General features: G+C 43.1%; 2 protein-coding genes across 2 annotated transcripts; one reads left to right on the top strand and one right to left on the bottom strand.

Moving 5' to 3' along the window:
* Nucleotides 1-30424: 30424 nt before the first annotated feature.
* vegfc (vascular endothelial growth factor c) lies at nucleotides 30425-132495 on the top strand. Its single transcript, XM_086294608.1, has 7 exons — nucleotides 30425-31382; nucleotides 60449-60689; nucleotides 61053-61243; nucleotides 88153-88292; nucleotides 109010-109152; nucleotides 116487-116793; nucleotides 131981-132495. The coding sequence occupies exons 1-7, from the start codon at nucleotides 31266-31268 to the stop codon at nucleotides 132087-132089; spliced, it is 1248 nt and encodes a 415-aa protein (XP_086150734.1). The 5' UTR covers nucleotides 30425-31265; the 3' UTR covers nucleotides 132090-132495.
* On the bottom strand, nucleotides 62096-84166 carry LOC147327011 (uncharacterized). The gene is made up of 5 exons (XM_086297336.1): nucleotides 83284-84166; nucleotides 83094-83220; nucleotides 81795-83009; nucleotides 62675-62775; nucleotides 62096-62137 (listed from the first exon to the last, which is right to left on the bottom strand). Exons 1-5 carry the CDS (start codon nucleotides 84058-84060, stop codon nucleotides 62096-62098), a joined length of 2262 nt encoding a protein of 753 aa, XP_086153462.1. The 5' UTR covers nucleotides 84061-84166.
* Nucleotides 132496-144179: the final 11684 nt, after the last annotated feature.

Raw genomic sequence — 144179 nt, 5'->3', positions numbered from 1 at the left:
GCAAACCTGGTAAAGACCTATAGTAAACGTTTGACCTCTGTTATTGCCAACAAAGGTTATGTTACAAAGTATTGAGTTGTATTTTTGTTATTGACCAAATACTTATTTTCCACCCTAATTTACAAATAAATTCTTTACAAATCCTACCATGTGGATTCATGGATTTTTTTTTTCACATTCTGTCTCTCACAGTTGAAGTGTACCTCTGGTGCAAATTACTGACCTCTGTCATCATTTTAGGTGGGGGAACTTGCACAATCGGTGGCTGACTAAATACTTTTTTGCCCCACTGTATATGCATTTCTGGATGTGTATACTAAATATTTTTCTACGTGTGTGTGTGTGTGTGTGTGTGCACATATTTTACAAATTAAATAGAGTAAACAATAAATAAAATATATAAAATAAAATATACAGAGTGAGACATGTGCAAAACAGTGGCGTTACTGTACAGTATGGAGTGCATAATGTTAAAGTTCCAGTAGTGAAGCTGAGGTGTCTATGAAGTGTTCAGCAGTCTGATGGCCTGATGGAAAAAGCTGTCTCTCAGTCTGCTGGTACGGGACCGGATGCTGCAGAACCTCCTTCCTGATGGAAGTAGTCTGAACAGTTTATGGCTGGGGTGACTGGAGTCCTTGATGATCTTCCCCGCTTTCCTCAGGCACCGCTTCCTGTAGATGTCTTGGAGGGAGGGAAGCTCACCTCCAATTATCCGTTCAGAGCACCGCACTATTCGCTGGAGAGCTTTGCAGTTGTAGGCGGTGCTGTTGCCATACCAGGTGGTGATGCATCCAGTGAGGATGCTCTCAATGGCACAGTGATAGAAGGTCCTGAGGATGCGGGGGCTCATGCCGAATCTTTTCAGTCTCCTGAGAAAGAAGAGGCGCTGTTGCGCCTTCTTCACTGTTTTGTTTGTGTGTACTGGCCACGTAAGATCCTCAGCCAGATGTACACCAAGGAACCGGAAGCTGCTCACTCTCTCCACAGCAGCGCCGTTGATGATGATGGGGGTGTGTACTTCTCTGCACCTCCGGAAGTCCACTATCAACTCCTTTGTCTTTGCGACGTTGAGGGTGAGATGGTTGTCTTGACACCAGTGGGTCAGGGCGCTGACCTCCTCCCTGTAAGCTGTCTCATCACTGTTGGTGATAAGACCCACCACTGTAGTGTCGTCCGCAAACTTCACAATGATGTTGGAGTTGTTAGTGGCCGTGCAGTCATAGGTGTAGAGTGAGTACAGGAGAGGGCTCAGTACACACCCCTGTGGAGCACCAGTGTTCAGTGTGACGGGGGATGAGGTGATGCTGCCCAGTCTGACCACTTGGCGTCTGTCAGACAGGAAGCTAAGGATCCAGCTGCAGAGGGAGCTGCTCAGTCCTAGATCCTGCAGTTTCCTGTCCAGCTTCGAGGGAACGATGGTATTGAATGCTGAATGCTTGACCCGTTTGTGGCTTCACCCTATACACCGGTAGGTTGGGCAGTTTTCCCACAATCACATGTGGTACAGCGTTCCATTTGCTTTCCAACTTATGTTTCCCCTTCAACCCCAGATTCTTAAGGAGTACCCTGTCTCCCACTTCCAAGGCTTGGAAACTGACTCGTCGATCAAAAGCTCTTTTGTTTCTCTTGTGTACCTTATCAGCAGCTTCATTGGCTAACTGATAAGCTCTCTGCAAATCCTGTTTCAAGTTCGTCACATACTGTGAATGAGTCTTCTCCTCAGCTCCATCAGGAGATGTTCCAAAACAAACATCCACGGGAAGCCTAGCCTCCCTCCCAAACATCAAAAAATAGGGAGAATACCCTGTGGCATCGCTCTTTGTGCTATTATAGGCATGAACTAGCGACCCTACATGCTGACTCCAAGTTCGCTTCTTCTCATCCCCTAGTGTCGCTAACATTGACAACAAGGTTCGATTGAATCTCTCGGGTTGTGGATCCCCCTGGGGGTGATAGGGAGTTGTCCGAGACTTCCGTATACCCAATGACCGCAAGAGCTCACGGATTAACCGGCTCTCGAAGTCTCGTCCTTGGTCAGAATGTATTCTGGCAGGCAATCCATAGTGCACAAAATATTTGTCCACCAACACTTTGGCAACCGTGGTGGCTTTTTGGTTTTTGGTGGGGAAAGCCTGTGCGTACCGGGTAAAATGGTCAGTTACCACCAAGACATTACCTATCCCCTTGGAGTCTGGCTCCATAGACAGAAAATCCATGCAAACCAAGTCCATGGGACCCTTGCTGCTCATCTGGTGCAAAAAGGCTGCTCTCTTGTAGGGTGTTTTATGGGTGACACATACCCCACAGTTTTTGACATACTGCTCCACGTCATTTGCCATTTTTGGCCAATAAAACCGATCTCTCAGAAGGTCAGTGGCTCTTTCTATTCCTAAATGTCCCATGTCATCATGAGTAGACCGCAATACCTGTTCTCTGTATTGAGAAGGCAACACAAGCTGGTACAGCTCATCCCCGGACTGCTTTCGGGTTGTCCTGTAAAGTAACCCATCTCTCATGACAAGTTTGCTGGCCTCCCGCCTCATTGACACAAACTCTGGGTCAGAATGGATACCTTTTGGCCAAGTACCAGTGTTCAGCACATCGATCACTCTGCGTAGGGCATGGTCTGTTCTTTGAGCTTGTCGCAACTCTGGCCTTGACACCTGCCCTACTGCTGACAGACTTAACTGAGTAGCATACACAGCTGGAACACACTCGGGAGGTGCCCCCAGCTGATCAATGTATCTCACATTGGTCTCAGTTGCATCATCCAGGCATATTCTCTTACAAATAGACTTTACGCCACTTTGAGAGACCTGATCCCATTCTGTCTCCTTCAAGTCATCAACCATGTTTCTTGATAACAAATCAGCATCTATATTAGTCTTGCCAGACCAATACTGAAGATTAAAGTCATAACTAGCTAGAGCCGCGAGCCATCGGTGCCCTGTTGCATTTAGCTTTGCAGTGGTAAGGACATACGTCAGCGGATTGTTATCAGTGCGCACAGTAAACTTTGCACCATACAAATAGTCATGGAATTTGTCCACGACGGCCCATTTCAAAGCCAGGGACTCTAACTGGTGCACGGGGTACTGCTGTTCGGGACAGCTCAATTTCCGGCTGGCAAAAGCCACGGGCCGCAGCCCCTGGGGGTGCTCTTGGTACAACACAGCCCCAAGACCTTTCAGACTGGCATCCACATGAAGGGTGTATGGCTTGTTTACATCGGCAAAGGCTAGCACAGGGGCAGTGGTCAGACACTGAATGATGTGGTGAAAAGCATCAACACACGACTGATCCCATCTACTCCCAAAGGGCTCTGATTCCTTCAAGTAGGTCTTTCCTTGTCCTGCCTGGCCTTTCTTACTGCGCTGCGTAGGGGCATAGCCTTTAGTGAGTTCTGTGAGTGGCCTTACAATGGAAGCATAGTGAGCTATGAAGCGGCGATAGTAGCCGCAGAACCCCAGGAAAGATCGCAGGGATTTCAAATCTGTGGGCACCAGCCATTTAGTAACCGCTTCTACTTTACTCGGATCGGGGGCAACACCCTCTGCAGACACAGTGTGTCCCACATACTTCACTTTCGGCTGACAGAACTGGCACTTATCCAATGAGAGTTTTAATCCCACTTCTTCCAGTCTGTCTAGCACCTTCAAAAGTCGCTCCTCATGTTCCTCCAATGACCTGCCAAAGACTATTAGGTCATCGAGGTACACTATTACCTGCAGGAGGTTCATGTCCCCTACTGCCTTCTCCATCAACCTCTGGAAAGTGGCGGGTGCCCCTGTGATACCTTGGGGCATTCTCTCAAACTGATAGAAACCCAATGGACAAATGAACGCGGTCTTTTCTTTGTCCTCCTCCGCCATGGGTATCTGGTAATAGCCACTGCGAAAGTCCAGGACAGAGAACCACTTACTCCCTGAAAAACAATCAAGTGCATCATCGATGCGGGGAGTGGTGTACTGATCAGGAATGGTTCGGCGGTTTAGTGTTTGATAGTCAATGCACATCCTGATACTGCCATTTTTCTTTCTGGCAATGACAATGGGAGAGGCATAAGGACTGCGAGATTCCTTGATAATGCCAGCTTGTAATAGGTCTTGTATGTGTCTACGCACATCGTCAATGTCAGCTGGTGCAAGACGCCGTGACCGTTCACGGAATGGTCTGGAGTCTGACATCCGAATGTGATGCTCTACCCCCTTTGCCAGACCGACATCCCACTCACTGAGGGAAAACACATTAGCCCTCTTGGACAACTTCTGTCGGAGCCGCTCTTTCCATTCATTTGGCAAAGGTGAGTTGCCAAAATTTATGAGAAGGGGATCTAGCTCTCTCTGATCTTTCCCCTTTTTTGAACAGACTTCAACTGCTGCAGTTACAGTATCAACCGTACACAACTGACCCATAACGGTCCCTTCTGGGAGAACGATATCCCGGGAGGACTGGTTCTGCACTGCCACAACAAAATGGTCTACCTCCAACGCAGAGCTAGGCAACACCATGGGCTGCAGCAGCACGCCAGCTGGCAACGGAATGGTTGGGGATGCTTCCACCATTAATATGCCTTTGCTGAGTGGTTCTTCTAGCTCCACCCGGCATATAGCATGACAGCTTTGACCAGCTGGGAGTGACAGGGAGCTGGGCCCAACCCACTTCACCCAGCCTACTCCACCCTCATCCTCTACAGGGGTCTCCACAGGAGCTGGTGGGGTTAAAACTCCAGCTGTTTGGCTTACAGTCTGCACGCTACTCACGCCTACGGTGTCCTGGCACAAGGTGGCCAATCTCTGGAAAAGGGAGGCATTGCTGCCTATGATCATGGGGGTCTGGTCCGGACCTCTGGAGTTGGGACAGATCAAAGCTAAGACCGAAATGGTCTCGTGACCTCCTTTGACTTGCTCGGGAAATTCCACATCCACAACGACATAGCCGAGATAAGGGTAACTAGAATCACTCAAACCTCAGATGGCCAGACCTGAAACTGGGTAAATTGGGACACCTGACAAGTGCTCCTTATACCAGTTCTCAAAAATGATGGTTACTCTTGACCCACTGTCTAACAAAGCATTGCACGGTTCACCATTCACTCTGACTTGCTTTACATTAGATGGACCTATCAAACCTTTAGGGATCGCTCTGTCCTCTAGCGTGACTACTTCACTCCTCTTAACTGAACACACGGTATCACCTGCATCAGGGGGTTTGGGATATGATTCCCGTCGTTTGGGCTTTTTCCGTGACTGAATGAACCTCTGGATAACCTTGGCCTTGTTTGCGGCATTTCCACACTTACTAGCAAAATGCCCATTTTCTCCGCAGCGGTAACAAAAGTTGCTTTCTTTATCACTGGTGCTACCTGTCCGTGCAGAGTTCAGACCAGACCTGGACGGCTCCACTCTCAAAACTGGAGAGGACACAACAGACCTTTGCTCTCTGGCGTCCAGCTTCTGCTGCAACCTTTTAACCCGTTTTCTCAGCGCAACCACTTCGCCATCTGCTGAACTCTCTACACCGTCAGTCTTGCTTGTTGGAACAGGCTCTGCAACTTCTCTTGGTGCGGGGCATGACTGGTATACCACGGATGAAACCATAGACTTCAGTTCTCGAATCTCAGTTTTCAGATTCTGAATTTCAATCTGTCTGTTATCCTGTTCTGATTGTGCTTGGACTTTGTGTGCTACCAGATGCAATTTAGCCCGGGAGGCTTCATACTCCTCCTCACTTCTGATCTCATTTAAGAGCTCTACAAAACTGGGTGGGGTTGCACTAACATCATGTCGGAGTACATGGCACCCCTAAGGAGCTGTTCTACTCTGGTCCTATCAACACGGTGGGCTTCAATTCCACCACAACTCACTACCCTGCTCAGCGACTGCTCTAATCGCCTCAGAAAGTCGGATAGTTTTTCCTGCGGTTGCTGTTGTAGTAACCGAAAAGCAAAGTACAAATCCTCACCCGTCTCAGCACTGCCAAAAGCTTTTGTAACAGCTTCTAGACATTGTTCTGGGCTAATATCAGGATCAGCTGTCCTCACAGCTTTCACCACCGCTAGTACTGGACCTTTAAGACTCTCAATGATTCTGCGCCTCTTTTCTTTAGCAGAACTGTCACTCTCCTCCACCATTAGGTGTGCTTGTTCAACCCACTGTTCGAATGTCTCTTCTCCAACCGGTGTTGGTACTGTGCCTGAGAACATTCTGAGTCTACGATAACTACTGCCTTCACTGGAGGGTCTCTCCATCTTTGCCAAAAAATCGCCCACAGCATGGATTATCGACTCTGCAGAGTTACCATTCTCCTGTGCCTCTGCCCCGCGTTTCGATTTACTCTGGGAAAAATCCTCACGAGGCGAAGCTTCAGCTGTCACTATGATGGACCACGGCTCACCAGCCCCCGTAGGATATACTTCAGGTGGGATTCTTGTGGCATCTACTTTCTCTTTGGTCTCACACAGGACAATTAGCCTATCAAGCGCTTTGTTGTATCTCCGGCCTCTCACCCGCACTCGACCCAAAGCTTTAACACTCTCCAGAGTGTGCTCTATTTGGTCTATCTCCACTCCTTCGGGAGTAAGCACCATCAGTGTGTGAGCCTCATCTAAGGTCTCTCCACAACTCCATTCCTGAAGCTCCTCGAACAACTCAGAGTGCATAGATTGAACATCCATGACCAAACAATATCAAAGTTACTGCTTTTATCTCAAAATACACGTGCTTGGGAACTTCAGACTGAAACAACAAAATATCCCAGCGGTGCCTCCATTTTATGTAGCGCCCCTGACTGTCTACTCCACTATAGCCGGGTACGCCCTGAGTTCTAGTTATCTTAAACTTACTTAGTTGCCCTCAGTGCAAGTTCCCCTGATTTACACACGTATAACACACAGATACACTTTTACCTTACTTTGAACTATAGATAAGAAACAGTACTAGACACAAGCTCTTATGTTTAAACCAAGCAGGTTTACTGAAGGAACTGGTAAACACCCAATAAATCAATAAAGTAAGAAGTCTCTTGCAATGACAAAATATAACAATAATAACAGTTACACAGTTCTTTACTGTAATGGGCCCCACACACACACACACACTCTCACACCACCCAGTTTTCCAAGTCCCCTCGGTGCAGGCCTGGATCGATGCTAGGGTGCGTAGGAACCAACGGTCCTAAAAGAAAACAAAATGGTGCTCCTACCTGGAAACCTTAGTCTTTTGTCCACAATACACTCACGGCACGCCCTTAGGTCGCCGAGCTGCACGCTTACTCCTTTTAGGCAGCAAACCTGATCGGCCCGCCTTGGCAGTCAGTAGCCTCCCACTCTGTGCAGGTCAGGTGACATCCAGCGAAGTCCGCCTTCATGGCTAACTCCGATTAGCCAAGTTAGCACGCCGCTAACTAGGGATATTTCGAGGCAACAGTGCAAACCAGTCCGGGCTGCACCACCTCACAGTCACGCTCTGTTACTCAGCCGTGGGCGTGGGATGATTTATCCTCACTGTCCATTGGAAAAAAGTCTCTGTAGACCCTAGCCGCATCTCGCGCACGCTTTTCTCTCTCCTCTCTTCTCTCGTGGTTGGCTCCGCTCTCTCCTCTCTCCTTCCGCCCGCTCCCTTTCAAAGTAAAAGCACCTAAGCACACTTCCTTATTACTACTACAACACAGTAGAACGAACAACAGAACTATTCAGATATATCCAGCTCACACTCTCATTACACATACATATAGGATCTTGGGGGTGGGCACGATACACGGAATCCAAAGTACCATCAGGGTGTACACCCCACCCCTGGCGTCGTTGCCCACCTCTCAATTTTAAAAACACGTAGACATTGAGGGCTAGCAGGAGGGACCATGCGCTTACCTGCTGCTCTCTGGCAGGTAGCTCCATGCCCTCCTGGGTTTTAAATGCACCTTAGAACACACATGCATCAACACTACAATGAGCGGGTGGAGGGAGGTTTGGAGTCTTCTCTCACCCCCATTCTCTGCGACCTGCTGGAGCGGGGGGGCTAGGAGGAGGAGTTGGCCGTCCGACTGCGGTCTGGAGTGTGGGGCCTTCCTGCTGCTGCGGAGTCGGGGCGGTCTGCCTCCCCCCACCGCAGGGAAAAGGGTAACACCACCTGGGTCTGCAGTTCCCCCCTCCAGGGGCAAGGGTACCTAGACCCGGTTTGTAGAGTACACTTGGGGAGTGTGATCGTGTGTACAGCGTCTCTTTATGTCTGTCTCCACGTTGGTTGAGTGTGGAGTAAGTGCATATGAGAGCATGAGGGTGGGAATGGATGTTTGTATATGTGTGTGCCTGTATGTCTGTGTCTATATGTCAGGTTGGGTGTCAGGTGCCACCTCTCTGGGGACATCTCAGGCCCTCCACGGTTTGGAGGCCTATCTCCCCCTACCACCACTTCCCCTGCCAGTGGCGGACTCCCTCAGACATCGGTGCATTGGTGGTTCTTTGTATCCGGGGACGGGCGTCCAGGTACACACCGGCTCACTCCTTGGCGGCCGCTTATCGGGGCCTGGAGCCTGGGGCTCGCTCGGGCCACTTCGGAGGTGGGGTGCCCCCCGGCCTCACGGGCGCGTCACTGCAACTCCCCCTGGCTTCTGCTCCGCGGCTGCTGAGTGAGCCCTCATCTGGGACTCTCCTCAGCTCTTTCTGGGACAGTGGCGCGGCTGCCCCTCTGTTGGTCTTCCTTGGTCTCTTGTGTTCTGGGGGCCTCTGGATGTCTGGAGTTTTGATCTCCTCCATACCTGCTTCATGCTCTGGAGGACGGGGCTGTGGCCCCCCCCACACCCTCTAGCAGATCATTACATGAAGGAACCTTTTAAAAAAAAAACAAGCGCGTCCATGCTCACAGGTGTACACACGGGTGATCACACCCACAAACTACACCCTTTTTGGCTCCTAACTCAAAGCACACTGTGTTCTGTTGATCTTATGTGCCGCACAATAATGTTTAATATTTAGTATTTACTGTCATATTCCCATATATCATTGTGATGTTGTTTATTCTATTACTCTTGTTCTCTTCTGCTTGTTTTCTTTTTTCTTTCTCAGCAGGTGATCCAGGTGATTGATATATGCATTTTTTTCCCCTCTGCCCGTTCTGTTGGTTTTTGTTTTTTGCCCTTCTCCCCCGTCCCTCTTCTCAGCTGTTTCTCTTTCCCTCTTTCTTTCTCCCCTTCTTTCCCCCAGTCAAGTCTGTCCCGTATTCAGTAAGTGAAAATAAAATAAACAATAAAAGGTGAATCAAATGGACCATTACGGCAAGGCTGGGATGGTCAATTTGGTAAAGTAAATCCGTTGGGCATCTTTGTTTGCCTTTAGACAACAATTCTGATGGTAAAAGAGCCAAACGGGACAGGCAAAAAAAAAAAAAAAAAAAAAAAAAAAAAAGATATATCCAACTGGAAATAAAACTTAGCCCCATAAAATATACCCGGGCTACAATTACCTTAGCTTTAGTAATAGTGTGAGTCACTTGGAGCATTTTTTGAACAAGATATGTCTTCCACTGTGCTTCGCTAGCATAGCTATAACCTTAGCTATTAGCTGAGGCTTCTAAAGTAGTGGTTTCTAAGCCACCTGTTTGGTGGTTGGTGGTTGTTTAAATATTTTTGAGACGTTTAAATTGAGATTCTGGTGTTTCTGGGAAAATACATGTATATTTAAAAATCAATTCAGGATTTTAATGAATCGATATCACCTTATTAAAGCTAAAATCTATTTTAATCAATAAATCAATATTGAAACCCACTCCTAACTCATAGTGAAATGTATCGCTGCATGTTCTCCTTACATTGCTGGCTATACCAGTAGTATCCAAGGAAATATGTGTTTTACAGATAATTCAGAAAATTTCTACCAAAATTGTGGTCATGTTAGGAGAGATGGCATCCATCGCACTTTAAAACAGGCACTGAAGATGGCGCCAGCAGTATGCACGGCGACACGTCTGTCAACTCTACTAGCTTTGCTTTGGCTTTTGCTAGCCTTATCCTTTTCTATTTTATATTAAATGCCCTCGCTCTGCGTGTGTACTATCGCCAGTTACTGTACTCTTAGAAATCAAAGCATCGTATGACCTGGCTCTTAAACAAACGGAGACAGGAGATGATTATGGGCCTCCTCCACCACTTTTTGAGCCCTGTATCCCGGTTTATCTGTGCCAACACTCCTACACCACTTCCTGGAAGAAGCGCCCGAGGAAACGAGGAAAGCGGGCTGGTACACTCATTAAAGTCCGAGCTCTTCTCCGTGCTTCTCGTGGAACTACTGGACCAGCAGAGTGCATCTTTAGATGGATCCTGCCTGTTGTCCCTGGAGCTCCCACGACACTTGATCTCCCGCTCTCAGCATTCTATTTCCCTAAGCGGCCCCGGACCCGTGGATGCAGTGTGGACCACAGAAATCTTCGCACACTTAACCGAGCTGGAACATCTGATGTTAGGATCTACACACATCAAATGGCTCTACTAAATGTAAGATCATTAGCAAACAAGATGTTTGTATTAAATGACTTCCTAAAGTCACAACAGTTGGATTTTCTGTTTCTGACAGAAACATGGCTTCAACCCGGTGAGTCTGTAGCTTTGTTAGAACTGGTCAAGGACTTTTTAAATATTATTGACTCTTTTAACTTGACCCAGTGGGTTACCGGTCCCATGCATGAAAAAGGTCACACACTGGACTTGGTGCTCTCCCCCAGGCTGGATGTGTGCATCACGGAAATATCTGAGTTGCGCATCTCCGATCATCTTCCTGTGTTGTTCACTCTAACGCTGCGCTGCTCGGTAGATAAGCCGTACGTCCCAGCGCGCAAAAAGCGAGCGCTTAATACTCTAACAGTGCCCGCTTTTTCTGCTGCCTTTATGGATTCTGGAATAATGATCTCCAACTGTAAAAGTGTTGAGGACCTTTCGGACATTCTTCATTCTACCTGCACTGATATCTTGGACTCTATTGCTCTGCTCAGGACTGTGCGCGCTAAGCATTTATCAGAGCCGTGGTTGAATGAACATACGTGCTCCCTCAGACGTGACTACAGACGTGCTGAAAGGAGATGGAAAAAGGACAGATTGCACGTTTCCCTACAGATTTTAAGGACTCGTCTTTCTGCTTACCAAGAAGCTTTAAAAACTGCAAAGACACAGTTTGTCTCAAACTTAGTGTCAGTAAACAGTCACAGGCCTCAGGTACTTTTTAACGTTCTCAATCGCTTTCTTAGTTCACGTGATAATGCTGGAGTCATTTCTTCACCAAGTATGTGCGATGATTTTTTAGCATTTTTTAATGACAAGATCCTATCGATTAGAGCCCTTGTCTCGTTGTCTGCTGCCTCAGATCCGAGTCTTTCTCCTGTGTGCTCAGCTGTCTTAGAGCAGTTTGATCCAGTCTCACTTAATGACTTGACCGGGGTAGTTAGTAACCTAAGATCATCACACTGCCCCTCTGATTGTCTCCCCCCCGAGCTTGCTTAAAAGCACTTTTTTTTTTTTTTTTTTTTTGAAGTGAAGCTTAAAAGCACTTTTAATACTGTTGGGCCTTTCATCCTGAGATTAATTAATGCTACAGGCTGCGTCCCATCATGCTTTAAACAAGCAATAGTTTAGCTCTTCTTAAAAAACAAAACCTGGACCCAACTAATCTGTCCAACTACAGGCCTATCTCAAAGCTTCCTTTTCTATCTAAAGTCTTGGAGAAAGTGGTCTACCTACAGTTGCAGGCCCACCTTGATTTTAATATGATCTCTGAAAAATTTCAATCTGGTTTTAAATCACTACATACTACTGAGATGGCACTTTTAAGGATTTTTAACGATATTCTTTTAACTCTGGACTCTGCTGCCCTTTTATTGCTGGACTTGTGAGCAGCTTTTGACACGGTTGACCATGACATCCTGTTATCACGGCTAGAATTTCATGCTGGCCTAAAAGGATCTGCCCTACAGTGGTTTCGGTCCTATTTGTCAGAAAGGTTTTTTCATGTCAATATGGGCCCCCACAACTCCAAAATAGCCCCTCTTAAATACGGTGTACCTCAAGGCTCTATTTTGGGTCCTGCCCTGTTCGCACTTTATTTGTTGCCATTGGGCTCCATCTTCTCGCGGTACAGCATTTCATTTCACTGTTTTGCTGATAATTTGCAGATTTATCTACCTTTAAAAGCAGGGTCAGACCATCCGCAGCTCCTATTACGCTGCCTTGATGATGTCAAACAGTTGTTGTCATTAAATTTTTTAAAGCTAAATGAAAATAAAACTGAGGTTGTCATTTTTGGCAACTTTAATCATATTGACACAACTCTGGGCGCCCTTTCCTCGTATTGTAAAACACATGTAAAAAACCTCGGTGTCTACATTGATGGTTCTTTTAAATTGAATAAGCAGGTGAGTGCAGTAGTTCAGTCCTGTTTTTTCAGTTAAGACAGCTAGCCAAGGTAAAGCCATACCTCTTTTTCTTACTTGCAGATTAGACTACTGCAAATCATTGTATTATGGTCTAGATCAGGCCACCATCCATCGTCTTCAGATGGTTCAAAATGCAGCTGCTCGCCTGCTAACTGGTACCAAATGGAGAGAGCATATAACCCCAGTTTTAGCTTCTTTACACTGGCTTCCTGTTTCCTACAGGATCCAATTTAAACTTTTACTTTTTGTTTTTAAGTCACTTAATGCCCTTCGAGCCCCTCCTTACCTGTCTGAGCTCCTCTCTGCCTATGCTCTTGGAAAAACCACGAGGTCTAGCTCAAGACTAATGCTGTCCATCCCACGGACTAATCTCAAATCTTGTGGTGATAGATCCTTCTCTGTGGCAGGTCCCAGACTTTGGAATAGTCTCCCCTTAAATATTAGATTTGCACAAACACTTGAGCAATTTAAATCATTACTAAAGACACATTTCTATGCCCTGACTTTTAACACACTATGACCCAAGCATTTTGGTCTTATTTGAATTAGTTTAGTTATTGTTTTAATTCTTTTATTGTCCTTTTATTGTTTTTTATTGTTATTATTGTATTACATTATTGCTTTTTAATACCATTTTTATATTGTTAAGCACTTTGTGCAGCATCGGCTGTTTGAAATGTGCTATATAAATAAATTTGACCTTGACCTTGACCTTGACTTTTAGCTAGAGCAGCATTCATTTCTAGAAATCTGGCCAAATTTATTAAATCCCCCAGTATGTGACAATGATAAGTGGAAGAGATTGGATGGATGGATGAACCAGGAAGGAGGCTTCCATTCTTTGCACACCAGGAGCCTAAAATCTGTGCAAATATTTCATGTGTTAAAAAAAAAATTTCAGAGTCAACTGTTTTTAATGCAGCTTTGATTTCACTGGATGAATATGTGGCATTTATTTATTTATTTTTTAACCTAGCCTGATTTTTCAGATCTGTGTAAACAGATCTGACTACACAGACGGCTGTATTTGGCAACATTTGCACTTGTAGCTCAAAACACACTCCAGTACTCAATACACATACCTCAGATGCACAGCTAGACACAGCTCTGGGTCAGTGGGGCTCTGAAATTATTTCTCTGTGTCCTCAGATGTGGTCCCAACACTTCCAAGAAGAGTTCAAAGTGCCCTCTGACATCGTAAAATATGTATGAAAGTGGTGGTGATACAGCTTGTCTCAAACCACCAGCTGCTGCCTTCTCCTGAGATTCAGATGAACTCAGACTCACAGTTTCTTCCTTTCTTGTTTAAACAGAACAGCAGGACCATCTCATCATTGCTTGATATCAACTTTATTTTTATTTTCCAGCTTATTTTTTATTTTTATTTCCCCCCCTAAAACCTCATGCCCTCCGGGTGCAAGAATATTTACAAGTGGGGTTCCAGGGCTCCGGGGAGGAAAGGGGAAGGAAATCCACACACACAAATCTTCAGTAGTTGCTGATCTAATCTCTTCTCCGCTCAGACATGCTCCGTAACTCTCTCCTCAGACAGCACTCCTCTTCTGCCACTCACACCTTTCAGCTCTCACACTCCAGTCCACATTACTGCACAAGGGGTCCAGGGAAGGAAACACGAACAGGTCCAGGGAATCTACGCACAGAAGCGAGTGTTAACACTACACCAAGCAATCGCAAAAGGAAACTTACACTTAGCCGGGCTTTACGAACTCAGGGGGTTCAACATTCCATTGATGAGCTGCTCCAAGCTGTAACCTTAGATAGCCATCCATCCATCCATTTTCTTCTGATTTATCCGGGGCCGGGTCGCGGGGGCAGCAGCCTAAGCAGAGAAGCCCAGACCTCCCTCTCCCCAGCCACCTCCTCTAGCCTATCCGGGGGAACACCAAGGCATTCCCAGGCCAGCTGAGAGATATAATCTCTCCAGCATGTCCTGGGTCTGCCCCGAGGCCTTCTCGCGGTGGGACATGCCCGGGACACCTCACCCAGGAGGCGCACAGGAGGCATCCTTATCTGATGCCCGAACCACCTCAACTGGCTCCTTTCGATGTGGAGCAGCAGCGGCTCTACTCTGAGCCCCTCCCGGATGGCCGAACTTCTCACCCTATCTCTAAGGGAGAGGCCAGCCACCCTTCGGAGGAAGCTCATTTCTGCCGCTTGTATCCGTGATCTCGTTCTTTCGGTCACTACCCACAGCTCGTGGCCATAGGTGAGGGTAGGGACGTAGATCGACCGGTAAATTGAGAGCTTCGCTTTTACACTTAGCTCTCTCTTCACCACGACGGACTGGACCTTGCGGAGCACATCACCCACCGGGAATGAGTCCGACTTATTGCCGGCAATGCAACGGTTGTACATGTATAGGGATCGAATGGCCCATAGCAATGGGCCAGACACCCCATACTCTCGTAGCACCTCCCACAGGACACCCCGAGTGTCACAGTTGAATGCCTTCTCCAAGTCCACAAAACACATGTAGACTGGTTGGGCAAACTCCCATGCACCCTCAAGTATCCTTGAGAGGATAAAGAGCTGGTCCAGTGTTCTGCAACCAGGACGAAAACCGCATTGTTCCTCCTGTATCTGAGGTTTGACTAGCGGATGAACTCTCCTTTCCAGCACGCTGGCATAGACTTTCCCAGGGAGGCTGAGGAGTGTAATCCCCCTGTAGTTGGAACACACCCTCCGCTCCCCCTTCTTAAAGATAGGGACCACCACCCCGGTCTGCCAGACCAGGGGTACCGCCGGCGTGTCAACCAGGACAGCCCTACAACGTCCAGAACCTTCAGGAACTCAGGGTGGACCTCATTCATACCAAGGGCTCTGCCACCAAGGAGTTGTTTAACTGCCTCAGTGACCTCGCCCCCGGAAATTGGCTGGTCATTCCCCTCATCCCCAGACTCTGCTTCCTCCTCAGAAAACGTGTCAGTGGGATTAAGGAGGTCCTCGAAGTATTCCTTCCACCACCCGACAATTTTCTCAGTCAAAGTCAGCAGTGCTCCGCCAGCACTATACACAGTGCAGGCGGAGCACCGCTTTCCCCTCCTGAGACGCCTGACGGTTTACCAGAATCTCTTCGAGGCAGTCCAAAAGTCTTTTTCCATGGCCTCTCCAAACTCCTCCCACACCCGAGTTTTCGCTTCAGCCACTGCCCGAGCTGCATTCCGCTTGGCCTGTTGGTACCTGTCAGCTGCCTCCGAAGTCCCACAGGCTAACCAAACTCAATAGGATTCCTTCTTCAGCCTGGTGGCTCCCTTCACCTCTGGTGTCCACCATTTGGTTCGGGGATTACCACCACGACAGACACCAACCACCTTGCGGCCACAGCTCAATGCAGCAGCTTCGGCAATGGAGATGCTGAACATGGTCCATTCCCTCGGAATGCTGTTGAAGCTCTGCCGGAGGTGTGCATTGAAGATCTCATGGACTGGGGCCTCTGCTAGGCATTCCCAGCACACCCTCACTACGCGTTTAGGTGCACCGGGTCTGTCCAGCGTCCTCCCCCGCCACCTGATCCAACTCACCACCAGGTGGTGATCAGTTGACAGCTCAGCCCCTCTCTTTACCCGAGTGTCGAGAACATATGGTCGCAGGTCCGGTGATATGATTACAAAATCGATCATCGGCCTGCGGCCTAGAGCATCCTGGTGCCACCTGCACTTATGGACACTCTGTGGCACGTTATGGCCAAACTGTGATTTTGCACAGAAGTCCAATAACAAAACACCTCTCATCCACCAGGAAGAACCCCAAAGTACAGGCAGCAAGCCGAGGGGATATTTGAATACCCACCCCAGCCCGCCGCCTGTCACCAGGGGCAACTCCAGACTGAGAAAAAGTCCAGCCCCTCTCCAGGAGACTGGTTCCAGAGCCCAAGCCATACGTAGAGGTGAACCTGACTATATCTAACCGGTACCTCTCAACCTCACTCTCAACCTCACGCACTAACTCAGGTCTCCTTCCCGACGAGAGAGGTGACATTCCATGTTGCAGTTGCCAGTCTTGGTAGCCGGGGATCAGTCCGCCAGGGCCTCCGCTCCTGGCCGCTGCCCAGCACACAATGCACTCGACCCCTACAGCGCCTCCTGCGCGTGGTGGGCATGTGGGAGGATGGGCCGATGTCCCCTTTTCGGGCTGTGCCCGGCCGGGCCCCATGGACTAAGGCCCGGCCAACAGACGCTCACCCTCGGGCACCCTCGACGGGCCTGTCTCCAGGGCAGGGCCCCGGTAACCCTATTCCAGGCAGGGTAAACTATTACCTTGATGTTTTCCTCATAAGGGTCTTCTGAATCGCTCTTTGTCTGGTCCCTTACCCAGGACCAATTTGCCATTGGAGACCCTACCAGGGGGCAAAAGCCCCCTGACAACATAGCCCCTGGGATCCCTGGGACACACAAACCCCTCCACCACGATAAGGTAGGAGAGGACCTTAAATAGCGGCCAGGGAAAACAGGAACTAATTAACGGCAGGTGCAGATCACCTGAGTTCTGCCCAGGCAGACAGAGAAGAGTGAAGGAAAGAGAGGAGGAGAGAGAGGTATGGAGAAACAACAAAAACAACACTGTGGCCCAACGTGAGCCAGCTGGAGAGACATGGGGACCATGACAGTACCCCCCCTTCAACATGAGACCCAGGATGGAGATGTGTTGCACCTTGTGAGGCAAATGGTGTGCAATGGGCCTTGTAATCGGAAGGTTGCCGGTTCAAGCCCCGGCTCGGACAGTCTAGGTTGTTGTGTCCTTGGACAAGACACTTCACCTACCGCCTACTGGTGATGGCCAGAAGGGCCGATGGCACAATATTGCAGCCTCGCTTCTGTCAGTCTGCCCCAGGGCAGCTGTGGCTACAACTGTAGCTTGCCTCCACCAGTGTGTGAATGTGTGTGTGAATGGGTGGATGACTGGGTGTGTAAAGCGCTTTGGGGTCCCTAGGAGGGACTAGTACAGGCCATTCCATTTACCATGCAAATTGATTGTTGCTGCAGTTGTCCAGGTGGCTGGTCTCCACCTGGTCGACCATCCTGGAGGTGAACATGCTGGATGTGGCGGTCTTGGGCTGGTGTGGTTACATGTGGTCTGCAATTGTGAGGCCAGTTGGATGTACTGCCAAATTCTCTGAAACGCCTTTGAAGATGGCTTATGGCAGAGAAATGAACATTCATTTCACAGGCAACAGCTCTGGTAGACAGCAAATTGCACGCTCCCTCAAAAACTGCGACATCTATAGCATTGTGCTGTGTGATCAAACTACATATTTCAGAGTGGCCTTTTATTGTGGTAGTCTAAGGCACACCTGTGCAATATTCATGCTGTCTAATCAGCACCTTGACATGCCACACCTGTGAGGTGGGATGGATTATCTCGGCAAACGAGAAGTTCTCACTAACACAGATTTAGACAGATTTGTGAACAATATTTGATAGTAATGGGTCCTTTGTATATGTAGATAATGTTTCAGATCTTTAAGTTCAGCTCATGAAAAATGGGAGCAAAAACAAAAGTGTTGTGTTTATAATTTTGTTCAGTGTATAGGGAGTGCAGAATTATTAGGCAAGTTGTATTTTTGAGGAATAATTTTATTATTGAACAACAACCATGTTCTCAATGAACCCAAAAAACTCATTAATATCAAAGCTGAATGTTTTTGGAAGTAGTTTTTAGTTTGTTTTTAGTTTTAGCTATTTTAGGGGGATATCTGTGTGTGCAGGTGACTATTACTGTGCATAATTATTAGGCAACTTAACAAAAAACAAATATATACCCATTACAATTATTTATTTTTACCAGTGACACCAATATAACATCTCCACATTCACAAATATACATTTCTGACATTCAAAAACAAAACAAAAACAAATCAGCGACCAATATAGCCACCTTTCTTTGCAAGGACACTCAAAAGCCTGCCATCCATGGATTCTGTCAGTGTTTTGATCTGTTCACCATCAACATTGCGTGCAGCAGCAACCACAGCCTCCCAGACACTGTTCAGAGAGGTGTACTGTTTTCCCTCCTTGTAAATCTCACATTTGATGATGGACCACAGGTTCTCAATGGGGTTCAGATCAGGTGAACAAGGAGGCCATGTCATTAGTTTTTCTTCTTTTATACCCTTTCTTGCAGCCACGCTGTGGAGTACTTGGACGCGTGTGATGGAGCATTGTCCTGCATGAAAATCATGTTTTTCTTGAAGGATGCAGACTTCTTCCTGTACCACTGCTTGAAGAAGGTGTCTTCCAGAAACTGGCAGTAGGACTGGGAGTTGAGCTTGACTCCATCCTCAACCCGAAAAAGCTCATCTTTGATGATACCAGCCCAAACCAGTACTCCACCTCCACCTTGCTGGCGTCTGAGTGGGACTGGAGCTCTCTGCCCTTTACCAATCCAGCCACGGGCCCATCCATCTGGCCCATCAAGACTCACTCTCATTTCATCAGTCCATGAAACCTTAGAAAAACCAGTCTTGAGATATTTCTTGGCCCAGTCTTGACGTTTCAGCTTGTGTGTCTTGTTCAGTGGTGGTCGTCTTTCAGCCTTTCTTACCTTGGCCATGTCTCTGAGTATTGCACACCTTGTGCTTTTGGGCACTCCAGTGATGTTGCAGCTCTGAAATATGGCCAAACTGGTGGCAAGTGGCATCTTGGCAGCTGCACGCTTGACTTTTCTCAGTTCATGGGCAGTTATTTTGCGTCTTGGTTTTTCCACATGCTTCTTGCGACCCTGTTGACTATTTTGAATGAAACGCTTGATTGTTCGATGATCACGCTTCAGAAGCTTTGCAATTTTGAGACTGCTGCATCCCTCTGCAAGATATCTCACTATTTTTGACTTTTCTGAGCCTGTCAAGTCCTTCTTTTGACCCATTTTGCCAAAGGAAAAGACGTTGCCTAATAATTATGCACACCTGATATAGGGTGTTGATGTCATTAGACCACACCCCTTCTCATTACAGAGATGCACATCACCTAATATGCTTAATTGGTAGTAGGCTTTCGAGCCTATACAGCTTGGAGTAAGACAACATGCATGAAGAGGATGATGTGGACAAAATACTCATTTGCCTAATAATTCTGCACTCCCTGTATATAGTGCTTTCTACGCTACCTAAGCACACATGCTTCATTCACCCATTCACACTCGGTCATACAAGCTTTTTTTTTTCTTGGCAAGTGCTCTCTATCTAACATTCACACACATTCATACTCTAATGAATGCAGCAGAGAGCAATTTGGGGTTACCATCTTGCTCAAGAATATTTGGCATGTAGAATGGAATAGCCAGAGAAGCACAGTGTTGCAAGCCGTGTTTTTTTATTCACAGTGTTGCTTGGACTTCGAGTTTGCCCAGCTTTTCAGCTGCCCTCATCAACCCCTCACAACACACGGCTCTCCCATCAGGCTCCAGCATCCAACTTAAATGGGGAGATACAAACCACACACTGTCACAATGTCAAAGGCTGCAGGTTTGGGAGATTTGCTCCTTGCTGGCGCACATGTAGTGGGCCTTTATCCAAGCCAATGACAGGTACCAACCAGGAGTCCACAGAGACAGATGTGAGAAACCAATTCCTTTTGGGACAGGGAATCTTTGGGAGAGTGGGACAACCAGGCCTTTAGTTTCACTACCCACCCACCTCGCTTACCCCGGTATCTGTGAGACGTCCACCTGGTGAGAAGGAACATGACCCTGGACCTCGGTGGAGAAAGTTTTGCATGCATTGATCTAAAACAAAGCGTACTTATAAATATGCATATGCAGGAGTCTGTATTTCTGTCTCAGTCTTGACCCCAGCTAACTGTTGCTTCGTATGACTCTAGTCTGCGGTGTGTCTCGCAATACTTTGGAATGCTGGCCATGCTGAAGTATTTCATATCCCCTAAATGTCTGTAGAGTGGCCTCTCTCTCTCTCTCTCACACACACACACACACACACACGCACACACACACACACACACACACACACACACACACACACACACACACACACACACACACACACACTATAAAAGAATCTTGGCTAGACTTCAACATGGAGACAGACCTCCTGCACAGTACTGCCTTTACCCTTCACCAGAGTTTTAAGTATGTGTGTATATGTGCTTCTGTGTCTCTGTGTATATGTCATTTTTGGGCCTAGAGCCTGAGGCCTGTATAATAAGTGTCACTCTATCTGTCAATGCTATTCGCCAAATTTGAAGCAGCTCATTTTGTTCACTGTGGACTCTACACTTCTGCAGATATAATCAATTATTTTTTAAATCAAGTAATTCATTGCATTACTTTTAACATAACTAACAACTAGGGTTATAAATTTTTTTTTCCATAATGACCCAGCCACCTTAAGAGTTTGAGTTGGTTGATAAGTGCTTTTTGAAAAACAGTACATCAAAACTACAATGCCTGGCTCTATTTGCCTCATAAACTTTAAATACCTACTCACCTAAGAGGCACCCTATTCAGACACCTGACCCACCACAGCTAGGTCTTTTTGATGCTGAGGAGCAGTGGTTCTGTTATGAGCTTTTTTTAAGCCTTAATCCAGAAACCGTTCAGGAGAATCTTATTATCAACGCTTTGAAAATAGCTACTCGCCGCTTGTGGCCATAAATGAGGAAAAAATATCAACCACTAAATTGATAATGCACCAATCTATTAAAAGGTAGATCTGCATCTATTATAATGAAGCTAATTACACACCCAGTGACCAGACTCAGAAAGCAGTGGATAGATTTTAAATGTTTATTTACTGTGCGCTGGCTGAAAGTTAGTGGGCTGATACAGGGGATATTCCACAGCTCCAAAGAATGATGCACAGGAGCTCTGCCAAAAGACACAGAGAGTTAGCAAATATCCAGCGGTGATAAGGTGCAAACAGAGGCGGGGGGAATTTACTGAGTTGGTCTTTCTTAAATAGCTGGCTTACAAAGGCATGGAGAGAGTGCTTGTGCAGCTTTTGACTGAACACAAATCTATGAATGATCCAGAGTAAGAGTGGGCAGGTCAGGGAACAGGTGAGTGCTTACTTTGAGAGCGTGCAAAGTTTGGATTCAGTCAAACATTTACAGTCTTGACTGAATGACTGGAAGCAGGAAAATATGAAGCAGGTGTAGGAAGGATGACACCCACAGAAGATCCCACTCAGGGGTGGGGCCAGTGCATTGTTAAAGAGACACAGTTAAAGATACACAGAAAACCAGTCTTCAAGGGCCACCAGCCACACCACAACAGCAGCAAAGGAGACCACAGACCAGCATAAACACCAGCAACTAGTTTAATATAATGGGACTGTTGACCACTCAAGGCACATTTTTGAAGTCATTATACAATATTAAATGATATACGATATATCGACTTGCTTCCTAAATCATTTGGTGTCCATCATTGACAATAAGCAGAGAAGTCTTTGTCCTGCTAGGTTTTTGTGGCAGTAGTCTTACCATGGACCTACAGACTATTAAAAAGTTTGCAGATGAATGATTTTGTAGGTTTTGCATGCAGCTGTGATAGCACTGAGGCTCTGCCAAGCTCAACACACACAAGGAATAATAATTGCATCTTCATAAGTACCAACAGAATGCTGAGGTGTACAATTGTAAATGGCTTCATTAAATGCAACGCATGCATGAATTCACTCTAGAATGCCCGGAACAATGATACTCTGTTTTGTTCAGATGTGGGTGATGTAGGATTGAAGACATATATTGCAACAACATAATTGATGGCATAAATGACATATTAATGTAATATGTCATTTAGAAAAAAATAAGAAAAAAGTGTGATGATGAATGAGCCAGTTTAAAAGGTAGCTGGTTAGTTTGACAGGCCACCAGGGTCAATGACCTGCAGTCCAACAGTATATAATGTTTATGTGACCTTCAGTTTCAGTTCCTCATCAAAATGTGTTGTAGCATTAATAAGTTATGGCAGATATTTTTCCTTTGTTTTCTTTCAATCTAAGGGCAAAATGGTTAATAAGAGATAAGATAAACCTTTATTAACTCCTGGAAAGTGGGAAATTTTTTGGTCAAGGCAGAAAGTACAAGTTAAGAGCATTAAAAATGAATAGCCCTGAAAATGAAACATTAAAAAATTAGATCCCTGCCTCTGCTAAATTATTTATATCCCCACTGGGGATAGAAACATACCATAGAAACATTCCCACTTTGTGTTGACCACATACCTGATTGCTGAAGTTAGGTTATTCAAAACCCAACTTGTAAAATACATTCAAACCTGTGCTATCTCACTGTTATTGAATGCAGTGAAATTACCATAAATGCATCTTACTTTTTTGGTGTCATTTTGATTTTCCCACGAACAACTGCAAAATACTGCATTACTGCAGAAACCCATGCTTAAATTATAGTAAATATTGTCAAATCTTGAGACTAAATTAGTTATCAAAAGCTTGCAAAACAACTTTTTCCCATCAAATCATAATTGAGTTTAACCGTGATAGCACCACAACAACCATGAAAGAATGAATATGCTAATGTTTTATTTTTGGAGTAAGAGTTTCAGCTGTGACTCTGTCCATAATTTCGTCGTACACGTACAATAACAATAAAGGGCTGTTCTTCCGTTCTTCAGTACTATTCTACACATATAACTTATTTGTATTATATAGCATTCTACAAAAGAACTAAAAACCAAACAAAAACAAAAACAAACTGTTGATGCAGTTTCTGTCACCTGGGGCCTGTTCTTCGTACCTCGCTAAGTGAGTTAGCTGGATTAGATTGTTGACGATTTCGCGTGATCTTGGATCGTTCGGTTCCCCGAAACTCATCCGGGACTTGCTGTCATAGCAACAGAGCCGTAAGCGTAAACCTGCTCGGGAGCAGGTTTACTTTATGTAAACAGGATTAGATCGCGGCCACGCAGGTATGTCCGCTTCATTTATACGAAAGCAACAGCGATATTCCACCACTGTTTCACCATAAATAAATAACATCAATGTAACTAAAGATAATGCAGCACTTGATCCTTTTATTGATGTCACACAGATACATACAGGTCATTTCCTAAAAAAGGGAAATGTACTATTAACATTCTATTACATGTATGTGATTATTACAGATGTAATTCATATTTCAGAGTAGTAATTGCAAATCACTTCGTGTAATCAAGATGAGAGACCACGGCTATAAAAGCGAAGGTGGATTTGGGAAGTCTGTCGCAGTCATATCCTGTCCGTTTACGCGAGCAGCCCATTGCGGAAGGTGCAAGATTGATAAGGAGAGTCCTCAGAATTCAGCGTATATTGCGGGACAGACAGGATCCTTTAGCTCAGCGCGACAGTGTGCTCATTGAGAGATATCGATATTCCCGTGAGGATATTATTTACTTAACCAACTTGTTGACGAGGGGGTGCAGGACCACCACCTGTCTTTTTTTTTGCTCTGCCCTTTTCTTGGTTGCTGTTATGAACAAACAAACAGATTATTTCAGGGTCTCATTCCAAGAGACGAAAAGCAATAAAAGTGATAAATATTACCATTCTGTAGAATATTCTTATATTCCACTTTTACTTGTTCCCATGTTCTAGTGGGTCCTGTTGTGGCTCTAATGTGAAAGGGGATATAATATAACAATATAATATAATGTAATATAATATTGGATAATATAGTGTAATATAATAAATCTATGAATAAATAATAAAGTGACTGAATAGTGGTATTGTCATGCGCTTTGGGTGCCTTGAAAAGCGCTATATAAATCCACTCCATTATTATTGTTATTATTGAATTACTTACGAGTTTAATTTGTCAGCAACTTCCTGCCAGCCCTCTCTCCTTGCTTTTGCAGCCTTCGCAGTGTTCCCTTGCGTTTTAATTAAACTCTGAAACTCCTGAAATCCCTCAATCAAGAGTTCTTGCTCTGCTGCTGGAAAATACCGAGCGCGCCCCTTCGACATTTTCGCCGACCAATCAGCGGGTTGCCGATCAATGTTTCTACTATCGATGCGTAGCCCCTTTTACGACACCCAGTGATGTCACATTACTGCGTCCAGCTGTACTAATCGTCAACAACAGGTGTGTTCGGGGAACCGGATTAGCGAGCTCACGGTTAGCGCGATGGTTTGGTCTTGGATGTGTCATTTGATCTTGGATGTAGTGAGCGACGTACGAAGAACGGGCCCCTGGGCCCTATTTCAGGAAGCCGGTTTAGAAAACTCAGAGTGAAAAACGATACTCAGGGTTGAGTAACCCCGAACTGTCCAACTCGGAATATTCGGTTTCAGAAAGGCTGATAACAATTAGTTCAGTCAACGCGGAGTTGCTTTAACCCCAAGTTAAGCGCACGCACGAGGACACATAAAGCCCTGATTAGTGGAGCACAGATTAAGCGAGTCACCATGGAGACGGAGGGAAAGAAGGCGCGGTCAATGTATTTTACAGCGCTTGACGCCGAAATACTGATGGCAGTATATGCCGATAACATGCAAATTCCGCGGAAAAAAAGTAACACAGCCTCAGCTGCAAAAGAAAGGGAGCATGCATGGCAAAACAAAGCCGACAGAGTCAGTGCGTGAGTGTTAGTTTAAACATTGATCTAGGGATTTCCACCCATTTAACACGTTATTTTATTATATTTTATTTTATTTTTTATTTTATACATTTTATTTTGTGACGTGATGTGAGCACAGGTGCAACCCAACAGGCCCCAAACGTTCCTGGCAGCAAGTACAAATGAAATATAAAAATATAGTCCAAACAGGTGAGGTGTAATTGTATTATGAGCCATAGTGCTTGGTCTGTTTGTCCGATGTAAATCAATTGCAGTTAGAGGCTACATTAATTTCCCCTCTGTAAGCACTTATTGAAATTATCTGAGCACATTACAAGTACATATTTGCTTACTCTGTATGCTCAAATGTGACCCGTTATAGCCAACAGAAAAAAAGCGGAGGCCCGCAAATCAGGTGGGGGTCCTCCACCACCACCACTCACAGAGGCTGAGCAGTTGGCCCTCAGCCAAAACAGTGGGCGCCCTGTGGCTGAAGGCATCTCTGCGGGGACATCCTCTGAGTCAATAACCCCGCAAGACACAAGTGCCTACATAGGGGGTAAATTCAAAATAATACATGATGTGCATACATCCTTTCTTCACAGTCACCTTTGCAGTGCTGCTCATTCATTTGATAAACTCTTTACCATAATGGATTATTTTGTAGTGAAGTTATTTTCCGACTGATCTTGCTTTCCCTCAGCCTTGGTTGTCTTTGAGAGCATAATGACAATGAAGTGTAAGGTGATAGGTATGTTTGTTAATTGCCATTTGGTCCCTTGTAAGTTATAAGTGACCTGTATGAACCTCATATTCTATCAGTTGATGGTGGTGGTGTACTGCATCTGGTGCAGCCTCCTGTTGAGCCAGACCAACATGCAGTTGTGAGTAATACTCCACAGATTATATGAGTTTACAGTAGAACAGCAATGTTGTTAATTTCTTTACTGCAGGAAAATAATGAAGAAACATTGACAGCTGTTACAGAGGAGGAAGCAACAGAGACACTTTATGAGGTTTACATCTTTTAATACTTTGTGTACAGGAAACACAGGCGACCAATAAAGCCAGTTGAACAAAAAATCTGTTTATTCTTTTTCAACATGTTGAGGTGATGGGTCAAAAGAAATGATTGTGACATATGGTGTCTCTGACTGTACTTCCATCTTGTATGTCCGTGGGAGGGTCAGGATGTTCATGGTTTGGATCACTGCTGATGTTTGGTTCAGAAGGACAGTGTTCTCCTCTGATTGTGGCAATGTTGTGAAGAATCACACATGCCACAATAATGTCACATGCCCTTTCTGGGGTGACCCTGAGTCTTTGCAGGCACTGGAACCGGGCCTTAAGCATTCCGATAGTCATTTCAATTCTGGCTCTTGTCCTGCAATGAGCCAGATTATATCGCTGCTGTGGGCCCGGTTCAGGGTCAGGGTAAGGGGTAAGCAAATAGGGTAAACATGGATACCCCCTATCACCAAGCAAGTAGCCAGTGAACTCTCCTAAGACAGAAGGATACACTTCAGTTCAAATGTCCCTGAAGCAATTGGTCTTTATATATTTTAAAGTATTCTCAACTCACCATGTCCAAATTTTGTGCTCAGTGTACATTCACGGAATATTTGTGAGTCATGGACAGAGCCTGGCCACTTGGCTTCCACATTTGTGATAATGTTGGCAGCATCACATATGATCTTCACAGTGCAGAAAACACAAATTAGCATCCATTACTATAATGAAATAATTTGTTAGTTTGAAATGCTACAGGGAACTATTTACCTGTACATTAATGCTGTGGAAAGACTTCCTGTTCACATAGTCTCCTTCATTTACTGAAGGAGCAATGATTGGAATGTGAGTGCCATCTATACAGCCAATCACGCCTGGGAACCCTGAAAATAAATGTAAAATTTAAGTAGTAGTCCAAGTATCACCACATCATGAATTAAGTTTCGTTCATCCTGCTACCTGCAATTTTGTGGCATCCCTCTTTGATAAATCTTGTGGGTCTATGACCGGGGAACACCACAGACGAGTGCAGGAGACGTTTCAGTGCAACTGTAACATTCCTGACTGCCTGACAGACGGTAGCCTTGGAAACGTGCTCAGCAGTGCCGTAGCTCCGCAAACGCACATAACGCACACTGCGTAGGGCACCAAATGGCCGGTAGGGCACCAAAAAAATCAGGGTCGTAAAAAAAAAAAGTAAACCATATTAATACTATAAATATCATATGCATTAATATGGTTAAACAATACAAAAGCAACATAAAACAATTTTCCCGAGAAAAGGGGTGAATCTGCTTTGTGCCCTGTCTCCAGTCTCCTCCTGGTGCCCCCCCACTCCCAGTGGTCTGTTCTATAATTGGTAAACACCTGTTTGAACATGGCCTCGAAACGGCAACAGGAGTCGGGAGCGGAGAAAAGAAAGAAGAAGAGGAAGCGTGATGAAACTCAGGCGTCGCTTGCCGGTAAGGCAATGTTTAAATAATAATAATAAAAAAAGTTCATTATTGTAGCCCTTGCTTGCACGCTCATGTCCGTCAACTCTGTGATAGCTCCTGTTAGCAGTGTTCATACTGTGTTAACAAATGTTGCAAATGATTGATGTTGGGTAGTTTGTTTACGTTGTGGATATGAATATAGAATGGACTACTAAAAGCAACTCATCATGGTCACTCAATTGACGGTTTTCAGATAACGTTAGCAATCGTGAGTCACGATTGCTAACGTTATCGTGATTCGTGAGACTAGCATTTCCCTCCTCAGGTTGCTAGCTGGCTAACGTCATGCATGCTACTGATTAACCTTAACTTTGGGATAGGTCAGTGATGCAGTCAAGTATTATTATCAGATTAGACAAGATTACTTTGTATGTTGCTGCATTTCAGGATATCTATAAAGACGCATATCTTATTTATGCCATTGACGTCTGAACACATAAATAGTTCTCGTCTTTCTTTAGGTTCATAGATCAAGGGCGACATCTGTTGGTGAAACTGTAATATGAAACCTATATCTTCCAGTAATATAGATTTCCTACTTGCGCATTTATATCAAATTATGTACAGCATGTTTATATTGCCATTTGCCATTATGAAAATCTATACATGTAAAATATAGTTAGTAATTTTTAAATGTACCAGTGACTTACTTAATTTATTAGTCTTATAATGCAATCTTTCGTAGGCCTACTGTAGATTCAAAATTGTATTTCTGTAAAATCCCTGAATATTTTCTCTTGTATGCAGGGTCAATGCTTAAATATGTTCAAGGAGGATCTCAAGGACAGGATGAACCATCCAGTAGTAGTGCCATCCCTGGACATCAACCACCAGCCATTGTAGACCCTGCAACAATCCCTAGCCAAGAAGAACAAGAACCATCAACCACCAGTTCAGGTACAGTTCCATACACAAGTACCACTGAGAGTCCTGTCACTGAGAGACTATCAGAAAGTGACACTGTGGAGACATGTGTGCCCCCTTCAAAACAACTGGCCTTAACCTGTCCAATGTTGTCCTTGACAAGTTGAAGGAGCTTGGCATTCCATTTGAAAACTGTCGAGGACAGGCCTATGACAATGGGGCCAACATGAAGGGGAAGAAGCAAGGTGTTCAGGCCAGACTGCTACAATTAAACCCGAGAGCATTGTTTGTGCCTTGTGGAGCTCACACGATGAATCTGGTCATAGCTGATGCTGCCAAGTCCTCTCCAGATGCAACTGGCTACTTTGGGTATTTGCAGAAGTTGTTCAATTTCTTTTCCAGTGCCACCCAGCGATGGGCCATTTTAACAAAACATGTGAAATTGACACTTAAATCTTGGAGTGACGTTAGATGGGAAAGCAGGCTTCAAAGTGTAACTGCTGTCCGGAGTCAGACAAAAGAAGTGAGGGATGCTCTCCTGGAGGCCAGAGAAGCTGTAAGTGATGCAGTCGCAAAGGTGGAGGCTCAAGTGCTTGCTGAGGAAGTAGCCTCATTTCGATTTTTGATTTGCTCCATCGTGTGGTGTGAACTTCTTACAATCACAAACCAGGTGAACAAGTTACTACAGTCCAGCTCCATGCAGCTCAATGTTGCTGTCAGGCTCATTGACACTGCCAAAAGTAACCTCTCTAAATACAGACAGTCTGGGTTTGATGAGGCTGTGTCAGCTGCCAAAGAACTCTGTGAGGCCCTGAACATAGAACCACAGTTGAAGGAGAAAAGGCTCAGGAGCACAAAAAGGCAGTTTGCATATGAAGCTGTTGATGAGCCCCTCCATGATGCCCTTAAAAAGCTTGAGGTCACATTTTTCAATTGTGTTGTGGACTCTGCTTTAATCTCCCTACAGGAGAGGTTTGAGACCATGAATCAAGTGAAGGAGAAATATGGAGTGCTGCTTGATTTCAGCAAAGTGAATGGGATGTCCAAGGAGGATTTAAAAAAACACTGCACTGAAGTACAGAAGACACTGACAGATAAGGGAGTAGCTGACATTGATGGACCTGAGATGATGCAGGAAATCATCAACCTTCCTCAGCTGCCACCACAGACGTCTGCTTTGGAAATGCTGTCATTTTTACATGACAATCAGCTTCAAGAGGTATATCCCAATCTGTGGATTGCTCTGCGTATTGCACTGACCCTGCCTGTCACAGTTGCCTCTGCTGAGCGAAGCTTTTCAAAGCTCAAACTCATTAAAACGTACCTGCGTTCATCAATGGGGCAGGAACGTTTAAGTGGTCTGGCTGTTATCAGCATCAATGGTGACGTGGCTCAGAAGCTATCATATGATGACCTTATAGCTGATTTTGCAACCAGAAAATGCAGGCGTGTGCCTCTCTAGGCCCTAGAGAGGCACACCACGCCTGCATTTTCTGGTTGTCAGAGTATGCCCTAGAGTCTAGGGCATACTCTGACAACGAATTGTAAAAATGTTTAACATAGTTACTTAAGGAATGTGGCTTTTGTGTTCAAATTCTTATTTTTCTTATTTAAGTTTCTTATTTAAATTCTATTGTGAAACTATTTGTAAATATATTAATAATAATACTATTATATTATATATATTATTTTTTTATAAAAAAAATTACACATTATTGCCAGGCTCTTTGTTCTTGTTCCAATGTTCAATTTTTGTTTCAGTATTTATTTGTAACAGTATTTTTAACCTCCTTTAACCTTATTTATTTGTTTAACTGTCATGTTTGTTGTTATTTAATTAAACAAATTCCACTGAGAAATTCAAAAGTATTAATGTTTTTTTTTTTTTTTTTCAGTGGTGGGGGGGGGGGGGGCACCATAAAGCATTTGTGCTTAGGGCACCCAAATGGCTAGCAACGGCCCTGGTGCTCAGCGTCACCAATATTATACAGAAAGCTCCCGTTTGCAAAAAACCGAAGTGCAATACAAATAATATGTACTGAGAGGATGTGCGCGATGTGTCACATGCGTAATATATGGCCTGAGGATGTTATCCAAATAACTTATAGATTGTGCTGAGAAACGGTAACGTTCGCACAGAAAATCATCAGGAAATGATAAAATGTCCAAACGCGCTCTGATCACTCTCTCCCGGCGGAGAGCTCTGCGGAGAATTTGGGCTTCACGATCTACTGGCTCTTCAAGGAAGGGACACGCCATGTCCGACACTTCCTACTGTCAGGTTTCCGACAAAGGGGCGGAGACAGTCAGGGTTAGTTGTAGTAAACCTGCTAGGGGGCAGGTTAGCTTCACGGCGTGTGTCGTCATAGTGACTCACTCAGGCTTCAGCTGAACTCGCTTTGTGAAACCGAAAACCCAGAGTTTTCGTTAACTCAGGGTATACTTACTCAGAGTTTGCTCTAAACCGGCTTCCTGAAATAGGGCCCAGGTGACAGAAGTCAGTAGAAATGATCGATTACTGTTGCCATCCTCTGAGCTGTATTTTCAGAGACGTGGTTACTAGTATGCTCTTATTTTGAAGGCAGCCTATTTTCCTGTAATTGTGCGCCTTTGGCGTTCTTAATTGCCGGGACAGCCTCTGTTGACCCTCCGGATTTATCAGTTTCCATGTGACCGGGCTTTCATCCACACACACACACACACACACACACACACACACACACACACACACACACACACACACACACACACACACACACACACACACACAGGCCCTCCAAGGAGAAAGTACTGGACCTTGCCAAGAAGACAAAGGAGAGCGAGAGAGAGCGAGCGTGTGTTTTCAGCGACAGAAAGAGGGGAGCGCAGATACTGGGGAGCTGTCTTTTTTTTTAAATTCCACATTTTTTACGATTCTCGGATCATAAACACTTCAGGAGTTGCTCATATAAACATGCACTTACGAGGATTTTCTCTTTTACTGGCATACCTTCTCAACACCACGCTCGGCAGCGCATTGAGTCTCAACGACTATTATGAATACTACGAGCAGGAGCAGCTGGATGAGCCGGTGAGTGTGAAGCTGTTTGAAAGGAGCGCACGTCTCTGCTTACAGTAAAGTTTCAGCTGATGCAGTCACTGAGGACGTCCAGTGACTCAGAGATGGCGTTCCCACTGAATCACAGTATATTATCAACTTTGTTCATGCTGTGGATATTTAGGGATTAACGTGATCAGCTGAATATCTCATTCATTTTGCGTTCATGAAGGGATCAGGAATGAGGTGCAGGGTTTCCTATGTGACTCTGGTTCCTGTTGCTTAAGAATGCAGACAGTTGTCTTCACTGACATTTTGTTAGTTTAGAATAGACAGAACTCTACACAAGTGTCACTCATGCATGAAGATGTGTATCCGAACAATACAGCAATATCTAAAAAGTAAAATCGAGAGTGAATATAGAAAGAAAACCTTGTTGTTGCATTCTTTAACTGTGTTTTAAGCTAGGGTGGGAGTGGACTTCTAAAGACTATGAAATAATCCCGCTGTTGTCCAACTGAAAGTTAGTATGGATGAAAGATGGACTGGTGATCTCTCTCTGTCTTCTCTTGCCCCTGTTTTCTTAAAGATTCTGGGACCAAAAATCAGGAGAAAAGCAAGTTTATGATTTGCAGCCATTCAGACTTTGACTAGTTTAGTATTAGTATTTAAGAGACCTAGAATAAAGTGAAAGCTTAGAGGAGTCAATAATGTAAGTCTCACATGTAACTTTATTTACTGGTCTCTTAAAGGAAATAACTGCTCATCATAAGAGTTAACACCAATACTAACTATCCCAGCTGTTCACGCTGGTACAGCTGTTTTTCTGTTGACAACTATCTATATCCAACATAAACTTCTGCCAAATCCCAAACTCAGGGAGCAACCCACTGTGGTGACCTCTTGTGAGCAGCCAGAAGTAGCTTCTTCTCTTCTACGGTATGTGGGATATTGTTTGTTAGCCTAAAAGTTCACTTTTATTTTTAAATCAAGTTGAAGTCTTTGCATATTGCAGAGAATTTATTTGCACAAGTAACTGAATGGACAAGAATATTCAAGTTTTTTTGAAACACAAATGATCTCTTCATCTATTTGTGGGTGGGCTATGTTAATAATAATAATAATGGATACTTTATTGATCCCCATGGGGAAATTACTTGTTTTTCTCTGCATTTGACCCATTCACTCAGTGAAGCAGTGGGCAGCCCACTAAGCAGGCGCCCGGGGAGCAGTGTGTAGGGACGGTACCTTGCTCAGGGGTACCTCAGGGTAGCCGTTAAGTGGATTCGAACCGCCGACCTTCCGATCATGGGGCGACCACTTTACCTACTGAGCTATCCCTGCCCCGGGACAGTGGCAAACAGTAGTGAACCAGCGACAGGGACAAGGCTCATTGATTTCATGTGGGGGTGAAGGCTGGCTTGCGTGGGCCAGTCCAATTGATTTGACAAACTTCATGCTGGTTCTGATAGAAAGGTGTCAGAATACCCAGTGCATTGTAGTTTGTTGCGCATGGGACCGCACAGTGGCAGACCGGTCCCATGCTGACCTCTGTCCACAACCGAAAGCAACAGTGGAGGCAGTGTGATGTTTTGGGCTACGTTCAGCTGAGAAATCTTGGGTTTTGTGGCTGTTACTTTGAAATGTACCACCTACCTAAACATTGTTCCACACCATGGACACCCTTTCATGTAAACAGTATTTTCCGATGGCTATGGCCTCTTTCATCAGGATAGCGTGTCCTGCCACAAACCAAAAATACCCCAGATTCCACAGATATCGATTGGATCCCATAGACATTTAATTGAGCATCCGTGGGATGTGCTGGAGAAACAAGTCCGATCAATGGGGGCCCCACCTGGCAGGAGTTCAATGATCTGTTGCTAACATCTTGGTCCCAGGTACCGCAGCACACCTTCAGACGTCTTGTGGAGTCCATACCTTAATGGGTCAGAGAGATTTTGCCAGCAAAACGGGGACCAACACAGTATTAGGCAGGTGGTCATAATGTGCGTGATCAGTGTATATAGTTCATTTCATCTTGATTCAACACTTTTTCCCCGCATCTCAGGTCAAGGAACACAGAAACACTTGATTTCAAGCATTGGTTCATGAACCAGCATCTTTTTTTTTTTTACATAGAGGATCTTAACTGGCTTGTGTTAAATTGCTATTATAATAATAATGGATTGCATTTACAATTCCACTATTCATTCACTCTCACATTCACACACTGGTGGAGGCAGCTACAGGTGTAGCCACAGCTGCCCTGGGGCAGACTGACAGAAGCGAGGCTGCCATATCGCGCCATCGGCCCCTCTGACCATCACCACTAGGCGGCAGGTGAAGTGTCTTGTCCAAGGACACAACGATCGAAACTGTCCAAGCCGGGGCTCGAACCGGCAACTTTCCGATTATAAGACGAACTGCCAACTCTTGAGCCACAATCGCCCTTGATCATGCATACATACCTGTTGAGTGTTACAGCAATAGTTGGACTAATACACCACCAAAAAGCTGCCAGCAACACAGATTGAACTGAATGAACAGAGGAACTGGAGGAGAGGAAGGGAACATTTTTCAGGGCAGCAGGGGTGGGTAGCAGTAGGGATTAGGAAGAGGTATTTTCAAATTAGCCACAGAAAAGAGCCAATGGAGGCAGGTGTCACAGGGGTCAAGGGTGTTTGTGTGTGTGGGTCTGGGTGGGGGGCCTTTCACTGTGTCTGATGAGGGTGAGGTGGCAGAGATAAATGCTGAGCAGTGGCATGAAGTCATGTGATCTCAGGGTATTGTAAGCTGCAATGATGAGTTTCTCTTGTAGCTCTGGCTGTTACTCTGAGAAGTTTCACCAAGTCATCCCTGCTGTCAACCTTTTCAAGACAGACTGGCTTCTTGCGTTTTCTTTCCCTTGCTAGTTGCTGCTAAGCACCAAATTTAACATAATCAGATTTTTGATTGCTCAGACTTTAACTGAGCAATGTTGTCCAAGTAAATTACCCCAAGCTCTTCCTTTCTTCTGTTTCCTTGAGGCTGACAATGCTGCTCGGGTGGCAGTCCTTAAAGTCATTCAGCTGTTGTCAGTGAGGCAAACTCCAACTCCACAGTGCTGGACTGCAGCTGGCACTGCTATTTCTTATTATTTTCTGGAAACTTGCCATGGGTTACTTTAAGTTGAACCTTCACCAGATGGAGAACTAGTTCATGTTCACGTGCAACTTTGCAGTGCCCACTGAGCCTATAGAAGAAGGACTGCTGTTGTTTCCTACAGTTTTACACATTGCTTTGGAGCTCATCCATGGGATTTATATATTAAGCTATGAAGCGTAATGAATATTGGAGCCTCTATTGGAGCGCTCCCTACTAGGTATCTTTTCTTCTAAGACAGGGGTGTCAAACTCATTGTACACTGTGGGCCACATACAGCCCGATTTGATCTTAAGCAGACCAGACAAGTGAAACTCCTCTTATGTGAGTGTAAACAAATGGCCTATTTAACTGTTTTTCTACATGTTAAAGAAAAAGCTCTTAAAATTCTGGTAGGTCATTGCTCAAACTTTCAATTTTTTTGTTGATATTGTTCTTTTTTAGCTGTAGTCATAAAACAAACAGATTTCTGTTGTAGAAAGTGAAAAACATAAACTTTCCTGAGAGGTAGAGCCGTGAAGGAAGTGCAATTTTATCGTGGTGGCAGCAAGACAGCCAAAGTAAGATCTTTTTGCAGAATCTGTTTACCTGCTCTTTAATTGTTTGCTGTTTTTGCTGTTTGGTGGTCGTTGAAATGGCTTTATGAGCTTTTAGCTGAGATTCTGATGTTTCTGTGGATACCATACACATCTGTATTTTAAAAATCAGATCTGGTGGTACATCACGTCAAACTAGAAGTTCTCCCTCTTGCCCCTGCTACCGGGGGCATTAGGGTTCAAACAATCCAAATGCATTTTGGGAGATGTAGTTTATAGTCAGTGTGCGCTTTTAAACACCATATAGTAAACTTATTTTAAGACAATCATGCACATGCTCTCATGGGCCACATAAAATAACATGACGGGCCACATTTTGCTGGTGGGCCTTAAGTTTGACACGTGTTCTAATATGTGATCTAGAAGAAAAAACATGTTTAACTCCTTGCAAGGAATGTGCGTGTGTGCGTGCGTGTGCATGTGTGTGTGTGTGTGTGTGAGACATTATAATGCACACTTGTGTATCATCCTTCCCTGATTCATTTGACTTACTACATTTGGCTTGGTCTTGAAGGAAGGATTCCCAGTCAGCCTCTCCAGTGAATCTTGTTGTCATTTATCTTTACCAGTTTCCTGTTAGCTCCTCTTTGTTTTTACCTCTCCTCCACGTTTTCATTGGCCCACAAGATTTTAACTTTATTTTTTTTTGCTTGATAGCTTTATATGTATATTTTTAGTTAAACCCTATCAACCTACTGATCACAAAAACAATTTCAGAATATAAATAGTGTTGCAGGGTAATAATAACACATTACACAAACCCACTCCTGGAATAACAGATGAACGTTTGTTTTTCGTTTGTTTTTTTTTAACCACAAATTGAAATACTGCATGTGCTAGGGACTTTTAACAAACACATTAAAGGCCAAATTTGTTGTTACTGGCAGCATACTGGGCATTAATTTACAGCGTGCTAAATGTTAGCACATTGAAATGAGTTTTTACTGAGACTTTCAGTGGAACTACTCTCACTGTGTGGTTCTGGCTAGAAGGCATTCAGTTGCTTTTATATTAAGTAAGGGTGCAATTAAAGTTTAACTTGGTAGTCAACTAATCTGTCAATTATTTTTCTGACTGGTCAGTGAGGCGGTGATTAGGTCCGGAACGTGTTGACTTTCATTTTTTGGAGGTCATCTCCTTCCGCCGAGGCATACTCGTGGGCCCGGTGTGAACTGCAGTGACGCCAGCGACCAGCCTAAGCAACCAGACTGTCCAACACCTTTGTTCAGGGCTCATACTCCTGCAGCTGTTCAAACTGGTGGCAAACCACTGCAGCCTGCTCCTGCTGCATGTCAGCTCGGCCACCATCTGGGCCTGCGCCTCAGCTGGCTGATTGCAGGTCCACCACACTGCAGCTTGGGTTTTGGCACCAATGTGTCAATAAATTACCCATGCACACATGGGTCCTTTATTACATGTGGAGGTTTTTTTTATTTTTTTTATTTTTGAACAGTTTCTGCAGCAGCTGAGAAGACAGCTGGAAACCTGTTGCAGATGCTCAAATGGGGAGATGTGATCAGATGATAAAGGTCAACTATGTGTATTAGCCTCCCCTGACACCACACCCTGAACCCACTGCTCCACCCCTGCCACAGTGGACTTCAAAGGCCCTCTGATAAGAGGAGGCAGGCCAGAGACTGTTACAACTTTAACCACTCAAGTAGACAGTGGCACATTCAAAGACTCAGTGGATCCTACCAGAGGAACTGGCAAAAGCTCTTCGATTGTCTTGAGGTTTAGGTATTGTTACCATAAATCAGACAGAGTTTCAGTCAGTTGCCACCTCTGTTCCAACATCTTAGAATAGTTGCTGCTCTGCCTGGTAGAGGCTAGAGCTGTACTATAGCATATTGTCCACGATAATACTGATAAACTATTTTAAGTGTCATTGTGATATCATTGTTATAGCAACAATACGGGACAACCCCAGACATGTGTGACAGTCAGAGCCACAGGTTAACTTCCAGTGAAGATTTAATAATACAGGTAAGCAAAAAATCAGAGCCAAACTAAGATGCGGAGATTTTTAAGATACAGTAAAATGCTTTGTATTCATATGTACAATTAATCACGTCGTTAGAAGTTGAGCTACATTTGTGAAGAGATTTGTAATTCAAATCATTCTAACTGAAAAGGCTTTGACATGTGGGCACACTCATGCTTGTTTGCCTTTTTTGAATTCACATTAAATCTAAATCTGGTGGGTGTCTGAAGATCCTCTCCTTTATTTCTGTGTTTTGAAAGAAGGTGAAAGACCGCTGGTTTGGCAGCATTGCTAAGGTATAAGTCAGTCATCATCGAAGAGCTGACTATTATGAGCAGGGCCACAGATTGTGCGTAACTCTTGAAGTTGGAAAGATCAGTGTTTTCATAGATGTTGTAGTAATGTAGTTGTAAGTTTACATGAATGGCTATTCATACTGCCACTATGAATGCTGACAAGTTTGGCTAATATATCAATAAATAAAAAGATTTTTTTGTTAAATATTGAAAAAGTAAACACAGGATGAGCCCAGACAATGGCATTGTGGGTGTCAAAGTCATATGTTTGTGTTAGAGATGGGCCGATCCGATATTACGTATTGGTATCTGTCCGATACTGACCTAAATTACTGGATCTGATATAGGAGAGAAATAAAAAAATTAATCCGATCCATTAAATATCACTAAAGCACCTTAGAAAACTTGCGACATGGTGTAACTCAGCTCATAACCTTAGCACGTCGGAGCAGTATGCGTTAGTGATAGAGCGGCTGTGGCGTGTGAGACGTGTCTAATTGAGCATTTTGGAGCCTCGCTACCAAACTGGCATTTCATCTCAGAGAAAGTTATCCCATTATCCCAGAGAGAAGTAAAGCAAGTGTGTAAGTTCATCTCTGAATGTTTGTAAAGCATTCCAGCGTTAAGCTTAACAACTGATATATGGAGCGACTGCCTCTCTCTCTCTCCTTCTCCTGTTGCTACTTCAATCATGAAACTGATCACTGATCAGCTGATCGGCTTTTCATGACTCCGTCTCTTTTGTTTGTTTATTGCCCACTTTGTGCCTGAAAGAGGAAGCCAGCGGCTAAACAACAGCAGCACGTTTAAGCTTGATACGCTGTTGTTAGAAAGTAATATTAAATAAATTCTACACCAGGATCCTTTTCTACGTAGCTGATAGCTGGTAACTGTGCAGGGGCGGATCTAGCAAAGTTTTGCCAGGGGGGCAAAAGGGGGGCACAAAGAAATACTTTTCTTTCTTATTCTCATTTAAAATGTCTAGCTTTTAATAAATAATTATCTGAATCTTACACCCAAAGTTTTAATCTGATGTAAAATGTGTGTCCGTTACTGTATATAGTAACTATTAAGTCTAATATACCCTAGTCAGCTATAGTACTTTTTCCTTTGGGAACCATCTGTGCAGTCTGCAATTCTGTTGAAGAAAGATGTTGAATCTATGTAATTATTGTAGAAAAATAATTGATTTCTGTGCATTTTTATTTATTTATTTATTTATTAAATTTTTTTTACACGTGCATTAAATTAAAGTTGACTACGTCGATTAAGCATCACGAGGCGGGGGGTGGTTCCCTATTTTTTTTTTTTGCTGGGAGTTGGCAACCCTATTAGTTAGGTTGTTTAATATTTCTTTACTCTTTAAAATACCAGAATAGGGTGGAAGGTGTAGGGTTTAAGTTTATTAGCTCCGTATTAGGGCTGGGCGATATGGCCCAAAATTCATATCTCAATATTCTTTAGCTGGATGGTGATATACGATATATATCTCGATTTTTTTTTTTAGCCATAAAGTAAGAACAAAAAGAGAGTTCTTATCAAAGCTGTGTCCCAGATCTCACACATCTCTGTAGTAACATACAGTGTAGATGTACATGAAAGATTACTCAGAAATAAATTATCAGCATTTATTAAAATAATAATCCATAAATAAAAAAAAATGTTGTTTTTGTGCATAACAAAAAGCTCACAATTGTGCAGTCGAAATGTAAACTAAAGACGCTGAGCATAATAACAAAGACTACTGTGAAACTGACAGCCTCGAGTGACGCCATCCAGCCCCAGGCACGGGGCGATCCGTGGTAACTCGTTAACGGTGATTCGCCGCATTATGGCATTAACGTCATTTTAACAAGATTAATGCTAACAGCACTAAAATGGTAACCTCCAAATGTTTTCTTTTTACCGACCAGCTAATCTTTGATAGCTGCCGTGTCCATCTTGTCGTTGCCTGCAGGTGAAGCGATGGGGGAGGGGGAGTTGTGTTCAGTGCAAGAGAGAGGCGAGGTGGAGAGTAACGTTGCGTACAGACAAAAGTGGACGAAAGAGATGCAAACTAGCTTGCTTGCTGAACTATGAAATATTTTGGGTGCAGTGTATTTTTTGCATACAGGTTTAACAGAATAGCTTTAGTGTTTGTTTGCTTTTTTGGTTTTTTTTAAACTTGAGTATGAACTTATACAAAATGCAGCAAGATATAAAAAAAAAAACACTTTTATTGATTAAAAAATACACTATATCGGATTCATGTCAGTATCGGCAGATATCCAAATTTATGATATCGGTATTGGTATCGGACATAAAAAAAGTGGCATCGTCCCATCTCTAGTTTGTGTTAAAAGTGAAAAGGAGTGAGCTGAAAGATGCTGAAACACTGTAGAGCTGAGCTGAAAAGGAGATTGAGAATGGGAATTCTGTGTGGGTTTTATTCAAAAAAACATATTTTAGCTACCACCCCGCATTTGGCCTTATATTTGCTACTGGCACATGTTTGCACATGTTTGCCAGAGCATTTTTGGCATATGCTGTCAAATTTTTCCATGCTGTTCTTATCTTTCCTCTTTGAACAACTTTATTTTTCCGTTTCTTGGCCTGTTTTTGCCTCTTTAGACCTCAGATGTTGGCATGGTGGAGCTTTGAAAAGTCCACATCACAATAACGCCTGTTTTTAAATCTGATGTCTTCAATTAATAATGTTTATCTTCTGTCTCCTCATGTGCTCAAGAAACATTTTCTTTAATTATGTATTTTTGACCTTCTGTGTGGACAGTTGACCAATTGTTTGATGTCTATACTAGAGGTAATAAGTGGTAACTTATCGGTTGCAGTAAGTGAAAAAGAATTATTAAAGTTGACACATGGTTTAAAAATTGGTTTGTATAATGAAACGTGAACATTTCTGTTAATTAGGTAGAAGTATAAAACTTGAAATGAACACTAATGCACATCCTGCTATTTTCATTAGTATTTTCTTCACCAATAGACTGATGAGTGGAGGTTTTGAAATTTAAATTTTCCAACCAAAGTCTAAAGCTGTGTTAACATGCCAGTTTTTTACATAACAAGGTGGTCTTACTCAGGAGTGTCTTTAGAGTATGTTTCCTGCAGAGGTCATTACACAACATCTCATGCTTATATTACTACACTTGTTCATGCTGAGCACTAGATTTTCCATCTGACTGAACAGAAACAGTGCAAGTTGTGTTTCTGGTATTAATTTTCACTCCAGGAAATCTTGACAAATTGAGAATAGAAGTAGGGATGAAAAAGCAAGTCAAATATTGCTGTTTCTGTTATCTTTTAAATGAGTTTATGGTTTACACTGATCTGTAACATAGAAACTGTAAATGACCCTAAATTCTGAAATAGATGTGGTGAATTAACAGTGTATTTCCCTCACTCTCTCACTGAATCTGTCTCAGTATCATCCTGTATGTGGGTTTATGTTGGTCCATCACTTACTTCATCTTATAGGACTAAGGATAGATTTTAAGCTTTTATCTTGAACCAGTTACCACAAAGTTTCTCTTTCATCTCTTAGTTTCTGTCTAGCCTCTACCAATCTCCCCCCTACTGCTGTCTGTCTGTATCTCTCACTCATATTTCACAAACCCCTGGAGTCTGCAGAAGAATGTAGTGTGTAATTAACAACCATTTTGAAGGAATGTTTTGTGATTTATCCAGCTTAGGCTTACTACTCTGCCTCAGTACAGAGATATGTACCCTTTGGTTCCACGTACTGCCTGCTGAAAATATACATAACCTTACCACTGTGAAAAAATAAAATGACTGTGGTCGATTTAAAAAAACACCCAGAAGACATTGTAGTCAGATGTAGTCATAAACAATACTTTGAGATACTTAAACTTCTCCAATTAGGGTAAACCTCCTTTCCAATTCTACACCTAGAAAAGATCTTGGGGACTGGGGCCTCTGCCAGGCATTCCTAGAGTAGTGTCACTATATACTTAGGTGTGCCAGGTCTGTCCAGCATCCTCCCACACCACCTGATCCAACTCACCATGTCCCAATCACTAGTTTTGGTAGTCAGGGATGTTCGCCAGGGCCTCTGCTCAACAAACATTGCACCTGACCCCCTGTGGGTGGTGGGCCTTCAGGATGGGACCCATGTCCCTTTAGGGCTGTGCCCACCAGCACCACACGCTTACCCTTTGGCACCCTCTCCTGTCCTGGCTCCAGGGCGAGGCCCTGATAACTCTATCCTGGCAGCGTGAACAGTTCCGTCAATGCATACTCATAGGGGTATTTTGAATTAGTCTTTGTCTGGTCCCTCACCCAGGATCAGTTTGCCATGGGTGACCCTACCAGGGTGCAAAAGCCCCCCGACAACATAGCTCCTGGGAACCCTGGGGCACACAAACCCCTCCACCAAGGTTTTGATTCATGGAGGGAATACATTTTTTTAAAATTTATATAGCACCAAATCACAACAGCTGAAATGTCAGTCCTATGTCACATAGAACAATGGTGTAAAAGAAGTAGGCATTATGCTAAACCAAATACTCTTAAGACACCCATTCTGTCCCGCCATATCACATAGTGACTCTAGGCAGCATTCAGGGACGTCACACTATCACATGCTATGACACACTGGGTCCATCTTTCATTATACTACATAGTACACTGAGCTAGTTACCCCAAGCACAGTTCGCCTCTGTCAGTGCGCCCCAGGGCAGCTGTGGCTACAATGTAGCTTGCTATCGCCAGTGTGTGAATGTGTGTGTGAATGGGTGGATGACTGAATGTAGTGTAAAGCGCTTTGGGGTCCTATGGACTAGAAAAGCGCTATACAAATGCAGGCCATTTACCATTTACCATTTCTTAACCCATGCCAGCTAAGATAGGCAGTGAAAAAAGAAAAAAAAGGGGTCCTAGATAGCATGCAAATTCATATCAAGGTTGTGAGACTGCCTCATAATGTGGATCTCTGTAAGCCTATGTTGTTCATCATGTTAGAAATCAATGCTAAAAGGGGGAGGGTATGCCAGTGTGGCCAAGGAGTATCCTTGAGTTAAAACATGACAAGAGATTTCTGTCAACTCTTAACAAAGTTGCATCTGCTCTTATATAACTATCATTAGCTTACAATTTTAAGTGTTTAAGGTATGTGCTAACTAAAAATAAAGACAAGATGATAGTTTATTACATTTTAATAAAATTTGCAGATTGTTTTGGTGAAGTTTAATAAACTCCTTGCTATCTAAAATATAACAGGACACCGGAGTATATTCTCGAGCATCTCACACTTCTGATAATCAGCTGTCTGCTTGATGTTTATTCAGCTGTGTAAAAACTATAACTTTAATCTCAGCCAAGCAGATTTACTCAGGAACAAATAAAATACTACAAAAAGCCAAACAGTAACATTTTTAAGTTATCTACGTGACTCATATATCATGTTTAACCTGAGTAGCGAAAGACGGCGGTGGGTTTAAAAACGATTTGCCGGGAGTCCGGTGTTCTCACGGCTCTAGTGAGCCTTGCCCCCGGCTAGCTATCGAGCTAGTGGGTAACAGACGTCTCCGAAAACATCGGAGCGCTTTTGAAAATATGTGGTGTCCTGATAAACTGAGCAGATATTTGAGGTTTACACAGCTACATTCTCGCTTGAAAATATGTTAAACGTTTATTTTGTGACCCAGAAAGAATAATAAGAGTAATATTAAAACTAACTAGCTGCCGCCATTGTTGGAAACTAAGCAGGGCTGCGCTATGAATTCTGGGACAGAGCTACTTCTTCTTCGGGGTTTAACGGCAGCTGGCATCCTTGTATATGCAGTGCTGCCATCTTCTGTTTCAGTCCATTATTACACTCTTAAATCCTGCTACTTATTCCTGCGTCTTTTGGGATCTTACAAAGCTTCAAATGACGCGTCGACTATTAAATCAGTCATCGACGATTTTGATAGTCGACGTAATCGTGGCTAATATTTACAGTGTTGGGGAGTAACGGAATACATGTACCGCCGTTACGTATTTAAAATACAAAATATGAGTAACTGTATTCCGTTACAGTTACAGTTTAAAAAGGTGGTATTCAGAATACAGTTACTTTGTTGAAATAAATGGATTACACTGCGGTACTTTCCCGTTTCATTTTGTCGCGGGTCAGGACTGTTTGGGTTTTGTTTGACAGCTACGTTCTGTTGTTCCAGGCGGCAGCGTTATGGTTGCCATGGTTACAGGGCGACGCTCGCTCTCTCTTTCTGCGACTGTGTGTTTCCTGGGTGAGAGAGCGCTTTTTTGTTGTTGTTGTTGTTGTGCTAAGCTAACAGGCAGAATGCTACAAGCATAGCTCTAAAGAATGTAGCATCATGGGCAGTGTAGTCCGTGCTGCAGGGAGAATGGACTGCCATACACGTTATGGGTCTGTGAGCGCGAGGAGGGAGAAAAAGGGGAGTGGAAAGGTACGAGTTGTCATCGAGGAAAAACGGGAGCTGGAAGCATGTAAATATAATAATAACCACTGCAGCCAAGAAGAGTGCCTGACGAGCCCAGTTGTAAGTAAGCTATTAAGACTCGACTGTACACTGTGTTCGTGTTTTCCTCCGAAAACAATAAGCTCTGTTGGAGCAGCCTTTCAACGCCTGCCTCTGTCTTTCGCAAGAAAAGTTGACCCACACAACAAAGTAAAGCTATTTTTCGGCTACGAGCTGACAGGCACCCCGCCATATTAGTCAGAGGTCCCTTTACTACAGTTCGGAGTCACGGACCTTCAGTAATAGTAATAAATCACACAGCAATAGTACATTCACGTTGTTGTAAAAACCACGATAATATATTAAGTAATCCAAAGTATTCAGAATACGTTACTGTCATTGAGTAACGTAACGGAATACGTCACAGAATAAATTTTGGGGCATGTATTCTGTATTCTGTAATGGAATACATTTTAAAAGTAACCTTCCCAACACTGAATATTTAGGTATACACACTTCTATCAAGCAAGCAAGTTTTGATTGTAACCCTTTTCTTTAGTATTTACTTTTAGCACATATTAATTAAACATCTGAAAAATCCCATTAACACAACATAAAAAACATAATGTCACTAGACAATCATTGTAGACATGAAGATAATTATTATCGAATTAAATTGCTCATATTCTTCATACCATCAAACTATCCAGAGTAAATGTGTGCTCAATAACAATGTTGATCCTTCAGATGAAAATTAACAGGTGTTAGTTATACAAAATATTTGTTAGATACTGCTTTTGGTGTTTCAATGGGATTTGGTGACATTAAGAAAAAAAAAAAACAACCCAAAAAACAGCCTTATCTTAAAGAATGCAGTCAGGGCATTTTCTAGTACTTTAAAACATGCTGCGTGGAACTCTCTGTGGCTATTTGAGTTTCATAGTACAGAAAGTGTACGAGTGTATGACATCTGACACAACTTGAACAATATCAGAATTGTGTGCTGGACATGGTTTAGTGAATAACTGTGAATAACTGTCTGGAACAACAGAAGTCTTTACTAACCGAATACCAGAGTAACTTCTCTGTGATCTCTGCATTATAAATATTATTATTCTTAGGTGATTTTCCCTGAAAAGTATCTGGAACTTGTTCTGTCAGTAAAAGTTCCAGCTTCAAGGTTTCTTGAGACTGCAAATTAGTAATTAATAAAGCAATGGCAGATAGACATAAAGCAATGGCAGCAGACACAATGCTACTGGACTTCGAAGATTAGGCATCACAAGAGATCTTAACAAACTGGAGTCGGAGACATCCACCTCCCCTATGAACAGCGTCGTCAGTTCAAGTTGAATGAGGCAAAACACAGTTTGCAGCTGTCAAACGCTTTTGGAGGCAGAGTTGTTCCAATGAAAAACAAGTTGGTCAATGGTAAGGCAATTTTATAGAAAACACACCGGCAGCAGCTTTTTCCTCCAAGTACAGGTTGATAGGCTGGTGCTGCATAAGCCGCTTGTTGCATTCCTCTGACTCACTTCCTCTAAGGCCATGTTCTCTGGGGGCAACCCATTCAGTTCTTAAAATGGTTTGACCTGATGATCCATGGTAGTTACAGTCTCTTCGTCTTCTATGCTTCCGCACGTTGTCATCCATTCTGATACACATAAAAACTAAGACAGGCCTTTGTCTGCCTGTGAGTACAGCTTTCAGCAGCTCAGCATTACATGTGTCACACATTGTTGCTGCTGTTTCACAGCTACTACCCGCTAAGAAAGCACCACATAAACTGCCACTCACCTGCTTTATTTCTACAGTCACTGGAAGGTTCACATAAAGCCCACGCTCCCTACTTTAATGACATTCAAATGCAAATGTAGTTAAAAGTAACACTGATGAGCTCTTTTTGACTGCCTGTGATATATTCAGATTTAACCTATACTTTACTAAAACTGTGGCTGCTGTGTTGTATTCTCTCTTTTCTTTTTTCAGCTAGAAAATCTTGAGCAGAAAAGCAGCATACTCAATCTGTAGCCACTGTGTGGGTTGATGAGTTTTGGAAAGCAGATGTTATCTGATTTATCTTTTTTATTTTTTATTTTTTTTAAATAGTGTGACAGACTTTTAAATGTGACATATTTTTTACGTTTGGGAAGAGAAATTACATGATTGTTAAAGTGAGATGTACTTTATCCCAGATTAGGGAAACTGTTCTGTTACAGCTGTTCAAGATAAATTAAACAATTAAATAATTAAATTAAACACAAAGAATAAATTTGAGAATTAAGCACACTTAAGAATAAATAGACAAATAGTGTAAATAAAAGCTTAAATGTATAAAAACACAATTTAAAATGGCTTACTAAATTAAAGTGAACAAACTTAAGTGTGTAAATTTAAGTCTAACTTGAAGTGATCCCCTGCTGAATATCAAAAAAGTGCAATAACATGTCTTAGTGTGCAGGGTGGGGAAAAAACTATTAAGATTTCAGTGTTGTGTGTGGTCAGGATTGTCCATGTTGGACAGAAATTTGTTCTGTGGCCTCCTTCTGTGAGCCAGCTTTCCTACCCAATTTATTTAGTCTGTTGATGTTACCAGCTCCCAAGCTGCTCCCTGGCACACCACAGCAAAGTACTTTGTGCTCAGGATTAGTGACTGAGAAAAGATCTTCATCTTTTTGCTGCACAAATTGAAGGATACTGGCTTCCTAGAGAAATAAAGCCTGCTTATCCCCTGTGTTTGTCCTCCTGTTGTCATTGAGGATGCCAAGTTACTCGTATTCCCATACCACATGAGAATCCTTTCTCAGAATAGACGCAGGCTGAAGTCAATCACCATCTCTCTGGTCTTATTTATATTGAGAATTTTCCCTTCCCAATCCACTCAACAAAAATCATACACTCAATGCTCTGTACCCCTCCTCCTGTCTGTGACTGATGCATCCAAGCCCTACAGAATCAGAGCATTTTTGTAAGTGGCATGACCCAGAGTTATACTAAAAGTCTGTGGCTTATAAGGTGAACAGGAATGGAGACAGCACAGTCCACACACTGCACAAGAGCAAATCAGAGCACTGCCAAGTCTCACGTACTACCTGACTTACGTAGTCAGTAATCCATAAGACAGTAGGGGAAAGTGGGGTGCCACCCACTATTTCTAGGGAACCAAAGAAGAAATTGGTCATGTGACCGCTCATTTTTGAAGAGTCAGCCACTTTACTCATCCTGCAAAGAAGAGAGCCTCTTTGAGAATTAAGCACACTTAAGTTCAAAAACTGATTTTTGCCTTTCAGAGTAAGGCAAGTGTGGCAGTGGCACAACTCACCCCAACTTATGAATATTTTAAACACATTTTAATGTAATAATATGAAAAGAAAAATAATGAAACTAAAAATAGATCAGAGTTTTAATTGGGAGGACAGGCAGGGCTTCCACTCCTTTAGAGCACATGGAGAGCAGTGAATGAGGTGGAGAAGGGGAAGTCCATTCATCAGGTGGCAAGGAAAATGAACATATTCAGGATGACATTAAAACGATACATGGAGAAGAAAAAGCTAGTTGGAAAAGAAATAAGACTAAAAAGAATATAGCCTCATTTCTTTTCCAACTAGCAGAACTAAAAGAACTGGACTTGCCAATCAAGTCTTTGACAAAAATATGAAGAAAGCGCTGGCAGATCATTTAAAAGCACTAGCAGCTTTTATGTGTTCTTTACTTTGTGCATTCTCAAAAGCCAGTTCACAGTATTTGAGTATGCACAAAGAAATGATATTTTGATCCAGCTGGCAGAGATATCAGAGGCAAAATCAGGTTGGGTTAAGCGTGCATTTAAGAAAAAGTAGTAGAGAACATTAATAATTATTTACCCAGGAAATGCTCATTATCAGTTATCAAAATGCAGATAGTTCACAGAGAAGCAAAATTGGGTACTTGGAGCGTAGAGCTTCAACTTTTCTAAATCTGAAAGTAATTGTGATTATCATTGTGAACTTTGCAGGCAAAACCAAATCCTACAACCGCGTTGGATTAGTTGAGAAGGTTGATGGTGCCGACACTGGTGCAAAGTTTTTAAGGTGAAGTAGTAATAGGTTTGTGAATGGAAAGCCCATTTTCACTTTCAAAGAAAGTGATGGAGTCATCCCAAGAGAAGATGTGCATAAAAAAAACAAAACAAAAAATAAACAAACATAGGTGGCTGTGGCTCAGGTGGTAGAGCAGATCAGCTACTGATTGGAAGGTTGGTGGTTCAATCGTTGGCTTCCCCGTTCTGCATGTCAAATATCCTTGAGCAAGATACTAACCCCAAGTTGCCCTCCGATACGTTCATCGTAGTGTGAATGCAGATTAGTTTGCACTTGTGTTTAGAAGTGGGTGTGAATGGGTGAGTGTGGCATGTTGTATACAGCGCTTTGAGTACTCTGGGAGAGTGGAAAAGCGCTATATAAGAATCGGTCCATTTACCATTTACAAACAAAAAATAACCACACCACAAAAACTTTGCAGTACACCCAGAAGGGAGCAGTGGGTAGCATCAACAAGTGGGATGCTATGGAGCTGGCCAGATGTGTGAAGAGAATTCCAGTTAATTTTGTCTTCATTTGAATTTCATTTTGTTCTGAACATGTGTTCATGTGGTGCTAGGCCTTGTTTAAGAAAATTGACTTTTGATGTGCTCACGTGACACAGTTGGCCTTTGATGTTGTAAAATAACTTTAAATAAACCTTAAGTAATTTTGTGTTGATTTTGTCTAACTTTTATATAGCTAGACAGTTTCTGAGATCAAAATCTACAGTTTTACTTTCATAATCAATGGCACAATTTACCCAAAGGTATTCTCTTTGGGTAAATTGTGCATATGCAAATCACCGTGTGAAAGAAAGAAAGCAGTCCTACATATTTGTTAAATAATCACATTTTAGGACATGTTCTCATCAAAAATGACTCAAAGTGTTACAGGAGGCCAAGAAAGGCCATAAAATGATGATATTTACCAGAGGATGAGAAAATATAAACTGACTTTCTTTATTTTAAGTGAACTTTGCACTTTTTTGTTTAAGTAAATCATCAATTAGTTTCCATAGCTTGCTGTCCTTTGTTTTACTACATGCACATGTACTCAAGTCTATTTGGGATTGTTGAGTTGGAATATTTGACACAACTAAATGCATATACAAAAAGAAATTTTGTTATTTCATTTGGGATTTCTAATTGTACAGTTTTCAATTCTCTGAATTCTCTAAGTCTCATAATTACAAATATTACCTCAGGTCTCTGACACGCATGCAGGCCTCTGGCTTCTCAACTGATTCTTCTGTGTTTCTATTCGTATCAAAACTCCTGCTGTCTTCTGTTTCTGTTCCACAGGGTTCGGTGCTAGGACCAATTCTGTTTACATTGTACATGCTTCCCTTAGGCAGTATCATCAGAAGACATAGTATTCATTTTCACTGCTATGCAGATGACACCCAGCTCTATCTATCCATGAAGCCAGATAACACACACCAATTAGTTAAACTGCAGGAATATCTTGAAGACATAAAGACCTGGATAGCCGCTAACTTCTTAATTCAGATCAAACTGAGGTTATTGAACAAGGCCCTGAAAATCTTAGAAATATGGTATCTAAGCAGATTCTTACTCTGGATGGCATTACCTTAGAATACTCACAGAGACTAGCAAGGGCGTATTTCTCCTGTATTGGCTCCATTGACTCCTTGTTGAGAACCAAAATTGAATTTAAAATCATTCTCATCACAAACAAGTCTCGAATAGTTTGGATTCAGAAGACAGAGACACTCTCTACTAGTTATTATCAGTTATTATCGTTAGGTATTATTAGTCTTTGGCTCTCTTCTACATTGTCTCCTTGTTCTGCCTTGGGATGACTTTTGCCATAAATTGGATCTTGTGAATGAACTCTTGTTGTGAATAAACTACACTGAAATGCATTTCGAGGTCATTAATTTGAAAAACTACAGCTTATTCATAAGACATGTGCGTACTAAACACAGTCAATCACACAAGTTCTTTTACTTATTTTTCCCAGGGTAGTTGGTTTGCTTAAAATCTTGGAAACTGCATTGAACTCTTGGTTCAGCTTTAGGTCAACAAAGTGGAGTGTGATACTTCAAGGACATCTGGTGTAACAGAAATTTGGAACTTTTAGAAAATTTGAAAAAGCTTGCTGGTAAAAGCTAAAGAGCCCCTATCTGTAACAAAAATCCGTGCTGTGAGCTGTTCACTTTGCTGGATAATTAACCTCAAGGATCCAGTCAGATATGAATGATTGTGTTTTGATATCTGTCTAAGAATGTATTCCACACTCGGGAAAATTACAGCAGTTTACTACATGCACATTTAGAAGTTAATAGGCTAACACAAGTAAAATGATCAATAGGGTGCTTTAATATAATGCCAACCATATTAAAATGTTTGGCTGAATATGGCAGTGTCTGTGTTAATTTTCCAAAGTAGTTTCTAACCATCAAATGTTTAAATCTTCTAGAAAAAGTAAATAGCAGGAAAGGCCAAAATGGTGGCTGATTTGATGTCAGTTCTATTGAGTTCCCAGTCAGCTTTGTGATTCCTGCTCTGAAGTCAGAGCAGGAAACTGTGCCCTTTATCAGGTGACAAACAAGTCTTATTTAGGAGTATTTTGTTCTCAATTGTTTTGGCTTCCAGTCCTGCAACCCTGAACTGGGTAAAAGTAGGAAAATAGATGGATGGATGGAATTCATGCGACAGCTGGGAAAAGTTTTTCCCACGTAAAGGGTCAGAGTGTGTGTGTGTGTCTGTTTGTGTGTGTGTGGAGAGGGTGGGTGGTTTGGGGATTTAGACAAAAACAAAACAATAGTCAGACATATGGAGACATAAACATTAGGAGAAAGGAAAAAAAATCTGTACGGAGAAACTCCAGTAAGTATATAGAGACATGTAAGATAACATTACTACATTTTTCTAGTAGGAAAGTGTGTGCTCCACTTTCTGCTGTGTGTTCCTTCTAATTATTAAATGACAACATGTATAAATGCATGCATGTCTGTGTGTACAGTGTTGCTTGCACAAAACAGTTGTATTGTTACTGTCAGTCTGATTCTTTACATTGTGATCATTCATAAATATTATTCTAAACACACACACACACACACATCAGAAAAATACCCCTCTTGCTCCTGTGGGCAGTCTATCCTTTAAGCTCAGGTCCTCTACCTGAGACTCTATTATATCTGTATATTATAGGTGGGAATCACCAGACACCTACCGTGTCCCACCTGGAGCAACAGGGGAGCTACACGTTGTGGAAGAGAGCTGGAGATTCATAATAATTAATAATTAAATGTAGAGTGGTGTAGGGCTGTTCGATATAATGATATATATCGGCTGACAATATAAAAAAGTCTATCGTTTCATTTTATGCTATCGTTTGTTTTGTGGTGCCGCAAAATAAACTGTTTATGGCAATATTTTTTCATCGTTTTGATGGTCACTGTAGTGGCTATATTAATTTCTTAAAGTTCTCTCTTTCTCTTATATTTAATATAACCACACTACAGACGGACAAGCGCCTGCTTTTATGCGTTGTCGTTAGCAACAACGACGGTAACACCATCGCGTGTCCGCTTGTTTATGTTCCACATAAACCTTTCACAATAAAGCTCAAGATCCTGTTGAGACTTTTCAAAATAAACTGAATCACGTGAAAGAGCAGATTAAATAATAAATACTCACAAGTAGTGGTAGATACAAAGCCCTGTACTGCCCTATAGATTACATTAGATTAGATAAAACTTTATTTATCCCTCGGGTGGGTTCCTCCGGGAAATTCAGTTTCCAGTAGCACAGCACCGACAGAAGTTGCAGAATGTGAGCAGAAATATACCATATATACACAAATATAAATACAGAGAATACAAAAGGGATAAATAGAATAAATAGGAATAAGAATACAAGGGAATGGCACATTTCAAGTATTGAAACTGTTGGATATGAACAAAAACTATTGCACAGTGAAAAGGCACTACAGCTTACTTGTTCCCCCCTCCTTTGTCCCTGTTTCCCCTCCAGCGAGGAGTTAAACAGTTTGATGGCTGGCATGTGGGACAAAGGACTTTTTAAGTCTACTGGTCCTTGACTTTGGGAGAAGCAACCTTTCACTGAACAGACTCCTCTGGTTGTTTATGGCTGTGTGCAGAGGATGCAGAGGATGCCCAGCATGGTCCATAATGTCCATATTGCACCTTAATTTGTTTTTATATAAGTGCCTGGAATGAGTCTTCAGTTGAATGTTTTTTAATAGGCAAAAAATATTTAAATAAGGAAATGGCGAGTCGAATTTTTGTCTTTTTTTTCTATTTTTGCTGATCCGAAAATTGATCCAATCAGTGACTTAAAACCGTGATCTGATCTGAACCGTGAGATTTTTGATCTGTTGCACAACTAATACATATGTATGCATATGTATACATATGTACTGCATATATATGCATACATATGTATACATATGTACTGCATATATATGCATACATATGTACTGTGATTGCATGATCTCTACCTTATAATATAAAGAGCTTGCTGTTGTAATTTAAAGCTATATAAATGAAATTGAATTGAATGAAATATGTATGCAGTACAATGTGTCTAAGACATTGTAGAAGTGAATTTGTGAACCCTCATGTTTTCTGATTCCTATGATTCCCGTCAAATATGAGCCTGATTTTACATATTTGTTGTCATCGCATCAGCAAACTATTAAAATTAGGAATAAAACTCCTGGAAGCCCTGATAAGTATGCCCAATAATAAGGCTCGAGGTCCAGATGGCTTTCCTGCAGAATTCTACAAAGAATTCTGGACGATTCTAGCCCCAATTTCTTACAGAACGTTGTTGGAAATCAAAGAAAAGGGCAGACTTCCATCAAATATGCTTTCTGCAAACATTAATCTACTGCTAAAACCAGGCAAAGACCCTCAAGCTATCGTCCAATATCCCTTATAAATGTAGACTGGAGAAAATAACCCCCCTCTTAATTCATCCTGACCAAACTGGTTTCATAAAAGGTAGGCACTCATCAACAAATACACGTAGACTACTTAATTTGATAGACTACTCATACAGTAAAAACATCGAAACTACAATATTTTCTTTAGATGCAGAAAAAGCGTTTGACAGAGTTACTGGACATTTCTATTTGCAACTTTACACAAATTTGGTTTTGGATCCTCTTTCATAAACTGGTTAAAAATATTATATAATTCCCCAACAGCTTGTGTCAAAACAAATGACCAGACATCCTCCAGCTTCTGTCTCCTGAGGGGCACCAGGCAGGGATGCCCACTCTCCCCTTCACTGTTTGCAATTTTTATTGAGCCACTAGAAGCAGCAATTAGACAGAATACAGTAATTAAGGGCATAAAATGCAAGAATGTGGAACATAAAATCAGCCTTTATGCGGATGATGTGTTACTTTTTCTCCAAAACTCACAAACCAATATCTCTGGGGTAATTGCATTGATAAACTCTTTTGCAAGAATATCAGATTACTCAATTAACTGGTCAAAATCTACAGTCCTTCCGATTAATTGCTCCTTCCATAATTCTTCTTCTACACCACTGCAATCGGGAAATATAAAATATTTAGGTATTAATGTTTCTCCCAAGCTTGCAGATCTAACTAAATTAAACCATATCCCGCTTTTAAAGAAAGTAGAAGGTGATCTGGCTAGATGGAAATGTCTACCCATATCACTCATGTGAAGGGTTGCCACTATAAAAATGATGGTCTTACCAAAAATAAATTATTTATTCTCAATGATCCCAACTAAACCACCACAAGATTGGTTCAGATCTCTAGATTCATGTATGTCCAAATTTCTTTGGAAAGATAAACCCCCACGTATAAGCTTAAAAACACTACAAAAGACCAAGGATAAAGGAGGATTAGAACTACCTAACTTTCAGCACTACTTCTTAGCCAACAGGCTTCAATTTATCTCAGGATGGTTAAAACATACCTTCTTAGACGAACCTTGACTAGATGTAGAACAAGCACTTTAATCTAAGAGATTTCAGACCTACCATTTATCAGCTCAAACATCCAACGACATGAATGCTTCAAAGCGTCAACATCAGCTCTTCTCTGGCAGCATGGTGGGAGTTTCTAAAATTGACGGAGTCTTCATTAATCCCATGCAAATGTACACCTATCTGGAACAACCCTAACATATTCCAAAACAATAATATGATAAACTTTCCAGATTAGAGTGGTAAAGGAATCAAATACTTAGAACATATATTAGAAGGAACAGAATTTATTCCATTTGACAGACTAGTTACACAATATGGGATCAAAAAGGAAAGATTTTTAGAATATCAACAAATTAAATCCATAGTAAAAAAGAAATTTAAATCCGGTCAAGCTGAACTACAAACACCATTAAGTGTGGTACAATTTCTTACTCTTAAAACCCCCAAATTACTATCCAGAATATACAGAATATTTTCTAAAACAGATAAATCAATACAGGGAGTGCAGAATTTTTAGGCAAATGAGTATTTTGTCCACATCATCCTCTTCATGCATGTTGTCTTACTCCAAGCTGTATAGGCTCGAAAGCCTACTAACAATTAAGCATATTAGGTGATGTGCATCTCTGTAATGAGAAGGGGTGTGGTCTAATGACATCAACACCCTATATCAGGTGTGCATAATTATTAGGTAACGTCTTTTCCTTTGGCAAAATGGGTCAAAAGAAGGACTTGACAGGCTCAGAAAAGTCAAAAATAGTGAGATATCTTGCAGAGGGATGCAGCAGTCTCAAAATTGCAAAGCTTCTGAAGCATGATCATCGAACAATCAAGCGTTTCATTCAAAATAGTCAACAGGGTCGCAAGAAGCATGTGGAAAAACCAAGACGCAAAATAACTGCCCATGAACTGAGAAAAGTCAAGCGTGCAGCTGCCAAGATGCCACTTGCCACCAGTTTGGCCATATTTCAGAGCTGCAACATCACTGGAGTGCCCAAAAGCACAAGGTGTGCAATACTCAGAGACATGGCCAAGGTAAGAAAGGCTGAAAGACGACCACCACTGAACAAGACACACAAGCTGAAACGTCAAGACTGGGCCAAGAAATATCTCAAGACTGGTTTTTCTAAGGTTTCATGGACTGATGAAATGAGAGTGAGTCTTGATGGGCCAGATGGATGGGCCCATGGCTGGATTGGTAAAGGGCAGAGAGCTCCAGTCCGACTCAGACGCCAGCAAGGTGGAGGTGGAGTACTGGTTTGGGCTGGTATCATCAAAGATGAGCTTGTGGGGCCTTTTCGGGTTGAGGATGGAGTCAAGCTCAACTCCCAGTCCTACTGCCAGTTTCTGGAAGACACCTTCTTCAAGCAGTGGTACAGGAAGAAGTCTGCATCCTTCAAGAAAAACATGATTTTCATGCAGGACAATGTTCCATCACACGCGTCCAAGTACTCCACAGCGTGGCTGGCAAGAAAGGGTATAAAAGAAGAAAAACTAATGACATGGCCACCTTGTTCACCTGATCTGAACCCCATTGAGAACCTGTGGTCCATCATCAACTGTGAGATTTACAAGGAGGGAAAACAGTACACCTCTCTGAACAGTGTCTGGGAGGCTGTGGTTGCTGCTGCACGCAATGTTGATGGTGAACAGATCAAAACACTGACAGAATCCATGGATGGCAGGCTTTTGAGTGTCCTTGCAAAGAAAGGTGGCTATATTGGTCGCTGATTTGTTTTTGTTTTGTTTTTGAATGTCAGAAATGTATATTTGTGAATGTGGAGATGTTATATTGGTTTCACTGGTAAAAATAAATAATTGAAATGGGTATATATTTGTTTTTTGTTAAGTTGCCTAATAATTATGCACAGTAATAGTCACCTGCACACACAGATATCCCCCTAAAATAGCTAAAACTAAAAACAAACTAAGAACTACTTCCAAAAACATTCAGCTTTGATATTAATGAGTTTTTTTGGGTTCATTGAGAACATGGTTGTTGTTCAATAATAAAATTATTCCTCAAAAATACAACTTGCCTAATAATTCTGCACTCCCTGTATCACTTCCTATTGCAAAATGGGAAGCGGATTTATCAGTTAACTTAGACCAAAACTTCTGGTCTCAGATACGCTTAAAAACCTTTCATTTATTTAGAAATCCCAGTCTTAAAATAATTCAATACAAAATACTACATAGAGTACACTATACAGGTCATCGGATGTTCAAGATGGGCTTTACGTCTACCAACAACTGCTCACACTGCCAAACCAATTCAACGGACAATTATATCCACGCTCTTTGGTTCTGTCCACCAGTTCAGAAGTTTTGGCGCGAGATATGTGAAGACTTATCAAAGTGTCTGAAGTGTAACGTTCCAACTTCCCCTTTAGTGTGTTTGTTGGGCAGCTTAGATTATGTCACTACAGAAAAAAATATAGCCCATATGGTTTTCAGTGCCCTATGCATAGCCAAGAAAACAGTCCTCGTGAACTGGAAAAATAAAAATAATCTTAATTCTAACCAATATAGAAATTATCTAATAGATTACATTAGTCTTGATACAGCCTCTACCACCACATCAGATCAATTGCTCTGGGCTCCTTTGATCAGCTCCATCACCTATTGGGGTAGGGGGTCATAGTTTGGTCCCACCTTCACTGTTGTGATTGGTGTGAGGGTGAGGACAGGCTTGGGGTGTCGGGGGATTCCCCAGAGGCGTCTTCCTTGGAGGGCTCAACCCGGGGTTGTGGTCATGGCCTGTTAAGGGCTCTGTTGGCTCTTAGGTGATGGTTTCCTCGTGGCTGCGTGCAGCGGGGCTAGGGGATGGTCTGTGCTGACGGACGTGGGTTACTGACCTGGGAGCCTGGCTGTCCCTGGGTGGGTCCGGGGCAGGTGGGGGGTTCTGGGGATGCTCCGTCTCCGGGCTGGGGCCCTGGCTGGGCCTCGGGGGCTTGGGAGCTTGGATCCTGGTTGGTGTGTCGCCGGGGTTGTGGGCGGGTGGGTGTATGGGGGCTCAGCCCTGGTGCAGGATGCCACCGGTGCATCGAGCCACCTGGTGGGCTCTTCAACTAGTGGGGGAGGCTGTTACATCTTGCAGGAGGTCTCCTCTCTCCAAGAACTGACTCTGCAGGTGGAGAGAGATATAGGAGAGGTGGAGGAAGAACTCAGCCTGGGTGTCTATGGTCTTGTGTAGTCTGGAAGATAAGTGGATGATGGGGTGGGTGCAGTTTTCTCTGTGGTGGGGTCGGGTGGGCTGTCCCAGGCTCTGTGGGGCCGGGCGGCGCTGCTGAACTGGGCCCCGGTCCGGATGGGCCTGGGCCCCCTTTCCCTACTGGGGACAGCGGGGGAGCTGGCCCCAGGGAGGGGTCACCTGCCTCCCTCTCCCGCTCCACCACAATCACCCACACATGCAGGACCTTAGGGCAAAGGTGTGTCACCAGGGTGCAGGGGGACATCTGGGGGGGATGTCCCCCTCTGTCCCCTTCTGGCTGCCTGTGCCTTAATTTTATCCCACAACTTAGACATTCACATTACTCACACTCTCATAACACATACATATCGGACCTTGGGGGTGGGCATGCTACACGTCGTCCAGAAGACCATCAGGGTGTACAACCTCACCCCTGGCGTCGTTGCCCACCTCTCAATTTTAAATACATGTAGACATTGAGGGCTATCAGGAGGGGCTATGCGCTTACCTGCTGCTCTCTGGCAGGTAGCTCCATGCCCCCCTGGCTTTTAAATGCACCTTAGGACACACATGCATCAACACTACAGGGAGGTTTGGAGTCTTCACAGACCCCCGTTCTCTGTTGCCTGTTGGGGTGGGGGGGCTGGGAGGAGGAGTTGGTCATCCAATTGGGGTCTGGAGTGTGGTGCCTCCCTGCTGCTGCGGAGTCGGGGCCGTCTGCTTCTCTCCACCCCAGGGAAGAGGGTAACACTACCTGGGTCTGGTGCAGTTTCCCCCTCCAGGGGCAAGGGTACCTAGACCTGGGGTATAGAGTACGCTTGGGGAGTGTGATTGAGTGTACAGTGTCTATTTATTTCTGTCTCCACGTTGGGTGAGTGCTGAGTAATTGCATATGAGAGCATGGTGGGAATCGATGTTTGTATCTGTGTGTGCCTGTATGCCTGTGTCTATATGTCAGGTTGGGTATCAGACGCCACCTCTCTGGGGACATCTCAGACCCTCAATGGTATGGAGGCCTATCTCCCCCCACCACTCCCCCTGCCAGTGGCGGACTCCCTCAGACATCGGTGCATTGGTGGTTCTTTGTGTCCGGGTACGGGCGTCCAGGTACCCACCGTCTCACTCCTGGTGGCTGCTTGTCGGGGCCTGGAGCCTGGGGCTCGCTCGGGCTCCTTCGGGTGTGGGGTACCCTCGGCCTCTCGGCCTGGGGCTCGGTCACTCTGGCACAGCTGGCTGCCGGCGGAGCTCACAGGCACGTCACTGCAACCCCCCCTGGCTTCTGCTCCGCAGCTGCTGAGCAACCCCTCATCTGGGGCTCTCCTCAGCTCTTTCCGGGATAGTGGCGCGGTTGCCCCTCTGTTGGTCTTCCTTGGTCTCCTTTGCTCTTGGGGCCTCTGATGGCCTTGATCTCCTCCATAACTGCTTCATGCCCAGAAGGACGGGGCTATGGCTCCCCACACCCTCTAGCAGAAGGAACATGAAGGAACCTTTTAAATATAAGCTCGCTCACGCTCACAGGTGTACAGACGGGTTCTCACAGACACAAAGTACACCCTTTTTGGCTTCTACCTCAATGCACACTGTGCGCTGTCGATCTTACGTGCTGCACAATAATGTTTAATATTTAGTATTTACTGTTATATTCACATAGATCATTGTGATGATGTTATTTTTTATATTGCTCTCTTTTTTTGCTTGTTTTCTCTTTTTTCTTTTTCAACAGGTGACCCAGGTGATTGATATTTGTATTTTTTGTCTGTTTGTTTTGTTGGTTTTTGGTTTTTGCCCTTTATCACCGTCCCTCTTCCCCTCTCTTTTTCTTTCCCTCTTTCTTTCTCCCTTTTCTTTTCCCCAGTCAAGTCTGTCCCATGTTCAGCAAATGAAAATAAAATAAACAATAAAAGCAAAGGTGAATCAAATAGACCAATACGGCAAGGCTGGGATGGTCCATTTTGGTAAAGTAAATCCGTTGGGCATCTTTCTTTGCCTTTAGACAACAATTCTGATGGCAAAAGAACGAAACGGGACAGGCAAAAAAAAAAAAGAAAAAAAGACTAAAGACTGTTTCCAGTCTGTTTCCACCAATAGACTGGAAGTCTTTAGTACCCCACAGAGTAAATGAAAAATCAAAATATGTCATCCATAAACAGCATATTATCTGCAGTAGAAGATGGGATCTGCACAGACACCCAAGCTTGGAGAAGCAGCCAAAAGAATGAGTTAACCAAACACTTCTGAAAAGCTAAATGGAGTTTAGCCATTTAAAATGGGCTCACCTGTGGACTAATGCATTGATATGTCAAAGTCACCCAAAACGCACAAACTGACTGACGGAGTAATGGACTAGCAGCTCCAGTGTTATTTGAGGTAGAATTGATGTTCCAGTTCTCCGTTAATTATTATTATTATTATTTTTTTGCATTTTGTTTTGTATTGTTTCTTTTTTCAGTGGGCTTTTTTAAGGTGTTTTAAATATGTTGTATGGCTGCCTACGTTCACAGCAGTAAATTGCTTTATCTATTCAATAACTCCATCAGACTGGAAACCTTATAAGTGATGCATACTGTAATTCTTCCCACCCTCCTGCCCTTTGGTTAAGATCCTCGTCATACTGACAGACATTTGGCAGTGAGTAACCACTAGCACGTGTTCTTCATTTGTGATATCCAAAGCAAGTGTTTGCTCATGGTAAACCAATAAGATGAACTGCCTCACTGATCTTGCACAAACTTTATTTGTTGTTGATGCAACAAAAATGTCTTGTTACTTCAGATACTTTTGTAGTAGAAAAGAAAAGTGTTTTTTCCCAGTGTTCCTGTGGTTTCACCCTCGAGTCTTCCAACTGGCAGCAGTAAGAAAGCTGCAGTGCTGAAGAATGCTGAAGAATCCTTTTCTATATTCATAAAAGTCATAAAGTCAAAGCCATTTAAAGTGCTCCCACAAAAACAGGTGATATACAAAATTAATAAAGGTCCCCAGTATACATAGGTTACATAGGAAAAGGCTTTGAGTCATTAGGCTGATAGTCTTGTCAGAGTCATATTTCTGAGACTCTGATTAAAGATTTTGTTGTGAAGAATTTAGGGGTATTTAACATTGACATTAAAAAGTAGGAAATTTTTATTTGCGTTTAAGAAAATAACCTTTAAGTTTTAGGGCATGCTTTGGACAATTTGAAATGAATTAGTTTGGGATGTTTGCCTTAACTCCAATATTGATTTGAATTGTGTTGATCCAAACTTGAAACCAGTCTTTGGCCTTGACTGTTACCTCATTGAAATTTCTAGCTTGCAAAAATACAATTTTACGATCATTCATTTAGGTAGAAAAGTGTTTCTAGCCCTCTTCATTTGACTATTATAAAATATGTAATAATTCTCAGTGAAAGCAGTGTTCTGAGTAAAGGTGTCTGTTTTCACTTTTAGGACACTTCACCAACGCCAGACTTGGAACAGAGTTTGCGTTCAGCCTCCAGTGTAGATGAGCTGATGAGTCTCATCTATCCTTCATACTGGGCTGCTGTGAAGTGTAAATCCAAACTTTCTGCTGCTGCATCTTCATCCTCCAAACTCTCCCAGCAGTCACAGGTCCGTCAGCTTAGGCCACTGGGTGATACAGAAGAGCCAACATTTGCTGCTGTCTACCTCAACTTGGATATCCTGAAAAGTATGTTTATGTTTTGTTTATTATGTTCTTTCTTCAAATTCTACTTCTTAATTCTTTCAGTTTCATAAAGAGGAGAGTGAGTCTTCTTTGATTTTGGATCATCTAGAATTACTATAATTAAGCTTTAGTGAATGTATCCAGTTCTAAATCTAATCCAAGGCCCATGCTCATTTGAGATTGAATGAGTCAACTAGGATTTGACATCTTGCACAGAAATCATAGCCACTGTAATAAAACAAAATGTATCTATTCAAATGATTGTTATTAGGTCTGCTTTTCTCTCCACAATATACATGATAAATACTACATTAGGAAGAACAACAAGTCACCGTAACAGTGGTCTGACTGTCTCTCTGTGTGCAGGTATAGAGTCAGAATGGAGGAAGACTCAGTGTTCTCCCAGAGAAGTGTGTATTGATGTGGGGAGAGAGTTTGGTGCTCCTACCAACGTCTTCTATAAGCCACCATGTGTGTCCGTCTACAGATGTGGAGGATGCTGCCACTCTGAGGACAAACAATGCAGGAATATCTCCACTGGTTACCTCAGCAAAAATGTAAGCACATTGTTTTATATCTTTTAAAATGTTTCCTTCTATTATTATTATTGATAAGCATTAGTAGTCCCCAGTCAGCACACCTTAAGACCACTTTGTCAGTCCGCCCCAGGGCAGCTGTGGCTACAATGTAGCTTGCCATCACCAGTGTGTGAATGTGTGTGTGAATGGGTGGATGACTGAATGTGTAAAGCGCTTTGGGGTCCTTATGGACCAAGTAAAGTGCTATACAAATACAGGCCATTTACCTACAATGTTTGGACACAATAGACAGATTCAGGACACTGATAGTGATTTAAAAGCTTTATTGAGCACTAAGTTAATGGCCTTGGGAACCGGTGGGCAGCATGGAAGTGCTATCTGTGAGAGAAAAGAGGCAAGATTACTCAAGGTCAACGTTGGAATGAAAATGTTGTCAGAGGACAAGGAATGGAGTTATCCTCGGGGGGGTCCAGGTTTGAGTCAATGGGGGAGTCTGGTTGGCTGGTGGATTACTCTGCCTCTCACCCTGTGATAGACTAGAGCACCCCCAAGGATAAGCAGAAGAGAATGGATGAATGGCAAAGCATGTAGTGCCAGAGAGTGGGCAGTCAGGTGAGGGAGGTTGATGATGGCTACTGAGCTCTTCCGACAAGCAGGTAAATCAGAACAGCAGATGAGCTTGATTTCAGGAAACGAGGAGCTGTGGAACAGACTGAAACAAGGAGTTAAGGAAAGCTGTGAAGTGATAACAGGTTTTCATTGGGATCCACATAGTGCCAAAGGAGGTTAAATGATCTGATGGAATTCTGCCATCTACCCAGTAAAGTACTGTACTCAGATTCAGCAGAAGTGCAAAAGTCATCAGTGCGGTCACAGGGCAGGCTGAGATGACAGCTTCAGCCATGACTCTGCCTGCGGAGAACAAAAAAGATATGGAAGTACAAGTGTGGAAATAGACAAAAACAAAACCCAAATCCTTTGAACTGCTTGTGTAATGACAGTTTTCTTTGATACAAAAATAACTGAAAGTTAAGGTTTTATTATACTAATTTTATAATAAATCACAGATTATCCCGTATTGTAGTTTGTCGCTGCATTTTTGGTTTTTTACTTTAAACCTGCTTTCATAATGAAGAAATAAAGCCTGGTGAATCCAATTTTAACTGGTTCATTATTTGGTGGCATTTCTGTGTTAACATCAGGTACATCTTAACCTGCTTCTATGTTCTATGTTTGTGTATTGTCAAGGGGTAACTAGGCAGGAGGCACTCAATCGAAAGGTTTACTGAGGACAGAGTGAAGATAAACCAATAATTCAAACACAATAATAATATAGAAAAAGTCCTGATTCCACAGGGCCTCATGGCGACACTCCAACCTTGTTGGGATGCCTACGGTGGAATTCCCTGACTATCTGTGACACCCAGGAGTGTTCTTTTGGACCATAACCTTCCCAGTCAACCACATATTGGAAGCCTCTCCCATAGTGTCTGGGATTCGTGTTACAGGGAAGGCTGGCTGGCTGTCATTGAACTGGGCTCGTGGGGGGCCTAGACATAACAGAGTAGTTTTTACTGAGAGGCATGGAAAAATGTATGAATCGTCAAGTTACAAGGCAGTTTCAGGTGAGCAGACACTGGGTTGGTCATGGATTTAATTTCAAAAGATCCAACGAAGTTGAGAGATCATTTCTTTGACTCAGTATGCAATGAAACATTTTTTGGTAGAAAACCAATTTCTGACCTGGAGGATATGAAGGTGCGACTGTGGTGAAGGTGGTGCTGCATGGAAGGGACAGAGAGCTCACCTTTTGTAGTGGGGAATAGTGGAAGATGATGCCCAAGTGATGATTCAAATGGGGACCGTCCAGTAGCCGAAGTGACACAGCAAAAGCTGGCTTCCAGCTCCTGATTTACTCACTCAGTTTGACACTTACTCTGAGGATGAAAGACTGACCTGGCTGCAATTGCTGAACAGTGTTGTTTCTATACCTGCGAGGTGAACCAGGGCCAACAGTCAAAGATTATGTCCAAGGGGATGTCGTATAGCCAGAGTACATGATCAGTGAGCAAGTGGGCAGTGTTTCTTTCACTTAACAAACATCTCTAAACTGCGACATATGGTCTCGTCAGCTGAACTGGAAAAACTCATTCATGCATTTGTGTCATCGCGTTTAGATTACTGTAATTCCCTGTTTACCAGCTTGGATAAATCATCTCTCTCTCTCTCCTCCAGGCAATACAAAACGCAGCAGCCAGACTACTAACTCGTTCTAGCAAGCGTTGTTTTATCATACAGAGCATTAAACGGCCCCAGATTATTTATCCAAGCTTCTTACAAAATACACTGCTGCTCGTCGTCCCCGCTCACAGACTCAGAGTCTGTTGGTTGTTCCCCGAACACGACTGAAGACAAAAGGGGATAGAACCTTTCAGTCTGTTGCACCAAGGCTGTGGAACAGTCTACCACCAGTTACGTTTGGTTGACTCTGTGGATTCTTTTAAAAAGCAGTTAAAAACTTTTCTATTCAAACAAGCCTTTTGTTGATCTACGTATTTTATATTCTTCACATTATTTGACTTATATTTGACCTTTTACATTGTGCATAATGTCTATTGATTGTACTTTTTATTTTAATCTTTGTGTACAGCGCTTTGTGACTGCCTGTCTGTGAAAAGCACTTAATAAATAAACTTTACTTACTTATTTACAGTCTTGAAAGTAGAAAGAAGATTTGGAAGAGCAATAAAATGAGCAGCCTTCAAAAAGCAATCAGTTATGTAAGTACAACAGTATTAGGGTTGTTGAAAATGGAGGAACGCCGGTAACAAAGTCCAGGATAATGATGAGAGGTAAAATAATTTCTTTCTCATCACACAAAAAGAAAGAAGAAAACAAAAATATTCAGGAATTAGAAAAAAACACCAAATCACTAGAAGAAGCCTACGTGTGCGACCAAGATCAGGAAACATTGAACAAAATACGCAAGACAAAACTAGAATTAAATGAAACTATTAATAAAAAAAACACAATTCCTTATACAAAGACTTCGCTTGCAGAATTTTGAACACAGTAACAAATCAGGTCGATTTCTAGCTAACCAGTTAAAAATAAAGAAAGAAAAAACAACTATATGTGCTGCTAAAGATTTATCGGGGAACACAATATATAACCCTGGAAGAATAAACAACATTTTTAGGGATTTCTATGAAACTTTATACTCACCACAAATAAACCCATCTAAAAATGAAATTGATCTGTTTCTTGACAACGTAACTCTTCCAAAATTACTAGAGAGTCAAGCAATGGAACTGGATTCGCCACTGACGCCAAGTGAACTCCAGGAAGCCCTGATAAGTATGCCCAATAATAAGGCTCCAGGTCCAGACGGCTTCCCTGCAGAATTCTACAAAGAATTCTGGACAATTTTGGCACCAGTATTCCACGGCATGTTGCAGGAAATCGAGGAAAATGGCAGACTACCACCAAATATGAATTCTGCCAACATTAGTCTCCTGCTAAAACCAGGCAAAGACCCTTTATTTCCCTCAAGCTATCGTCCAATTTCTCTTTTAAATGTAGACCTTAAAATAATCTGCAAAGCTCTCTCAAAGAGATTAGAGAAAATAACCCCCCTCTTAATTCATCCTGACCAAACTGGTTTCATAAAAGGTCGGCACTCCTCAACAAACACTCGTAGATTACTTAATTTAATAGACTACTCATACAATAAAAACATCGAAACCATAATATTATATCTAGATGCAGAAAAAGCATTTGACAGAGTTAACTGGAAATTTTTGTTCGCAACTTTACACAAATTTGGTTTTGGAAACTCTTTCATAAACTGGATAAGAATATTATACAATTCCCCAACAGCTTGTATCAGAACAAATGACCAGACATCCTCCAGCTTGTCTCCTGAGGGGCACCAGACAGGGATGCCCACTCTCCCCTTCACTTTTTTGCAATTTTTATCGAACCTCTAGCATTTAGACAGGCTACAACAATTAAGGGCATAAAATGTAAGAACATAGAACATAAAATTAGTCTCTATACGGATGATGTGTTGCTTTTTCTGCAAAACACACAAACCAACCTCTCTGAGGTAATTACTCTAATAAACTGGTTTTCAAGAGTTTCAGATTATTCAATTAACTGGCCAAAATCTACAGTTCTCCCCATTAACTGCTCCTTCCATAATTCTTCCTCTGCCCCACTGCAATCCGGAAATATTAAATATTTAGGTATTAATGTTTCTCCTAAGCTTTCAGACTTAACTAAATTAAACCACATCCCACTTCTAAAGAAAGTAGAAGGCGATCTGACTAGATGGAAATCTTTACCCATATCACTCATGGAAAGGGTCGCCACTATAAAAATGATGATCTTGCCAAAAATAAATTACTTATTTTTGATTATCCCTAACAAACCATCACAAGATTGGTTCAGATCTCTGGATTCATATATTTCCAAATTCCTTTGGAAAGATAAACCCCCGCGTATCAGCTTAAAAATGCTACAAAGAACCAAGGATAGAGGAGGATTAGATCTGCTTAATTTTCACCAATACTTCTTAGCCAACAGGCTTCAGTTCATCTCAGAATGGTTAAAACACACCTTCTTAGATGAGCCCTGGCTAGATGTTGAACAGGCACTATGCAAGGATCTAGAGATTTCAGACCTACCATTTATTAGCTCAAACATCAAAAGACATGAATGCTTTAAAAGTATCAACATCAGCTTTTCTCTGACAGCATGGTGGGAGTTTCTAAAAATAACGGAGTCTTCATTAATCCCATGCAAACGTACACCTATCTGGAATAACCCTGACATATTACAAAACAATAATATGATTAATTTCCATACATAGAGTGCACTATACAGGTCATTGGATGTTCAAGATGGGCTTTACATCTTCCAACAACTGCTCACACTGTCAAGGCAATACACCAGACAATTACATTCACGCTCTTTGGTTCTGTCCACCAGTGCAGAAGTTTTGGCGCGAGATATGTGAAGACTTATCAAAGTGTCTGAAATGTAACATTCCAACTTCCCCCTTAGTGTGTCACTTCAGAAAATAATATAGCCCATATGGTTTTCACTGCCCTATGCATAGCCAAGAAAACTGTCCTCATGAACTGGAAAAATAAAAACAATCTTAATTCTAACCAATATAGAAATTATCTATTAGATTACATTAGTCTTGATACAGCCTCTACCACCACATCAGATCAATTGGTCTGGGCTCCTTTGATCAGCTCCATCACCTAGTGGGGGTGGGGGGTCATAGTTTGGTCACGCCTTCATTGTTGTGATTGGTGTGGGGGTAGGGACAGGCTTAGGGCGTCGGGGGGTTCCCCGGAGGCATTTTCCTTGGGGGGCTCAACCCGGGGTAGCGGTCATGTCCGGTTGGGGGCTCTGTTGGCTCTCGGGTGACTGTTTCCTTGTGGCTGCGTGCAGCGGGGCTAGGGGAGGGTCTGTGCTGACGGACGTGGGTTACTGACCTGGTAGCCTGGCTGCCCCTGGGTGGGTCCGGGATGGGCGTGAGGTTCTGGGGGCGCTCCGTCTCTGGGCTGGGGCCCTGGCCGGGCCTCGGGGCCTTGGGTCCTGGTTGGTGTGTTGCCGGGGTTGTGGGCGGGTGGGTGCATGGGAGCCCATCCCTGGCGCAGGGTGCCGCCGGTGCGTCGAGCCACCTGGGGGGCTCTTCAACTAGTGGGGGAGATTGTCACATCTTGCAGGAGCTTTCGTCTCCTCAGGAACTCTCTGCAGGAGGGGGAGATACAGGAGAGGTGGAGGAAGATCTCAGCCTGGGCGTCTATTGTCTCATGTAGTCTGGAAGATGAGTGGATGGTGGGGTGGGTGCAGTTTTCTCTGTGGTGGGGTTGGGTGGACTGTCCCGGGCTCTGTGGGGCCGGGGGGCGCTGCTACACTGGGCCCCGGTGTGGATGGGCCTGGGCCCCCTTTCCCTGGCGGGTCGCGGAGTATGGGAGTGCCTACTGGGGTCAGCGGGGGAGCTGGCCTCAGGGAGGGGTCACCTGCCCCTCCCTTCCTTCCCTCCCCATCTCCAGCTGCCTCCCTCTTCCCGCTCCACCACAACCACCCACACATGCAGGGCCTTGGAGTAGGGGTATGTCACCAGGGTGCAGAGGAGGCTACCCCCCCCTCTGTCCCCTTCTGGCTGCCTCTGCCTCAATTTTATCCCACAACTTAGACATTCACATTACTCACACTCTCATTACACATACATATAGGATCTTGGGGGTGGGCACGATACACGGAGTCCAAATTACCATCAGGGTGTACACCTCACCCCTGGCGTCGTTGCCCACCTCTCAATTTTGAATACACGTAGACATTGAGGGCTAGCAGGAGGGACTATGCGCTTACCTGCTGCTCTCTGGCAGGTAGCTCCATGTCCTCCTGGGTTTTAAATGCACCTTAGAACACACATGCATCAACACTACAATGAGCGGGTGGAGGGAGGTTTGGAGTCTTCTCTCACCCCCGTTCTCTGTGGCCTGCTGGCCGTCCGACTGCGGTCTGGAGTGTGGGGCCTCCCTGCTGCTACGGGGTTGGGGCGGTCTGCCTCTCCCCACCGCAGGGAAAAGGGTAACACTACCTGGGTCTGGGTGCAGTTCCCCCCTCCAGGGGCAAGGGTACCTAGACCCGGTTCGTAGAGTACGCTTGGGGAGTGTGATCGTGTGTACAGCGTCTCTTTATGTCTGTCTCCACGTTGGTTGAGTGTGGAGTAAGTGCATATGAGAGCATGAGGGTGGGAATGGATGTTTGTGTCTGTGTGTGCCTGTATGTCTGTGTCTATATGTCAGGTTGGGTATCAGACGCCACCTCTCTGGGGACATTTCAGGCCCTCCAAGGTTTGGAGGCCTATCTCCACCCACCACCACTTCCCCTGCCGGTGGCGGACTCCCTCAGACATCGGTGCGTTGGTGGTTCTTTGTGTCTGGGGGTGGGCGTCCGGGTACACACCGGCTCATTCCTTGGCGGCCGCTTATCGGGGCCTGGAGCCTGGGGCTCGCTCGGGTCACTTCGGAGGTGGGGTGCCCCCGGCCTCTCGGCCTGGGGCTCGGTCACTCAGGCACAGCTGGCTGCCGGCGGAGCTCACGGGCGCGTCACTGCAACTCCCCCTGGCTTCTGCTCGGTGGCTGCTGAGCGGCTGCCCCTCTGTTGGTCTTCCTTGGTCTCTTGTGTTCTGGGGGCCTCTGGATGTCTGGAGTTTTGATCTCCTCCATACCTGCTTCATGCCCTGGAGGACGGGGCTGTGGCTCCCCACACTCCCTAGCAGATCTTTACATGGAGAAACCTTTGGAATGCAAGCATGCTGATCCACACAGGTACTGTATGCACACAGGTGTACGCACGGGTATTCACAGACGCGGACTACAGCTTTCTTGGCTGCTGCCTCAAAGCACATTGTGCACTTTCTATCTTGCGTGCTGCACAATATCGTTTATTATTTAGTATCTACTGATATCTACTGCTAGCTAGTTTATTGTGATGGTGCTGTTTTTTTTCTTTATTATGTTGCTCTTTGTTGTTTGCTTTCTCTTCTGTTTTTTTTCTCCATACAGGTGACCCAGGTGTGTTGTTTGTTTTGTTTTGTTTTGCTTTTGTTTTTTTTCTTTCTTCCCCCCCTTCTCACCGTCCGCTTGGCATCTTTCTTGGCCTTAAGACAACAATTCTGATGGCTAAAGATCCAAACGGGACACAAAAAAAAAAAAAAAAAGCAATCAGTTATGTAAGTACAACAGTATTAGGGTTGTTGAAAATGGAGGAACGCCGGTAACAAAGTCCAGGATAATGTATGACCACAGGCAATCATGCATGAGAAAGGGTCTTAGCAGCCCTGCAGGAAGAGAGCTGGAGGATTTATTTCTGCACACACAGAGGCAGAAATATATTCTTGGACATGTTTAGCAAGAAATGGCCTCCAAATAGATGTTGCAGAAAAAAGATGGTGCGGTTTTTCTCAGGGTGACATGTAAATTTTACGTTTGTGTTAGCTCAGATTAGTGATCAGTCTGCCAAGTGAACAAACCAGTGATACAGGAGGATGGCAACATTGTCAGGAGTTGTCAAAGGTGTCGAATTTCCGGGACAGGACTTTGTGCTTGACATGACGGGAACTGGGTCTATAGGTTAAGATAAGGTTGAATCTGGTAAAAAATAGAGCTCACCTGATTCAATGGTAATGTGACTTTACTGAAATCACCAATGAAACAGCGCTAAAAGTTTGCAAAACCAAACCGTTTCCTGTTCAAGAGAACTAGCCACACAATCACTGCTTGCACCTTCACGGCATCTACTTTTAACTGGCATTTTTCAACAATGAAACCCAAGGAATGACACTGATTCGACATGAATTTCACATTTCTCACCTTTTACATACAGGCGGCTCTCCAGAAGCTGCTGAAGGCAGACATCACATTCATGTTCTGTAACTGACTTAGAAAAAAATCAGAACGTTATTATGGTACACAAAGAAGTGATTGATGAAGTCACACAGGACATCACTGACTAGGGTCTGAAAGACAACTGGTATTGTCCCAAACGGCAATACCAGTTACTTAAATGGACTGATGACACCTGAGACTCCAACTGGAGATACCGTTTGTGTTCCATCAATGTTCAGGTTATGTGTGCTGAGCCAAGGGTGTCTGAGAACCAGGGCAGTGTTGCCTGCCTCAGTGTTGGGTGATTGCCAGACAGAGAGAGAGAGAAACAGGTTGAGTTTTACGGGTTATTTGTGGGAGCCACGTGCCATTTATTGCAGAAATTTGTAATCCTTTGGGAAGTGTGATCAGGGGAATGACTGAATCATTACCCAGAGTCTGATCAATAAAAGTCTGTTCGGTGTCTGAGTCAACTAATACTTCAAGTGAGTGGGTCTGAGAGTTGACAGTTAGCTTTGTTTATTTTACCCACCAATATCCCTACAGTTACTGACAGGCTCTGCTTTTTTGGTGGCACAGGTCAGGCATCAATGAAATGTTACAGAATTCCTCTGACTCATTTCTTGTACGGCCAAGCTTTTGCAGGGCAACCCCTTCAGTTCCAGAAATGGCTCGGCCGATGATCCATGGCAGTTGCAGTGTCTTCTCCTATGCTCCCATAGATGGTCATCCATTCTGATACATTTACACAGAAAGTAAGGCATCAAGTGAGTCATTAAGATCCTTTGTAGCTAATTTGCCTTTTACCACACTCCTCGACTCCTTGATCAGGGTTCAATCCCTTGTCAGAAATTTTATACTCTGCGATGAAGTGCTCAAAAAAGAGTTTTCGATTAGACTTGAGGACAGCTTGAGCCCATCTCAGGGCTTGTAAATGGTAAATAAACTGGTTCTTATATAGTGCATTTATACTCTGCCTGAGCTCTCAAAACACTTGCAGGCAATAGCTCAACCATGCAGGCAATTTTACACAGCCTGAGGAAAAAGTTCTACTGCGTTCCCGAAAAGCTAAAAAACACTGTGTGAGATATCCACCACTATTTTCTAGCTCGCCAGAAAAAGTGGCTTCTGTGGAAGCTCCAAATGCAGTACCTGTGTGGAACTCAAAGATGGAGTAGGGTTAACATTTGGTTCAAAATTTGGAGGTTTCATCATATCTTTTAATTTGGCAAGCTTTTGAACAATTGTGCCCTGCTCTCCAGAGCATTTTCATGTTTTCTGAGCTAAGCTTTGTGAATTGAGAGGATCCTACAAACTAACTCTGATTCCATGTTGCTCTTCCTCTCTGGAATACCTTTTTATTCACTGCAAACCGTTTTACTCTCCCCGCTAGTTTGCTTCATTCATCTTGGCCGCTGTTTACATCCCGCCAGATGCGGATGTGCAGGCAGCTCAGTGCGCACTCGCGGAGCAGATACTGCACATGGAGCGGACATTCCCGGACTCTCTCATTATTGCTCTTGGGGACTTTAACAAAGCCAATCTGAGCCATGAGCTTCCCAAATACAAGCAGTATATTAAATGCCCGACCAGAGAGGAGAGGACATTAGACCACTGTTACAGCACGATCAGCGGGGCCTATCGTGCGGTGCCCCGCGCTTCACTCGGACTTTCTGACCACGTCATGATCCACCTAATCCCCGCGTACAGACAGAGGCTGAAGCTCTCCAAACCTGTTGTGAGGACCAAAAAACTGTGGAGCAACGAGGCTGAGGAGGAGCTTCGCACGTGTTTGGAGTCTACAGACTGGGACACAATGAAGGCTGCTTCTAAAAGCTTGGACGAGTTTACGGACACCGTCACCTCCTATATCCACTTCTGTGAGGACAGCATTGTGCCATCACGCACCAGGGTGAGTTATAATAATGACAAACCCTGGTTTACTCCTAAACTCAAAAAGCTGTGGCTGGAAAAGAGAAAGGCATTCAGAAGCGGAGACAGGGACTGCTACAGAGAGGCCAAGTACAGGTTCACTAAAGAAGTGGACATTGCTAAACATCAGCACTCTGAGAAGATGCAGCAGCAGATCTCAGAGAATGACTCCCCCTCCTCACCCCACACAAAAGAGGATTTCACACCACCTCCTCCCACCACAACTCTTCATATTCATGAAGCAGGTGTGAGGAAGCAGTTTAAGAGTCTGAATGCTCGAAAAGCTCCCGGCCCAGACGGTGTGTCTCCTACCACCCTCAGACACTGTGCAAACGAGCTGGCCCCAGTGTTTTCTGGCATTTTCAACTCCTCACTGCAGGCATGTCATGTGCCTGCCTGCTTCAAGTCCTCTACCATAATCCCTGTCACCAAGAAACCAAGGATCACTGGACTAAATGACTACAGACCCGTGGCTCTGACATCTGTGGTCATGAAGTCATTTGAGTGCCTGGTTCTCTCCTATCTCAAGACCCTCACGGCCCCCCTCCTGGACCCCCTGCAGTTTGCATACAGAGCCAACAGGTCTGTAGATGACGCCATCAACATGGCCCTACACTTCATCCTGCAGCATCTGGACTCCCCAGGAACCTACGCCAGGATCCTGTTTGTGGACTTCAGCTCTGCCTTCAACACCATCCTTCCAGACCAGCTCCGAGGCAAGCTTTCCCATATGAATGTGCCTGATCCCATCTGCCGGTGGATCACTGACTTCCTGACCGACAGGAAACAGCATGTGAGGCTGGGAAAGAATGTCTCGGACTCCCGGACCATCAGCACCGGCTCCCCTCAGGGCTGTGTTCTTTCTCCTCTGCTCTTCTCCCTGTACACCAAATGCTGCACCTCCACCCACCAGTCTGTCAAGCTAATCAAGTTTGCAGATGACACCACCGTTATTTGACTCATCTCGGACGGGGATGAGTCTGCCTACAGGAGGGAGGTTGAACGTCTGGTGTCCTGGTGCAGCCACAACAACCTGGTGCTGAATGCCCAGAAGACAGTGGAGATTATTGTGGACTTCAGGAAACACACAGCTCCACTCCCCCCCATCATCCTGACTGACACCCCCATCACCTCTGTGGACTCATTCCGCTTCCTGGGTACCACCATCACCCAGGACCTGAAGTGGGAGCCCACCATCACCTCCGTCATTAAGAAAGCCCAGCAGAGGATGTACTTCCTGAGGCAGCTGAAGAAATTCAACCTGCCAACACGGACGATGATGCAATTCTACACTGCAATCATCGAGTCCATCCTCACCTCCTCCATCACCGTGTGGTACGCTGGAGCCACTATCAGGGACAAACAGACTGCAGCGTGTTGTGCGCTCTGCTGAGAAGGTGATTGGCTGCAGACTTCCATCTCTGCAGGACCTGTACACCTCCAGGACACTGGGGCGTGCAGCTCGGATCTCAGCTGACCCTTCTCACCCTGGACACAGTCTGTTTGACCTGCTCCCCTCAGGCAGGAGGCTCCGGTCCATTCGCACCAGAACCTCTCGCCATAAGAACAGTTTCTTCCCCTCTGCTGTTGGACACATGAACAATAACCGTATGACTGTTCCCACCACTAACACATGACCCTACGCTGTGTTCACTGCATCATTCCATGTTTGGCACTGATCACCACCTGCACTCATGTATATATCATGTATATATCTATCTATCTATGTAGCACTTTTAATTCTTATTCTTATTTTTATTTTCATGTCTATTTAAGCGTAATTTATGACAGTATGTTTGCACTGAAGCACCGCAGCAATTTCCTAATGTTGTAAACCTGCTCAACATTTGGCAATAAAACCCTTTCTGATTCTGATTCAGATTCTGATGTTAATTGCTGATTTGTTCTATCAACGGACCACTAGGTCAACAGGACTCAATTGCAGAATGTTTATTTACAAGGTGAAGGTAAAGCACAATCCAAAACACAAGAACAATATCAGGGATGGTCCTGATTCCACAGGGCAAGGTTCTCCAAGGGTCCAGTCTCTCCACAGAATCTCTCTCACAAAAACAGATCCACTCACCACTCTCACTAACAGTTTTTGCCACAGGAATCTGTGCACAGGTAGACAGGGGTATTTATTCTAGAGAAAAAGACGACCAGAGTGATCACAAATGACAGAACGGGGGCCTCACTAACTGTTAGTTCTCCAATGATTCTCCAAAGATGGTGGAATCCCTTAAGTAGTGGCAGCCAGGCAAGGTTATCAGGAACAGGTGTGTGATCACTCCAAGCTGTGTGTAGATCGAGGGGGGGAACCTGGTATGAGTCCCTCCACTGTCTCTTCTTGCCATTTTACTCCAAAGGTGGCAAATGTCAAACTCCAACAGTCTCCTCAGTTCTCCTCAAATGTTCTTGTCACATGCACAGTGAAGGTGCAGCTTGTTGGAAACACAGTGCCATTCATCCAGTCAGGCAGGATGGTGGGTTTGCCCTTCTTCTCTGATGCTGTTTGTCCACACTGCTGCTGCTTGCTGGGTCTCTTTGCTCAGGACTTTGCTGCTGTCTCTTTATCTGCCATGTTATTGCTCTTTGGAGCTGCATTCCTTGTCTTCAGGGAGGAGTGAGAGCTCGCTTGTGAGGTTGAGGGACACATGGAGCTGTAAATAATAAACTTGGCCTGAACGTTTCCAGTGATGTTAAACTATAACTTTCTTCCGACCGCTGCATGTGGAAAATTGATTCAGGTCTGCTTTTCATCTGAAAGTGACAAACTAAGACATCACCGCTCTCACAATCGGAGGCAATTACTTTTACACAGTGCACAAAGACACTGTGACGTCAGACACATTCACAATTTTTTCATCTATCACTTCACCTCATATGTCATTGTACTGAATTTGAGCAACCCTAAGCTTAATGCAGATTACTTTTAACAACTGACACAGACGTACACAAACAACACAAATAGGCCTATAACTTTCCCCAGCCTGCGTGAATCCGCACGACCGTTGAGCTCCTGGACTCGCGTGTACCCGCGCAGTCACTGAGCTGCACCTGCCTGCGTGAAACCGCACAGCATAGGCGTTGCTCTCTTTTGTTTATAAGCCTGCGATTAACCGCACGGCTCAGGTCCGCGTGAACCCGCGCAGCTACAGCGCTCTTCTTTGAACAGTACTTACTTGGTGCTGTTCTTGCATTAATCTCGAATCCCGTCAATCACCATCCAGCGAGGAGAAAAAACAGACAGCTAATCCACCGGCCCGATGACAAATTCTCATGTCTCGGGACTTTACTACAGGAACTTCTATACGTCTTGGCTGATGTCTTTCGGCATGTCTCCTTTTCCCCTCGGTGAATGTCAATTCTAGGGATCCGGCTTTGAAGGACCAATTAATGTTGGGTCTGTCTAGCACAGGCCCACCGCTGGAACGAGACAATTTAAAAACGCAGCAAAAGCATTGAACACCAAGTAGGCAAAGTTCTTCGTGTTACTCGTGCATGAGGGAGACATGCCTGGAGCCAAGTGTCGTTCCACCACTTGACCTCCGTCAGACTCTCAGCCAGGTTCCCCATAGCGCTCCTTTTATTGTGGTTACATGAATATGCATAGGGTCATTAACATATAACATCTTACATAGGTATACATGTGAACAATACTAGTGTGTGTGTGTGTGTGTGTGTGTGTGTGTGTGTGTGTGTGTGTGTGTGTGTGTGTGTGTGGTCAGAGTGTGACCCCATAAAGACTTCCCTAAACCTGCTGGTCTGGAAGTCCAGCAGTTCATCTAAAGAAAAGCACTTAGACTAAAACAGATATAGCTACGTTTATCCTACCATAAAACAATAAGAGAAGGTACGACCTCTCCCATGCTCCCAGAGTGCTCTCTAATGCACACAAAGTTTGCAGACTATCAAGGATCAAACCTCTACCAATCTACAACTAATTATAAAACTCTAAGCATGTATAAGTAGATATTTATAAGCATAAATGACAATCAACAATACAAAACCTAACAGGCCTCTCACTAAAACACATTTGTTCCCATTTCTTTAATTGAATCTAGGAAAAATGCAAAACATAACACAGCTTGATAGGCATAAAATAGTCATATTCAAAGCGCTGTTACCCCAAACCTTGCCAGCATGGTATAAGGTGTGAATTTAAAAATAGTGAGGAAATTGAAAAAAATGCAAAAACGTGGTAGGCCTAAAAAATATCTAAAGTAGATGAATAGTATCTGAAAGTCATGGTCTTAGTAAAAAGGAAAAATTCCAGCAAAAACCTTACATAGGAACGGAGAAATCTGGGAATCTGAAACCGAGAATCTCATATTTACAGGAAAACAACAGGGAGAAGAAACTGAGGTATGCCAAAGAAGAACTGGACTTAAAATCAGTGGCAGCAGGTTGTATGGAGTAATGACTGAAAAATATTCCAGCCACTCACTTGTGGTTTAGGGCTGCATTTCAGCCAGCAGTGTTGGGGATCTTGTCAAAATTGAGTATTGTCATATTTGGATCCACTTCCATCTGGAAAGTGTGTGATTTGTTTTTTTTGTTCTTTTGTAACGTGACAGTGATCCCAAACATACTGCCAATACATTAAAAGCATATTGATGGACCTTAACGTTATTTAAGCAGTGCAGGATCATCCTGACAGGGATCGAAACCAAAAGTCAGCCAACATCCAAAGAAGAGCTTTCAAATGTCCCTCAAAAAGACTGGAGAACTGTTTTCATTGCATATGCCAGGAGCGCGTAGGAAACAAGCTTTCATAGCCAGCTGTTGCATCTCTCTCTCTATCTCTTGTGCGTAGCAGACAAATGTTTTCTATTCTGCATTTCCCCATCGAGGGCACTAAACCTGTGGATCTCATTTCTTCCATCTTCTTAGAATGACATCCAGAGTGGCTTGGGTCAGCATAAGATATTTTCTCAGATTAACCTGTTCTTATTGATTATTATAGAAATCGATTATGCATTGATTATGGTAGGGTAGGTGGAAGATGTCAACCAGCCTTTTGGGACATTTACAAAGTGACTTGCTTAATTATTCAGTACCACTGTTAAATTCCGGAAGTTCCAGTTCAGAGGAAGGTCGCGCGCTGGACGGATCAATCGGTGGCCGCGTTACAGGACGCACTCGATGACGCAGACTGGGGCATGTTCAGAAACAGCTCCGATGATGATGTCAACGTGTTTACGGAAGCGGTTGTGGGATTCATCGGGAAACTAGCGGATGATACCGTGGAGACAAAGACTATCACAACGTTTCCCAACCAGAAGCCGTGGGTGGATAAAACCATCCGCGACGCTCTGAGATCCCGCACCGCTGCCTACAACACGGGACTCACGACGGGGGACATGGACCCGTACAAAGCCGCGTCATATAACGTGCGGTGGGCGGTGAAAGAGGCGAAGCAGCGCTACGGGAGGAAACTAGAGTCACAACTCCAACAGCGTGACTCTAGGAGCCTGTGGCGGGGACTAAGGACAATAACGGACTATAAAGCACCAACAACCGGTATGACAAACGCGGCCGTGACTCTGGCAGACGAGCTGAACACTTTCTATGCTCGCTTCGAGGCTGCAGCTAAGGACTCCAACAATGCTAGTGCTAGCGGCGCTAACGGCTGCAGACAAGAAGATACTGCCAGCACCGGAAACGTGCTCGTCATCTCCGAGCATGAAGTAAGGAGAGCCTTCAAGAGAGTGAACACCAGGAAAGCAGCAGGACCAGACGGCATCCCAGGTCGTATCCTAAGAGACTGCGCATACCAGCTAGCTCCTGTGTTCACTGAGATATTCAACATCTCTTTATCTCAGTCGGTGATCCCCACATGCTTCAAGGAGTCCATCATTGTTCCTGTCCCGAAGAAACCCCACCCTGCTTCTCTCAATGACTATCGCCCTGTAGCCCTCAGCTCAGTAGTGATGAAGTGCTTTGAACGCCTGGTCAGAGACTTCATCATTTCTTCACTACCAGACACACTGGACCCACTACAGTTCGCTTACCGTCCAAATCGTTCCACAGACGATGCCATCTCTCATCTCCTCCACACATCACTCACTCACTTGGACACTAGAAGGGGGAATTATGTTAAAATGCTCTTCATAGACTACAGCTCTGCATTTAACACCATAATTCCCTCCACACTCACCACCAAGCTGGAGCATCTGGGACTCAGCTCATCTATGTGTCAGTGGATCTCCAACTTCCTAACTGGCAGACCACAGGCAGTAAGGATGGGCGGACATGTCTCAGCCTCCACCACTCTCAGCACTGGAGCCCCCCAGGGGTGTGTCCTGAGCCCCCTGCTGTACTCTTTGTACACATATGACTGTGTGGCCACTACCAGCTCCACCACCATCATCAAGTTTGCTGACGACACCGTCGTGGTGGGCCTGATCTCTGATAACAACGAGACGGCCTACCTGAAGGAGATTAGGAATCTGGAGAACTGGTGCCAGAGGAACAACCTCCTTCTAAACGTCAGTAAGACAAAGGAGCTGATAGTGGACTTCAGCACTAAGCAGGAGAGGAACTACCAGACCCCCGTCATCAACGAGTGCCCAGTGGAGAGAGTGGACATGCTTCAAATACCTCGGAGTTCACATCACGCAGGACCTGTCATGGTCCTGTCACATCAACACCGTGGTGAAAAAGGCCCGTCAGCGTCTCTACCACCTCAGACGCTTGAGAGACTTCCAACTGCCCTCCAAGGTGCTCAGGAACTTTTACTCCTGCACCATAGAGAGCATCCTGACGGGAAACATCTTAACCTGGTTCGGGAACAGCACCATGCAGGACAGACGAACTCTACAGAGGGTTGTGCGGTCAGCTGAGCGCACCATCCGCTCCGAGCTCCCTGACCTGCACTCGATCTACAGCAGGCGGTGCTGGACCAAGGCCAGGAAGATCGTGAAGGACCTCAGCCATCCCAACAACAGACTGTTCTCTCTGCTGAGGTCAGGAAAGCGATTCCGCTCCCTGAAGACCAACACAGAGAGACTGAGGAGGAGCTTCTTCCTGCAGGAGATACAGTCTCTCAATCACACCACCACACAGTACTGACCCACACATACAGTTCTTACACACACACTGGACTTTCTGGACATTGTTTTCACTTCATTACTTAAATCACGCTGCTGTTATTGTGTATATGCTGCTGTTATTGTGTATATATTTATTTAGATTTCTTCATACATTCTTATATAGTTCTATATTGTGTATTTTGTTGTACAGTTTTTTTATTTTCAACTTTAATTTATATATTTTATCTTATTCTCCCAGTTAAATTTACCCTTCATTCTAATTTGTGTTGTACAGTTATTTCATTTTTAACCTTAATTTATATTTTATTCCTTCCTAGTTAAATTTACCCTTTTTAATCTTTCATATTTATTTCCTATCTTATTCATAGCCTTTTCCTTTTTTGTTTTCTTTAGGTCACGAGCAGTTGTCCAAGCATTTCACTACATATCGTACTGTGTATGACTGTGTACGTGACAAATAAAATTTGAATTTGAAATTTGAAATTTGAATTTGAATTTGAATTTGAAATTAAAAGACACTCAGGACCAGATATGGGCAGCAACGGGTTACTGAGTTTTAGTCTGTAAAAAGTGACAAAACATTAGTGTCTGCTGTACACTCTGCGTGGGAATAAAACTTGTTTCCAAAGTGAAAAATTAAACTTCAAATCTGAGCGAGCACCCTGCACGCTGCCACGGGAATGTGACGTTCACAGAGAAACCCCCGGATCCCCCACTGACATGACCGCAAAGGGCAAACCTCCACCCACCGGCCCCACTCCTGCTAAACAGGTGACAATAGATTTAAGAGTGACAGGACTCAGTGCCGCTGAGTCTTTGATTTTATTTATTTTTTTGCTGTGTTTTACTTGCATCTATTTGAAAGAGTGAGTGTAAACAAAAAAACATTATTTTATTTTATATGCTGGAATATGCAGAACATAGGTTTAAATGTTAAACACATTTCTTCAAGTCAGAGACTGTTGCATATGAATTATTTTTTGCTTGATGCAATGTGCATAAAGTTAAAAGATTCAAATTAACATTTTTTTTTTAAAGAGGCTTTTTCATTTGATTCAGTTTTATATACTCAAATATGCAGAAAAAATAGAACTGGGTTGAAAGGTCTATTACTTTATTACCTATTCAGGTTTTGTATCATGCTTTTTAAAACTAACTAAGTAACTAGTTACTTTTGAAAATAAGAAATCAGCAATTAGTAACTAATTACTATTTTCAAGTAACTTGACTGACACTGCTCAGAACACAGACAGCTGTGACAGATAACAATGATGTTTCGCATGGAGAATGCACACAAGGAGCCGAGGCATGCAAGCAGTCGTTCGAGGCTGATGTCTCATATAACATGATAATGTTTCATTTGGAGTAAAGTAAATGTTACTGCTTGCTGCTGATCCAGGCCAGTGTTTCAAAAATGTGGAAGTTGTACAGATTAGATTATGTTGTCTTTAAACATTTCCTGAAGAGGCAGATCATGCAGTATGTAGTTCTCTAGCAGCTCGACAAGGAGCAGAGTGCAAAACATTAGAACACCATGAGGACATGCACAGCTAAGTACATGATGAGACTGTACAGGGTGGGCCATTTATATGGATACACCGTAATAACATGGGAATGGTTGGTGATATTAAAGTCCTGTTTGTGGCACATTAGTATATGTGAGTGGCAAACTCCTCAAGATGGGTGGTGACCATGGTGGCCATTTAGAAGTCGGCCATCTTGGATACAACTTTTGTTTTTTCAATAGGAAGAGGGCCATGTGACACATCACACTTATTGGTAATGTCACAAGAAAAACAATGGTACTTATGGTATTTATCATTCGAACTGATGTATTCAATCAACTTATTTAGGACTTCTGTTGTTCCTCCGTTGGGACTGAATTAATCACAACAAAAATTGGACTTTTGTATGATACTTAAATGTCCATTGATTAATTGCACTTTGCAAACTGAAAAAAGCATAGCATAAATATGTTTCTGATGTTGTAATTTTGAGGCGTTCCTTCCTTCAGATTCTAAGATTCTGAAAAGTCAAGAAGAGTTTTATATTTAAAAAATGTGCCAGAATTGCAAAAGTTTACCTGAACTTGTTTCTCCTTAACCATAGCAAAGTGGGTGCAGTGGGTTTGTATGCAGACATGGAAGGGCAAAAAACCCCAAATAAAACAGAGGGCTTGCAGCTGATCAAAAGTCACACAGTTTGTGTTAAAGCAGAGGCACCAAGTGGTTCATTGGATTTTCACTTACCTTGAAACAAAGAGTATATTCCCTCACCTTCTAATTGTCACATAGCTGTTTTTATGGACTCAGTTATGAATTGTAGGATGGCTTATTGTTTTAAGTTTTAAGTTTTAAGTCAGCTGTGTTATTCATTTCCTATTCATTACTGCTTGAATGAACGGGGGGTAGCATTCTGAGTCAGATGAACTGTTTTAGTGGATTCACTCAGCACAGGAAGTTAACTATTTAAGTTAACTATGTTAACTAAGTTAACTATGCCACAGAAGAATGTGAATGTAACTGTTGCTCACTGTATTTGGGTGTATATTGTATGCCATTTTTTCATGCAACTTTTCATTAGTTTATTTTAAGCCCAGATGAATGAATAGTTGTCATAAATATGAAAGTAAATTGCTTCTCTGTTATCACTGCAAGTATGATAAATTTCCTGTGACAGAGCCCCCCCCTCAAGGGCGGATTCCAGACGCCCTAAAACCTCGAAAAACAAAACCAAAAACAACCCACCAAGGGCGGGCGGTGGGGGTCCAGGACGGAGGGCCAGAAACAAGGCCAAAAAAAACCAAAAACAAAACGTCCATCAAAATCACAGGAGCGCAGGGAACAGTTCATGACTCCTCAGGGGGCCGACCCGGAGGGTGACGGTCCAGAAAATCATAGTTCATGTGATCAGGGGGCCGGCCCGGAGGCCGACGGCACAGAAGTCCATGGTCGAACAGTTCCGGGGGCCGACCGTGCGGACGGCAAAGGTGGCGACATGGAAACCGTTCAGGGGGCCGACCGTGCGGATGGCAACGGCGTAGAAACAGTTCAGGCGGCCGACCGTGCGGACGGCAACGGCGTAGAAACAGTTCAGGTGGCCGGCCGTGCGGAAGGCGGCGGCGGCGCCCAAGTGTCGCTGAAGCACAGGCAGAGGCCGGACCAGGCGTAGCAGAAGCACAGGCAGAGGCCGGACCAGGCGTAGCAGAAGCACAGGCAGAGGCCGGACCAGGCGTAGCAGAAGCACAGGCAGAGGCCGGACCAGGCGAGGCTGAAGACTCTGACGAGGACGGACCAGGCGAGGCTGAAGACTCTGACGAGGACGGACCAGGCGAGGCTGAAGACTCTGACGAGGACGGACCAGGCGAGGACGAAGACTCTGAGGCTGAAGCCGAGGCCGGACCAGGCGAGGACGAAGACTCTGAGGCTGAAGCCGGAGCCGGACCAGGTGGAGCAGGAGCAGCTGATGCCGGAGCCGGACCAGGTGGAGCAGGAGCAGCTGATGCAGAAGCCGGACCAGGCGAGGACGAAGACTCTGAGGCTGAAGCCGGACCAGGCGAGGACGAAGGCTCTGAGGCTGCGGCTGACGAAGCACAGGCTGGAGCTGCGGCTGACGAAGCACAGGCTGGAGCTGCGGCTGACGAAGCACAGGCTGGAGCTGCGGCTGACGAAGCACAGGCTGGAGCTGGTCCTGGCGTAGCAGAGGCAGAACCAGGTGACAGTGAGGCAGCCACAGGTGGTGAAGCAGAAGGTGGCCAGACGGGCTCCTCAGGCCCTCCAGCTGACGAAGCATGAGGCTGAACGGGCTCCTCGGGCCCGCCAGCAGACGTGGCGTGAGGCTGGACGGGCTCCTCGGGCCCGCCAGCAGACGTGGCGTGAGGCTGGACGGGCTCCTCGGGCCCGCCAGCAGACGTGGCGTGAGGCTGGACATGGCGAGGCTGATGTGGTTCTCCTGAACCTTCAGCAGACGAAACATGAAGCTGGCTGGGTTCTCCCGAACCTCCAGCAGACGAGACATGAAGCTGGCTGGGTTCTCCCGAACCTCCAGCAGACGAGACATGAAGCTGGCTGGGTTCTCCTGAACCTCCAGCAAATGAAGCATGAAGCTGGCTGGATTCTCCTGAACCTCCAGCAGACGAAGCATGAAGCTGGCTGGGTTCTCCTGAACCTCCAGCAGACGAAACATGAGGCTGGCTGGGTTCTCCTGAACCTCCAGCAGACAGAACATGAAGCTGGCTGGGTTCTCCTGAACCTCCAGCAAATGAAGCATGAAGCTGGCTGGGTTCTCCTGAACCTTCAGCAGATGAAGCATGAAGCTGGCTGGGTTCTCCTGAACCTCCAGCAGACGAAGCATGAAGCTGGCTGGGTTCTCCTGAACCTCCAGCAGACGAAACATGAGGCTGGCTGGGTTCTCCTGAACCTCCAGCAGACAGAACATGAAGCTGGCTGGGTTCTCCTGAACCTCCAGCAAATGAAGCATGAAGCTGGCTGGGTTCTCCTGAACCTCCAGCAGACGAAACATGAGGCCGGACGGGCTCCCTGGGCCCTCCGGCTGACACTGAAATTGGCCGCACCAGCTGTACCTCCGTCTCTGGCTCCAGACCGGCCTGGATAGCAGTACCACAGCAGCTTAGCTGAGCCTGATGGCTAGCTTTTCCAGGGCAAACAGTCTCTGTATAGCCGGGCTCATTAACCGGAAAAGTAGTGTCAATTTCAACAACTTCCTGAGAGAAAACATGAGGAGCCAAAATGTAATCACTCACTTGCGTTTGTGATACGGAGCGTCGGTGGCGCGCACGCCGCTTTTTCTTAGGAGTGGAAGACGGCGGAGCGATGGGTGGAAGTCCCTGGTAACTCCGAGGTCCCCCGAGAGCCAGTCGAGTTCCCCGGAAAGAGTGCTCGTGCTCCGGAATGAGCCACGGCTTCCACCGGAGCTCCTCCTCCAAGAGAGCGCAGAATATAGACTGGCGCTCGTCGTCGTCCAAGTCTATGGTGTGCGGCGCTTCCTCGCGCTGAACTGTGACAGGAGTATGGCGAGACTGTGATGAGGGCGTGGAAACTGGTGAGCTGAGAGGTGGTGACGCTGCGGCGAATCTCAGCGAACCGACACGAACACACTCAGGTTCCGGAGGCAGCAATGGAGATGACTGATTGTGGGGTTGTTGTGACTGGTGGGTGCTGGAAGCCATTTCCTGACTCGACAGTCCCTGGGCCTGCAGCATCTCCTTTATCCTCGTAAAGGCATCAACGATGGCAGGTGAGTCCGGGAGCTGGAGAAGGCGGGGATCCCTCTCCATAATAGCTTCAGCAGCGTTGATCATTACTAGCTTGCTCTTCAAATCGGGCGCTGTAAAGAAGCGGTCGAGGATCGCTTGGATCCGAGCAGTCTCCTCCAGACACTCGGTGAGAGCAGAATCCGCTGGGTCCATGACTGGTCAGTTCGTTCTGTCACGGCGGGGTGCGCCGATGTGTGCGGAAACAGGACCCAAAAGCAGATGATGACGAGGAATAGTAATGATTAACAGAAAAGTGAACCTTTATTGCGATGACGGCAGGAAAAGAACCAAGAGACCAAAGCAAACAGGCAAAACACTAAGAAACAAAACACTGAACTGACAAAACACTAAGAAACAAAACACTAAAGGTACTAAGACCAAAAACTATAACTATGACCGAGGTGGAAAAATAAACAGGCTATGACTATGACTCTGGTGAGAATAAACAGACGAACTGACAATGGTATGAAGAAAACAAAAGGCTTAAATACAGACATGAGGTGATCAGGGGAAGTGGCGACACATGAGGAAACAGCTGACTGACATGAATCTAATGACAGGACCAGGAGGAGTGAAACTAAATACAATGACCAAAGAACACATGACACTGTCAGAATAAAACAGGAAACACTAAAACTAGACATGACAATACAAACTTAACATACCAAATACGTGATGAATAATGCAAGAACTCAAACAGAAAACCCAGGAACAATAACTGCCTAAACTAAAGGCAAATAGGAAATACCACAAAACTAACAACATCTCAAAAAATGAGAACAATACAAAGAAAGCTCAAAGTGCTGGGTCGGAGACCCAGCCTGTGACAGAGAAGGAGAAAGTAAAGCATTGTGAATTGACCCAGGTGTGACCCAGCAGTGCTGTTCCCGCACAAGGTTGCAAAATTGGAGCACCCAACACTGTCTGCACACACATTCCCACACGTTTCACCCTTTGTCTTGCAGGAATGAATATTGGGGACCTGACACTATAAATATCTCATTGTGGTTCCACACCTGATCAAGATGGCAAAGCGATTCTCTGTTCAGACTGCCTTACAGTTGCTATTGGAAGAGACAGAGGGTTTTGATGGCGATGCAGAGGAAAAAGTTTAAGAATGTGAGGATTGAAGAGGACGATGAGCATCGGCCAGCTCTAAAGTTTAGCAAGCTTCAAACCTCAGGACCAGCCTGCAAGCAGCCAGCCCCAAGACCAGCAGGGAGCAGCCAGCCCCAAGACCAGTGAGCAGACTGTCAGCAGCTTGCAAATAACACCGTATGGATGGTAAAAGATGGCAAAATTGAATGGTCTTCCTGCTTACGAAATGAACCAATGTGAACCAATGTGATTCGAATAATACCAGAACCTACACGCTGGGCAGTCATGCAAAAAACATCAAGTCTTCTTTTGACCTTTGCATGCAATACCCTATCAAGAAAATCATCCTGGATTGCACCAATTTAAAGGAAGCAGAGTTTTTGGAAAGACATGGAAAGTCTTGGACAAAACCGATTTGGATGCTCACTTTGGGGTTCTTATCCTTGCTGGTGTTTTCAGGTCCAAATGGGAGACCACAGAATCCCTGCAGGATGAAGAAACTGGCAGAGATCTTTTTTGGACCAGGATGTCTCTGAAAACTTTCAAAATAATTTCCAGGACCATCCGTTTTGATGACCATGATCATAGACCAGCTTGACGGCAGAGAGACAAGCTAGCTGCCATCAGGATGGTGTGGGGCAAATGAGCGGCCGGTCTCAACTGTTTTACAACCCTGGCCCCAATGTCATCATTGATGAGCAGCTGATGCCATTTCAGGGCTGCTGCCCAGTATATACCATCTAAGCCTGCCAAGCATGGTATAAAGATTTGGGCGCCTGTGATGCAGGTTCATCTTATGCATGTAACTTGCAGGTCTACACAGGGAAACGCAATGGAGGAGCCCCTGAAAAAAATCACCTTCTGACGCTGCCGGGTGCTGGGTGGTCCTTTCCAACTCGTACCAGGGTGGCTAGGCTCTAGCAGGGTTGACTGCCCATTGCCCCTGACTCTCTGGGATTCTCGCCCTTTGGCAGTGGGAAGCCCATCGGGGCCTCCCTCCTTCTTCTGCTGGAACGGGTGTGCGGTTGTCACCAAGATGTGTGGCCTTGAGTCTTCAGTACTCTTGGAGGCTGCGGATGGTGCAGTTGTCCTGGTTCCATGTCTGTCTGCCTCTGGCTTCCGGGGGGCATTGTTGAGGCTTCCCACCCTTGTTATTAAGTACATTTGTGACAAAGACAGGCATTCTAACACAAACTCTCTCCCACTCACACTACAACAAGACTCTTGATTTATGTATCTGTGTATTTTCTAATTTCTGTGGTCCTGGTGCTCTATCTTTCTTTGCTTTCTTTTCTTACAGGACCAGTTGGCAATATATTGTGTATTTCTATTTGCACTCTATCATTTTATTGTACCCCTACCCCTCTTTTCCCCTCCTTCTCCTGCCTTAGACATCATCAGATATATATATATATACATTATACTATATATAATGTAATAACTGAAATAACACAAATTCAGATTCCTTGCTTACATTGTCAGAGTCTGCAATCAAAAATACTTTTTTTGTGATTAAAGATGTATAAAAAATTCTATAATAATGCAAATGCTTTGTTAAACCTTTGAACTAAAGCTGAAATTCTGCACTTGTTTGCAGAATCTGCACATCTTTGATTGGATTAAAATCCACTGTTTTGATACAAAAGGCACAATTTAATAAAAAATGTCATTGTTCAAAAGCTGAGAGAACAAAATGTTTCCTTTACAGAAAACATTTTTTTGCTCTTTTTTGCTCTCTTGTAAAAAATTAAGAAGCCATTCCCGCTGTACAAATTGTGGCTGTGGAATTGGTATCTTAAAATTGTCCACTACGCCCTTCTCCACACATTGAGCTTTCATACTGCATAATCAGAGCAAATCTTATTTTAAAATGCCAGTATAATTTGCACTTGGCCCCTCTTTCAGCCAGTGAAAACTAACATCTTATTGCTGTTGTCTTGTCTCGGTCAAATTGCAACTTTGTGCATTGACCAGGCAAAAGATGTTATACAGATACTTCACTGTATTCACTGAATCATATTTTTTTTAAATTTTTTTTTACAACACTACAACTGGCAGTGTAGAAAAGTACTTACTGGTAACTGGGTATGCTGTACCAGAATGCTCACCAGATTGACTGTTTAGCAAAGTAAAGCTGGCTAAACTGCCTCACTCAGAATCACACAATGCCACAATGAAAGGAAGTTTAGAGGAGATTGGGGATAAGGTGATGCAAATGCAGTACCAGTCAAAGTTTGGACAGTTCTACTCATTTGTACTCTGTGATTTGATATATGATATATATGATATACTACTATATACTGAGAAAAAAGTGATCCAAACCAAAGTACTGGTAATGAATTGAAGCCAAATTTTTTTGGTGATCTTTGTAGAAGCAGTAGAAGCACTGCTATAGGGAAATCCAAAGTGGCCAACCGCAGGTGTTACAGTCTAAATGTAATGTTCTTGATCTCTCTTGGCTGACTGAAATGTGTTTGTCTTACAGTGCCCAATGTGCTCAGCATTAATGCACTTGAAATCTGAGGTGTATGAAAAAAGAATTCAGTTAACTGTTATCTGCAACCTACTAGGATCTAGCTGTGATATTTTACACACTGAACCTTTGATGTGCAAGTTTAAGTGTGATGGAGCAGCTGAACAGACTATATTTGGGAGTGAAGGATGACACTGATTGACATTTGACTGGGTGGTAAATCCATTTGAGGGTTACCTACGCCACTGGAGCCTTGAATGTTCACTAGCTACCAAGTGATGTCTGGCAAGCAAATTATTTTATAAGTGTATGGGGCTTTAGACTTTTTCTCTTTCTTTTAATTCATTTTCAAAACACATAAACCATATGTAACACGGGCTAGTAATTCTCTAGTTATATTGTGATCCCCAAACTAGTAAAAGAAAAATAAAGCTAATAGGTTTTAGGCCTTAGACTATGTTTCCATTCCTGAATAGTTGTTTAGAGAAGGCCCTTATCTTCTCAGTGAGTATAGACCATTACCATAGTAGCTATTTCACATTGTAATGTACCATTGTATTGACTTTTTTGAGATACTCTCCTTGACAAATTGATAGGATGTGCATTGCTATTTTTACAGTGCATATCAATATACATTCTTTTAATTCACGTTGCTTCTTTACAACTCTTTGCAGCTGTTTGAGATCAGAGTGCCAATCACCCAAGGGACGAAACCAGTGACCATCAGTGTAGCCAACCACACCCAGTGCAGCTGTCTGTCCAAACTGGATATCTACAAGCAAGTTCACAGCATCATCAGAAGAGCATTGCCTGAGTAAGTCTCTGTCAATGTACATACACAGATTAGCTGTATGTGCTAATTATCACAAGATCTGACTTAATAACCCGGCGCACGCGCATATGTGTGTGTGTGTGTGTTTGTGTGTGAAAAGGAATAAAACAGCCTTTGCTTTTCCAGTGGTGGTTTCATTCTATTATGACGATGGTTGGTTCCTGGACTGTGTGTATCTACAGCAGGTGTTGCAATTCAACACATTGCAAATTTTTCAATTCAATTCAATTCAACTTTATTTATATAGCGCCAAATCACAACAAAAGGCGCCTCAAGGAGCTTCATAGGTACAGAGAAAAACTCAACAATCATATGACCCCTTATGAGCAAGCACTTTGGCGACAGTGGGAAGGAAAAACTCCTATATAACAGGAAGAAACCTCCGGCAGAACCAGGCTCAGGGAGGGGCGGGGCCATCTGCTGCGACCGGTTGGGGTGAGAGAAGGAAAACAGGATGAAAGACATGCTGTGGAAGAGAAACAGAGGTTAATAACAGATATGATTCAATGCAGAGAGGTCTATTAACACATACTGAGTGAGAAAGGTGACGGGAAAGGAAAAACTCAATGCATCATGGGAATCTCCGGCAGCCTACGTCTATTGCAGCATAACTAAGGGAGGATTCAGGGTCACCTGGTCCAGCCCTAACTATATAGAATAGAATTAGAATAGAATTCAACTTTATTGTCATTGCACATGCACAGGTACAGGGCAACGAAATGCAGTTTGCATCCATCCAGAAGTGCTTTAGTGATATAGATATATTACAATATATATTAGCAATAGTATAGATATGTAAGTATATTACAGAATGGGTCTATTATGGTATGTTATAATGTACACGGTATGAAGTATGTTGTGAATATTCTATAACTATAGGTATGTACAGGCTGTAGTGAGTACAAGCTATGAACAGGATATAAATATGAAAAACTATACAGAATATGAAATAAATAACTTTACAGAAATCTGAGATATACAGTTATACAGAAATGGGAACTATGCAAGTTGTAAACAGTTGTAGGGTTAAAAATTATCGTATGTACAGAATGATTATTTACAGAGCTATACAGTAGTGCAGTTAAGATAAGTGAGATATGTGGATAATTTCTACAGAGGCTATATAAAGTGCTATATGCTTTAGCAAAAAGGAAAGTTTTAAGCCTAATCTTGAAAGTAGAGATAGTGTCTGTCTCCCGAATCCAAACTGGAAGCTGGTTCCACAGAAGAGGGGCCTGAAAACTGAAGGCTCTGCCTCCCATTCTACTTTTAAATACTCTAGGAACAACAAGTAGGCCTGCAGAGCGAGAGCGAAGTGCTCTAATAGGGTGATATGGTACTACAAGGTCATTAAGATAAGATGGGGCCTGATTATTTAAGACCTTTAACCTTTTCTAGGTTAACTATGGCATTTGTATGTTCCTGTGCTTATACCTGCATGATACATGCTGGGATTTATGACCAGCTGACCCTTGGAATTCTCTTAGCAAGTTCTTCTTGCCAGTTTGTGTCCTCTGAAAACACTGCTGTTATAGAATGGAATAAAATGGCAAATAATTTAACACAAATCCGCATATTTACAGTGACAAATGTTTTTTACTTTGTTCAGCCAAGTGTGATCTACTTAGGTGCAGACAAAGTGGCTTACGCTGTGGAGCATTACCTGAAACAGAGGTGTACTTTTCATATTGGAAACGATTGACGGTGAGAACTAAGATTTCTTCCATCAATCCATCCATCTATTTTCTGCTGCTTATCCAGGGCTGGGTCGTGGGGGCAGCAGCCTAAGCAAGGACCTCCCTCTCCCCAGACACCTCCAGGCATTCCCAGGCCAGCTGAGAAAGGTAATCTCTTCAGCGTGTCGTGGGTCTGTCCCATGGCCTCCTTTGGTGGGGCATGCCCGAAGCACCTCATCCAGGAGGGATTCTAGTCAGATCCCTGAACCACCTTGACTGGCACCTTTCCATGTGTAGGAGTTGTGAATTTGCTCTAAACCACTCTTGGATGGCTGAATTCCTCACCTTCTTTAAGGGAGAGCCACCCTTCGGAGATAGCTTATTTACCACCGCTTGTATCCAGGATCTCATTTATTGTGTTCACCAGATCTCAGTACTCAGATCTTGTGATAATAAGCTAGGCTAGGGTAGGGTTTTGCTTTTTTACACTCATCTCTTCCCTTAATTACAATAACCTGATGCAATGTCCTCATCACTGCAGCCGTAGCCCCAATCCACCTGTCAATCTCCTCTTCCTTTCTCCCCTTAATCAGTGCGAGCTGGAGGCCACCAGCTGATGAACCCAGCAGAACCACATTATCTGCAAAATTAAAGACAATATTCTGAAGCCACTTGGCCATCTACCTGGATATGCCTAGAAATTCTCTATGAACAGAACTGGTGTCAAAGCGCAGCCCTCACTCGGTCCAACACCCACCAGAAATGAGTTATTGCTGACAATGTGGACCAAGCTCCTGCAACAATTACAGAGCTCAAATGGCTAATAGCAACAGGCCAGACACCCCATGCTTCCCATGCTCCTCCCACAGGATACTCCATGGGACCAAATTGAGTGCCTTCTCCAAATCAACAAAACACATGTAGAGTGGTTGGGCAAATTCACACACAGTCTTATATATCCTTGAGAGGATAAAGAACTAATCAAATGTTCAGCAACCAGAGAACAAAAATCGCATTGTTCCGCCTTTATTTGAGGTTCGAAAGATGGATTAACATTCCTCTACAGTACCCTGCCATAGACCGTCCCAGGGAGGCTGAAGAGTATAATTTCCCTGTAGTTAACCCTCCGATACCCCATCCTAAAGATGGTGACCACCACAGCAGTCTGATAATCCAGAGGAACCACTCCAGAGTGCCACATGATGGAGTAGAGTTGCGTCAACCAAGACAACCCTGCAACATTCTGGGCCTTCAGAAACTGTATTGACAGAAACCTCATTCACCCCAGAAACCCAAACACCAATGAGTTGTTTAACTGCCTCAATGATTTTGCCCTAGTGATGGGCAAGTCTTCCCCCTCATCCCCATACTCCCTTCCACCGCCCGACTGTCTTGTCAGTTGAAGTCAGCAACATCCCACCTACACTATACACCATGTGAGTAGAACACTTCTTTCCCATCCTGAGTCTCCTGATGGTTTGCCCAAAATTGTTTTGAGGCAGGCTGAAAGTCTTTTTCCTTGTCTCACCAAACTCCTCCCTCACCTGGGGTTTGGTTAAACTATTACTTTAGCTGCATTCCGCTTGGCCTGCTGGTCCACATCTCATTTAGGAATTACCACCACGACAGGCACCAACCACCTTGTAGCCCCAACTCCTTCGCAGCAGCCTCAAACAGAGGTGCAGAACATAGTTCATTTGGACTCAATGTCCCCAGCCTCCCTCAAAATCATTTTAAAGTTCTCCTAGAGAACATTATATCAGAATTTTTTATTTAATGTTCATTACATGTTGTTATTTGTTTACATATTATATTATATAATAAATTGGCTAAATGCACACATATAAGCCAAAATTATGACCACTAAAAGGTGGGGTAAGTTACTTGTGCAGTCTGCATATGTCCAGTCACATGCAAACTATCATTGTTCACTGAACAAACTGCTCTCCCTCATGGACAATTCATCTCAACCACTCCATTCAACACTACTGAGCCATCAGAAATCCTTCCCACTTGTGATTTAACCCTGCTACTAAAAAGAACACCTCAGGAAATCATTCCCACCATTCTCTGTAAAGCTGTAACATAATTCTTCTTTCTGTGACAGGCATGCCACAGAAACGTATGCCCGACAGAACACACCTGTTAGGCAAATGTTTTCACACATACTTTTTCATACATGTAATAATAATAATAATAATGGATACTTTATTAATCCCCATGGGGAAATTACTTGTTTTTCTCTGCATTTGACCCATTCACTCAGTGAAGCAGTGGGCAGCCACTAAGCAGGAACCCAGGGTGCAGTATGTAGGGACGGTACCTTGCTCAGGGGTCCCTCAGGGTAGCCGTTCAGTGGATTCGCACCCCCGACTTTCCAATCATGGGGCGACCACTCTACCTACTGAGGTATCCCTGCCCCCATGTATTTCTGCATTATACCCTTTTGCAGTTGTTTCTTCTTTATGGTATACATATTATGTGTTAATGCAATTTGCACTGCTCGGTTGCACTCCTACCTTTTACTCATCACTCAGGAAAAAATTGTCATAGTATAAGGCCTATAGCACTTGGAATGTGGCGTTTATTTATTGTACACTGTACCATTTTTATTCTTTATCATGCTACGGTAACAGAAAAATGTATCTATGATTGTCATGTGTATGTTTTTTAAAAGACAGTCACTTCTAGTCATAGAAGTGACTAGATGACAGAAACCAGCATGACAATTTACCTGCTAGGAAGCCTTTGGACAAAAGTTTGCCCCACTGACTACCTCCTGCCTCAAAATATGAACTCTAGCCTCTTGAATTCCATATCCTGCAACCACATTTCCTGTGCTAAAACAATACTTACAAATTTGTTTATTTAGAAGGAATAAATAGTAATTGTGTTAATGCCAGAATCTAAGACAATGAACCACCACAACAGAGGCTCTAATGTGCTACATGTAATGTGCAAAAATCTCAATGTATTTGCACCCATTCAAACAGCCCAAACAGTGGAGATTGGTGGACTGTTTCTTTTACAACCCCATAAAAACAAGATCACTCTCATAATCAGGAGAAAGAATCAGAATCAGAATACTTTATTAATCCCGAAGGAAATTAGGGGTATATTTTCAGACAAAACCTAAGCCATTGTTTATCTCTATCTAAAGACCAAAAGATAGTGTAGGATCAGTTTTTGGTACATTCCATGGTCATTTCACCTGTGTCTTTCTTCATCCGTTTGAATCTGTATTTTTACTTTGTCACATGACAAAGCCGAAAGAGAGATTGGCTCAAGACAGCCAACCGGAAAGCTTGGCTTATAAAAAATATTGCTAAGCTCCATGATCCACCATTGCTGTAAAAACAATGGTCCATTGGCGTAAAAAAATTTGATGAACTTTCAGCAGCTCTGGCTTAGAAATAAAGAAATGCCATTTCCTTAAATCCATTTGATTCCAAATTACAATGCAGAAATGAGAGAAAATCACCCAATTGCATTAACATAGCCTTACGAGGCTTTTTAAAATATGAGCTGGTAAATGACTATCTTGACTGTTTCTTTGTCTTGCCTGATTCTTGTTATAATGTGCTTATTTTTGTTGAAAAAAAAAATAAGAAAAGACACTCAGTAAAGCCGCTACTCCTCAATGTCAAACAGGAGCCAGTAGAGGTGGTTTAGGCATTTGAGACCTCCTGGAGACCTCCTGAGTAGTGATGATAAATTCGATTCTTTTTACTGAAACAAGTTTGAATAAGTCACTCACCAAAATGAATCGTGTTTTTTGAGTCACTTGAGTCACTGAGTCAGTTGCCCAGAGTGCAAAAAATTTACATTTTCACTCAAACTTAATTTGGTTCTCTTTTCATGTATATCCTACTGCTAAGATGATTGAAAAAGAAAAACAACTATTTTTATAGAGCAAAAAAGAGCAAAAAAATTTAGATTTCTACAGGGAAAATGTATTTTATTTATTTTTATTTTTATTTTATTAGTATTTTCCTCAAATGTGTCAAATATATATTTTCTCATCTAAATGTCCACTGAGCTGTGAGCCAGGGGGTGGTAATGCACCTTAACAACCAAGAAGAAGAAGCTGTGAGCAAAGGAGGGGGGTGGGGGGGGGAGTGAGTGAGAGATTTGCTTATGCTACGATTCAGCACAGGAAAGGAGGGGGTGAGTGAGTGAGTGAGTGAGTGATTCGTTCATTCTACGATTCAGCACAGGAAAGGGGGGGGGGGGGGTGAGTGAGTGAGTGACTGAGTGATTCTTTCATGCTACGATTCAGCACAGCAAGGGAAGGGGGTGAGTGAGTGAGGGATTCGCTTATGCTACGATTCAGCACAGGAAAGGAGGGGGTGAGTAACTCAAATGTGCTGTTAGCAGAGCGATGCTACTGTGAACTGAGGAGCTAATTCAAATTCAAATTCAAATTCAAATTTTATTTGTCACACACACACAACCATACACAGTATGGCATGGGGGTGAAATGCTTGTAGCTGTACAATGCCCGACCATTAAATGACAGAAGAAAAGTTCTACAATATTTACAATTTACTACAAAAATTTACAAATTAACTTAGGAATTTACAGTAAAGAATGTGCAAATAGCAGAAGAGATTATAAAGATAAGGATTATAAATTATAGGAATTATAGGATTATAGGAAATGTGTGGTGGTGCGTGTGGTGACGTGTGTGAGAATCCAGTCTTATAGTGACATGTTTGGGAGAGTCCAGTCCTACACCTGGTTCAGGCCCCGAATAGCCTGGGGGAAGAAACTCCTCTTCATTCTCTCTGTTTTGGCCTTAAGGGAGCGGAAGCGCTTCCCAGACCTCAACAGTGAGAAGAGTCCATTGTTGGGATGGGAGAGGTCCATCATAATCTTCCTAGCTTTGGACTTGCACCGCTTGGTGTAGATGGACAGCAGGTCAGGGAGCTCTGATTGAATGATGCGTTCTGCCGAGCGCACCACCCTTTGCAGATCTCGTCTATCCTGCTATTGTCTTGATGTGAACTTTCTACTCAGGGTTTTTTCTTCCAGTTCAGAGCAGAAATGTTTCTGTTAAGAAACTGGCTGTTGTTTTTTTCCGCACAATTTTAATTACAAGCTAGATATATTTCTACTATTGAAATTAGTTTGCTAACAGCAACAGGGATGAGTCAGTGAATGAGTCATTTGGGCTTGTGAATCATGATTCACGAGTCAGTAAAGTGATTCTTGAGTATTGAATGATATGATTCGCATATCACTACTCCTGAGCACCTAGTAGGTGAAGTGTTTCAGATATGCTCTGGAGGAGGAGACCCAGGAAAGAGGGATTAAATCTCTTGGCTGGCTTGGGAGTGCCTCAGTATCCCTCCAGAACAACTGCAGGCGTGGCAAAGGTCTAGGTACCTCTATCCCAACCCAAGCCTGGATTGGGTGGATGGATAGATGAATGGATGGCACAGTTTTTCTAATATTTGCTCTAATGGTCTGAAAACTTGTTCTTCTTTCACTTTAACTTTAATGTTTCTTTTTCTTTCTTTTTTCCTTCAATTTTTTGAATTAGAATGATTATTGTTCACTTATATTTATGAGGTCATAGGAACAGAACTGGCTTGCGTACACATTTTGTGATGGCCAACAGTTTTCCTGGGACTTGTGAGAATGAAATCGAAATAGGAAATGGAAGAAGCCCTCTTCAGGTGTGTGTCTGCTTGAAATACACTAATACACTACAAATTGGAGAGTAATGACTTGCTCAGATATGGAAGGCGAAGTTATATGTCTCCTATACCTCAAGACTAGATTTAAATTCGGGAAAGTAAGACAGTTAAGATTATGTTTGTAGGTAAAAAGTAGTAAGTGTATAATATGATGATCTGCCCAAAGATCTACTAACAAAATATAAATCACGTATATTTAGACTTCAAACCCATTAACCAACTTTTTACATTTAGTCCATAAATATTTGAACAGTAGATGGTGAATTTGTTTTCATGTCTGGAGGTTGTTGTAACTCTTCTGTACAAATATGGAGACACATATATGTGCACAAACGCAGACAGTGAAGTTAAACAGGTTATAGCTGCAAAAACTCATGCATCAACATGAAGCACACAGATATGTTTCACATTAGGTGAAGTCCCCTCTGCTCACGCCAGAAAGCTATCTCTCTCTTTCTATCACTCTCTTAAACTTTTCCTTTCCCTTTCCACTTCATCCTCTAATACTTTGTATGTGTGCTTGTGCATCCAAACCACTGCAGCTCTAATTGAAACCATGTTGGGTCTTTTTTCACTGCCAGACGCTTTCACGACTTCAAACAATTTCCCTGTCTGCAAACACACTGTTGTCCATCTCTGTGTCTAAGTCAATGGTTCCCCTAAATATGGCATTTCAGATCAACAATTTTTACATTCAGGTGGTTTATAATTGATCATGTGTGTTTCTATGTACAATGTTTTCAAGGGTAATATATTTTTTTGTTGGCATTTTCTAAAAATCCAAACTAGGTATCTGATTTCCAGAGTAATTCACAGTTCAGTTTATTTTCAGTTACATAAATATTAAAAGATTAATAACAATATTTAGTTACTTATAACATAATGGCTTACAAGTGTTCTACATTATATGTAGGAGTAGCATCATTATAAATTGATACCTTCCCTTACAGCCAGAAAAGGGTTTTGCCACCAGTCTTAACGCCTCTGCATCTGTTTGCCATTTAGTCTCTTATTATACAATAATTTACAACCCCAATCCCAAAGAAATTGGGATGCTGTGTTAAAATGTAAATAAAAACAGAATGCATAGAGTTCTGAATGTCACGAACAAATGTTTTATTCACAATAGAACACAGAAAACATATCCAACAGTCAAACTGAGAAGAAGTACAATTTATTTTAATTATTATTTTGAATTTGATGAAATACTGTGATACAGGGTAATGTTTATTACTGTGGTATTGCAAACAAATGCAGAACCCAGGCAAAAAAATTAGGCACACGAATCAGTTAAAGACTTTATTCAATCATGATATGTTTACAAACAATGATACAAATGTTTACAGAGATGAACAAACAAACAAAAACTCATGAATGAGCCTTTACTTAGGCAAGAGTCAGAGATTGACTTAACACAAGGATTACATTAACTAGAACGAGAGAAAATGGAAACTGGCAGTGAGAAGCTGGGCAAGATCTGGGAGGGAGGAGAGGGAGGTGAGTTTAGCAACATTTTCCACAGGCTTCCTGTGAGAGCAGGAAGGCTGTGTGGAGTGGCTCCTAACTAAACATACAGTTTAGTTGGGATGCCAGGCAACAGGAGATAAATGGCATCCAGCAGAGGTTGGTGAATGCACATGGAAATAGTTTCTGAGGCAGGCAGGGTTAACACTGGAGACAAAAAAAGGTATGGTATCACACGGGAACAAGTAGCAAGGAAAGAGCAAACAAACTGGCCTGTTTACCACACAAGGTGAGCTGATAATCTGGTGGAGTCTGGATTGGCAGGGGAATAATGTGAGATCAGTCCTAGCAAGACTGGAGACAGAGCAATACTGGAAGAGCATATGGGACAAGGATGCAATCCATAACAACAGTGTTCAGTGGCTAGTGGTTCTGAGAGCTGACTACAGCAACCTCCCTGAACAGGATTCAGTAACCATCACAGTGGCAGACTGTGCCAAATGGAACAGCTGCTAGTAGATGAGACACACCTGGAATAGCTAACTGAAGGCCAGACAGTCCTAATACCCAAGGATCCCATCCCACTAGCAGCCAATAACCTGCCTCAGTACCACATGATCAGGCATCATAGCAGCTAAGATGAACAGGGACATGGCTCAATACATGAGCAGGCCACAGAAAGGAACTGGCAGGAACACCAGAAGGGGCCACCAGCTCCCGGTAGACAGAGCAGTCGCCTAAGACTGCAAGACCAGGCTCACCAACCTGTGCATCACCTGCATTGACTAGAAGAAGGCCTATGGCTCAATGCCCCACCCATGGATCCTGGAATGCCTAGAACTACACAAGATCAACAGGACGTTAAGAACCTTACTCAAGAACTCAATAGGGATGTGGCGAACAACACTCAAGGCCAACTTCAAGCCAACTGCACAAGTCACCATCAAGTGCTGGATTTACCAAGGAGGTGTTCTGTCCGTACTGCTGTTCTGCATAGGGATGAACCCCCTTAAGTGAGATCATTGACAAGACTGGCTACAGATACCGACTATGGAATTGAGCATGCGTCAGCCACCTCCTGTACATGGATGACCTCAAACTTTATGCCAGTCGTGGATGAGACATTGATTCACTGATTCAAACCACTAGGATCTATAGCAATGACATTGGAATGTCATTCAGACTGTTGAAGTGTAGTCGACTGGTAACAAAGAGAGGGAAAGTAGAACTTAGGGGATTGTACGACTTCGGGGACAGCTACAAGTACCTGGGAATCCCACAGGAAAATGAGAACCATGGCAAGGCTGATAGGAAAGCTGCAACCACCAAATACTTGCAAAGAGTAAGGCAAGTCCTGAAGAGTCAGCTGAACGGGAAGAACGAGATCTGGGCAATCAACACCTACGCCCTCCCAGTGATCAGATGGGATAATAAGATGAAGGTGCAGATTGTGTAAAGATGCCTCTGAGACAATCCAGCAGATAACAGTAAGGTGCAAGCAACCAGGGCATACATGGAATGCCATAATCAAGTGGCCGCCATAGTATACAGGAACATTTATGTCAAGTATGGCCTGGAAGTCCCAAGGCCAAGGTGGGATATGCCCCCCAGAGTGGTGTAGAATGACTGAGCTAAGATCCTGTGGGACTTCCAGATACACATGGGCAAAGTGGTGATGGCTAACCTAGTGTTGGATAAGCAGAAGAAGATAGCCACAGTAATAGATGTAGCTATACCAAGTGAAAGCAACATGAGAAAAAAGGAAAGTAAGAAGCTCGAGAAGTACCAAGGGCTGAAAGAAGAGCTTTATAAAATGTTATCTCAGATTGTATTTTGACAAGTCTTTGAGCTTGATGGTTTGGGTTATGCTCTGACATCCACTGTCAACTATGGGACCTTTTAAAGACAGGTGTGTGCCTTTCCAAATCATGTGTAATTAACTGAATTTAGCACAGGTAGACTGAAATCAAGTTGTAGATGATCTGCGGAAACATAATGCTCAATTTTGAGAGTCATGGCAAAGACTGTTACCTATTTAAATCAAATCAAATCACTTTTATTGTCACATCACATGTGCAGGTACATTGGTACAGTACATGTGAGTGAAATTCTTGTGTGCGAGCTTCACAAGCAACAGAGTTGTGCAAAATACAATAACGTAAACAAGCAAAATACAAGAATGGCTACATCTGAAACTAATAAATATATGTACAATATATAATAGTATATGCATTTCTGGATGTGTATACTAAATATGTTTCTACGTGTGTGTGTGTGTGTGTGTGTGTGTACACATATTTTACTAATTAAATAGAGTAAACAATAAAATAAAATAAAATAAAATGGGGATCTAAGATGGCGCCGAGTATGGCAGCCTCGTCACGAGCTCCCCCAAGCAACAGCTTTTTTCTGTGTTTAATTTTACTTTTCCTTCATTTTTTCGCGAGTAGCACATGTCTCCTTGTGTACGACCGACAAACCTTACTGGACATAAAAGACGGTCTTTCTTATAACTTTCCGGAGTTCAAGGTTTGCAACACGGACGCTCCATTTTCAGACCCCCCATTCATCTCACCTGAGACGCCTTTGTTCTCTGTCCCTGGAGGCCGCAAACGCCGACGCAGAGGGAGAAGATCTGGCGTTCTGGTTCGACTGAGACGGAGCACTAACAGACCACCGTTACCCAGTTTATTACTGGCTAATGTGCAGTCTCTGGAGAACAAGCTGTGCGAGCTTCGGGCACGGATCTCATTCCAGTGAGAGATGCGGGACTGCTGCGTGATCTGCCTCACAGAAACCTGGCTATCGGACAAGGTACCAGACTCCGCAATACAACTACCGGGGTTCTCTGTGCACTGCGCGGACAGGTCACAGGATCTTACTGGGAAAAGCAGAGGCGGTGGTGTATGTTTCATGATCAAGAACAGCTGGTGTGATTATGCGAACGTGCACCCGGTCAAATCCTTCTGCTCACCGGACCTGGAGTACCTGATGATTAAGTGCCGGCCATTCTGGCTACCGAGGGAATTTACAGCAGTGATTATTACGGCTGTTTACATTCCCCCACAAGCCGACACTGACCGAGCACTCAGGGAACTGTACAGCGCGATCAGCAGTGAGGAAACCGCACACCCAGAGGCGGCGTTTATCACAGCCGGGGACTTTAATAAGGGAAACCTGAAGAAAGTCTCACCAAAACTCCACCAACACATCCTTTTCAACACACGTGGAAACCGGCTACTCGACCACTGCTACACCTCTTTCCGGGATGCGTACAAAGCCCTCCCCCGCGCCCCATTCGGCCAATCAGATCACCGCTCCATCCTGCTCCTGCCCGCCTACAGGCAGAAGCTGAAACGGGAAGCTCCAACCCGTAGGGCGGTGCACCGTTGGACGGACCAATCAGAGTCTGCGCTGCGGGACTGTTTTGATCACGCGGACTGGGAAATGTTTCACGTGGCTGCTAGGGACATTGATGAGTACACAGACTGAGTCTGCGGATTTATCAGGAAATGCGTGGAAGATGTCGTCCCATCCAGAACAGTTAAATCCTTCCCAAATCAAAAACCCTGGATTAACGGAGATGTTCGCACGGCACAGAGCACCGCCTTTGCCTCCGCGAACACATCGGACTACAAACACGCACATTACCAACTCCGGAAGACGATCAAAGCAGCCAAACGTGAGTACAGGGACAGGGTGGAGCAACAGTTTGACAACCCTCGGAGGATGTGGCAGGGACTAAACACGATCGCAGACTTTAGAGGGGAAACCAGCACACCGCAGACCACGGCCTCTCTGTGTGAGGATCTAAATGTATTCTACGCTAGATTCGACACAGCGAACACCATGAGACCGGACAGTGTGCGCACCGCGGATGACGTCAGTGCGCACACTGTGTCTGAGGAGGATGTGCGGAAGTGCTTCAGGAAGGTGAACGCGCGCAAAGCTACTGGTCCGGACGGGATTCCCGGCCGCGTCCTCAAGTCATGCGCGGCTCAGCTGGCTGGAGTGTTCACGCACATCTTCAACCTTTCCCTCTCTCTGCCTGTAGTCCCAGCCTGCTTCAAAATAGCCACCGTCCTCCCTGTACCCAAATCCTCCACCATCTCCTCATTGAACGACTGGCGACCTGTAGCCCTGACCCCCATCGTAAGCAAATGCTTCGAGAAGCTGGTCAGGGACTTCATCTGCTCTGCACTACCCGACTCACTGGACCCTCTACAGTTTGCATACCGCCACAACAGGTCCACTGATGATGCCATAGCCCTGACACTACATACTGCCCTGTCACACCTGGAGAAGAGAGACACGTATGTGAGAATGCTGTTCGTAGATTACAGCTCAGCATTCAATACCATCGTTCCCTCGAAGCTGGACAGGAAACTGCAGGATCTAGGACTGAGCAGCTCCCTCTGCAGCTGGATCCTTAACTTCCTGTCTGACAGACGCCAAGTGGTCAGACTGGGCAGCATCACCTCATCCCCCGTCACACTGAACACTGGTGCTCCACAGGGGTGTGTACTGAGCCCTCTCCTATGCTCACTCTACACCTACGACTGCACAGCCACTAACAACTCCAACATCATTGTGAAGTTTGCGGACGACACTACAGTGGTGGGTCTTATCACCAATGGTGATGAGATGGCCTACAGGGAGGAGGTCAGCGCCCTGACCCACTGGTGTCAAGACAACCATCTCACCCTCAATGTCGCAAAGACAAAGGAGTTGATAGTGGACTTCCGGAGGTGCAGAGAAGTACACACCCCCATCACCATCAACGGCGCTGCTGTGGAGAGAGTGAGCAGCTTCCGGTTCCTTGGTGTACATCTGGCTGAGGATCTTACGTGGTCAGTACACATAAACAAAACAATGAAGAAGGCGCAGTAGCGCCTCTTCTTTCTCAGGAGACTGAAAAGATTTGGCATGAGCCCCCGCATCCTCAGGACCTTCTATCACTGTGCCATTGAGAGCATCCTCACTGGATGCATCACCACCTGGTATGGCAACAGCACCGCCTACAACTGCAAAGCTCTCCAGCGAGTAGTGCGGTGCTCTGAACGGATAATTGGAGGTGAGCTTCCCTCCCTCCAAGACATCTACAGGAAGCGCTGCCTGAGGAAAGCGGGGAGGATCATCAAGGACTCCAGTCACCCCAGCCATAAACTGTTCAGACTACTTCCCTTGGGAAGCAGGTTCTGCAGCATCCGGTCCCGAACCAGCAGACTGAGAGACAGCTTCTTCCACCAGGCCATCAGACTGCTGAACACGTCATAGACACCTCACCTTCACTACTGGAACTTCAACATTATGCACTACATACTGTACAGTAATGCCACTGTTTTGCACATGTCCCAACTCAACTATCCCTAATATTTATGATATATTTTGTTTTTATTTGTAATAACTTTGAAAGAAATTCAAGCAAGCTTTTTCCACATTGTCATTATGGAGTATTCTGTGTAGAATATTGAAATAAAAAATAGAAAAATTGGCATTTCCTGTGAAAATGCTGTGTAGATGCTGTAAAGCTGAAGCTGTTTGCTAAAACTAGCTGAAAAAGCTGAAAAGTTGCAAAAAGTGTAAAAACTTTGCAGAAGCATAAGAACTTTGCAAAAAATGTAATTACTTAGCAGAACTGCAATAACTTAAAAGAAACATGATTCTTGGCAGATATTCAATAAAAGAGCAGAAGTTATATTGTAAATATTGTAACTTAGCAGGAACATGGTAACTTCTCAGAAATACAAGAATTTAGGAGAAATACTATAAGATAACAGAAATACTATATTTAGCAAAAATACTTAAACATTACAGAAATACTATGATTTAGGAAAATACTACAATATAGCTGAAATACTCTGATTCAGCAGAAATACTGTGATTTAGCCGAAATGCTGCAATTTGGCAGACAAACTATGATTTGGCACAAATATTATAACATACCATGATTTAGCAGAAATACTATATTTAGTAAAAAAAAAACAACAACTATAATTTAGTAGAAACACTATGATTTGGCAGAAATACTATGATATAGCTGAATTAATATGATTTAGAACAAATACTATGATTTAGCAGAAAGTAATAACTCACTTGGAAATACTGGAAAAGCAAAATGACCAGCTGAAAAAAGCTGAACATGGTTAAGTTCCCTCAAAACTAATTGTTGTTCACCTGTGACAAATGAGCAGAAATAAAAAAAACAAAACAAAAAAAAAAACAAGAAAGAACAGCCAACAAATACACACAATTACAAATATGGACACATATGGAAAAGCAAGTGCACAGAGACACACACACACACACAGGATCTCTGCCAGTCACCCAGTCTGAATATATTCAATTTGAATCCTACAATGAGATTTTGCCAAGAAAGGGTCTCTCTCTCTCTCTCTCTCTCTCTCTCTCTCTCTCTCTCTCTCTCTCTCTCTCTCTCTCACACACACACACACACACACACACACACACACACACACACACACACACATTAACTTTGTGTTACACTATCTCATACCGTACATTACCAAATCTCCATTTGCACTATTTGCCTATTTGCACTACTCTGCCTGGTTTGCACTCAATGTCATTTACCCTTATATTGTATATTGTATAGCTTTCTTGTTATATGTAAAATTGTATTATATTATTTAATTTTTTTTACTTTAAAATATTTTACTTGCATTTTTAATCACTCTTATATTTAAATGTTCATTTTCTATTTTATCTAGGGATTGAGAGTAACGAAGTTTCTATTCTCTGTATGTCCTGTACATGTGGCAGAATTGACAATAAAGTTGACTTTGACTTTGACACACACACACAAACACAGTGCTTCTGTGAAGTTATTACAAGTTCAAAACCTTTTTCAAATACTGACATCAGCTTTTTTCAGCTTTATATTTTCAACTGTATCTATGACAGCTTGGATCTGCCCAATTTGAATCCACCAATCAGAGATGCTGCTTCTGTCTGCTTTGTCAGGCTGTGTAGTTGTTCCTGTCAATACAGCTGCACCCCTTCCTAACATAGACAGAGACATGGGCTTTCTGCAAAATATTTCTGACATGGAGCATTAACATAACATCTTAGTTCTTTTGCCCTTCTCCCCCGTCCCTCTTCTCAGCTGTTTCTCTTTCCCTCTTTCTTTCTCCCCTTCTTTCCCCCAGTCAAGTCTGTCCCGTATTCAGTAAGTGAAAATAAAATAAACAATAAAAGGTGAATCAAATGGACAATTACAGTAAGGCTGGGATGGTCAATTTGGTAAAGTAAATCTGTTGGGCATCTTTCTTTGCCTTTAGACAATAATTCTGATGGCAAAAGAGCCAAACGGGACAGGCAAGAAAAAAACCACAAAAAAACCCCCCAAAAAAACCCCCAAACATAACATCTTAGCAAAAATATTGTGACTTAACAAAGACATGATATTTTAACAGAAAAACTATAATTTGGCAGAAATACTATGATTTGGCAGAAATACTATATTTATTAGAAATACTATATTTAGCAGAAATACTATGATTTAGAAAAAACACTATGATTTACCATAAATACTAAAAAATACCCGAAATACTATGTGATAGCAGAAATACTATGAGTTAGCAGAATATTAATAACTTAAATAGAAATTTTGGAAAACAAATATTACCAGCTTAACAAGGTGGATTTTCCTCAAAACTACTTATTGTTTAACTAAAACAAATTTTCACAAACTTTAGAAAAACAGCCAGCAGATACGCAAAATTAGAGCTATGGGCACATATGGAAATACATGTACAGAGAGACACACACACATACAGGATCTATGCCAGTCAACCAGTCTGAATATATTTAATTTGAATCCACTAATGAGATGCGGCCTAAAAACGGTCTCTCTCTCTCTCACTCTCATACTCACACACACACACGCAAACACAGAGAGATAGAGAGGATGTGAATAGGGGTTGTTAATAGTGTTTCTTCTAATGTCGTGTCCAAATTCATGGGCTGCATCCTCCTGAGGCCGCATTTGTAAACCAACGTCACAGCGACGCGCCAAAGGCTGTCCAAATTCGTAGACTCCTCCGAATGCAGCCGACAAATGCGTCCTCCTTTTCCCCGAATTTGAAGGATGGTCGGGTGTGTCCTTTGTGGCCTACCATATCCCAGAATTCATAGCGCGGCCGAGCCAAACTCCAGTTTCCAACAATGGTGGTCACTACTAAGTTTTAAAATTACTCATACTACTATTTCTGGGTCACAAAATAAACTTTTAACATATTTTCAGGGTAGAAAGTAGCTGTGTAAACATCAAATATCTGCTTGGTTTATCAAGATATTGCATATTAGCAAAAGTGCTTCGACGTTTTCGGAGATGTCTGCTACCCACCAGCTCGACAGCTAGCCGGGAGCCCGAGAGTCACTGAAGCCGCCGAGAACGGCACAACTCCCAGCACATCATTTTCAGATCACTGCAGACTTTCGCTACTCGGGTTAAACGTAATATATAAGTCACTTAGACAACCTAAAAAATTTATTGTTGGGCTTTTTTCAGTGTTTTGTTTGTTTGTGAGTAAATCGGTTTGGCTGCGATTAAAGTTATTAGATTAGATTAGATAAAATAAAACTTTAGGTGGGTTCCTCCTTGGTTTTTACACAGCTGACTAAACGTCAAACAGAAAACTGATTAAACAGAAGTATGAGACGGTCGAGAATTTACGCCAGTGTCCTGTTATATTTTAGATAGCAAGGAGCAGACGACCGAGTTTATTAAACTCCGCCGAGACAGCGGTGACGCTAATCAGAAGGCTAGACCGTCCAATTTCGCCAGCCATTTACTTCCGGCCTACCCGACCTTCTGAGGACCCGGCCCACATAGACCGCGAAGGCCGGGTCCTCAGGAGGATGCAGCCCATGAATTTGGACACAACCTACGTTTCCAGGTCAGTCAAACAGCCTGGAGCTGCTCAATTTGAATCCACTGATCAGAGAGGCTGCCTGTTACCCCCCTAAACAGCTGCACCTGGTGCAGCCCTTTACACACACACAGGCACAGAGAGAGTTCATGGCCAAATGATAAAAGGTTAATGAAAAATTCTTGAATTGTGAGTGTCTTCAGGAGTGTCTGAAGATATATTGGCACAAGACAAGCTTCATGTCTTAACTTTGCTTCGTTAAGGAGATATGACGATTTGAAAATGCGTCTCATTAGAGAATTCCAGCGCTGATTTTGAACAAGCTCTCCATTGACCGTCTATGGAGAGTATTCAGACTTTGTGTTGCTCTGAGGAGATTTGCAAAAACCTGTAACTCCCACAACAATGATAGTGACATTTTCTGAAAGCCAGCAAAAATACCTACGTTTTGATGTATAATTTGTGGGGTTTGAGTAGAAATTGAGCGAGTAGCAAGAAGTTGTTCGGACATGAAGAGAAAATTCAAAAAGCTCAAGTGTCCACTCTAAGTTAATTGCATAGCAACCATAACGACGCATGTATTTTCTGAAAAATCACAAAGCTGCAACTGAAAACTTGAAGAGGCATTAAATTAAAACGGTAACAGATATGAAAAAGCTGAATCGTACATGGATAGCCCAATAATTTGAGAACGTTTTAAAGTTTGAATGGCGTTTCTACGTGAAAGTATGAGGATGTAGTTAAGTTTCAAAATCAAGCAAGTTTTAGCAGAATTTTGGAAGTTAAAAAGTTAAAAAAGTATAATAGTAATAAGTACCAAAAGTCATAGCAAGCATTAGCAGAAAGAGCAGAACAGTTGAGAGTTTGAACGGTGAAAAACGGCTGAAAACTGAGGGAGTAGTTAAGCGGCAAAGAAAGCAGCAACTTGAACAATAAAGGATAAAGAATAAAGAGAAACAGGAACTCAATAGTGTGGATGCCTTAAAGCATCCACACAACAACGACAACAACAACAACAACAACAACAACAACAATAATAATAATAATAATAATAATAATAATACATTTTATTTAAAAATAGCACCTTTCAAAGCACCCAAGGACACTGTACAACAAATAAAAACACAAAAACTGGAAATATACACAATAATAAGAATAACAGATAAAAGTTAAGAGCATACAGAGGTTTAAACATAAGCAATTTAAAACAGATGAGTTTTGAGGGTGGACTTAAAAAGAGGGAATGAACTAATATTTCTGAGGTCAGGGGGTAAGGAATTCCAAAGTCGAGGGGCAGAGCAACTAAAAGCCCTGCTCCCCATTGTAATCAGATGAGCGGAAGGAACAGATAGAGAAAGAGAAGATGAAGATGTGAGGCCGGTGCCTCACATCTTCATCTTCTCTTCTTTAGTACAGATGAACTTCACAGATGTGAAGTTCATCTGTACTAAATCAGAGAGGTATGGTGGAGAGAGAGAATGAATAGCCTTAAATGTATAAAGGATTATTTTAAAATGGATGCGAAACTTAGAGAGGTAAATCTGGGTGTCATCGGCATAGCAGTGGAACTGAATGTTATACTTGTGAAAAATGTGTCCGAGTGGAAGAAGGTAAAGGATGAAAAGGAGGGGCCCGAGGACAGATCCCTGGGGCACCCTAGTAAATAGAGGAGAAGGCTGAGAAGTGAAGGATTTTAATTGAATAAACTGAGTGCGGTCAGACAAGTATGATTTAAAGCAGGCTAATGAAGTATGACAGAGACCAATAGAAGCTAATCTGCTAAGAAGAATGGGATGACAGATGGTGTCAAAGGCTTCACTCAGATCAAGGAGAATAAGGATGGAGAGGAGACCAGAATCAGCTGCCATAAGAAGATCATTTGTTATTTTTATAAGAGCAGTTTCGGTGCTATGCAGAGGACGGAAACCAGACTGGAACTGTTTGTAAAGGTTATTATCAGTTAGGTGTAGATGGACTTGTGAAGCAACTATTTTTTCAAGAATTTTGAGAGGAATGGTAGATTGGAGATAGGACAAAAATTGTTAAAGTTGTTGGGATCTAGACCTGTTTTTTTCAGGATTGGGGTAATGGCGGAAACTTTGAAAGAAGCAGGAACAGTTCCAGTGGTGAGTGAAGAGTGAATAATAGCAGATATGAGGGGAAGGAGAGAGGGTAAACAGGCTTTGACAAGGACAGTGGGGATAGGATCAAACTGGCAGGTAGAAGGCTTTGATTTGTGGATGAGATCAGCATATCAATTAAAGACAGAAGTTGAAAAACAGAGAGGAAGTGAGAAGGGGGTGGAATTACGACAGAGGAGCTACATTGAGCATTAGGGACCAAGTCAAGGTGTATTTCATCATTTACAAACTGTATTTCATATTTACTTGGGTTATCTCAATCTAATAGTAAGATGTTTTTGGTGCTCTTACACATTTATTAGAGTGATACATATACAAATACTTTTCCCCAGCACTGAAAAAGCATAAACCATCTATTAGGAGGAATGTATTTGTTATAATAATTAAATCCATGACGTTTCCATCATAATCTGTCTCTTCTCTGTCCATATATACACATAATGTGTGTCCAAATTATTATTTTCCTCTTGACCAATTACCCAGACTTGGGAGAACAAATAAACAAAGGCACTCTCATTAAAAATGTTTTAGGACTGCTCATCACTGATGATCATATAAAATACATAAGGTTGAATTAAGTCATTTAATATATTCAAGAAAATTAAATTCAGGATTTTCTTGCATATTGCTAGCACAAAGGTGCAGAAAGACCTTGCACAATGGTTTGTGTGATGGGCTTTTCTTTTGATGCTGCATTTTGCTGCATTCTGAGTGAACCAGTGAGCACATCTATATTGCCTAACACAGAAAAAAGGAAACAAAATGTCAGAACATGTGGATTAACTAAGTACTATCAATCTTTTTTGTCTCCGTCTATTGAAGGTGTCCATTAGCCAACAGGACGTGTCCTCTTGGTCAAACCTGGAGCAACAGGCAATGTAGGTGCATCAGTATCACTGCCAGTATGCATGTCAATCCTCTTCCTCCACTAGTGTTCCCTACAAAGCCCTCCCAGCAGCACACTGGTAAGTGTATCTTTTTTTTTCATTTTTTAAGAAAATACTGCAAAGTTAGTTGGTTATTTTACCCAAGCAATTTTGAAAAAAAAAAAAAAGAGAGAGTAAGAAAAACAACAATTATAGCTGGTGACAGGCATGCAGTAGGCATAAGATTATCATCTGCTTCCACAAAGTTAAATCTGCAGTACTAAGCAGTGTTAATGGTACTGTGGGGTTCTTAATTTTGCATGTAGTTGCACTACTTAAAATCAAACCTCATCACCGAATTCATGTGAAATTAAAGTACTCTAATTAAATCAGCTACTGTTCAACAGTCCAGCCTAGAAGTAATAAATGCATAAACTAGTTTTTCATTATGGCTCTGAAGAAAATGTTTCTAATTTTAGAGATATGCATATTTGTTGTGTACATTGAAGGACATATGCTGGTCAAAAAAGACCGTAATGCCATCCAGAGTAAGAATCTAGTTAGATACCATGTTTTTAAAATGTTTAGTACCAAGTACAATAACCTAATTTTTATCTGAATTTAGAATTTATGTGTTAGGTTTTGTATTGTTGATTGTCATTTATGCTTAGAAATATTTAACCATATATGCTTAGAGGTGTATAATCAATTGTATAGTGATAGTCTGCAAACTTTGTGTGTATTAGAGAGCACTCTGGGAGCACGAGAGAGGTCGTACCTTGTCTTATTGTTTTATGGTAGGATTAACGTAGCTACGTCTGTTCTAGTCTAAGTGCTTTAACTGCTGGACTTCCTCACCGTGTTATCTAGGGTGAGACTACCCTCTTTTGATGTGTAATTATATTGCCTTCAACAGGTTCAAGCTACAAACCTATCATTATGTCTTTAACATGTACCTACAGTAAAACTAATTGTTGTGAGTCATCTGGCATCATGGATAGATAAAGCCTTGTTAGCCTTGATGTAGCCTTTTTCAAAAGGCTACAAGAGCTACATGCCCACAGTGGCTTAAGGGTATTTTCAAAAGTACAGCATGAACTGTTTAGGAATTACAGTTATTTACACATTGTTCCCATTTTAAAGGTTTTTAATAATAATAATGGATTTATATAGCGCTTTTCAAGGCACCCAAAGCACTTTACAATGCCACTATTCATTCACTCTCGCATTCATACACTGGTGGAGGCAGCTACAGTTGTAGCCACAGCTGCCCTGGGACAGACTGACAGAGGCGAGGCTGCCATATTGCGCCATCGGCCCCTCTGGCCAACACCAGTAGAGTAAAGTGTCTTGCCCAAGGACACAACGACCAGGACAGAAAGCCCAGGGATCGAACCGGCGACCTTCCGGTTACAGATACGCTTCCCAACCCCCTGAGCCACGATTCTTGGATGAAAATCTTTTTCATTCATTGTTTGACTGAAGTCTACAACCCTGTGCTATCATAAATGCGTATCTCCCCCGTTGAGATACTCTGCCAGGACTTTAAGATGAGATAGAAAATAATTCATTTATCAAATATTTGGGAAATTCTTTCGTCACAATAACAAAAGTGTTATATGATATATAACATATATATATGATATATGTACGATATATATATGATGAAGATATGATAAATATATTGTAAAAAACTATTGAACATGATCTAAAAGAATCTGTCCTTGAGGAAACAGAGCCAGAACCTTTGGAAACATCTCCAAAGGTTTCCAGTTTGCAGCCAACAATAAAGTCTTCCTGATCAGTTTGTTTACTTTGTGGTATCACCAGCTCTGGTGTTGCTCCCACAGGACACCTCAGCCAAGTCGTCTGTGTAGCCTAGTGTAATTTCTGTGTCTCTCTGCCCAACATCCTCTGTGCCATTTCTGCTCTTCATCCCGTGTTTGTATGATTTTAGGTTTGTTCTTTAGCTGTTCCCAGTTTAGGTTATGTTTTAGTTTTGCCCTTGCTTTTGTTGTGTTCACCTTCTGCAATAAAGCTTACTCGCATCACAGCCAGTGCCAGCAGTTTGGGTCCTTCCTTCACTACACCACACGACTGCTGCCACAGCCGTGACAATAGTTGTTTCTGTGTGGCATGTACTTAAGTTACGGAGTGAATTTGTATCTGAACGGCAGTCTTGGAACTTTTTCTGAAAGCCAGGTCTCAGTGAAAATTAGAGCTCTCTTATTTCTCATTGTGTTGTAATCCTGGCTCTCAGCTTGTCCAGTTTATTTTGCGGAGACCTAGAAAAGGGTTTGGACCCCACTGGGTAGTACTTGACACTATGGCAGACTGCAAAGGCCTGGCAGTGTCTCAATGGAGGAGATACTGCATTTGTGATGGCACAGGGTTGTAGACTTCAGCCAAACAATAAGTGAAATAGATTTTCATCCAAGCATCAATAACAATCCTTACATTGAACAATATGTTGTGCAGTGACTGTTGAACCTTTAAAAATGGGAACAATATGTAAATACAGCTGTAATATCTAAACAGTTCATGCAGTACTTTTGAAAATACCTATTGAAAGCATGTATTTTAATCACATAATAATTGGACACAGGGTACGGAGCAAAATTACAAAAGTGGTGTCACTGACAAAACACTACATGTACAACAACACAAGCAAATTCAACTGAGACCAAAAAATTCAACAAAGTCAATAAACTGAAAAAAGGACAAATTAGCAGTTTCTATGAGACCAGTTGCAAAGTTCTAGAATCGAAAAGACAAGTTTCATTTTCATCTGCAGCCAGGTTCATGGCAGAAAGCTAGGCTTTATAGTGCAGGTAAACTACAACACCAAAATTCCTATACAACCTCTTTCATGTCATGTAAGTTATTGTGAGTTGACTGTATTGTAGCCTTGTTTAGAAATCTAATGACTATAATGAAGCCTTTGGGCTGTGAAATATTATTGTTGGTATTTAAGGTTAGAGTAGAGAGATTCAATTAGATTAGATAAAACTATTAGAGGAAATTCAGAGTAACCTTACATGATAACACTATTCACTCATAATAATGAGGATGTCTTTTTTTATGTATGTGTGCAGAGTGGTTTGCCCTGGTGCAGGTGTGCGCAGCGGTCAGTTGAAGAATCCGCAAGTTTCTCTGTGAATTTCCCATTACGTCGTTGCGCACTTTGTTCTTGTTTAGGGCTTTTTTTCGCTGTAAAAAGAAGTTTTCTTCCCACGCACAGCAGACGCTAATATTTTTTGTCACTTTTTATGGAATCAAACTCAAAGTAAGGTCAGTACTTCCACGCTTTAAACGCTGCACGCTCATACTCTCTCCCACAATCGATATGTGATCCATTGTTGATCTGCACACAGCTGTTGTCACCAACGTCGCACTCGCTTACGTCACTGTCATGAGACATTCTCGCAAAAAAATCACGGTTTTAGTAACGCAGTAACGCAGCGTTCCTACGGGAAAGTAACGGTAATCTAATTACCGTTTTTGCAATAGTAATCCCTTACTTTACGCGTTACTTGAAAAAAGTAATCAGATTACAGTAACGCATTACTGCCCATCTCTGGTGCTAAATCACAACAACAGTCATCTCAAGGTGCTTTATACTGTATAGTAAAGTGCTCTAATAGGATGGTATGGTACAAGGTTAAGGGCCTGATTGTTTTAAGACCTTGTATGTGAGGAGCAGAATGTTAAATTTGTTAAATAATTAACTTCAGTCTGTGAGGAGGACTCACCATTTACATGAACAAATTGGAGTCTATTAGGATAGATGTGATTCAAACCACTGCAGCTCAGTACCTTTAATTCCTAGTGTATGCTCTAATCTTTGTAATAAAATATTATGGTCAGCAGTATAGAACACTGCACTGAGGTCAGGTGAAGCACAGAGATGAGTTCATAGAGGCCATAAACAGATCATTTGTAACTTTCACTAACGCTGTCTCTGTACTGTGATGAGTACTGAAACCTTACTGAAACTGCAAATTAACCACTTTTCTGCAGATAATGAGTTAGCTGTTTTAGAGTCTATATGTTGACCTATAATTAGCTTAGATGGTTTTTAAGCAATGGTTTAATTACTGCAGCTTTTTTTCTTGTGGAGTAGCAAACTCATTTTCCAGGTTAAATGAAGATTTTCTAAATTAGTGAGACACCCTTTCCTCTCTAGCTTATAGTTCATCTGCTTTAAGGGGCATGTTTGAGAGTTATACTAGAGAGTCAAGTACTTTTGATTTTTTTAAGAGGTGTCACTGTATTCAGAGTCATACGCAATGACATGTAATACTATTAACAAAATAATCGACCTCGATGGGAGCACAGTTCAGGTAGTTGCTCTTCACTGTGTTGTCCCATGTGATGTAAAAGCTTCTGTCCCATTTCTGATTTGATAGTTTTTGTCTTCTTTCTTCTTTTTTTTTTTTTTTTTGCATATATATCACATTTAAGTCATCATTAAACACAATTTATTATTTGATGCATGCTCAATCATCCAGGTAAGTAAATCTCCAAAAGTTGATTCTGTTCATCTGAACGTAGCGTTTTCAGTGGGAGAAACGTTTCGTCACTCATCCAAGTGACTTCTTCAGTCTCAGCTGACTGCAGGTTTCATCCAACCTTGTAAACAGTGCATTTGCATTATGACTGAAACTAGCACCACTGAAGGAACAATGGGCTGGGAAGTCAGTTCCTTCATCATTATGCAAATTCTCATGACCATTGATCAAAGACCACTGATCAATGGCCATGAGTACCATTCACAGAGAGTTGGAGAATGGCTGCAATCACAGCATTGTAAGATGGCGAAAGATGTAGTGATGTGTTGGTCGCGAACGAAATGGCTCTTAGAGCGGGACCTTTGACGTGAACGACGCAAGCCAGCTCCTCATCGCGAGCCGTGGGTTGTTGTTTTTTTTTCTTTCTTTCTCTCACCCTCCCTCTCGCACTTTTTTTCCGCTTCACTCTGCATGCGAGCCTTGTGCTTTGCGCTGGGAAGAGGGGGGAGGGGCGGTAGTTAAACTCGCAGTAGCACAGGAACAGAGCGGGAGGGAGAGAGAGAAAGAGAGCCAGGGACAACAACGTCACATTAGAAAGGTATAATAATCCACGTACTCATATGCGTGGGTTACATAGAGAGCAAACAGAAGCATTCTAGCTTTTTAAATGGAAACCTACAACACATACATTAAACCTAACAACCACCACACCCAGACTCATCCATTGGATAACCAGACAAGGAAGCGTGATCCATCACTACACTGCTCTAGAGTACGGTGTCGCCATGCTTCATGCCATGCAGCCGATGCTTTGCATTGCATTGGGTAAGAGTTAGATGCAGCTTCATGGCCATGGAAACCCATTCCATGAAGTTTTCAGTGCACTGTTCTATAACTAATTTGAAGGCCATATGAAGTTTGGAGGTCTGTTATGATTTGGTGTAAGAAAATTGGCCAGCACCTTAGCATCCCGCTCTGTGATTTTAACGAACCTATCACATCATGGCTGAGTTGCTGTTGTTGGCAGTTGCTTCCACTTTGCTATAATACCACTAACAATTGACTGAAATGTTTTGTAGCAAAGAAGTTTTACGACTGGACTTATGTTGCTGGTGGCATCTTATCACGAAACAACTCATGAATTCACTGAGCTCCTGAGAGCGATCCATTCTTTCAAAGATGTTTGTAGAAGCAGTCTACATGCCTAGGTGCTTGATTTTATGCACCTGTGGCCATGTAAGTGATTAGAACATCTGAATTCAATGATTTGTATGGGTGAGGAATAGTGATGTGTCAGTCGCGAACGAAATGGCTCTTAGAGCCGGATCTTTGACGTGAACGGCGCGAGCCGGCTCCTTATTGGGAGTGCTTTTTCTTTCTCTCACCCTCTCTCTCGGACTTTTTTTCCGCTTCACTCCATAGGCAAGCCCTGTGCTTTGCGCTGGGAAAAGGGGGGAGGGGCAGTAGTTACACTGGCAGTAGCACAGGAACAGAGCGGGAGGGAGAGAGAGAGAGAAAGAGAGCCAGGGACAACAACGTCACATTATAAAGGTATAGTAATCATCCACAATTATTTTCAGTTGCAGATGATAAAGGATTCAGAAAGTTTATTCATGCAGGCCCATATGACAGAGAATGTGCATCTTCTTTTTGTTTTCATATTGTAATTTCTATTTAATTGTGTTGTGGTTTGCAGTGTTTTGTGTTGTTTCACTTTAAATTTGTAAAAGGAAAAAGCTGAAAATTTAAATATTTAAAAGCTGAAATGTGAATAGTTGGTTTTTGTATTGTATGATTTCTTTATTACATTTTATGTGGAGTGAATAAATAAAAGTATATTTACGGTACCCTAGAGTCAAAACACGTAAAAACTCCAAAACATGTACAAAAGACAACAGAAGTGCTCCAGGATGCTAGAGCGCAGTGTTGAGCTTTTGTTACCTAGTGGCTACACAAGCCAGGACCTACCAACGACCGGATTTGGTGTGTGGTAGTAACAGGTAAATTAACATTTTTTTTTAAATCATTTGAATATATATATGAGTGCTTGTGTATAAATACACAAACAATATACATATGCTTTCAATTGTATAGTAGCTCTGTTTTGGAAGTTCAGTTAACGCTAGAAATGTGTTTTGGAGTTTGTACGTGCTTTGTCTCTATGGGCCACTGCATATATTTATATTTAAGCATATATAAATAAAACCACTTTTTTTTACATCAGTAATTCCTTTTCCATATTTTTATATTATTGTTAATAATAAATTAATTAAAGCAACAAAACAACCTCAAGAGCCGGTTCGGAGCCGAAAGAGCTGGTTCTCTAAAAAGAGCCGGAAATCCCATCACTAGAAAGATGTACCCTTAAGCCCCCTCCTCGATTCAGAGATGGCTTTTCCCTTTTCTTGTAAAAATGGACAACCGTTGCCTAAGAGAAAATCTGTAGTGATCCCGTATGTGTCAGGAGTATCGGAACAGTTGAGACGCATTTTTTCTAAACACCAGGTCTCTGTGGCTTTTAAACCCCAAAGCACGCTGCGCCAAAAATTGGTCCACCCCAAGGATCGGGTCCCCCGACACAAACAGAGTAATATAGTGTACACTGTTAATTGCCAGGAGGATTGCCAGGATTTATACAGCGGGGAAACCAAACAACCTCTGGCGAAGCGGATGGCACAACACAGAAGAGCTACCTCGTCAGGCCAGGACCCTGCAGTGTATTTAATGGAAATCTATTAATGGAAAAAAAATTCTATTCAATCTATTCTATTCTACCTGGATCTGTGTGAGAAAGTAATTCTGCTCTGTACCAGAAAATCCTGAAGTAGAATGTTTGGCCATCAGTTTGTGCTGATCTATGTAGTTCATGCTAAGTTTAAGTAACCAACTTCATCAGTGTCTCTCTTTCTTCCAACTCTACAGACATATTCTCAGCAGATTTATGTGGCCCCAATAAGAAACTGGACGTGGAAAGTTGTCAGTGTGTGTGCCACCAAACTCAAGACTGTGGTCCTAACCATCACTTGAATCGCAATACCTGCCAGTGTGTTTGCAACTTGCCACCTAGCCTATCCTGCCATGTATTCAACAAGGAGACCTGTCAGTGCACATGCAGCAAGACATGCCCAAGACATCAGCCTCTCAACAAGACAAAGTGCTCCTGTGAATGCAATGAGTCGCCAAATAAGTGCTTCCTGAAAGGAAGGAGGTTCCACCAAGCCACATGCAGGTAAGGAAAGATGTCAGAAGTTCACTACCTTCCATCTGCCGTTTACTCATTTAAAATAACATTGTTGGCAAGAATAATGGGATTGGAATAGATAGAACCTTGTCTTCAATCAACAGCGTGAATATTAAATCTAAGCTTATACATAACCGATTAGATACACCAAAGACTGTTATCAGCCACGTTAAATCAACGTCTTTTAAAGTTTTAGACGCATAGATTTTGTCACAGTTTGCCGAGGCAAACTGCGTGGAGTGTGAAGAGTGGACCCAGGTACAGACATTCTAAAACTCAAACTTAACTGATGATTAGCTGTTTATTAAGGCAGACAGAACAGTACAAAATAAAAGGGCAAAAACAATGCAAACTAAGCAATAACCTAAACTGGGTAAACTAGAAAGGAAGCACGAACTATGAAAAACCCTGGCAAACAGAAAAACAAACAAAACTCTAAACATGGCAATGATGATGAGCATATATATATGAAAACCTGAACGCAGGACTTGGCATGGGAACAACACAGACGACCCGACAAAGACTGAATGAGAACGCACAGACTAAAGTCCAAACAAAGTCCAAAACAAAATGTCCACCAGAAGTACAGGGGACAGTCCAAAGCTCAGTTCAGTGGGCCAACCCGGAGGACAGCAGCACCAGAGTCTAAACAGTTCTGGCAGGCGGTGCAGAAGCTGGACCAGGCGACGGAGCCGCAGGTGGCGTGGCAGGTAGCTGGACGGGCTCCTCGGGCCTTGCAGGTGGCTAGACAGGCTCCTCGGGCCCTCCAGCTGACGCAGATGCAGGACCAGTAGGGGCAGAGACCACTGGCTGAACAGAAGGCTGAGCGGGTGGTGGAACAAATGACGGAGCTGAACACTGGGGAGATGGCTGAGCTAACGGAAACACAGGAGAATGAACTATGGACTGGGCTGCTAACAGAGCTAATGACTGAGCTATAGACTGAAATGCATGCAGTAGTAATGGTGGAGATGATGGTTGTGGACTGAACTCTCCTGAGCCTCTGGAACACAGGGAGGACTGCTGGGCGGGCATATATATATGAAAACCTGAACGCAGGACTTGGCATGGGAACAACACAGACGATCCGACAAAGACTGAATGAGAACGCACAGACTAAATACACACAGGAGGCTAATGAGAGAAGTGGGAACACATGGCTGACACACATGAACATAACGACGTCACAGTGGAACACAGGAACACCAGACCTCTTCAAAATAAAACAGGAAACATAAGACGCTGACATGACAACCTGAACTAGACAACGTAAGACACAGACATGAAACACATGAAGGGCAAGGGAGACTTAACATGGGTGGAAGACACAAGGGGAATCTAATAACAAAGAACTATAACAACCTAGGCATGATGAAAAATGAACTTAGAAAACCTGAAGGGCTTAAACATAAACTAAAACTCAAAATGCTGGGTCAAAAGACCCAGGATCATGACAGATTTGACTAAAAGAGATCACCAGATGCAAAATATTCAAAAATAGATAGAAAATAGATCATTTTGGAAAGGTTTGTAAAGTTAATATAAGCCTACAGGTTTTCCTAGATCAACATTCAGAGACTTTATATACATTTGGACAAGATTTATGTTCAGACAACCTAACAGTATGACAGAAAGCTCTTTTACATGAGGCATAAACCAAACACAGATGTCCAAAAATAGGATATTGTACCTATGGTCGAGGCTTGAGGTAGCAGTATAAGTTGGAATGATTTATTGCTTCAGGGACGGGTGATGCACACTGAAGAAGAAACCAACAGGGACCAAAATAACTTCAAAGAAAACATCAGTTTATTAGTTTTGATTCATGGTCAATAAACTAGGGAAGGGTTTCCTAGAAAGTTGTTTTTGTTGTTCTGGATGCAGTGTTTTCAGTTCAATTTGATTCAGTTTTATTTATATAGTGCCAAATCACAAAAAATCATTTGCATTTTCAGTAGGAAAAATGCCTGGATTTATACATGGTCCAGATGCACAATGACTAAAACTAGGATCAGATCACTAGCTAACAATGAGTTTCAAGCTCACTTTCATTATTATTAATATGACCATTGATCAATGACCATGAGTACTATTCACAGAGAGTTAGATAATGGCTACAATAAATTTATTTTCCATAAATGATCAAAAGTAAAAGTACTTATTTTCTATCTTTATTATTTTGCAGCAAGGTGTTACCATCAGTGTTATATGGATTAATATTACTGTTGCAGATGTTTAGATTGAGTTTATTTTAAGCACTTAATACTTGATTTAATCGACAGCATTGCATCATATTTTATAAAATCATAAGTTTTATAGTGGCTGTGTCATGGTCCTGAGTCTGGGGACCCAGTGTTTATGACAGTTTCTGATTTTGAATTATCTTTGATTTGGTATCATTTTTGGTACGGTCATTTGTATTTCGAGGTTCCTTAGTTATGCCCCGGTTATATTTGTTAGTTTTGTTACTGTGCCTCCCCTGTGTTCCATGTGTCATGTCAAGTTAGTTGTGTTCTCATGTCTGTTCTTCACTGATCACAGTGTAAAGTTTGCGTCTTAGCCTCTGTCTCATGTTTCCTGTTTTATTTTGATAGAGCTGTGTCCTGTGTTAGTGTATTGCTTCTTCCCTGTCTTGTTATGTCAGATTAGGCCCAGCTGTGTTACCCTGTTGTCTGAGGAGCTTGGAAAGAAAACCGTCTGGACTTCTTTAAGTTGCTTGAAGACGTTTCACCTCTCATCCGAGAAGCTTCTTCAGTTCTAGGGTCAAATGGTGGGGAGTCCCAGATTTAAGCCCTGTGGGATAATCCCCCTGAGAGGGACAAAAGGACCCCCTAATGATCCTCTACCTAATCACATGAGCCAAGGTGTGAAAACGGGTGTAGGTCACAGTCAGCCAAGGTTTCAGGTGAGCTCATTGTGAAACCTAGCCCCACCCTATCATGTGATTTCCTGAGGTCAGATGGCCCAGGATGTGAGTGGGCGTTAAGGCATCTGGGAAGGATCTCAAAACTGGATAGATGGCAGAAAGCTGGTGTTGTAAACCACCAAAGGTCAAGGTCAAGGTTCTTTATTTGTCACATGCATAGTTATACAAGTATAACACACAGTGAAATGTAGCCTGACACGCTCCTCGACATGTGCAAAAAAATTGGGGGGGGGGGGGGGGGTGTAGAGGAAAAACATTATATATATATATATATATATATATATATATATATATATATATATAAAAACAAAAAACAAACACCCAGCACGCCCCTGCGGGCGGTTTATCCTTCAAGCTTGGGTCCTCTACCAGAGGCCTGGGAGCTTGAGGGTCCTGCGCAGTATCTTAGCTGTTCCCAGGACTGCGCTCTTCTGGACAGAGATCTCCGATGTTATTCCCGGGATCTGCTGGAGCCACTCGCCTAGCTTGGGAGTCACCGCACCTAGTGCTCCGATTACCACGGGGACCACCGTTACCTTCACCCTCCACATCCTCTCGAGCTCTTCTCTGAGCCCTTGGTATTTCTCCAGCTTCTCGTGTTCCTTCTTCCTGATGTTGCTGTCATTCGGAACCGCTACATCGATCACTACGGCCGTCTTCTTCTGTTTGTCTACCACCACTATGTCCGGTTGGTTAGCCACCACCATTTTGTCCGTCTGTATCTGGAAGTCCCACAGGATCTTAGCTCGGTCATTCTCCACCACCCTTGGGGGCATCTCCCATTTTGACCTCGGGACTTCCAGGTTATACTCGGCACAGATGTTCCTGTACACTATGCCGGCCACTTGGTTATGGCGTTCCATGTATGCCTTGCCTGCTAGCATCTTGCACCCTGCTGTTATGTGCTGGATTGTCTCTGGGGCATCTTTACACAGCCTGCACCTGGGGTCTTGCCTGGTGTGATAGACCCCAGCCTCTATGGATCTTGTGCTCAGAGCTTGTTCTTGTGCTGCCATGATTAGTGCCTCTGTGCTGTCTTTCAGTCCAGCTTTGTCCAGCCACTGGTAGGATTTCTGGATATCAGCCACCTCCTCTATCTGCCGGTGGTACATACCGTGCAGGGGCCTGTCCTTCCATGATGGTTCCTCGTCTCCCTCCTCTTTCTTGGGTTTCTGCTGCCTGAGGTATTCACTGAGCACTCGGTCAGTTGGGGCCATCTTCCCAATGTATTCTTGGATGTTCGTTGTCTCATCCTGGACTGTGGTGCTGACACTCACCAGTCCCCGGCCCCCTTCCTTCCGCTTAGCGTACAGCCTCAGGGTGCTGGACTTGGGGTGAAACCCTCCATGCATGGTAAGGAGCTTTCTTGTCTTTATGTCAGTGGCTTCTATCTCCTCCTTTGGCCAGCCTATTACCCCAGCAGGGTACCTGATCACGGGTAGGGCGTACGTGTTGATGGCCCGGATCTTGTTCTTACCATTCAGCTGACTCCTCGGGACTTGCCTGACCCTCTGCAGGTACTTGGTGGTTGCAGCTTTTCTAGCGGCCTCTTCATGGTTCCCATTCGCCTGCGGGATCCCCAAGTACTTGTAACTGTCCTCTATGTCTGCAATGTTGCCTTCTGGTAGTTCAATCCCCTCAGTTCTGACTACCTTCCCTCTCTTTGATCTCACTGAGGGGGATCAGGCCTATGCAGAACAGCAGTGGGGACAGAGCATCTCCTTGGTAGATCCCGCACTTGATGGTGACTTGTGCTATGGGCTTGGAGTTGGCCTCTAGTGTTGTACGCCACATCCCCATTGAGTTCCTGATGAAGGCTCTTAGGGTCCCATTGATCTTGTACAATTCTAGGCATTCCAGTATCCAGCTGTGGGGCATTGAGTCATAGGCCTTCTTGTAATCAATCCAGGCAGTGCACAGGTTGGTCAGTCTGGTCTTGCAGTCTCGGCTGATTGTTCTGTCTACCAGTAGCTGGTGTTTTGCGCCTCTGGTATTCTTGCCAATTCCTTTCTGTGTCCCGCTTATGTATTGACCCATGTGCCTGTTCATCTTAGCTGATATGATGCCTGACAGGAGCTTCCATGTAGTACTGAGGCAGGTTATTGGTCGGTAGTTGGAGGGGACCGGTCCCTTCTTGGGGTCCTTGGGGATCAGGACCGTCTGGCCTTCAGTTAGCCATTCCGGGTGTCTCTCGTTAACTAGCAGCTGGTTCATTTGTGCTGCCAGACGCTCGTGGAGTGCAGTCAGCTTCTTCAGCCAGTAGGCGTGAACCATGTCGGGCCCTGGTGCTGTCCAACTCTTCATACTGGAGACCCTTTCTTGGATATCTGCCACTGTGATGGTTACTGGACCCTGTTAAGGGAGGTCGCTGTGGTCTGCCCTCAGATCCTCTAGCCACTGAGCATTGCCGTTATGGGTTGCATCCTTCTCCCATATGCTCTTCCAGTATTGCTCCGTCTCCAGCCTTGGTGGTGCTGTTCTCTTATTGTTCCCTTGCCACTGAGAGTACACCTTTGCTGGTTCTGTGGAGAACAGCTGGTTTATTCTCCTGCCTTCTATCTCTCTGGTGTACCTCCTCAAGCGGCTGGCCAAGGCTGTGAGTCTTTGCTTGGCAGTTTCCAAGGCCTCAGGTATGGACAGCTTGCTGTATTTCTTATGCACCTTCTTTGTCGCACCTTTCTGCAACTCCGTTAGTTGGCTAACCTCCCTCCGTGCTACTTTGATCTTGCCCTCTAGCCTCCTTCTCCATGGAGGGTACTGCCCCTTGTGGCTGTTTAACTTGTAGCCAAGCATCTCACTGATCACTGCTGCCGTATTGTAGATCAGCTTGTTAGTGTCGGTAATCGTGGTTGTAGGTATTGTCCGTAGTGCTGCATTAACATCATCTAGCAGACCTTCTGAGGGTACTTCACGTAATCTTGGTAACAGGCTACGGGGGATCCAGGTTTCAAGCTTGGCCATGATCCTATCTTTCAGGTCAGTTCCTCTCGCACTCAACGATCCTTCTCCTATCGCACTTGGGGCTATGTACCCAATCTCAGGTGGGGGTGATGATATCTCCCCCCTGACCTGGCGTCCTGACTCCTCCTTGCCGTAGCATTTGTGTTGTACCTCGTCAATCTCTAGCTGTGAGAGCAGTCCCTTCTTTCGAATGTTGGAACACTGAGCTACTAGTTGTTTCGCCGTCATTGTGGATGTTGGGTATCGAAGAATCCATAGGTCCCTCATCCTATTCATGTAGCCCCTTCCGCCGGGGTTACTTGCGTAGTAGCATTCCAACAACGCCCTGTTTTCGTCTCTTGCCCACCGATGCCTTCTTGTTCCAGTAGCCCACTTTTCGTCAGGGTGCCCTGGTTCCTCAACACCTGACGCGGACCTTGTTGTGTCAGCACCACAGTCCAGGATGAGACAATGAACATCCAAGAATACATTGGGAAGATGGCCCCAACTGACCGAGTGCTCAGTGAATACCTCAGGCAGCAGAAACCCAAGAAAGAGGAGGGAGACGAGGAACCATCATGGAAGGACAGGCCCCTGCACGGTATGTACCACCGGCAGATAGAGGAGGTGGCTGATATCCAGAAATCCTACCAGTGGCTGGACAAAGCTGGTCTGAAAGACAGCACAGAGGCACTAATCATGGCAGCACAAGAACAAGCTCTGAGCACAAGATCCATAGAGGCTGGGGTCTATCACACCAGGCAAGACCCCAGGTGCAGGCTGTGTAAAGATGCCCCAGAGACAATCCAGCACATAACAGCAGGGTGCAAGATGCTAGCAGGCAAGGCATACATGGAACGCCATAACCAAGTGGCCGGCATAGTGTACAGGAACATCTGTGCCGAGTATAACCTGGAAGTCCCGAGGTCAAAATGGGAGATGCCCCCAAGGGTGGTGGAGAATGACCGAGCTAAGATCCTGTGGGACTTCCAGATACAGACGGACAAAATGGTGGTGGCTAACCAACCGGACATAGTGGTGGTAGACAAACAGAAGAAGACGGCCGTAGTGATCGATGTAGCGGTTCCGAATGACAGCAACATCAGGAAGAAGGAACACGAGAAGCTGGAGAAATACCAAGGGCTCAGAGAAGAGCTCGAGAGGATGTGGAGGGTGAAGGTAACGGTGGTCCCCGTGGTAATCGGATCACTAGGTGCAGTGACTCCCAAGCTAGGCGAGTGGCTCCAGCAGATCCCGGGAATAACATCGGAGATCTCTGTCCAGAAGAGCGCAGTCCTGGGAACAGCTAAGATACTGCGCAGAACCCTCAAGCTCCCAGGCCTCTGGTAGAGGACCCGAGCTTGAAGGATAAACCGCCCGCAGGGGCGTGCTGGGTGTTTTTTTTTTTTTGTTATATATATATATATATATATATATATATATATATATATATATATATGTAGTATATATATATATGTAGTATATATATATATGTAGTATATATATATATATGTAGTATATACATTGGGTGAATGTGCAGTAGTAGCAGCAAGCAGGTGAATTCTGTACATTAATATGAATAGACATCTGACTATTTTACAGGATAGACAATATAAACATATTTAAAATTAAAGGAATTGAAATGTACATTGTGCCTTGGTTTAGTGTCTGGAAGAGTCCTGACTCAGTCAATTATAGATGATGTGAGAGGGCGGGTGTGTGTGTTTAGGGCACGGATGGCTTGGGGATAGGAGTCTCTCTGTCCTTGCCCGGAAGATGCGGAGCCTTCTACCAGATTGCAGAAGTTGGAACAGTTTGTTGCCAGGATGGGACGGGTCCTTCAGTATCTGCGCTGCTCTAGTCCGGCATCTCCTGGTGTAGGTGTCCTGAAACGGGGGGAGAGCAATCCTGCAGCAGCGTTCTGCTGTACGGATCACTCTCTGGAGAGCTTTTTGGTCCTTCACACAGCTGTTCCCAAACCACGATGTCATGTTCTGTGTGAGGATGCTCTCCACAGCGCCTGTATAGAAAATCCTGAGGATCTTTGGAGAGACCCTGAACTTCCTCAGTTGTCGTAGGTGATACAGGCGCTGCCTAGCCTTTTTGGTCTGGACCTGAATGTGGGCAGCCCATGTCAGGTCTGAGGAGATGTGGACACCAAGATACTTGAAGGACTGCACCCTCTCCACTGGAGCTCCATTGATGATAATGGGCTTGTAGTCTCTGTGCTGACCCCTTCTGAAGTCCACCACCAGCTCCTTGGTCTTGCTGACGTTCAGCTGGAGGTGGTTGTCCTGGCACCACGATGCCAGATTCTTCACTTCATCCATGTAGGCCATCTCATCGTTGTTGGAGATGGCACCCAACACCACTGTGTCGTCAGCAAACTTCACAATGGTGTTGGAGCCATGGGTGGCCACACAGTCTGAAGTGTAGAGGGAGTAGAGCAGTGGCGAGAGGACACATCCCTGAGGTGCTCCTGTGTTGATGGTGATGCTGTTGGAGAAGCACCTGCCCACCCTCACCACCTGAGTTCTGCCAGTGAGGAAGTCCAACACCCATGCACACAGACGGCTGTTAAGTCCCAGATCCCTGAGCTTTGTGAACAGTCTGCAGGGCACTATTGTGTTAAACGCTGAACTGTAGTCAACAAACAGCATTCGCACATAGTTACCCTGTTTCTTGTCCACATGGCTGAGAGTGGTGTGTAGGACGTGGGCGATGGCATCCTCTGTGGATCTGTTGGATCTGTAGGCGAACTGCAGCGGATCTGTGGTGTCTGGGATGGAGGAGGAGATGATGTTCTTCAGCAGCCTCTCAAACACCTTCATTACTACCGAGGTCAGTGCAACTGGCCGGTAATCGTTCAGGGATGAGGGTTTGCTGTTCTTGGGCACAGGGATGATGGTGGATCTCTTGAAGCATGTTGGGACCACAGACTTCGCCAGGGACTCGTTGAAGATGTAAGTGAACACACCTGCTAGCTGGTCAGCACAGCAGCGCAGCAGACGGCCGGTGATGCCGTCTGGCCCCGCCGCTATCCTTGTGTTCACTCTCCTCAGTGCCGCTCGGACGTCATGCTCCGCGATGCTGGTCACCGGTCTCTCGCTGATGACGTCACTGTCCTCGGTAGTCAGGCGGTAGATAGCATTAGCTGCCTGGCTAACCTCGAAACGGGCGTAGAACTGATTCAGCTCGTTGGTGAATGCAGAGTCCGCGTTGATCAGCGCAGTGTCCCTGGCTTTGTAGTCCGTAATGGTGCGTAGTCCATGCCACATACTCCGTGTGTCGCCCTGGTGGAAGTGGGACTCCACACGTTCCCGGTACCGGCGTTTGGCATCTCTCACCGCGCGCCGCGCGCCGTATGAGGCCGCTTTGTAGGCGCTCATATCGCCAGTGGCGAGACCCGCGTTGTAGGAGGCGGTCCTGGCGTTTACTGCAGTGCGGATCGATCTGTCCATCCACGGTTTCTGGTTTGGGAATGTGGTGAGAAGATGGTCGTTCACAGTGGACGTAAATGGCTTCTTTCACTCCTCTTTCAAACTCATCTGTCCTCTCTGTCCAAAATGTGAATATTGGCATCCTCGAAAGAGTGACCTTTGTCCTTTAGATGAAGATGGACTGAGTCTTGTCCTGTGGAGGTGGCTCTTCTATGTCTACATTGTTAAGTTTCTAAACACAAACTTAACAATGTAGTGTATGCTGTACAGTGTATGGCCAGCCCTCTACATGCAATAATAAAAGCTTTCTTTTCTATTTTCTGGTCAGTGTTTTGTGACTCCTCACTCCTTACCTTACTGACTTGGTAGGTGAAGCATGCTAGTATAAACATTTTAGCAAATTTACTGTATGTACCAAGTATTTTTTAACTAATGATGTACTTTGCAATTCATTTTTTTCACTTTCATGGAAAAGATCTCTACAGCTACACATAAATGCACACACTCAAACCTTCAGGATGTTAGTGGCACTGTGTAAGGCACTGATCCCACACCAGTATGTAGGGGTTTGTTGCAGTACAACGGTGTGTAACACAAGACCCTAGTGTGCTAATGACTTCTCCTAGCTGTCAGTTAACCATTTCCTCTATGGCACAGGAGGAAACGTGCACACATACACACACATCCTTCCATCTGGTCCACTTTCAACCCACTGTGACCCTGTCTGAGTGTGATTTATGAGTAGAACATAACAGTAGGAATCTAGTGTCTGGGATCTGATCATTATGCATATGTAACTATGAACATGCGTCTAAAAGAAATTATGCTTGTCCATTTGAACTCATCTGTGTATTTCAAAGGGGCTTTATTGGTCGTATTAAGTAACAGCAACTAAATATTCTGTCATTCACCACGTGAGACCCTGTGCAGCTGAAAAAGCATGGGCGATTGCAGAATTTATAATGATAAAGTATGTATAATAAAGGATTAAATCATTGTTTGTTCCTTAAACTTCCTTGGCTACAAGGCTTGTCTGTCTGTTTGGACAATGAGGCCTACGTTTTAGGTTATAGTCAACCAAACATGAGCTAGGACATATCATTTTAAGATATGTAAGCTCTTTTTCTGTTGCCAATTATGACTGAGAAATGAACATTTTTTTTATTTCCAAAATAGCTAAGTAGTCAGTTATTTGACTTTTTTCTTATTAGGCTAAAAAAAACTCCAGATAATTTCAAAGAAGATTAATTGCATCAAGATGGAAAGTAAGAAATTTAAACATTCACATTGTTCTGTTGTGTTGAAAGCTCTGGTAAATCTGGCATTGGCTATAAATCATTTGGTAACTCTAAAGGGAGTAGTTTGGGCTACTATTTGTAACCTTTGACCTTTTTAACATACAGGAAAGTGTTTGTCTTAAAGCCGTGTTGGCTGAAGTGAGAACTTGCAGGCTTCTGGGACACAGAACACAGAACATTTATTACACATATGTACAGGGATATATACAGTCCCAATCAAAAGTTTAAGACCACTTGAAAAAAGGCAAAAAAAAAAATCGTATGGTTGGATCTTAACCTGCAACAAGAAGAAATGGGAGTGCGACAAAACATTTTTTTGAGCATGCAATTTATTGAAAACAACGCTTAAACTGAAACAGGCTGATTAACAGCTGATCAAAAGTTTAGGACCACATACCTTTAAAATGTCAAATCTGTGCAAAAATGTGCCACTGAACTGACCGTTTGGACTTTGCAAGAGAGCACCAAAGATGGGACACTGAAAGGTGAAAGAAAGTTTTATTCTCTGATGAGAAAAAAATGTAACCTTGATGGTACTGATGGTTTCCAGTGTTACTGGCATGACATGCAGATCCCACCTGAGATGTTTTCCACACACCACAGTGGAGGTGTTTTCTCTTTCAGTGGAACAATAGAGCTTCAGGAGGTGCAGGAGCATCAAACAGCTGCTGATGTTGCAGATGTTGCAGAGAGCATCCGTCATGACTGTGTGGTAACAACTGGGTTTTTAAACAAGACAACGCTACAGTACACAATGCCTGCAGGACAAGGGACTTCTTCCAGGAGAATAATCACTCCTTTGGACCATTCTGCATGTTCCCCTGATGTAAATCCAATTGAGAACCTTAGGGGATGGATGACAATGGAAGTTTGCAAAAATAGACAACAGTTCCAGACAGTAAATGCCCTTCATGCGACTGTCTTCACCACTTGGAGAAATGTCCCCACTCACCTCATGGAAACGCTTGCATCAAGCATGCTGCAACAAATTTTTGAAGAGATCAACAATAACGGTGGAGCTACTCATTACTGAGGTCATGTTTGGAACTTTGATTTCTGTTTTGGGGGGGTTGTTAAAAATGTTTTGTCTCACTCCCATTTCTTCTTGTTGCATGTAGAAGCTCTACTTAAAACACTGTTAAGATGCAACCATGCAAAATATGATATTTTTTTTTGCCATTTTTCAAGTGGTCTTAAACTTTTGATTGGGACTGTATGAGCCCAAGTATATTTGTAGATATGCAGTATATTGTGAACTCCAAACATGGTGAGTATTATGGCATCCAAAGAGTTTAGCTTTGGTCACATCCTACCAGACTGTATTCTCCCAGTATTTCACAGGCCTATCTAAATGTTGTTCAGCTAAATTTAAACCCCCTTCCACATCCCTTTTGTTCTTTAGCAATGGAGCCTTGCATAGTGAGCGTGCATACAGGCCATAGCAACTAGCATATTACTTATTGTTTTCTTTGAAACAATTGTACCTGCTGATTCCAGGATTTTATGTTGCTCACCACAAGTGATCCTTAGTTCTTGGACAACTCTTCTGATAATTCCTTTTAAACCCTTTGTCTGAAATCTTGCAGTGAGTACCTGGTTGTTGCCGGTTTATAGTAAAATGATGTTCTTACCACTTCTGAATTATGGCTCTTTTAATAGTTTTATGGAAAGAGAAATTCTTGTGTAAACATTGCCATCAGTATGCTTTGCAAAACTAAGGTTGAAAAGGTCTTGAGAGATGGCCTTGATTTTACCCATCATGAGCTGTTTCTTGTGTCTTTGTAAAGAGGCACTTTTTATAGGCCATTATTTGGAGGCCATTAGACAGAACCAGCTGATTTTAGTTCTGATAATAAATTTCAGCCGGTGCCATGATTTTCTGTGCTTTTTTGCACCTCCCTTTCTTTGTGTGTTCAGTACCTTTTCCCTATGTCATTTCTAATTATTACACATAATTTATGGGCATCTGAATTTATGGACATCTATGGTTTGATTTTGTTATGTGCGGATTGGATGGGTTGTTATTGACATTAGGAAAAAATGTCATGTCAATAGAAAAAAGTTGACATGCTCATTTAGTTACTTTGAGCATGCCATACAGTTATTTAATTTTACCCACTATGTGTGTCACATATCTCCCCATCTGATTGGTTAACCATCACCATTTTGTCCATCTGTATCTGGAAGTCCCATAGGATCTTAGCACGGTCATTCTCAACCACCCGTTGGGGTGTCTCCCATTTTGACCTCGGGACTTTCAGGCCGTATTCGGCACAGATGTTATGCCAGCCACTTGGTTATGGCATTCCATGTATTTCCTGCCTGCAAGCATCTTGCGCCCTGCTGGGTGGATCCCAGTGTCGATGGATCTTGTGCTCAGAGCTTGTTCCTGTTCTACCATAGTTAGTCCCTACGCGCTATCTTTCAGTCCAGCTTTGTTCAGCCACTGGTAGGATTTCTGGATGTCAGTTATTTCCTATATCAGCTGGTGGTACATACCGTGCAAGGGCCTGTCCTTCCATGATGGTTCTTCTCCTTGCTTCTCTTATTTCTCAGGTTTCTGCTGCCTGAGGTATTTACTAAGCACACAGCCGATTGTGGTGATCTTCATGGATGTTTGTTGTCTCATCCTGAACAGTGGTTCTGAGACTCACTAGTCCTTCCATTTCTTATGGGGTGACACTCTCCATGGGTGGTAAGGAACTTCCTTCTCTTGATGTCAGTGGCTTCTATCTCCTCCTTCGGCCAGGCTATCATCCCAGCAGGGTACCTGATCACCAGCAGGACGCAGGTGTTGATTGCCCAGATCTTTTTCTTCCCATTCAACTGACTCCTCAGGACTTGCCTAACCCTCTGCAGGTACTTGGTGGTTGTGGCTTTCTTAGTAGCCTCTTTGTGGTTCCCATTTGCCTGTGGTATTCCCAGGTACTTGTAGCTGTCCTCGATGTTTCCAATCCTTCAGTCTGGTAGTGCAATCCCCTCAGACTATGTTCCCTCTCTTCGTTACCATCTGACTACAATTCTTCAGTCCGACATTCCAATTTTATTGCTGTAGATCCTAGTAGGTTATATCACTGAATCGATGTTCACTCTTGGTATACAGCTCGATGTCATTCATGTAGAGGAGCTGGCTGACAACTGCTCCATTCTGTAGTCAGTATCCGTAGTCAGTAGGGCTGGGCTATATCATACAGTTCACGGTAATACCGGTATAATTTTGTGCAACGATAAGAAAATGAAATATCGAGAAATCGAGGGAAAACCAACAACACACTCGGCAGAACATTATGTTATTTACACGGGTGCACATAAGTGGTCCGCGTGTGCGCATTTGCTGTCAAAATAAAAGACGCGCACCAGATAAGAAGTTGCAACGCGAGTTTGCGTCCATATAAAAAGCACTGTTTTTGTCCGCTAGAGTGGGATTTTCAGGGCACATTCCGCACCAAATCTCTGTGCGTTCATCATTTGTTTGAAGCCAGCTCACCTCCTGCAACCACTTTTCCGAGAATACGCGCTTCTTTTGTGGTTCGGACTCCTGACATTTCTTTGGAGGTGGAGGAACATCACAGTAATTGCTTAAAGGAGCTTCTTCGACATCTTTAAGAGTTCTAAACAAATGTCTGTCCTCCTCCAGAAAATCCTATGTATGCAAACACGCGTTGCAACTTCTTATCTTGTGCGCGTTTTTTATTTTGACAGCGAATGCGCACCTGTGGACCACTTATGTGCAGCCCTGGTTATTTAGCTCGTCATATCGCAGCCACAGAAATTCTTTTGTCCATGAAACCATAAAGCTGCCCTTTCTTTTTGCCTTATAGTCTGATTTGTCATAACTTCTCCGTTTTGTGGTAAGCTTTTCTTTGGCTGTCACTTCTTCACCCTGACCTGTCTTATTTGGCTCAGCAGAACTAAAATATATATCCTGCTGCTTTTACACACACGCACTCACATAATGCTCAGCGATTCTCTGCGCAATCAACCTCTCACATGTTTAAGCTGCGGGAGATTTCACTTGTCATGTTTGCATAGTAAGCTAACGATTAATAAGACGATGTCAGAGGAATTGGTGCGCAAATTATCATCACTCACAGATCAGTGCTGTCGCTCTCTATACACAGTTCGCGCGATTGCAAAGTGAAAGCAAAAAACAAGCACAAATTCAAACGCGATTTCAATATGTCACATATTGACAGTGGCTCACCGATGCCAATGACATAATTACCCAGCTACATTTCCGAAAGAATGCAAAAGCATTGACATATATTTTTCCTTCCTATGATAGGCCGACGGGCAGGGCAGAGATAGATTTTGGTAGCCTGACTGGAAAAATCGCTAGCCCCGGGACGTCGGGCTAGCGATTTTGCGAGCCCTGTTGTATATATGTGTATATATACATATATCTATATATATATCTATATATATATGTATCTGTATATATAGGCATGATATATGCCTATGAGTGTATGTAAACAGCTAACTAAAACTGTACAATACATATCCTGACCTACACTGGACTGTTAGTGGTTTTGAAGCTAATCCTGTCCTGTCTTTTTTTTCTTTCATTGCAGTTGCGTCAGGCCTTCCTGTGAAGTAAGAAGGCGAAGGTGTGAACCAGATTTCTTCTTCAGCGATGAAATATGTCGCTGCGTTCCATCCCACTGGAGAAGGATAGACTAACCTCCATGCTATGGGACATTAACAAGATTATATTAAACTTAAAAAACAAAAAAACTATTTATCACCCATTCTCCTCAGATCTACTGGTCATAAGTATCCCTATTAGATGTGGGGGCAGCTACGTGTGTGGGCCCTAAAAAATGTGGCGAAACCTTAGTGATTAGGATGAAGATATGGGAAACTGATGAGTTGAAGGTGATAAATGCACTGATTTTGATATAAAGATATTTTTATGGGAGACTGATCTGAGATGAACATTGGAAGGAAAGACACTTTTTCTAAGATACTGTCTAAGTAATTTCTCTTAAAATATTTGAGGGGTTTTTGTATCAATTATGTCGCAGTATTCTTATGTCAGATATTGATTATATAATTTATTAAAGGTTATTTTTCAACTTTCTTGCAATTTCTGTATTTTTCATAAAAATACACCGATCAGTATTTTTGTATCATATAAAATATATATGTGAAATAAAGTATACTGAATGTTATATATTGTTAATTTAGGTTGTTATCCAGTCTGTTATCTCAGCTTTCACAGCAGAACAGATCACCAGTTTATTGCTGGGCTAACACAAACAGACAGACAGCCTTAAATGTTCATAGTAACTGGTAATTTTAAATTACATAGCATGAATGTCCTATGGGAGGATACCCGGAAGAAGTCCACACTGTTCCAGTGAGAACACTCAAACTCCACAAATAAGCTCTCTGGCAAACCATAGTGGCAGCGCTGTGTTATTGTTACAATGTCTAAACACAGACATTATGATCAAGAACCATGTTTTTCCAATTACAATAGCTGCAGCTAGTGACTCTGAGGATGCAAGGCATGTTTGATAGATATTATGTAGATATTTTACAGAGCAGTTGTTTGAGCCGTTTACACAGAAATGAAATGTAAACTGTATACTCTGGCAATGGCATTTATTCTGCCCGTATCTAATCAATGTACTCTGAGTAGATCTTGTGAGGAGGATCACACTTATCTCTGTCTTTTCTGTTATTTAGAAATCCAAATCCTCTTGATTCTATAAAAAATGAGCAGAGAAAAAGCCAATTTGCAGGTTCACAGTTTGGGCAGGGATTGCCTCTGGGGCTCGGCTTTCATTTCAAACTGTCAACATATTAGGTCCAATCGTCTGAAATGCACATTTTACAGAAAATGAAGGGAAGAACCACTTATCTCTTCTGCACAAAGTTTTATACCTGGTCATCTTTTCTCCCTGCTTTCTAACTGGATGTCACATCCTCTGAGTTGACACCTCACCTATGATGACATCCAATCACATCTAATCACCTGATTTCCAGCCACACCTTATAATCTGACTATCTGACTTTTCCGCATGCATAATTTAAAACAAAGTTTACATTTTAAAATCACATAATCACATTTTCTTCTTTTCTATGTTTTTCTTAACATAGAAAATTCCGTTATCCGAACATTTAGTCACATAATATTATATTTTACTTCATGTTTCATTAAGCTCATACAATTTATCTTCAATTAGATCTATCCTCAGTTCATTCTCACATGAAAATCGATTTCTACATAATCTCCTTTTAATCTAGTTATATAACAATACTTTCTTTTACTTGTCTTTGAAACTGAGTTTGTTGATCACAATATGCTCAATACAATTTCTTTTATTAAAATACATACATTTAAAAAGTCATACATTGTTTTAGATTAGTGGCTCTTTGGTGTCGCTCAATCACCCCGCCCATCCTTCCAAGGCCGTCTTCACACAGACTCAGTGTGAGGCCTATCCTAGAGTCATTACTGTATTTCTCTTTTTTGCTATATCTGTTAAATCTATACCTGGTTATTCTCTGATCTAGATTAAGCAACTAAGCATCAATTAACTATGAGCAAAATCACATTTGAAGTATTGTTCTATGTTCAACAATTGCGACACTTAATACCATTTCTCTTGTCTTATCTTTCATATATATATATATATATATATATATATATATATATATATAGTATAGAAATTGACAACATGCGACAACAGCACTGCATATTTTTAGTTAAGAGAACATTACTTTTAACTTAAAGTATTTTGTTAGTTTAGCTTCACTGCTCGATAGTTAAGTATATTCAAAAATCTTTTGCTGTGTTGCCCTTATTTTTTAGTTAGAAACTGTACAGTTTTGCTGTGGACAAGCTGAAACAAAAGGACCATGAAAAGTTTTCCACAATGGGCTTTTAAATATCAAAATTTGCAAACTTTTCTGTAAACCAAAAATACCATTTCTATTAGGTCTACATACATCCTTAAAATGAGTTTTTCTAGCAATACAAAGTCCTGTGTCACCCCTAAAGTTCTGCCATGTAAAGTGAATAAAAAAACCCCCAACAACCTAAGAACACCTATTTGATAGTACATGAAAGCAAAACAACAACAAAAAACCCAACATTAAATTCTAATACATCCTGAACGCAGAACCAGACATATCGGCTAGCATGTTACAATAAGCAAATACACATCTACTAAAGAAGGGGTATGAATTAGGAACCTCCTCCTAGTTGTTGGATCTTTCATAAGTACTTCAATAATAACTTCAAAGTCAACAGTTACTTTTCTGTATTTTTCTGTGTTGGAATTACATTTAAGAAGAAAGAGACAATTATGAACAACTTATTACATAATAATTCAGGCCCAGTAACTATTTTGGACTTCCTGATTTATTTCACACTCGTTCTCTAGTAACTACATTCCATTGAAATGGTATCGTATGTCGTATATATTATCGCATCTAACTGTATCCTAACCCTGGATGATCTGACAACAAAACGAAGTTGCTCAAAGACCACAGGTAGCGTGACTGACCATTCCTGAATAAAACTTTAATATTTTACCCTTCAGTGTAGTGCACATGAAAAGCTCTGCAACAAAGTTAAAAAGATATTACCTCAACAAGAACTGCTAAGATACCAAATAAAAATGCCATTACCAATATGTTTTATCTTTACAATATCAAAATGGGACAATTCTGAAATATTAGTCAGATATTGCTTTTTTTCCATTCTAGAATGAACATAGAATAAATAACTGCAGTGTATGCACTAAGATTTCATCATTACTTTATTGACCAAGTCACAGTCAAATCATATCACTTGGTCAGTAAAACAAAAAGAAAAGAAAAAAATCCAGCATGAGAACAGGCTTTGTTATCATGAGCACTTTGCTGACAGGCTATTTCAGCAAATGATTCTTTAACGTCTTAACCCAGGCAGAGCAATGGGTACCAAGACCAATGAACACCCTTTGAATTACTTCAAAAGTCCTCTGGATAGTCCACATTAAGTGCATAGATGAGTCCAAACAAAAGGGCAAATACAGTTTGAAAGTCACAGACATCATCCAGGACAATCTGCTTTTCAATAACCAGGGCAATGCTTCATATTGTCCCATCATCTTGTCAGTATCCCGATTTCAGCTCTCTTGGCACACATATTTTGGTTCTGTATGGATGTATGCAGCTGCACAGCACTCTTAACTAATGCTCTGTGGGTTATTGTCGGGAACAGCAAGCAGCGCAGATGGTGCAGGAAGAGGAAACAAAAGTGAGGATGCAGAGCTGGCTATTGCATCCAGCTGCAAAAATAACAGCACAAATCCCTGCCTTCATCTTCCTCACCGACGCCAGAACCCTCGCAAACAAAACGAGGAGCTACAATTAGAGATTTAGTACAACCGCTTTGTGCTTTGTCTCGAAGTCTACTGATTGTAACTAAATTCAAAATCCATCCAAACATCCGCAGGCCATTAATGGAGTTACTGGGCTGGACATTACACTGCCAGGACTGCAACAAAGAAACCAGTAAGGGAAGGGGTGGTAGGCTCTGTGCTTATGTGCTTCAGGACTGGTGCCATAATAGAAGAAATATAGACAGTCACTGCTCACCTGACTTAAGCTCACCTGACTCAATCACCTCCAACTTATCATCAGCAAACAGCAAAGAGAGCACCCAGAGGGCATCCATATTGTTCCAGGGGATATATTAAGGTATGGTTAAAACCTGTACTCCCCAAATTCCACCAACATGTTAAGTGACATGTTGGTCGCTTCAGAGAGACACTCCTCCCCAACCTGGGACAATCTGACCACCTCTCACTGCTCCTCATCCCTGCCTACATCTCCCTCAGGAAACAAAATCCTCCAAGAAACAGGGTCATTAAAAGATGGCCAGATGATGCTCTCCTCCAACTACAGGACTGTTTCGATCTGACAGAATGGTCCGTCTGTGAACAGCAGGACCTGCAGACATTCACTCAGTCTGTCCTTTTCTACATTAAGTGTTGTGTAGAAAATGTAACACTGACAAAAACCATCTGGGTTTTTCCTAACCGAAAACCTTGGATGACGAGTGAAGTCCAGACAGTGATCAGAACTCGCAAGTCAGCCTTCAGGCTGAGGAAAAGTTCTCTGCACAACATTTTGCCAAAGCCAATCTGAGTAAGAGCATCAAACAGGCCAAGGAGGCCAGAGGGACTCCTCACTGACAACAACCCCCCGCCAGGTGTGGAGAGGTATCCAAACTTTCACTAACTACAAAGGATAGAACCCCCCAAACCCCAACAGCAGCCTCAAACTCGCAACCAACTGGCAGGGAAGAAGACGGTCTCCACCTCTCTGAAGGCCTTCACCATCATTCCCAAAAAGACTGGCATAGACAGCCTTGATGACTACAGACCTATAGCCCTCATGTCTTTAGTCATGAAGTACCTTGAGCAGATAGTGTGTCAGCACCATCAGAGACTGTCTACCCTCCTCCCCTAACCCACAACAGTTTGCTTACAGAGCAAATCGGTGGAGGATGCCATTACCATCAGATAGCTATCTGATGGTAATGGCGAGAGAGAGAATTTCGACCCGCATGTATAGACTATGTGCACGTTAGCATATGCTACTTCCGGTGCGGAAACTCCTGTGGGGAGCTTTGTTTCCGGTGTCCTATTCGCGCCCTGTTTACGGTCCAAAACAAATTAAGCAAATGAATGAATCAAGCAGTGATTTACATTTCTATAGATGTCTCGGGCATTTATCCAATATCTCTGTAAATGATGTTCATCGACTTGTCGATATTTTTTCCCCCGCGCCTCAGAGCAAAAGAGAAAAGGGATTCAAATGTTATATTTCTCAGCTGTCCCTCGTGTATCGCGGGTGTTATGTCCTAAAAACAACCAGTGATAGGTGAAATCAAGTAACCAATTTTATTTTTTGACGGTGCAAAACGTTTCATGGACATCGTGGACATACAGTACTGCACTTCAGAGTCACACTGCCAGAGATCGATGCAGCGATTCTGTACTGTACAGGAGAGACGTCACGGAGGAGATCGTCTGCAGCGATCAGGACGCAGGACGCAATGTGATGTAAAAAAAAATAAGCATGCAAACTTGCACTAAAAAATCTGCGAAACAGCGAGGTGAAAGGTGAACCGCTGTAATTTTGAAGGTAAGTCACAACATAGCCTTCGTAAATACTAACGTATAGAAACCGTTACCAGCAATCATTCATTTTTTGTGTGGCTTTTTTTCAGGGTTTGTTAACATGCTGTGTAGGTGTGTACTTGACGAGCTGATCTCGACATAACGGGGGAAACATCTGGTTTGACTATTCTTCACCTGTAGTTTGAACGCTGAACATTTGCCTGTTTAAATCATGAGACCAGTCACTACACAGAGATGTGCTTCTGAATGTGGACGATGTGTCTTCTGCAGTGATGCAGTTCTGCTTGTGTTGAGTGATGTAAACAACTGATCGATCTAAACGCTTTAAACGTCAAAACTGATCATTAGATTTTTTGACACAACAGTGGTGAGTGTTCCCACCTTCTGCTCTTTGCAACTTAACGCGATCTTTCCGTTTTCGAGTTTTGGACATGATTTTGGAGGATATCTTCGCAGTAGTGATTGACCGCAAAGTAAAGCTACCGAAAATGTACAACCCCACATCCGGTCTCAAACCAGGAAGTTAGCATTTTCTCGTGCACAGGGTCTATTTGCATACATTATAGGGCTTTGGAGCGTGATGTCACGGGGGTGGGCGTGGAAAGGATTTTGGCCCGATCCGCCATTTTGGGGGTCTAAACAAAGCGCAAGCGAAAAAGGAGTGAAGACACGCAACAGCCATGGTTTGTATTTGCTGTGTGGTCGGCTGCAATGTTCGATCGCACGACCAGCAAGAGAATAAGCTTGAAAAGGGTTTGTCTTTTCATTCTTTCCCAACCTGGAAGCAACATGACGCAGCTCGTGTATCGATGTTACCAAACGAAGGCGTCTAGCCTGGATAGCAGCTGTGAGACGAGCTGACGTGCAGTTCTCTTCCATCTCCAAATATCTGTTGGTGCTCCAGACATTTTCATTCCGGTAAGTTCTAAATATGTTCATATAACTTTTTATAGCCTATTAGTTTTATTTGTGATGCGCTCTGAGCTCATAGCAAATTAGAACAAACTGAGTGATTTTGCAGAACTACCTCCTATTTATAGAGTTGCTAATTATTTGGCATTATTGCAGCAAACCAGCCAATGAAATGTTAGTAGTGGGTGATATCATGTAAACACTGTCATGATTTTGTGTAAACATTTTGTCATTTGTAAACTATAAATGACATGGATTCTACACTGTAACTGATGTGATGTTCTATAAAATTGTTTTAATAAAAAAAAAAAAAAAAAAAGAGGCACACATTTGTTTGTTTCTTTATTCAACTTTTGAACAGTGGGACTCAGTCAGTACATATTCAGTAAATGCAAATTATTTACACGGCTTCTACATTAAACAGAAGAGCAGTGACATGGATGCAGGTCTCCGCGACTCCGGCCTTACAGGTGCAGTGGGCGGCTTCGACCTTCCCTGTGATGCTCACCATGACCCAAGGCTGCAATGCTGGTTCATTCAGTCTTTGAGAGTGCAGTACCTGAAACACACACAGACAAAGTTAATTTACAGACAAGAACTATGAGCCAAGGCCGACATAAATGTGTTTAATCTACTTTATCATAAATGTAACAAAGTGTTTAGAAAGTTAGCACATACATGTAATTTTTCATTTCTTTATGTGTCCATCTATAGAACGCTGCATGTTATAGTGTAAATCTGCCTGTTCTCTGTCAGAAACCTGCCTGCAGAAAATGAACCTAAAGTATGTAATGCAAGGATGTCATCACTTTAGAGATGGAGAAAGCATAAAGTGACAATTATGAATCACTTAATATGATGAGATTCTGCAGGTCATTAATCAATGTATAAAATCTAAATAAAATGTATATCAAACTGCACACAGTTTGTGTGTTTGCTGATGTTTGTTGACCTGATAAAAACCTTAAATTTGAAATCATCTGCCACAACATGTTACACCTTTATGCTTGCTCATCTTCTATATGGCTGGCTAGAGGCTGAAGTACCGCAACTGCAACTTTAACCTGGAGTCCAGTGCCGGTGTTGTGCCAAAGAAAAAAACAAAAACAAAACAAAAATACCGGCCCACTTTAACCCCTGACTATGGCACACACTGTTTAAAAATGTAGGGAGTAAAAGTAAAAAGTTGTCAGACAAAAAAAGACTAAAGGAAAGTACAGATACCTGAAAGTTCTATTTAAGTACAATAGTGAAGTATTTGTACTAATGATGTATTTCTTGCACAAACAAGAATTGTTGTATGCAACTAAAACATTAGATACATTTAAAAAAAAAAAAAAACTCTTTACAGCCAAATCTTAGTCAAAAAACAGACATAAACAGAGAACCCAAATATTATTAGGAGTTTATGTATATTATACTTACTTCCATCATCACAAGTTAGAAAAGATTTAAATAAAATACATTTTGAAAATATCTCTTAATGACTACTATTGTTCTGGTCTCACTGCTATTTTTTTCATTGATAGACCCTGTTTTTCAGATAATTTGTGAAATCAAAAGGTAAATGGACTGCTTCTTATATAGCACTTTTCTACTTGAGTACCCAAAGTGCTTTATACAACGTACCTTATCCACACCCATTCATATAAGCACTTTTTTCTACACCTAAGGTTTTTCTAACATTCACACGCATTTATACTCTAATGAAAGCATCAGAGAGCAACTTGGAAGTCACTATCACTTAGACACTTAGGCATCCAGACTGGACACTGGAGCATCCAGGGATTAAACCACCAACCTTCCGATTAGTAAATGACCTGCCCTTAGCTAAAGTGATCACAAATCAAACAGCAAATAAAGCAGTAACCAGTGCTCAAAACACCTGCACAGATCCACTAATTTTGGTGTGAAAAAGGTGTGTGCGTTTGTCCCACCAAACTATGAACAGGTCTCAAAGTGCCTTCTGAGCAATGAATAAATTAAATAATAAATGAAAACGTGAAAAGTGGTCTATATGTTATGTTTTTCTTTTGGATATCTTAGGGATTAGATTCTGGTATTTTTGTTTTATAAATTTGCTTTTGTTGTAGTTTCCAGGAAGTAAAGGTGGGACAATTGTAGAGGCTCCAGCAAACAGCGCAGTGCACACAACTCATACACAAACGTAAACATGACTCTCCATAATAGCATAATAGGGAAGGAAGCTAATGGAACTACCCAGGTCTGCTGATGAAGCGATAAGATGTTGGCACACAGCATTTGTGATTGTGTATGTCTGTGTGTGTGCTTGTGTGCGCGCATTTGTGATTGTGTGTGTGTGTAGAGGGGAGTTAGACTTTCTGTACTTGGTGGAAGAGAAAGTTGTTCACACCATATATTACTGTAAAGTCCAGTATTAACAATCCCACTCCCTTCCTGCCATTGAAAATCCTCTTTGACTTATGACATTTGTGTGTTTGTCAGTGTGTGTTAATGACAGGGAGAGAGAGTGCTACCATGTAAGAGGGAAATGGGGGTACTGGGTGTGTCAGTTGCTTAGATAAACAATAGAATGAAACACTTCAAGTATGTATGTCCATGATATACATGCGCTTTTAAAAGTGAATGACCTCTTATAGTTTATGCTTACATAACATATATACCAAAAATTTCAATGGAGCCTGGACTCTTTGCTGTTGTTCCATTTCAAAAAGCAGATCAAACATAAAATAAAACCACAAGATTATACTATTGATCTTTTACAACATTCACTTAAATGGATTTATAAGTTCATGGAAACAAATACATATTTGACATTACAAAATACCAACTAGATTCAAACACATTTAAACAGAAATTTAATCCAAAATTAAACTGCAAAAGTAACTTTAAATCATAAAGTAGAGACAGATGTGGCAAGTAATAAAAAAGTCACACACTTTGTCCAGCTACAACACTAAAACCACCCATTTATTGTTATTGACCCTTGTGAACAGCTTTAACTCATTCTGTTCTCAGAAAGAGGAACAAAGGTCACTCTTCTCCTCTTGGTCCAGGAGGCTGGACAGTGGACTCTGTAACCAGATGGCAGCTGCTCAAATGAAGGAAAAGGAGCATGGGAGGAGTCCTTGAGAATTGGGACAGCCAGGCCGCAAACCTGCTGCTCTTAAATAGATGCCAGGAATCGGGGAGGAAGTCCAGTAATCTTAGAACACAGCTTTACATTCTTGTGTAAGTTTTTTTTTATTTTATCCACCAGTAGACAGTAGAAAATGTGATGACACTGTCAATGAAAGTGTAGTGGAAGGTCAGTAGAATTTTATTACTGACAGAGAAAGCAGTTTTCTAAGGAGGTACAATCCCTGGGTGCACTTTCTCAGGATCACCTCAGCGTTGGAGGAGAACCCCAGGTGGGTGTTGAAGATGGTCTCCATGTACTTGAACTCCTTTAAGTAGAGTCTATTTTTTGACCCAGACTCTCTTTATGATGCCTGTAAGAAAGTCAAGGCTCCAGAGAATGAGCTAGTCATCCAGGGTAAAGGTGTCGATGATGAAGGCTTTGACATAATTGATACCTCTACCTGTCCGACATGCAAATTGGAGCCAGCTGAGCTGTGAGTTGGCAAAAGAGAAGATGTGTTCTTTCATGATTCTCTCTATGGCTTTCATCACAAGGGAAGTGAGGACCACAGGGTGAAGTTTTTTTTCAGGGTCTTGGGTCAGTGCAGTGTCTGAGGACCTGGCCACTAATGTTGTCTGCACCAGGTGCACTATTAGCTTTGGTCCTCTTGAGGGCCCTCACCACGACGTTGGTTTGGAATCTGATTGGAGAATAGCCAAGCTTGATTGGCTATTTAAGTAAATATGTTGGTCTCAAACCTGGTGAAGAAATGCTGGAGTGATGCATGTAATGAGGTCAAGCTGATTGGTGGTTCCACTGGGTGTTTCTGTAGTTAAGCTTGGCGAGCTTAATGGCTCTCTTGGAATCTCTGTTGACCTCCTTTTAAAGCTCAGAGTCAGAGAAGAAGATGCTTCTTATTATTATTTATTTTCCCCTTTAACTCCTTTGTTACCCAGGGTTTGTTATTAGGGAAGATGGTGACAGTTTTAGAGGGGATCATGTTTTCCTCAAAGAAGGTGATGTAGGAGGAGACCCTGTCCACTTGCAGTTAATGCTAACTTTGACATGATCACATCTGTTGTGATTGAGTGATTTAGTGACAAATTCATTTAACAAAAATAATTTTCTCCTTATTAGCTATGTATCACATGAGTAGTAAGCTCTCAAACTCAACTGAAGTGCACAAGTCTTTAATTAAATCATGATTGCTGTAGGTAATCATGAGAATGTACTTAAAGGGGCCATGAAATGCTACACATACAAAGGCTAATTTAAACCACTGAGCCCTGCTCTCAAAAAAATGACACAGATGCAATCCCTGGTTGGGTCCTGAGAGCCTGCGCTGACCAGATAGCACCAGTGTTCACGGAGATCTTCAACCTCTCCCTGGCCCAAGCAGCAGTTCCCACATGCTTCAAACAGTCCATCATTGTTCTTGTTCCTAAGAAACAACAACCCGCTTGCGACAGTGATTACCGCCCAGTAGCACTGACTTCAACAGTGATGAAGTGTTTTGAGAGACCGGTGAGAGACCACATCACTTCTTCACTTCCTGCCACCATTGACCCACTTCAGTTTGCATACCGGACTAATCGTTCCACAGACGATGGTTCACCTGGACACTGGCAATTATGTTAGGATGCTGTTCATGGACTACAGTTCAGTATTCAACACAATAATTCCTTCAAAGCTTTTCACCAAGTTGTAGGATCTAGGACTCAGCTCATCACTATGCCAGTGGATCCTCAACTTCCTCACAGACAGACTACAATCAGTGAGGGTGGGAAAACGTGTCTCTCCCTCCATCTCACTCAGTACCTCCATCTCACTTAAGCCCCCTGCTGTACTCACACTTATGACTGTGTAGCCACAACAGACACCACCTCCATTGTCAAGTTTGCCGATGACACTGTTGTTCTGGGCCCAATCGCCGACAATATCGAGAAGGCCTCCCTGGAGAACTGGTGCCAGAAGAACAACCTCTTCCTAAACGTCAGCAAGACGAAGGAGCTGGTCGTGGACTTAAGTACAAAGCATCAGCGATGCACCAGTGGAGAGTGGACAGCTTCCAGTACCTGGGTGTCCACATCACTCAGGACCTGTCATGGTCTTGTCACATCAACACCCTGGTCAAGAAAGCCCGCCAGCGTCTCTTCTTCCTCAGAAGACTTAGGGGCATCCATCTGCCGCTGAGGGTGCTTAAGAACTTCTACTGCTGCACCCTCAAGAGCTTCCTAATGGGAGACATCTGCACCTGGTTTGGGAACAACACCAAGCAGGACAGACGAGCTCTTCAAAGAGTGGTGCACTCCACCGAACGCGTCATTCACTCTGAGCTTCCTGACCTGCTGTTGAATCATCACTAAACAGTGCAAGACCGAAGCCAGGAAGATCATGATAGACTTCTCCCATTCCAGCAATGGACTCTTCTCACTGTTGAGGTCTGGGAAGTGCTTCCGCTCCCTTAAGGCAAAAACAGAGAGAATGAGGAGGAGCTTCTTCCCCCAGGCTATTCGGGCCCTGAACCAGGGGCAGTCTGGACTCTTATACATCACTTCACCGCATGCACACTGTTTATTTGCACACTTCTTACGATTTCTTTCTTAAATT

Source organism: Aulonocara sp. 'chitande type north' Nkhata Bay, linkage group LG6 (genome assembly GCF_057382095.1).
Source record: "Aulonocara sp. 'chitande type north' Nkhata Bay isolate Kocher_YH1m ecotype deep benthic linkage group LG6, A_spYH_male_GT1.1, whole genome shotgun sequence".
NCBI lineage: Eukaryota > Metazoa > Chordata > Actinopteri > Cichliformes > Cichlidae > Aulonocara > Aulonocara sp. 'chitande type north' Nkhata Bay.
The sequence above is the reverse complement of the archived record's forward strand: the minus strand, read 5'-3'. Positions and strand labels throughout refer to the sequence as shown.

Bases quoted from the DNA above. Each gene is read 5' to 3' on its own strand.
- vegfc (XM_086294608.1), top strand. From the start codon at position 31,266: ATGCACTTACGAGGATTTTCTCTTTTACTGGCATACCTTCTCAACACC. The intron at 109,153-116,486 runs GTAAGTGTATCT...CCAACTCTACAG, and splicing joins GCCCTCCCAGCAGCACACTG to ACATATTCTCAGCAGATTTA. The intron at 116,794-131,980 runs GTAAGGAAAGAT...CTTTCATTGCAG, and splicing joins TTCCACCAAGCCACATGCAG to TTGCGTCAGGCCTTCCTGTG.
- LOC147327011 (XM_086297336.1), bottom strand. From the start codon at position 84,060: ATGGACCCAGCGGATTCTGCTCTCACCGAGTGTCTGGAGGAGACTGCT. The intron at 83,221-83,283 runs GCTAGCCATCAG...CTGGAGCCAGAG, and splicing joins AGACTGTTTGCCCTGGAAAA to ACGGAGGTACAGCTGGTGCG. The intron at 62,138-62,674 runs GTTATGGTCCAA...TGTTCTCCGCAG, and splicing joins ATATGTGGTTGACTGGGAAG to GCAGAGTCATGGCTGAAGCT.